This window comes from Phyllobates terribilis, unplaced genomic scaffold (genome assembly GCF_046119375.1).
Source record: "Phyllobates terribilis strain yellow unplaced genomic scaffold, ASM4611937v1 Scaffold_14__1_contigs__length_39327217, whole genome shotgun sequence".
In the NCBI taxonomy this organism is placed as follows: Eukaryota; Metazoa; Chordata; class Amphibia; order Anura; family Dendrobatidae; genus Phyllobates; species Phyllobates terribilis.
Window position 1 is genome coordinate 21,767,956 of NW_027362774.1, and position 144,179 is coordinate 21,912,134.

Sequence of the window (144,179 nt, forward strand, 5' to 3'; positions counted from 1 at the left end):
TGTCTGCAACCCATGTACCTGGTGCCACCGGTGCACAGTAGTATCTGCAGCCGTCAGCAGCTCGGGAAGCACGTGTAGGGATCCGGAGAGCCACATGTGGCCCCTGAGCCACCGGTTAGGGAACACCACTTATTACGTGTCCACGTCCCGGAGGCTGGTGTCTTCTTAGCATCTCTGCTGCTCCGATCCACATACAAGGCACTTTGCGATAAATGTAACGACTTTTCCACTGTGAAGAAGTCCACCGTACGTTTGTAACATTGTGTCCGTCATTACATAGACTCCATTGTGTGCGTTCCGGTCCCCCTGTATATGTCCGGACAGCCGTCATTCATTCATGCCATGATGCCTCTGATTTAATTTCGGACTTTAGTCTTAAAGGAGTTGTCCACTGCTTTGACCTATCAATGGCCTCCGTGTCTGCCATACATCTCAGCCTATAAGATCCCACCGCAGGTGAGGACTAATAGGCTAGCTGTCAGTCACATGCTGACATGTTAGCTAATGCACTGTACTACATCAGTAGTGCAGTGTATAGTCAATGTGAGCAAAGGACTGAGGGTTCAAGTCCCCTTGTACAACTAGTAAATTTTGCAAAAAAAAAAAGTAACAATTTAAAAAATTCCAGTTTTAATATCAGAATGGTGGCAGTCTGACACCCGACAACCCAACCAATCAGCTGTTATCAGCCCCAGAAGCGGCCTGGTATAACAGTGAACAGTCACCATGTAGTGGCCGTTTTCGAGTACTGCAGCTGAAACATCCCGCAGCCTGAAGTTGAATGTGACTGAGCTACAGTACCAGACAAGCTCATCATATAATGGCACTGTTGTTGGGAAAATAATTTTTTAAAGGCATAGTTTATCAGAAAATTACCAATTATTTAAATCAGATTTTTATGTTAAATGTATTTTTTTTTATAAATGTTTTATAATGGTTTTTTTTTGTTTTTTTTTTTTACAATTTACAATCACGACATCTATTAAATAAAAATAGAAACCCTGCAATGTTCAGCTTCATTACTGGACCTTATACTAGACTCACACTTTCTGTCCTTTACAGAAAATTGTTAGCAGTCTCATTATTATCACAGACAGAGTTACAGTGAAATGTAACCTCTCTATACACAGTATATAACACAGGATCCACCATTCACAATAGGTGATGTCACAGCTCACCTAATCCTCATGTACAATGACTGATAACACCTCTGTATACAGTAGATAACACAGAATCCCTCATTCACAACAGGGGATGTCACAGCTCACCTCCTCTTCCTCCTGTACAATGACTGATAACACCTCTATATACAGTAGATAACACAGGATCCACCATTCACAATAGGTGATGTCACAGCTCACCACCTCCTCCTCCTGTACAATGACTGAAAACACCTCTATATAAAGCAGATAACACCGGATCCACCATTCACAATAGGTGATGTCACAGCTCACCTCCTCCTCCTGTACAGTGACTGATAACACCTCTATATACAGTAGATAACACCGGATCCACCATTCACAATAGGTGATGTCACAGCTCACCTCCTCCTCCTGTACAGTGACTGATAACACCTCTATATACAGTAGATAACACCGGATCCACCATTCACAATAGGTGATGTCACAGCTCAACTCCTCCTGTACAGTGACTGATAACACCTCTATATACAGTAGATAACACAGGATCCACCATTCACAATAGGTGATGTCACAGCTCACCTCCTCCCTCTGTACAATGACTGATAACACCTCTAAATAAAGCAGATAACACCGGATCCACCATTCACAATAGGTGATGTCACAGCTCACCTCCTCCCTCTGTACAATGACTGATAACACCTCTATATAAAGCAGATAACACCGGATCCACCATTCACAATAGGTGATGTCACAGCTCACCTCCTCCCTCTGTACAATGACTGATAACACCTCTATATAAAGCAGATAACACCGGATCCACCATTCACAATAGGTGATGTCACAGCTCACCTCCTCCTCCTGTACAGTGACTGATAACACCTCTATATACAGTAGATAACACCGGATCCACCATTCACAATAGGTGATGTCACAGCTCACCTCCTCCCCCTCCTGTATAATGACTGAAAACACCTCTATATAAAGCAGATAACACCGGATCCACCATTCACAATAGGTGATGTCACAGCTCACCTCCTCCTCCTGTACAGTGACTGATAACACCTCTATATACAGTAGATAACACCGGATCCACCATTCACAATAGGTGATGTCACAGCTCACCTCCTCCTCCTGTACAGTGACTGATAACACCTCTATATAAAGCAGATAACACCGGATCCACCATTCACAATAGGTGATGTCACAGCTCACCTCCTCCTGTACAGTGACTGATAACACCTCTATATACAGTAGATAACACAGGATCTCTCATTCACAACAGGGGATGTCACAGCTCACCTCCTCCTCCTGTACAATGACTGATAACACCTCTGTATACAGTAGATAACACAGAATCCCTCATTCACAACAGGGGATGTCACAGCTCACCTCCTCCTCCTCCTGTACAATGACTGATAACACCTCTATATACAGTAGATAACACAGGATCCACCATTCACAATAGGTGATGTCACAGCTCACCTCCTCCTCCTGTACAATGACTGATAACACCTCTGTATACAGTAGATAACACAGAATCCCTCATTCACAACAGGGGATGTCACAGCTCACCTCCTATTAGTCTTTTGCTAATAATGTACATGTATCCAACCGGCACAAGAAATAGGAGTCTTATATAGGGCCTAGTGGCCAGTGTGAAAATTGTAAAATTTAATGATACGGGGGAAAAAAACGACATTATCCATTTTTTTTAATATAGTAACATAAAATCCTGATTTAAACAATAGGACACTTTTTGGATGATTCATTCTCTTAATCTCAGAAATGACAAATAATGTCCAAATGTCTGCATGCCATTAATTATCAGACGTGCACAGAGTATTTTTTTTTCTTTTAAAAAGCCAATCAATTTGTAAATGAGAGATTCTGAGCATCTTGCTAAACCGGGGAGCCATCTGTCAAAGCAAGAATCTAGATATGACAACACATGGAACATTAATTTGATCATTAAAACAATAAAAAAGCACACATTTGGTGCATTCACAGTATAATTTCTAAATTATCCCAGATTTTTCCAAAAACAGCGCCACACCTGTCTGCAGGTTATGTGTGGTATTGTAGCTCAGCCCCATTCATTTTAATAAAGCTGAGCTGCAATACCAGACACTACCATGCACAGAAGCTTTCAAAAACTAAGAGTTTTTCAAATGGAAACTCCTTTTTTGGGGGAGTTTTTGGAGTAAACTTTTATTTCCTGAAGCGGTTTTTGAGAACTTTGAATAAGTTTTGAAAAACTTTTTTGTTCCTGAAGCTTTTGTCTTTTGATTGGACAGTGCCTAATTTGGAGATTTTTCCTTCAAGATCCGCTTCAAAGAAGTGCCCTGCACTTTTCTTTTCCACCTGTCGTTTTTCAAAACTTCTTCAGGAAAAAAAGCTTTTAAAAAAAAAAGTGGATTTCCAATAAAAATAAATGAATGATTTTTTTTTATTTTTTTTTTTGGTGGAGGATTTTGCAGAGGATTGGTCTCAGAAAACCCCTAAAAAAAACCTCCACGTGAGCATAGGCTAGTTCATTATCACACCCTCAGGGTATGTTCACATTGTATTTTTGCTGAGTTTTTTTTTAGCAGAAACTCACAAGTTTTTTTTTTTTTTGAACAATTTTGGAGAGTTTCCGCTCCAAAAATTCAGCATGCTCAGACCTAAGTGTGACAACTGCATAGAAATACATGCTGCCACGCTCAGGTCGGGAGAGTTGACGGCCTCTCCGAGCATTGCGTTGCAATCCTCGTCCAAAGTCCCCGTCTGACTTTTCCCTTAGGGTGCATTGACATTGAATTTTTATCAGGAGTTTTTGGTGCGGATACTCTCAAAGGGTGTGCTTTTTGAAGCAGAAACAACAAGAAGTTGAAAAACCCTGAGTTCCGATTGGAGATTTTCTACTCTGAAAACTCAGTGTGAACACACTCCAACTCGTCAAGCAAAAACTCATGTTTTTTTAAATTCTCATAGTTTTTAGCAAGTTTCTGCTACAAAAACTCTGCCAAAAAAATGAGCTTTTTCTTGGTGACTTTTTCGGTGTCTTCTTGCTGTCAGTTTTCTTTTTCTTTTTTTTTTAACATTATGTATACAATAGTGAGCAGCTTCAAAGCGATATGCACAGCAAGTCTTTTTGACATTGCAGTGCATATATTCATTCTTTTGATTGTTTCTCTTGTGCTTTTTCAGGGGTATTCCTGAGTTGACCCTCCTGAAAAAGACAAGACTGAATCAGGTGGTTTTTGGCAACACCTTATATTTTTTGCTCATTTTCTAAACTTCGGATCTCATACAAAAAAACAACAAAAAAACATTTCTCTTGCATTTAATTTTTTTTGTTTAATGTATGACTTGCCAAATCTGATCGTCATGACTATTTACTTGTGATGGAAGTGATGTGTTTCTATGACCATGTAAACCGATTTTAAGAAAATTAAAATATTTTGTCCTACCTCATACTTTCTCAATGATTCTGACTCTTAAGCATCTGTAATCAGTGGGCAGAGATTCGAAACCAAAAATGCCCAAAATCTCTATAAAAATTCAAAGTATTCACAGTGATTCAACAGTTATGAGATATAAGGCTTTGTGTACACTGAAATTTTTTTAAAGCATTCAAAAACTGGGGCATTTTTGGCTGGGGTTTTGGTTTCTTCAGGCAGTTTTGAAGAATTTTAGAAGAATATTGTTCTTAAAAGCGTTTTGATAGGACAGTATCTGGTTTGGAACTTTCCTATTTTTTGGCAGACCCGCTCCAAAAACCCCAGAAAAACTCTGTGTGTAGGCAGAATCTTAGGGTATGTTCACACTACATCTTTTTGGGGTGTTTGTTGAGTAGTTCCGCTTCTAAAAATGCAGTAAAAAGCACTCTCAAAACGCTCAACAGAATTTTCATATTCATTTCTATGGAAAAATTACTATGCAATAAATGATAAAAATGACGATAAAAATGGCACTCAAAAAAAAAAAAATGAAAAAACGCGAGTAACCTAATTTAGCTAAAATCTGCATAAAAAAACTCACCGAATACTCATGGTGGGAACGTAGCCTTAGATAAGGTACAACCCAGTTTAGAAATGACCTAGTGATGATTAACTGATCATCAAAGGTCCAGAAGCAAAAGTCCCTGCAATCAGCAGCTACAGCTCCTCCGCAGGAGAATAAAGGTATTACATGGTACCCAAGTAAATAAATAAGTGAGTGCACCAGAATGGAATTTTGATCTTTGTCATGGCTGTCTACCCTTTATGATGTCCATTTGCCCTTCTAACCCCATTTAGCTTTATTTAAACGAGTCTGGGCACACAATATGATTCTTCATGGTGCATTTTTAAGGTGCATTGGGTGGTGCCCGTTGTACAAGTGCATGGCACCCCAACACATGACTCAAATATTCATCTACTTTTACAAACCTTGGAGTCCTATGAAATACAAAGGTGCACACGGTACACCGCAGGTGGTTGAAAATTATGCTTTAATTGAGGAAATAAAAGTTCAATTTATACAAGATGGAAGGCCGAAAAAAAAGTCCTCACAATTAGAATATACAGTGGCTCATTTGACCAGAGGAGAACAGCGCCGTTTGAGGGAAGAGGCGTATCTTGTGTTCTTTACCGCGGCTGAGAAGAGGTTAATTAACATAATATATCAAAAACGCATCTGGTTCCTCGCATTAGCCGGCAAGTCAAAGCCGTAAGTCTCTGCGATGTTGGGTTTCCAGGGATGACTCGCCCTTCCTGACGCCTTCCATTCCGTATTTCTCTATATTGCTAGATTTTCAAGTACATTTTCTCCACATATTTGCTTGTAAACAAAGATGCAGGGAAGCTTGGACTTGGGGGGGAAAAAAGCTCATTGCATTTTGAGGGACTTTTCGTTGTCGGTCACCAGGGCGTCGTTGCAGTGGACCAGGTCCTCTTCTGGAAGGTCTGGTTGAGGGTAGACAACGTAGCAAACTTTCTGTCCGCAGTATGTCATCTTTTCTGAAAGGAAATTGCAAAAGTTGGGTTATCGTGGAGCAAAAACGTGAAGGACACATTATGGTGTGAATGTGGTGGATCTGCACATCTACAGAGAAATGAATCCTTACTTTCTGAGGGGTCTCGAACTGGTCAAGTCAACACAGGAAACAATTCTAGAGGTGAACTATAAATATACCCCATAACTAGTAATCCCTCTCATCCTGCTCATACCGCAACAAACCCTTTATCAAGTACAGACCCTAGTGATTGTTCCCAACCTATTTTCACCCAACACCCCTTTGGTTCGTATTCAAAGGAAGCCTTGCTTTGGTTCCACAATCCATGAAGAATGGGTCCAAGCTGCTTTGGGTCCATGGCCATTTTTCCACTAATAATCCTTAAAATACATTTTTAATTATTGGGGTCAGACTGATGGGACCCTCACTAATCATAAGACGGAAGGTCTACGTCTCAGAAGCTAGAGCTGTGTGAAGACCATTAAAGAGTTCAGGCCTTGGTGTTATTGTGGCGCCCAGCTGCGCTTGGTACCACAGATCCTGGAAGGGTGCATTAACGGATTCCTCTATAAGAGGCCCCCACAGCATACACACACCTCCACCTTCCACCTCAGACCACCAGAGGGAGCCCGTTAGGGATATAAATAGGGAAGGTGGAGCTAGGCAGTCTAGTCTGGAGTCGACAGAGTCAAGCCTGTTGAGAGAGTTCCTGCAGCAGTTAAGCCTGAGAGAGGTCAGCCGGCAGTGGAGCCCAGTCCAGACTCAGTTGTAGCTCAGCATAGTGAGCTTAAGGTGTGCCGACGCCATAAGAGCGGTGAAGCGCGGCAAACTGCCGCTAGTGTGTATAGCCTAGTGAGGGCCCCGAGTAGGCCGAAGGCTAGAGGAGTGAGTAGCATTGGGGGCAGAGGAGCTTAACCAGCTCACCCCAGAAAACATATACCGGACACCGGGTCCGCGTCTACAAGGTCGTATACCCCCCTTTAGAGACAACCGGAGACCCCTGGAAGACTTCAGGTCCCAGGATCACCTAAGAGCTGATACGTAACAGAGCCAGGAGTCACAGAGGCCGCGCAAGCTGGGAGCGCGTACTCCAAGAGAAGGCCCTACCACCAAGTCAGCCGGTGCAGGACAGAAACCAAGTTAGGCCTAGCTTCAGGCAGGTCAGAAACTTACTACACAAAGGCAAGAAACGGGAGGCCCTATACCCGCTCACTGGGGAGGATCCTGAAATGCACCCTTCACCCTACGGTGCTCCGGAGTGTGCCTGAACTTCCATCAGTAAAAGGTACTGAAGTGACTATCGTCTCTGTCCCTGTTCTTGCTCCGACCCGGCTCAGTCATATCTATTCTGCATCCTTACATCCCCGCTGCCCTGAGGCCTAGCTCCACCTGTGGGGAGCTATACCACGCAAGCTGCCCTAACACCGGCCTCAGAGGGCTGCCGCAGCGCTGGTGATTCTCACCAGACATCACAGGTGGAGTCACGAACTTATATCTATAATTATCCACCCTTTTAAAAGAGGCCCAGAGTACGGGCCCGGGAGCCGACTACCGCAACATCCCCTGAAACTATCAACGAGGCCCGGGCGCCGAGTCCTCCCCATCCCCTGGGCTCTACATCTCTCTTTCCTGGCGTCACGAACAGGATTCCGTGCCCGCTCTAACGACGGAGTGTTATGCCCGTTGCCACCGGGTACTGTGCACCTTTAATCAAAAACTGTGTATTTGACTGTGGTGAAGATTGCCGCCATTGTTAGGCTGCCGAGCAGGAAGAAGGGCGTAACCGCGAGAAACTGAGGGGCGTACCTGCAAAAGCGTGCGAAGCCCTGGACACGCCCCACGCCTCGACGTCAAACCAGGAAGCGCCAGGTCCTGGAAGGAGCGTCGCCGAACGCTCTGATGTAGGACGCAAGCGACGCAAGGTCCTGAAGAAGACCGTCACCTGCGGAGCTGAGGCCTACCGGAAGCAAAGAAAAGAAGGTAGGCCACAGTTCGCTAGAGGGGCGCCAGAATGTCCGAGGGACAGCACGACGCCGGAATACCGGTTAACGGCCCTGATGTTCAACCCGCGCCCGATGCCGAGCAGGCCGCGCTACCACCTGCGCCTGTAACCCCTGTCATACCCATGGCCCTACCGTATATCCCTGGAGCGAAGTGGCTCCCCCAGTACAGCGGCAAACCAGATACCCTGTCTGGATTTAAGCGGAAAATATGTGGTATTCTGGACATGTACTCTATGACAGGCAAGCAAAGAGTCGCTGTTGTATTAGGACAATTGACTGGTGCTGCTAAACGAGAAGTAGAAAACTGGTCAGACCAGGAGTCAGTGTCCACGAATCAGATCTTTAAAAAGTTACAGACTGTCTTTGAAAATCGTAGTGAGACAGACCTCTGGATGAGGTTCTACAACTGCTCTCAGCAACCGGAGGACAGTGTTCGGGACTATGCCTGGCGTCTACAAGGGGCCCTGCGGGCTCTGAAACAGGTAAGTCCAACCAGTATCAATGATGAAAATAAGATGCTGAAAGAACAGTTTATCCGGGGACTGAGGTCCCAAGAGGAGAGCAGGACTGTGCGTTAGTGGTCCCTGGATCATCCAGATGCCACCTTTGACACCCTTAAGGACATGGCTATAAAAGGACTGCAGCCCCTGGAAACAACTGCCATCCAATGTTACCAGGGTGGGGCCACCCCAGTGCCTGCAGCATCCACCTTTTCCCTGGTGGCTGCTGAAGCCAAGGTGCAAGCAACGTCCCCTAGTGAGCTGGACAGCCTGCGCTCTGAAGTGCGTCAGCTGAGCAAAACACTGACCACTGTGCTGAGTGCCCTGCAGCTGCGGACGGAGCCCGAGGAGGAAAGAAGGATCCTGCTAGCCGACAGCCCTGAGGATGTCCCCTGGATGAGCAGGAGGAAGAGGACAACGCCACCCCCTGGGAGGATCAGCGACCAACGCCGTCCACCGAGGGACCCTTTCTGCCACCGCTGCCACAAGTCCGGCCATACCATCCAGAGCTTTCCTTTAAACGAGAAAACCCTGGGTCCGAGGGCCGACACCCAGGAGTAAATTCCCCAGGCCCTTCAGACTGGTACAACAGGTTCGTGGGAGGAAGACCTTTCCTGTCCATTGTGCTGGACGGCATCGCGACACCCGCTCTGCTGGACACAGGATCTCAGGTAACCATTATGCCTGATGTCCTCTACAGAAGATTCTGGTCCATGGATGATCTGCGCCCACCAGCTCCAAATCTTTCCCTTTATGCCTCAAAAGGCCTCCCCCTTAACCTAATCGGGGTTAAGGATGTGGCAGTGAAGGTGGGGATAGTGGAACTGAAGGACCAGGGACTAATTGTAGTAGAGACTAATCCTGATGATACCAATTTGTATATGGTACTTGGCACTAATATTGTTGGTAACTGTTTGGGAGAGGTTGTGTTCTTGCTCCAGCAGATAGCCGACACTGCCAGACCAGGGCAGAGGAGGGCGCTGCAGAAGGAGATCCGAGCCCTGATGTACCAGCAGCAAGTAAGGTTAACAGGTGGTGAGATTGGTAATGTGTGGGTAACAGACCCCATACCCATTGTGATTCCCCCAATGAGTGAAATGCTTATCTGGTGTTGAGCAGCAATAGGTCTTAAAGGACAGAGCTACCAGGCGGTAGTAGAACCCCTTAGCTCCGAACACAGACCTACACTCTTAACTGCCAGAGGGGTAGTGGATGTACGCAATGGGAGGGTGTCGGTCCGTCTTCTCAACATTGGGGAAGATGAGGTCAGATTACCACGCTACGCCACTGTTGCCAAATTACATGCTGTAAATAACAACTCCATTCACACGGCGGAGTCCTTAACCTCACCAGACGAAGTGGAGGATAATGATCCTGCAACTCAGGTGGAGGATTTGTGTCAACAGCTCCATGTTGGGACAGACACCACCCCTGCCCATCAGAAACAGGGTGTACACCGGGTGGTCTAGGAATACGCGCAGGTGTTCAGTAAGCACCCACTTGACTTTGGGAGGATTAAGGGGGTTCAACACCATATCCCCACAGGTGACCATCCACCCATCAAAGAACGTTAGAGGCCTATACCACCAGCACACTACCAGAAGGCGAAGGAGATGTTGCACAACATGAAGAAGGCAGGGGTAGTGAGGGATAGTTGTAGTCCCTGGGCAGCTCCCCTAGTGCTAGTCAGGAAAAAGGATGGAAGCATGAGAATGTGTGTAGACTACAGACAAGTAAATCGCATTACACATAAAGATGCATATCCTTTGCCACGTATTGAGGAATCCCTGGCTGCCTTAAAGTCTGCAAATTACTTTTCCACCCTTGACTTCACTAGTGGGTACTGGCAAGTAGCTGTGGCTGAGGAGGATCGGGAGAAGACGGCCTTCACCACCCCGATGGGACTCTGCGAGTTCAACAGTATGCCATTTGGACTCTGCAATGCCCCCGGAACGTTCCAGAGATTGATGGAGTGCTGCCTGGGACACTGCAACTTCGAGACTGTGTTATTATACCTGGACAACGTGATAGTGTACTCCAGAACGTATGAGGACCACTTGAAGCACCTGGCAGAGGTATTTGAGTCACTGTCCCGGTACGGGATGAAGCTGAAGCCCTCAAAGTGCCACCTGCTCAAGAGGAAGGTACAGCACCTGGGGCACATTGTCAGTCCGGAAGAGGTAGCACCAGACCTGGAGAAGGTCACTGCCATCCAGAAGTGGCCGGAGCCGAAGAACCTCAAGGAGGTGCGTCAGTTTCTGGGACTAATAGGATACTGCCGGAGGTTTGTAAAAGATTACACCAAGAAGGCTGCACCTCTGCAAGACCTCCTGGTAGGACAGTCCCCCAAAGGCAGAAATCCCCCGTTCCACTGGGGTAAGGAGCAAGCAGAGTAATTTCAGGAGATGAAGGAGATCCTGACAGGCGATGAGATCCTAGCCTACCCTGACTACAGCCAACCGTTCCTGCTGTATACCGATGCCAGCAATGAAGGGCTGGGAGCTGTCCTAAGTCAGAAGCAGAATGGCCAAGAGAAAGTGATCGCATACGCAAGCAGGAAGCTCCGCCCAACCGAGAGGAACCCAGAGAACTATAGCAGCTTTAAGTTAGAGTTCCTGGCCTTGGTCTGGGCCATCACTGAAAGGTTCAAGCACTATCTAGCCGCAAGTAAGTTCACTGCCTTCACTGATAACAACCCCTTGACTCATCTTGAAACAGCCAAGTTAGGAGCCCTGGAACAACGATGGATGGCTCGGCTGTCAAACTACCAATTCACAATTAAATACCGGGCGGGCCGCAAGAACGCCAACGCCGATGCCCTGTCCAGGATGCCTCACCAGTCAGACACAGAAGAAGAAGTGGATGACCTGGAGGAGATTGAGCTACCTGCCTTTCACCGGAATGGGATGATCCACGAGCAATGAGCCTCCAGGTAGCAGCGTGGGAAGACGTTGAACCCATTGCCTCACCACAGCTGGAAAGAGACCCAGGACAGTGACCCGGTTGTCAGCCGTATTAAGGAGCTGATAACCCAAGAAGGTTCCTCCCTGGAGAAGGAAGCGTCTCTGCAAGCAAAGCAGCTGTGGAATGAGAGAAGCCGGCTGTTTATCTACCGTGAGAAGCTGTGCCGGAGGTACGTCAATCCAAGAACCCATGAGATGGTATGGCAGATAGTGGTCCCCAAGACAGACATCCAAATGGTGTTGGAGGCCTACCACGATCAGGCAGGGCACTTTGGCTGGAAGAAGCCAGAGACCCTGATGAAGTGTCGATTCTACTGGGTAGGAATGCGCAGCTCCATTGAGCGGTGGTGCCGAAACTGTGGACCCTGTAGAAAAGACTACAGCAGCCAGAAGGCACCCCTGCAACCCATCAAGACGACTCGACCCCTGGAGATCGTAGCCCTGGACCATGTCAAGCTGTCACCCAGCAGGTCAGGGTACTCCAATGCCCTGACCATGGTGGATCACTACTCCAGGTTCCTGGTGGTCGCCCCCGTCAAAGACCTGACGGCAGAGACGACAGCAAAAACGTTTCAGGCGTGTTTCTGCAAACCCCACGGATACGCTGAGCAGGTGCTGACGGACCAAGTTGTTCAAAGAGTTCTGCCATTTGTATGGGTGTAAGAAGATAAGAACTACACTGTACCACCCACAAACCAACGGTCTCTGTGAAAAGATGAATAACATCATCATCGACCTGCTGAAGACCATACCACTTGAGAGAAATCAGTGGCCAGACCTACTACCTGACCTAGTAGATCTGTACAATCACATACCAGTAAGTTCCACCAACTGCACTACAGCATATCTCATACTGGCAAGACCAGGAAAGCTGCCCATGGACCTGGAGCTTGGTGTTGTAGAACCAGAAGCGGATGTGACCACTGAGGACTGGGACACGACCAGACAGGACCAGTACAGAAGAGTACAGGCCTGTGTCGAAGACAGTCTCACTCGGGTGAGAGACAAGCAGGAGGCCCACTACAACAAAACGGCGCCCGCAGAACCCTTCACACCAGGAGAAGTAGTATTAAAAAGGAAGAGAAGAAACCACAAACTCGATGACCAGTGGGAGAGAGAACCCAACACTGTGTTGAACTCAAGATTTGATAATAAGAAAACCTGCATAATTAGTAGAGACGGAGGAAGAACGACTGCAACAGTATCCAGGGACCATCTGAAGTTGTGTTCAGAACTGCTGAAGTCCCAAGAAGAAGTGCCTCTCACCGTACCGGAGGAGCCTAAAGAAGCAGTAATCCATACTGACTTTGGAGATTTCCCGGCAGATTGGCCTCAACTAGGAGGAGCAGTAATCATCCCTGTAATCACCTTCTACCCACAGCAAGAAGAACCTGTAAGAGCTGCAGAAGAGCCTGCTCAAGAAGAGTCCCCGGAAGAAGGATCCCCGGCTGGAGCAGAGCAAGAAGGCCCAGCTAATGGTATACTTGCCAGTCCTGTAGAGAGGTCAATACAGTCCTGTAGCCCCTCCACACCTAGCACTGATAGAATGGGAAGTAGTGCAAGTACTAGTGCCTCACGTATTCCAGTACCACGCAGGTCCATACGTAGTACTAAAGGTCAGATCCCTGTCAAATACACTGAGTAAAATAGCTAAACTTCTGACAAGTGTAGATAGTTGCCCCTGGGGTATGGTATAGTATTGTATTATATTGAATTATATTGTGTATTTTTATGAATATGTATTAACTTGTGTTTTGCCTACTAATGGACAATTTAAGTGATATGGACACTTCCCTTGTTACATACAGAACTTTGTGGCTGAGGACTATGTGCAGCCCAAAAACTATTTCTTGTAAATATTTGCACTCCCTGGAGTGCCCCTTTAGGTGACCTCGGAAGTAAAACCTGTCTGGAGTGGCTCTACCAGAGGTCCAACTCAGGATCTCCATGCCCTGCAGCCACCCCAGGGCCTACGTTGAGGGTTTGGGACAGGTCCCTCAAGCCACCAAGTACTCTGCCCTGTGAGATGGACATCCTTTCGGGGAACCTCACCAAAAGAGACTCAAATTCTGAGGTTGCCTATGGTGTTCATGTATATATCTGTTACTTATTAATGTTATATGCAACGTTTAAGAATGTGCCTCCCATAAAGGGAAGATTGTTATTGCAATTGTTGTTTTAAAATGTACTTCAGCCCGGGAGTGCTGAGCTTTGCTAGGGGGGAATGTGGCGCCCAGCTGCGCTTGGTGCCACAGATCCTGGAAGGGTGCATTAACGGATTCCTCTACAAGAGGCCCCCACAGCATATACACACCTCCACCTTCCACCTCAGACCACCAGAGGGAGCCCGTTAGGGATATAAATAGGGAAGGTGGAGCTAGGCAGTCTAGTCTGGAGTCGACAGAGAGTCAAGCGTGTTGAGAGAGTTCCAGCAGTAGTTAAGCCTGAGAGAGGTCAGCCTGCAGTGGAGCCCAGTCCAGACTCAGTTTTAGCTCAGCATAGTGAGCTTAAGGTGTGCCGACGCCATAAGAGGGGGGAAGCGCAGCAAGCTGCCGCTAGTGTGTATAGCCTAGTGAGGGCCCCGAGTAGGCCGAAGGCTAGAGGAGTGAGCAGCATTGGGGGCAGAGGAGCTTAACCAGCTCACCCCAGAAAACATATACCGGACACCGGGTCCGCGTCTACAAGGTCGTATACCCCCCTGTAGAGACAACCGGAGACCCCTGGAAGACTTCAGGTCCCAGGATCACCTAAGAGCTGATACGTAACAGAGCCAGGAGTCACAGAGGCCCCACAAGCTGGGAGCGCGTACTCCAAGAGAAGGCCCTACCACCAAGTCAGCCGGTGCAGGACAGAAACCAAGTTAGGCCTAGCTTCAGGCAGGTCAGAAACTTACTACACAAAGGCAAGAAACGGGAGGCCCTATACCCGCTCACTGGGGAGGATCCTGAAATGCACCCTTCACCCTACAGTGCTCCGGAGTGTGCCTGAACTTCCATCAGTAAAAGGTACTGAAGTGACTATCGTCTCTGTCCCTGTTCTTGCTCTGACCCGGCTGGGTCATATCTGTCCTGCATCCTTACATCCCCGCTGCCCTGAGGCCTAGCTCCACCTGTGGGGAGCTATACCACGCAAGCTGCCCTAACACCGGCCTCAGAGGGCTGCCGCAGTGCTGGTGGTTCTCACCAGACACCACAGGATGCCAAGCAATGGCGGCTCTCGAGTCTTTCCCCTGTTCGTGATGCCAGGAAAGAGCCCAGGGGATGGGGAGGACTCGGCGCCCGGGCCTCGTTGATAGTTTCAGGGGATGTCGCGGTAGTCGGCTCCCGGGCCCGTACTCTGGGCCTCTCTTTTAAAAGGGTGGATAATTATAGATATAAGTTTGTGACGCCACCTGTGGTGTCTGGTGGCCGGTGTTAGGGCAGCTCCCTATTAGTGTTGAGCCACCCCCGTAGTGTTCGAGTTCGGCTCGGTTCGTCGAACACCCATGTGTTCGCCGAACTGTTCGTCGAACTGTTCGTCGAACACCTTCGAACACCGTTAAAACCAATGGCAGGCAAACAAAAACACATAGAAACACATAGAAAACACCTTCAAAGGTGTCCAAAAGCTGACAAACTGCTCAAAAGACACAAATAACACATGGAAAAGTGACAAGTACATATAGTCATGCGAAAATAAAAGAGGTGGAGGAGTAAAAGGAGGGGGAGACACAGATATAGGCATGTCATGCCCTTCTAAAATCCAAAAAGTGAGAAGCCGACACGTTCAGTCCGCTCCTGCCCGTGCCACCTCCGTGTCGCCGGGTTTGTGCCAGAGCCGCGGTGAACCCTGACGGCCAGCCCCCCTCTCCCAATACTGGTGCCTGTCCGCTGGTGGGTCGAGCGAGCCCCCGTGTGGTGGAGGCAGCTCTAAGCTTTTTAACCACTTCGCGCCAGAGCCTGTTTTTGCCTTCGTGACCGGGCCAATTTTTTCAATTCTGACCACTGCCAGTTTATGAAGTAATTACCCTGGAACGCTTCAACGTATTCCCCTGATTCTGAGACTGTTTTTTCGTGACATATTGTACTTCATGATAGTGGTAAAATTTCTTCGATATCACTTGCGTTTATTTGTGAAAAAATCGGAAATTTGGCGAAAATTTAGAAAATTTTGCAATTTTCAAACTTTGAATTTTCATGCCCTTAAATCAGAGAGATATGTCACACAAAATAGTTAATAAATAACATTTCCCACATGTCTACTTTACATCAGCACAATTTTGGAACCCAAATTTTTTTTGTTAGGGAGCTATAAGGGTTAAAAGTTGACCAGCGATTTCTCATTTTTCCAACAAAATTTACAAAAACATTTTTTTAGGGACCACATCATATTTGAAGTCACTTTGAGGGGTCTTTATGACAGAAAATACCCAAAAGTGACACCATTCTAAAAACTGCACCCCTCAAGGTGCTCAAAACCACATTCAAGAACTTTATTAACCCTTCAGGTGCTTCACAGGAATTTTTGGAATGTGGAAGAAAAAAATTAACATTTAACTTTTTTCACAAAAATGTTACTTTAGACCCAATTTTTTTATTTTCACAGGGGTAACATGAAAAAATGGACCCCAAATTTTTTTGTGCAATTTCTCTTGAGCGTGCTGATACCCCATATGTGAGGGAAAACCACTGTTTGGGCGCACGGCAGGGTTCGGAAGGGAAGGAGCGCCATTAGACTTTTTGAATGTAAAATTTGTCTGAATAATTAGCGGACGCCATGTTGCGTTTGGAGAGCTCCTGATGTGCCTTAACAGTGGCAACCCCCCACAAGTGACACCATTTTGGAAACTAGACCCCTTAGGGAACTTATCTAGATGTGTGGTGAGCACCTTGAACCCCAAGGTGCTTCACAGAAGTTTATAATATTGAGCTGAAAAAATAAAATTTTCACATTTTTCCCACAAAACCGTTTTTCATCCCTTAATTTTGTATTATCATAAGGGTAATAGGATAAATTGCACCATGAAATTTGTTATGCAATTTCTCCTGAACACGCTGATACCCCATATGTGGAGGCAAATTACTGTTTGGGCACATGGCAGGGTTTGAAAGGGAAGGAGCGCCATTTGACTTTTTGAATGTAAAATTTGTTTGAATAATTAGCGGACGCCATGTCACATTTGGGGAGCCCCTAATGTGCCTAAACAGTGGAAACCCCCCACAAGTGTCACCATTTTGGAAACTAGACCCCTTAGGGAACTTATCTAGATGTGTGGTGAGCACCTTGCACCCCCAGCTGCTTCACAGAAGTTTATAATATTGAGCCGTAAAAATAAAATTTTCACATTTTTCCCTCAAAAAATGTTTTTCATTCCCTAATTTTGTATTATCATAAGGGTAACAGGATAAATTGCACCATGAAATTTGTTGTGCAATTTCTCCTGAACACGCCGATACGCCATATGTGGAGGCAAATTACTGTTTGGGCACATGGCAGGGTTTGAAAGGGAAGGAGCGCCATTTGACTTTTTGAATGTAAAATTTGTTTGAATAATTAGCGGACGCCATGTCACATTTGGGGAGCCCCTAATGTGCCTAAACAGTGGAAACCCCCCACAAGTGCCACCATTTTGGAAACTATACCCCTTAGGGAACTTATCTAGATGTGTGGTGAGCACCTTGCACCCCCAGCTGCTTCACAGAAGTTTATAATATTGAGCCGTAAAAATAAAATTTTCACATTTTTCCCATAAAAAATGTTTTTCATTCCCTAATTTTGCATTATCATAAGGGTAACAGGATAAATTGCACCATGAAATTTGTTGTACAATTTCTCCTGAGTACGCCGATACCCCATATGTGGGGGAAAACCACTGCTTTGGTGTACGGCAGGGTTCGGAAGAGAAAGAAGCGCTATGTTGGCTGGGATAGGCAGCAGACACCATGTCACATTTGAAGAGTCGCTGACATGCCAAAACAGCAGAAACCCCCACAAGTGACCCCATTTTGTAAACTACACCTCTCAAGGAATTCATCTAGGGAAGTAGTGAGCATTTTTTAATTTTTAAATTTATACCATTGGGCAGTGAAAAAAGCATAATTATATTTTTACCACAAAAAAATGTTTTACCCTCAGATTTTACATTTTCACACAGGGCAATGGGTAAAAATGGTGCCGAAATGTGTCACACAATTTCTTCTAAAAGTGTCAATACCCCATATGTGGCTGTATCGTACCACTTAGCCATACGGTGAGATTTGAGGGGGAAGGAGCGCTATTTGACAATTGGAGAACAAATTATTGTAGAATAGGCATTTGGATTTGGGAGCACAAAATTTTCTGAATTTCTTTTGGGGGGCAAGGACCATTTTGCTTTTCCAGAGCCTTTCTGCTACCAGTAACTTGGAAGTCCCTTATATTTTTAACAGATGATGGACCTGAGTGGGGACTAGCTTTTTTTGAGGACTGAGTTGAAGCTTTTATTGGGAACATTTTACGTAACATTTATCCGGCGCTCTAGGCTGAGCACTTACATCGGGGTTTCCATCTAATTTTCCAAGTGATGTAATTCAGATGAAACCCCTGCAGGATCCATTCACTGTAATGAGGCAGCAGAGTTACTCTGGACTCCGTCTGGCCTCTGTTTAGTGGTGTCCTTTTTTTCAGAAGTGCACAAAACTGTGGCCAACCGCACTTTTATGCACGCCTAAAACAAATGACACCGTGGGATCCCAGGCTAGACGGCATCCACAGTGGCCTATATCTGCCTCATTACAGGGAATCTTCCATCATGGGTTCTGGCTGAATCACGTATTTCAGAGATTTACACGGAAACTCTGGTGTAAGTGCTCAGCGCAGAGCACAGGATAAATGTGAGCAGAGCCTTACTGGGATCTTTGGGAGACATAATAAACAAATCAGTAGCAGGTGAATAATATTTGTTTTATTTATTTTTTATGCCGTTCCTAGTGTGATATAACTGATTAGATTACTTTATTCTTCGGGTCGGTGCGATTACAGAGATACCAGATTTATATCGGGTTTTTATGACTGACAGCTGTCACACACTAAAATACGCTTTTTTTGCAAAATCTAGTTTTTGCATCACCATATTTTGAGAGCTATAATTTTTCCATATTTCGGCCGATAGAGTCATGTGACGGCTTGTTTTTTGCGGGACGAGTTGAAATTTTTATTGGAACCATTTTTGGGCACATGACATTTTTTGATCGCCTTCTATTCCGTTTTTTGGGAGGTAAAGTTAACAAAAACAAACACTTCAGGAATTGTTTTTTGAGTTTTTTTTTATGCCGTTCTGCATGTGGTAAAAGTGATCAGGCAGCGTTATTCTTCGGGTCAGTACGTTTACAGCGATACTACACTTACTGTATTTTTTTTATGTTTTGGCGCTTTTACACAATAAAACAATTTTATAGAAAAAAAATATTTTTTTTGCATTGCTTTATTCTGAGCGCTATAACTTTTTTATTTTTTGGCTGATGGAGCTGTATGGCGGCTTTTTTTGCGGAACAAGATGACGTTTTCAGTGGTACCATTTTTATTTCTATTCTGCTTTTTGATCACATTTTTTTCCACTTTTTGTTTGGCGATATGATGAAAAAGCATATTTTTTTGATCCGTTTTTTATTTATTTTTATTACGGTGTGCACAGAAGGAGTTAATTAGTGTGACAGTTTTATAGCTCGGACGCGGCGATACCAAATATGTGTACTTTTTTTGGTTTTGTAATAATTTACGGATTTATTGGTTTAATATTTTATTTATTTATTTTTATTTATTTTTATTTATTTTGTGATTTTTTTTTTTAATAGTTTAAAAACTTTTTTTTTACTTTTTTTTACATTTTTACTTAGTCCCTGTATGGGACATTAATTTTTATTTTTCTGATCACTGATCTCATGTAATGTAATACACATATATTACATTATATGAGATCTTCACTGACTGTTTCAGTCAGAGTCTCCTGTCTGACTTCAGCTACATACAAGCTGAAGCCAGACAGGAAGGACACCATATATGGCAGAGCTGGAGGAGGTCATGTGACCTCCAGCTGCCATAGCAACCCCAGGTCCTCAAGCGAAACGGAGGTCTTCGGAGGTAAGTAAGACGACCCCCTCTCTTCCTGCTGTCTCCTATATGCCGCGATCACTATAGATCACAGCATATAGAAGACAGCAAAGGGTTAACATCACTGGGACCTGATCTAAGCTAACGCTCTGCACCGGAATCGCAGTGCTTGCAGGACCCTGGTGGTCCTGAGCACTGCGAGACCATCCACCGTTTTTAAACGTCGGCACTGCACAGAGCCCGGCAAGCGCCGATGTTTATCTACAGTGGGCGGTCGGGAACCGGTTAATTTAAATTGTCTCTCTAATTTGAATGAATACACTTTAAATCCATTTACAAGGATCTATTGGAGGGTAAGTCTCATGCCAGCAGCCGCGTAATTCCAGCTCCAGTAGCGTCCACTAAAGCTGCTGCAGTTAAAAAGCTTTTATAAGGATCGAGCTCGGCTGTCCACCGCAAGGCATCCTACTGCCAGTCCCAGCCCCTATGCCTTGGGGTGCCTCCTGATGCTCTTCACTGAGTATCCCGTGGTCCCGAAGCATTTCCTTTGAAAAAATTAAGTGTCCAAACTACAGGTGGTGTAGCTTGCTTAACAGCCGGGATAATCCGCTGACTAGCAGACACTGCTACTAGGCACAAAGTATTTCCTGGGCTAGATGCAGTTAAAAATTTGTAATTAGATACTCTCGTTGGATGCTGAGAAAGCATTCCATAGAGTCTCCTGGCACGCCATATATGATTCTCTTAAGAAGCTTGGGGTAGGGGTCTAGGGGACCCTTTTATAGCCAAAATCACGGCCCTGTATCACAATACGTCACCTAGGCTGAAGATAAATGGAACTGTAGCACCCTGAGGGCTCGGTTGCTACAGAGGTATTGCACCTCACCCAGAGGTGTGATATCTCACTCTCAGGTAAGGATGGAGTGTGGATCAGGACCCGACACCTGCATGCATTACACCACATTGCCGTGGGGCAGGGCGACCAATATGCCTCTGAGATGGGCACGACAGTCCCTGTCCCTGGCTGGAGTGGGGGGAGGGAACACTGAGGAAGGGGAACCCTGTAGTGCAGGAGCAGGGAGGAAGCAGTTCCTGGGTGCATTTAGAAGGGAGTATAAAAGGTGGGCACCATCTTAGTTCAGTGCAGAGAAGTCTGAGCAGAAGTGGCAGGGAGCAGGGGCTCTGCATGAGCTCTGCTCCGGAGGCGGGCCTAGTAACAGAGGCCCAGGCCTGGAAGAGGGAGAAGGAAGGAAGAGGAGCGGAGAAGGCTCCAGGAACGAGGAATGAAGGGATCCCAGGGGTGCGGACGGGCGAGTCGCCACCGCACGCCCGAATCCACCTGCGTGGAGGGGTCAGGCCAAAGGGGGAGACCGGTCCCCGAAACTAGTGGAGGCAGGAAACAACCCTCAGCTAGAAACCGGAGGCTGTGACATTTTATGTGGCGCAGCCCCTCGCTACACCCGCTAGGAAGGCACCACATAGGGTCAGGGAAACTGGCGCCAAGTTTACCAAGAGGAGGCCCGAGACAGCCGGACAGAAGGGTTGGTAAGAAAGGCCAGACAAAGGACACACAAAGGGGGTCCTGTGAAGCGCTCCAAAGTTATCTGGGAGTTGTCTGAGCCCCTCACCTGGTGAGCACAGTACGACGTGGGCAGCCGTTACCTGCAGACGTGGTCTGGATAATAAGAACTGTGAGTAAAGGCCCTGGACTGCATCACTGACTCCGTGTCGTTACTGCTGCTGCCCTGCACCATCACCCCCAACCTCCGCATACACTGCCCTGAGGCTATACTCCTCCCGTGGGGAGTTATGCTACGCTCTGCTGCACCCACAACACCAGCCTCAGCGGTCTGCCCTGCAGCGGCGGTTCACTCTGACCACAATCCACGGGTGGCGTAGTCGGACATTTAAACATCAAAACCACATAAATAGTTCCGCCACTGGTTTGACCACCCTGAGCCACGGAACCGGGTCGCCGCCACGAAGACTACAACCACCAGCATCCACCAAAAAGGGTCCGGCTCCGGGTGTCCCAAGGCCCAGGGGGTGCATCAGAACATTTTCATCACCTTTCACAATCACCAATGGGACAAGGCAGGGATGTCCTCTGTCCCCTCTCTTATACATCCTAGTGACGGAGCACCTGCTCTCATCAATTCGCCATAACCCCAATATTAGGTGGATTGAGGTGGGAGGCACCGAGTACAAGTGCTCTCTATTTGCTGATGATGTCCTAGTATATATCACTCAATCACATATATCCATCCGTGCTGTTATGGCTGAAATAGATCACTTTGTTACATGGTCAAATTTTAAAATCAATGCAGCGAAGTCTGAGGCCCTCGATGTCTCCCTCCCCAAATCCATATAGGATTCCATCCAGTCCAACTTTCCCTTTGCCTGGCCCTCACAGGGTATCAAATATTTAGGAACTCCTATTCATAGAGACCTCTCCCATCTATGTTATCTTAATTTTGGGCCCTTTATTGAACAACTCCATACAGACCACGGTTGGCAAGTTAAAACTGTAAGATTCACTACGTGAACCACTGGTGTTTTGTGGAAAAGCACATGTACACTGTGTTCCAAATTATTATGCAAAAAGTGTTTAGGAGTGATAAGGGAAGAATTTGTTTGTTTGTCAGTTAAACTCATTGATGGTGATGTGTGTCAGGGCTCTTTATATCACTGTAAGCAATTGCAGACACCTGTGCTAATTAGTTTGGCAGGTGTGTCCAATGAAAGGCAAGACTACTTAAGAAGGCTGTCTCACATTATTAAGCAGCCTACATTTTCTGCCAAAATGGGAAAGAAAAAGGATGTGTCGGCTGCTGAGAAGCAACAAATTGTGGAGTGTTTAGGTCAAGGCATGACTACAATCAACATTGTGCGATGATCAGGATGAAGTGTCTTGGCAATCAAGAAGTATGTAGCTGATTCACAGTACACACGTGTGCGTGCTGATAAGGGCAAATTGAGGACTCTTTCCTACAGGCAATTACGTCAGGTTAAAAGAGCAGCGGCAAAAAAGCCTTGTCATAGCAGCAGACAAGTTTTTGAAGCTGCTGGTGCCTCCAACGTCCCCCGAACAACAAGATGTAGGGTCCTTCAGAGGTTTGCAGCTGTGCATATGACGCGCCCCTGGGCCTGTGTCGCGCTGCGTTGCGCACGCGGGAGCTTACCCGGAGCCGGATCTCTTGAGGGTTGTAGTCTCGTGGCGGTGATCCGGTCCGTGCCCAGGGAGTCAGACTAAGTGGCGCTGTATCAGCGGTAGATGATGGACGACTACGCCACCCGTTGAATGCAGCTATGGAGCTGCCGCTGCAGGGCAGACCGCTGAGGCCGGTGGAAGGATGGTGCAGCGTGGATGGTATAACCCCCAACGGGAGGGGTATGGCCTCAGGGCAGCCGACGTGGATGATGGGGGTAGCAGGAACCACTCAGAGACGATGCGGTGTAGTTCAGGGTCTTTACTGGTGACAAAGATAGACCCTCCCAGAGTACTGGCTAGCGGTTGGGGCCTGGTCAGTCCTTGAGCAGATGGGATCTCCCCTGGCCAGGCGGAGTTGTAGGCCTCCCAAACTAACGATACTCTTCTGGCTACCTTGCTAGAGGCGGGTATAAGTAGCCCACGTCCCTGAGTGTACCGTGTGGTGCTCACCCGTATGGCCGGTGACTCGGGGCCTTCTAGTAGCTTTCGCTCCACGACGGCGGTGCTGGTCCCACGCGTGTGACCGTGCCTTCGGGTTTCTGGGCCAGAGGACCTGCAATCCCCTGCCAGTCGGTTTCTGCTGCTGGGTAGGAGTTAGTCCCCACAGCCTCGGACTCCGGGTCCGGTGATAACTTCTCAGTCAGGGCGAGCTCTGCAGCTGCCAGCCCCTGACTCTTTGTAACACTGCTCCCACAGAGCTCCTGTTGTTTCTTCCTATGCTGCTTCTCTTCTCTACTTCTGGCATGGCCCAGGAGCTGGGCCCAGCCGGAGCCACAGCTCCCTGTCAGCCCTCCTGGCTCAACTCTCCCTCTGAACTCTCTAACCCTGCCTCAGCCCCAGGTTTATATAGGGGAAGTCCTTCCCCTCCCAGGACTGGGCAGGAGGTGTGGCATGCATAGGATTCCTGACCAAGAGACCTCCCACCTGCTCTCAGACATAACATTGCATTACTGTGGAAACCAGACCCCTGGGGTGCCACATTCCCCCCTAGTGAAATTTAGTACTCCGGGACTAAACATATTTTTAGAAAAACATAACAAGGTATAAACAATAATAATACAATAAGAAAAACACATAAAGATGGTTACGGCGTGTCCGCAACCGGGTGCAGTTTTTGAAGAAAACAAGGTGTCCATTTCACCAAAACAGGGAGACGTAACCAGGTAGGGGTCTGTCCTGCCCCGAGTCCTTAACAGTCTTTTAGTCCATCCTGGGTTACGCTCCACTAACTGTACAAAGGATTCCCGGTAAATCCACCAAGGACTCCTATAAATTACTAGAAACACATAATTATTTACAGGATATGGCCGCTCTCAGTCCTCGGCCAGTGGGGATAAGGATTGGCTGCTCACAGTCCTCAGCCTGGTAAGGGATAGGGGCACATGGGGAACAATTCACTAATCCCAACGGGGACCATATTTTAATTAGCAGCAGTCCTTGTACCCTTACGGGTAACTATTTACAGCTCTTTATTCACGCTACTTCCCTTCAGTAGCTATGTCCTCTTTGTGCTCCCTCCTGAGGGTAGTCCTCAGACCCGTCCGGGTCCTCTTGGCTTTCCTCGTATTGGTAGTACTGCAGCTCCTCCTCGGTTAGCTGGGTTAGTATCTCTGCGACAGTCCTCCTCCCAGGTGGCCAGGACTTTACCTCCCTTTGGGCTGCTCCGGTTAATTGGGCCACCAGGATGCTCACTTTTTGCTCCTCTGTGAGGGGGTACACCTGGAAGAGGCTATCCAGCTTTTCTCTAAAGTCATGCAGGGTATGTGACTCCCCTGAGTACTGGGGTAGCCAGGCTGCCCCCGGGATATAGGGCATGGTGAAAGGCATGACCGCAACAGCGGTGGCGCTGGCGGGGGTTGAAGCGGTGAAGCTCTCCTCCGTATCCGACATCCTTCTCCCCCCTAGTGGACCGTGGCCTACCTTGCGATGATCCTCTTCCGTAGGCCGCGGCTCCGCAGTGGATCGTCAGGGTTGAGGACCTTCCGTCGCGCTCCTGTGACGTCGGCGTCTGCTGGGCTCCTTCCAGGACCTTACGCAACGTCCGGACGTGAGGCGGGGCTTCAGTTCTCGCGCGCTTTCGGAGTCCACGCCCCTCTTCTTCCCGCGCGGCGTCCCCAAGATGGCGTCCAATGGCGGGAAAACTCCACGTATGGCGGGAAGAAGGCCGAAGATGGCGCCGGATGGCGGGAAAACTCCACCGATGGCGGGAAGGAAGCGGAAGATGGCGCCGGATGGCGGGAATCTTCACCACAGGTAAGTTTGAACAGTCTTTTTCAGGCACGCAGTACCCGGTGGTTGCGGGCACGAAATCCTGCCGACTACGCCAAAAGTTGACGCGCCCCTGGGCCTGTGTCGCGCTGCGTTGCGCACGCGGGAGCTTACCCGGAGCCGGATCTCTTGAGGGTTGTAGTCTCGTGGCGGTGATCCGGTCCGTGCCCAGGGAGTCAGACTAAGTGGCGCTGTATCAGCGGTAGATGATGGACGACTACGCCACCCGTTGAATGCAGCTATGGAGCTGCCGCTGCAGGGCAGACCGCTGAGGCCGGTGGAAGGATGGTGCAGCGTGGATGGTATAACCCCCAACGGGAGGGGTATGGCCTCAGGGAAGCCGACGTGGATGATGGGGGTATCAGGAACCACTCAGAGACGATGCGGTGTAGTTCAGGGTCTTTACTGGTGACAAAGATAGACCCTCCCGGAGTACTGGCTAGCGGTTGGGGCCTGGTCAGTCCTTGAGCAGATGGGATCTCCCCTGGCCAGGCGGAGTTGTAGGCCTCCCAAACTAACGATACTCTTCTGGCTACCTTGCTAGAGGCGGGTATAAGTAGCCCACGTCCCTGAGTGTACCGTGTGGTGCTCACCCGTATGGCCGGTGACTCGGGGCCTTCTAGTAGCTTTCGCTCCACGACGGCGGTGCTGGTCCCACACGTGTGACCGTGCCTTCGGGTTTCTGGGCCAGAGGACCTGCAATCCCCTGCCGGTCGGTTTCTGCTGCTGGGTAGGAGTTAGTCCCCACAGCCTCGGACACCGGGTCCGGTGATAACTTCTCAGTCAGGGCGAGCTCTGCAGCTGCCAGCCCCTGACTCTTTGTAACACTGCTCCCACAGAGCTCCTGTTGTTTCTTCCTATGCTGCTTCTCTTCTCTACTTCTGGCATGGCCCAGGAGCTGGGCCCAGCCGGAGCCACAGCTCCCTGTCAGCCCTCCTGGCTCAACTCTCCCTCTGAACTCTCTAACCCTGCCTCAGCCCCAGGTTTATATAGGGGAAGTCCTTCCCCTCCCAGGACTGGGCAGGAGGTGTGGCATGCATAGGATTCCTGACCAAGAGACCTCCCACCTGCTCTCAGACATAACATTGCATTACTGTGGAAACCAGACCCCTGGGGTGCCACACATACGCCATCCTGTCGACCGCCTCTATCCACTTCACACAAGCAGAAACGGCTCCAGTGGGCCAAACATTACATGAAGACTGATTTCAAAACTGTTTTGTTCACGGATGAGTGCCGTGCAGCGCTCGATGGTCCAGATGGATGGAGTGGAGGATGGCTGGTTGATGGACACCCCACGCAAACACGGCTACAGCGCCAACAAGGAGGAGGTGGAGTAATGTTTTGGGTTGGAATCATGGGGAGAGAGATTGTCGGCCCCTTTAGGATCCCTGAAGGCGCTAAAGATGAACTCCATAATGTATGTGGATTTTCTCAAACAGCACTTCCTGCCATGGTTCAAGAAGAAGAACCGTGTATTTCACAGCAAGATCATTTTTTTGCATGATAATGCACCATCTCATGCTGCACATAAAACATGTGCATCTCTGGCTGATATGGGCATAAAAGGGGACAAACTTATGGTGTGACCCCCATGCTCCCCTGACCTCTACCCCATTCAGAACCTCTGGAGCATCATCAAAAGGAGTGTCTATGATGGCGGGAGGCAGTTCACATCTAAGCAACAGCTCTGGGAGGGTATTCTGTCCTCATGCAAAACAATTGAAGCAGAAACCATCCAAAACCTGACAAATTCAATGGACGAGAGAGTTCAGAAGCTCCTTTCGAACAAGGGGTCCTATGTGAAAATGTAACATCACCTAGAATAAAGTTTTGAGTTGAAAACTGTTTGATTTCAGTTTCTAATAACCTGCTAATGCTTATAATTTCAAAAATGACAATTTTTTTGGTCTTTATTAAAATGAAAAGGTTGATCGAAAAGTTTGGGGGATCTAAGAGTGTGGCAACCCAGTAGTCATGATTACTTCGAATTCTGACAATATGAGGGTCATGTTGCAGGTAGTGCAGCAAGAAGGCACTTATGTGTCTTGCGCATCTCGGAGCCCCAAAATTATTTTCCGGGCTAGATGCAGCTAAAAATTATTATTAATTTTAAATCTGGTGGAGCTTAGTATAGATGGCCTAATAGGATCAGTGCTGCACACTGCTACAAAGCCCAAATTATTTTCCAGCCAAGATACAGATAAACATGATTAGTAATTTTAAATCTGGTGGAGCTTATTATAGATGGCCTAATAGAATCAGTGCTGCACACTGCTACAAAGCCCAAATTATTTTCCAGCCAAGATACAGATAAACATGATTAGTAATTTGAAAGCTTAAAACGGTTGGTAGGGTGATTTTAACCAATCATCAAGCTTTTACTCTCCCCAGGATGACACAGGGGTAGAAAAGTCGTTTCGGATCCATGATTTGTTCATCTTTATGAACGTGAGTCTGTCTACATTATCAGTGGAGAGCCGCGTGCGCTTATCTGTCAGCACACCACCAGCAGCGCTGAACACACGTTCAGACAGAATGCTGGCTGCGGGGCATGACAAGATCTTCAAGGCGTAAGTGGCTAGCTTCGGCCATTTATCCAGATTGGAAGCCCAAAAAGAGCAAGGGTCCAGTGACACAGTCATGGCTTCAATGTTTACTTGGAGATACTCCTGTACCATCGTCTCTAGGCGTTGACTATGTGTCAGACTTCTTGTCTCCTGTGGCCTTGCAAAGGATGGGCTAAAAAAGTGGTGAAATGATTCCGCAAAATTGATGTTACCAGCAGATACTGTGGTTCTGTTACGGTTTGAGTGCTGAACACTTGACGGTCCCACGGTTGGCAAGTTGGAACTGTGAGATTCACTACGTGCACCACTGGTGTTTTGTGGAAAAGCACATGTAAGATTCTGCAACAGTCTCTGCTGATACTCCTGCATGCGTGCATCCCTTTCTATGGCAGGAATAATTTCGGCAAATTTACTTTTGTACCGGGGATCTAACAGTGTGGCAACCCAGTAGTCAGGATTATTTCTAATTCTCACAATTCGAGGGTCATGTTGCAGGTAGTGCAGCAAGAAGGCACTCATGTGTGTTGCGCATCCAGGAGCACCAAGTCCCTGTTGTGTTGGTGGCGAGGTAACAATCATGCTTCCTTCCTCTGTCCTCTCCCCCCAACCTCGCACAACAGAAATGTGATCAAGGTCTCCCTCATCTGATGAGTCTTCCATCAGTTCGTCCTCCACTTCTTCCTGGGCTCCTGCACCTTCCTCACTAGATTGGCTGCTACCATGCACCCTGGTAAAACCATCTCCCCCACCCTCACATGCCTGCCGCCTTGGTGCTGCCGACTGTCTGGACCTTGCAGATGTTAGCCCTTCCGCATACAACTCCTCCTCCTCTACTTCCTCCACCTCCTCTTGTGCCACCACCTGACTCCGAATTCTGTTTAACATGTGCTCCAGTATGTAAATCACCGGAATAGTCATGCTGATAATGGCATCGTCAGCACTAAACATCTTCGTCGCCATTTCAAAACTGTGCAGAAGGGTGCATAGGTCCCTGATCTGAGACCACTCCTCCAGCGTGATTTGCCCCACCTCTGGATCTCGTTGGCCCAGGCTATACGTCAGAACGTATTGCACCAGGGCTTGTCGGTGCTGCCACAGTCGCTGCAACATGTGCAGAGTTGAATTCCACCGGGTAGGCACATCGCATTTTAGCCGGTGAAGTGGCAGGCCCAACGACTTCTGTAGAGATGTAAGTCGCTGAGCTGCGGGATGCGAACGGCGGAAGTGAGCACACAGCGACCATGCCCTCTGCAGAAGGCCATCTAGTCTGGGATAGTGGGCTAAAAATTGCTGGACAACCAGGTTCAACACGTGAGCCATACAAGGCACGTGTGTGACATTGCCCCGGCGAAGGGCCGCACCCAGGTTTGCAGCATTGTCGCACACGGCCTTCCCTGGTTTCAGGTCCAGTGGAGACAACCATTCATGAAATTGGTTCTCCAGAGCTGACCACAACTCCTCAGCTGTGTGACTCACATTTCCCAGACATTTCAAAGTAAAAACCGCCTGATGACGTTGAGCCCTACTGCCAGCATAGTAAGGAGGTGTGCAGGATCCCTTCTGCGCAGTTAGAAAGCTTGTGGCATGACCAGACAGGCTTTGGGTGCAGGTGGAAGACCGAGAGGAGGTTGAGGAGGCAGAAGCAGTGGAGGAACTTTGACATAAAGAGGATTGACGCACAACTCGTGGGGACGGCAAGACTTGGACAGCAGCCCCTTGTCCTGCTGTCACCATAGTTACCCAGTGCCCAGTCAGCGACATGTAACGCCCCTGTCCATGCCTACTCGTCCAAGTGTCTGTGGTGAAATGCACCCTGTCACACACAGAGTTTCTCAAAGAAGCGGTGATGTTGTGTGCGACATGCTGGTGGAGCGCAGGCACACCTTTCTTTGAGAAGTAGTGCCGACTGGGCATCTGGTACTGGGGCACTGCGACGGACATAAGGTCTCGAAAATCCTCTGTGTCCACCAGGCGGAAAGGCAGCATTTCTGTAGCCAAGAGCTTGCAGATGGTGAAATTCAACCTCTTAGCTTTCTCATGGCTAGGAGGAAATGGTCTTTTACTTGTCCACATCTGAGGGACTGAGGGCTGGCTATTGTGCTTAGACGGGGTTGATAAGGGTGTCCCCGGCAAACTGCCGGTCTGTGAGGAAGATGCAGGCGGACATGTTAGGTTGCCTTCATCCAAAGGTGGTGCTATCGATGTCGGACAGCGCTCAACACCAGCTGGTGTTACCACCTCCAAAGAAAATGATGACCTGCCAATCACGCTGGCTGTTGCGGGTAAAGAGGTGGCAGGTCTGCGCCCCAAAACAGGTGTGACTGCTGTCCCCCCAGTCACAGAGGATGAAGAGGCCGCGGATGCACAAGATATGGCAGACGGTGGTTGGCCCGGCCGGCTAGGCCGCATTGTAGCACACTGAGCTTCCCACTGCAACTTATGCTTCATGTCCATGTGCCGGTTCATGCATGAAGTACTCAAACTATGTATTTTTTGGCCTCTACTTAGCTTTTGCTGACAAATGTTACAGATAACACGAGTTGGGTCATCTTTATCGATCTGAAAAAATGCCCAGGCTATGCAAGGCTTAGCACCCATGCGACCTGAAGAGCCACCACGACTTGTGGTGAGAGGCAGAGTTGTGTTTGAGGATGCAGTTGTTGACGTGCTTCCAGTACTACGTCTCTGTCCAGGAAGGCGCAACCTGACCTCGTCGTCACTAGCATCTTCCTCCACCTCCTCTGCTGACCTCATCTCTTGGCTGACTGTGGGTTGACAGTAAGTGGGATCTCCAACCTCATCATCATCACACTGTGCGTTATCACACCCGTCGTCCTCAGAGCCAACCTGTTCCTGCCCTGACAAAAAACTAAAGTTGTCGCTCCAATCAGGTATTTGAGTCTCATCATCGTCTTCCTCATTGTCTCCACCAACAGGAGTTACAGTTTGGGAATGAGGGTCTACATTATGGTCAGAACCTTCTGCGTCTGGTCCTGGATCCGACTCATAAAGATTCTGGGCATCAGTGCAGATCATTTCCTCGTCTGGATTCACAGAAGCGCTGGAGTCGACCTCTGATTCCCAGGCTATAGTATGAGTAAACAGCTCTGCAGACTCAACCATCTGTTCTACCTCATACTCAGATGGGCAGCTGGAGATTTGGGAGCTGTGAGGAAGCAAGTGCGATTGGGGTGACGCCTTTGAGGACTGGAGTATTTGTGATGTTGAAGTTGATGTGGAGGAGAGCCCACTTAAAGGAGCACTTGATATCCGTTGAAGCACCTGCTGTTTTTGTGCCTCATCTGGAATTTGTAGCGATTAGCGTGGCCGTAAGAAAGGGATCTTATCACATTGTCCGCTAAAAGAAGTAGACATTTTAGTTTGGCTGGAAGATGGTCTTTCTTCTGCAGATGTTACTGTTGCTTTAACACCTACCCCACGGACACAACCTTTTTTCCCCTTCCCAACACGCCTATTCCCCTTTCCACCAGCAGCAGGCCTTTTTCCACTCATTTTGGTGGTTAACTAATTCACAACTCTGGAGTTGTTTGCACAAAAAAACAATGGATGGGAACCAAGCAGAGCTGAGTGGCCAAACTGTGGTATTAGGCCAAAACTATTGGCTGGGTTAGATGCAGAAAAAAATTATATTCGATTTGCAACCTGATGGAGGTCAGTATAGATGGACTAATAGAACAAGTCCCACGCACAGCTAGAAGCCCAAATATTTTTTCAGAGGTAGATGCAGAAAAAAAAAATATTCAGTTTGCAACCTGATGGAGGTCAGTATAGATGGACTAATAGAGAAAGTCCCACACACTGCTAGAAGGCCAAATATTTTTTCAGAGCTAGATGCACACAAAAAATTATTTTGAATTTGCAACCTGATGGAGGTCAGTATAGATGGACTAATAGAACAAGTCCCACACACTGCTAGAAGGCCAAATATTTTTTCAGAGCTAGATGCAGAAAAAAATTATATTCAGTTTGCAACCTGATGGAGGTCAGTATAGAAGGACTAATAGAACAAGTCCCACACACAGCTAGAAGCCCAAATATTTTTTCAGAGGTAGATGCAGAAAAAAATTATATTCAGTTTGCAACCTGATGGAGGTCTGTATAGATGGATTAATAGAACAAGTCCCACACACAGCTAGAAGCCCAATATTTTTTCAGAGGTAGATGCAGAAAAAAAATTATTTTTAATTTGCAACCTGATGGAGGTCAGTATAGATGGACTAATAGAACAAGTCCCACACACTGCTAGAAGGCCAAATATTTTTTCAGAGCTAGATGCAGAAAAAAATTATATTCAGTTTGCAACCTGATGGAGGTCAGTATAGATGGACTAATAGAACAAGTCCCACACACAGCTAGAAGCCCAAATATTTTTTCAGAGGTAGATGCAGATAAAAATTATTTTTAATTTGCAACCTGATGGAGGTCAGTATAGATGGATTAATAGAGAAAGTCCCACACACTGCTAGAAGGCCAAATATTTTTTCAGAGCTAGATGCAGATAAAAATTATTTTTAATTTGCAACCTGATGGAGGTCAGTATAGATGGACTAATAGAGAAAGTCCCACACACTGCTAGAAGGCCAAATATTTTTTCAGAGCTAGATGCAGAAAAAAATTATATTCAGTTTGCAACCTGATGGAGGTCTGTATAGATGGATTAATAGAACAAGTCCCACACACAGCTAGAAGCCCAATATTTTTTCAGAGGTAGATGCAGAAAAAAAATATATTCAGTTTGCAACCTGATGGAGGTCTGTATAGATGGATTAATAGAACAAGTCCCACACACAGCTAGAAGCCCAATATTTTTTCAGAGGTAGATGCAGAAAAAAAATATATTCAGTTTGCAACCTGATGGAGGTCTGTATAGATGGATTAATAGAACAAGTCCCACACACAGCTAGAAGCCCAAATATTTTTTCAGAGCTAGATGCAGAAAAAAATTATATTCAGTTTGCAACCTGTTGGAGGTCAGTATAGATGGACTAATGGAAGAAGTCCCACACATAGCTAGAAGCCCAAATATTTTTTCAGAGGTAGATGCAGATAAAAATTATTTTTAATTTGCAACCTGATGGAGGTCAGTATAGATGGACTAATAGAGAAAGTCCCACACACTGCTAGAAGGCCAAATATTTTTTCAGAGCGAGATGCAGATAAAAATTATTTTTAATTTGCAACCTGATGGACGTCAGTATAGATGGACTAGTAGAGAAAGTCCCACACACTGCTAGAAGGCCAAATATTTTTTCAGAGCTAGATGCAGATAAAAATTATTTTTAATTTGCAACCTGATGGAGGTCAGTATAGATGGACTAATAGAGAAAGTCCCACACACTGCTAGAAGGCCAAATATTTTTTTTAGAGCTAGATGCAGAAAAAAATTATATTCAGTTTGCAACCTGATGGAGGTCAGTATAGATGGACTAATAGAACAAGTCCCACACACAGCTAGAAGCCCAAATATTTTTTCAGAGGTAGATGCAGATAAAAATTATTTTTAATTTGCAACCTGATGGAGGTCAGTATAGATGGACTAATAGAGAAAGTCCCACACACTGCTAGAAGGCCAAATATTTTTTCAGAGCTAGATGCAGATAAAAATTATTTTTAATTTGCAACCTGATGGAGGTCAGTATAGATGGACCAATAGAGAAAGTCCCACACACTGCTAGAAGGCCAAATATTTTTTCAGAGCTAGATGCAGAAAAAAATTATATTCAGTTTGCAACCTGATGGAGGTCTGTATAGATGGATTAATAGAACAAGTCCCACACACAGCTAGAAGCCCAATATTTTTTCAGAGCTAGATGCAGAAAAAAAATATATTCAGTTTGCAACCTGATGGAGGTCTGTATAGATGGACTAATAGAGAAAGTCCCACACACTGCTAGAAGGCCAAATATTTTTTCAGAGCTAGATGCAGAAAAAAATTATATTCAGTTTGCAACCTGATGGAGGTCAATATAGATGGACTAATAGAACAAGTCCCACACACAGCTAGAAGCCCAAATATTTTTTCAGAGGTAGATGCAGATAAAAATTATTTTTAATTTGCAACCTGATGGAGGTCAGTATAGATGGACTAATAGAGAAAGTCCCACACACTGCTAGAAGGCCAAATATTTTTTCAGAGCTAGATGCAGATAAAAAATATTTTTAATTTGCAACCTGATGGAGGTCAGTATAGATGGACTAATAGAGAAAGTCCCACACACTACTAGAAGGCCAAATATTTTTTCAGAGCTAGATGCAGAAAAAAATTATATTCAGTTTGCAACCTGATGGAGGTCAGTATAGATGGACTAATAGAACAAGTCCCACACACTGCTAGAAGCCCAAATATTTTTTCAGAGGTAGATGCAGATAAAAATTATTTTTAATTTGCAACCTGATGGAGGTCAGTATAGATGGACTAATAGAGAAAGTCCCACACACTGCTAGAAGGCCAAATATTTTTTCAGAGCTAGATGCAGATAAAAATTATTTTTAATTTTCAACCTGATGGAGGTCAGTATAGATGGATTAATAGAACAAGTCCCACACACAGCTAGAAGCCCAATATTTTTTCAGAGGTAGATACAGAAAAAAAATATATTCAGTTTGCAACCTGATGGAGGTCAGTATAGATGGACTAATAGAGAAAGTCCCACACACTGCTAGAAGGCCAAATATTTTTTCAGAGCTAGATGCAGAAAAAAATTATATTCAGTTTGCAACCTGATGGAGGTCAGTATAGATGGACTAATAGAGCAAGTCCCACACACAGCTAGAAGCCCAAATATTTTTTCAGAGGTAGATGCAGATAAAAATTATTTTTAATTTTCAACCTGATGGAGGTCAGTATAGATGGATTAATAGAGAAAGTCCCACACACTGCTAGAAGGCCAAATATTTTTTCAGAGCTAGATGCAGAAAAAAATTATATTCAGTTTGCAACCTGATGGAGGTCTGTATAGATGGATTAATAGAACAAGTCCCACACACAGCTAGAAGCCCAATATTTTTTCAGAGGTAGATACAGAAAAAAAATATATTCAGTTTGCAACCTGATGGAGGTCAGTATAGATGGACTAATAGAGAAAGTCCCACACACTGCTAGAAGGCCAAATATTTTTTCAGAGCTAGATGCAGAAAAAAATTATATTCAGTTTGCAACCTGATGGAGGTCAGTATAGATGGACTAATAGAACAAGTCCCACACACAGCTAGAAGCCCAAATATTTTTTCAGAGGTAGATGCAGATAAAAATTATTTTTAATTTGCAACCTGATGGAGGTCAGTATAGATGGACTAATAGAGAAAGTCCCACACACTGCTAGAAGGCCAAATATTTTTTCAGAGCTAGATGCAGATAAAAATTAATTTTAATTTGCAACCTGATGGAGGTCAGTATAGATGGACTAATAGAGAAAGTCCCACACACTGCTAGAAGCCCAAATATTTTTTCAGAGCTAGATGCAGAAAAAAATTATATTCAATTTGCAACCTGATGGAGGTCAGTATAGATGGACTAATAGAATGATGCTATGCCCAAAAGATTTTACTTCACTAGGTGCAGTAAAAAAATTGGTATTCTATACACAGGTGGTATATCTTGCAACACAGATAGGCTACTCCACTGACTAACACACTCTGCAATAGGCCAAAAAGGATTAGCTTTGCTAGATTCAGCCAAATGCTGTGAAAAAAACTTGCACAGCACTGGCACAGACCTGCCTGGCAAAAACTGATAGGAACTGATGTAACCTAGTCCTGAAAAGGACTGCAATTACAATTAGTCTTTACTCCCACAATCTATCTATTTAAGAGCACAGACCTGCCTGATAAAAGTCGTAGGAAATGCTGTAACCTAGTCCTTAAAAGGACTGCAATCACAACTATTCCCTACTCCCAAGCTATCTGTATATTTGTGCGAAAATTGGCTTGAAATTAACAAGGTATAGCGCACACAGCAACAGCGGTGCCGTCTAACACGCAGCTGCAGCAGTGAGAAAATGGTGGCGACGGGGAAAATGGCTTGGTCTTATAGGGCAAGGACATGTGACATACACTGCCAATGACACATGCCCTTGCTTGTGTGAAAAACAGCAGTTCGCTCCGTGTGTGCGCTGCTGATAGGCTGACAGACTGCACCTCCCCACTGTAAATGCGGGAAAGAGAAAAAAAAATGGAGATCTTCATTATTCCTGCAGAGATCCATCCCCTGCCCCTCCCCCCACCCCGCTGTACACTCAAACTGCGTATTAACATTAATTTTCATCATTACTGAGAAAAAATCCAGTCATGATTTTGGTGCACGAACAGTTATCGAACATAACCTCGAACAGCCGAATTTTTCTCAAATCGTTCGTGTTCGCCGAACGGCTCGAACACCGCCCAAAACAGCTCGAATTTGAGATTGGCGAACAGTTCGAGTAGAACAACGCTCATCTCTACTCCCTATTTATATCCCTAACGGGCTCCCTCTGGTGGTCTGAGGTGGAAGGTGGAGGTGTGTGTATGCTGTGGGGGCCTCTTGTGGAGGAATCCGTTCATGCACCCTTCCAGGATCTGTGGTACCAAGCGCAGCTGGGCGCCACATTATAGTCTAGGAATGTTACCTTTTTCTTATTTATCACCGGGGCTACGGGGTAATTAAAGGGAATCTGTCAATCACCTCCCAAACTATATAATATATATATATATATATATATATATATACTGTATATATATATATATGTATATATATATGTATATATAATGTGCATGTAGCTTTTTCAAAGACAAATACAGCAATATTTTTACATGGCCAGTCCGTTCCTCAGTTGCTGAAAAATTAGTGTTTGAATTAAGGAGCAAATGAGCTGAAGAGCTACTGTAGATCTGAAGTCTCTGTCACTCCAGCTCTACTCCCCGCCCAGTGCCACCTCTTCCTGATTAACTGACGGCTCCTTTGTCTGAAGTCACACAGCATAGAGTCAAGGTGCAGGAGGCATTGGTGGGCGGGAAATAGAGCTGGAGTGACAAAGGCTTCAGATCTACCATAGCTCTTCAGCCTCATTTGCATATCAATACAAATGCTGATTTCTCAGTAACGGAGGAACAGACTGAATGGACTGACCATTTTTTTTGGGGGGTGGGCAAGACCCACTTCTCAACCCCAGTGAGTGTACAGGGCTTCCATTAAGTGCACAATGACTTACCAATAAATCTATCTACGCACTTTGGTTTATTCTTCCAGTAAACTGCCAGGAAGAAGACTGGCACACCCGTTAAAATAATGATGAGTCCGACGCCACACACTACTGGTTCTGAATAAAAGCTGAATATCAGTAGGAACGCCCAGAAACATAGATAAGTGATGGGAATCAGCAGATTCACCTGAAATAAAACAGAAAATGATAAAATAATGATATATTTTTTTAATTCTGTGAATATTTTTGCTAAAATTCCCCTTTTAAAAAAACCCCCTGCAAAATCAATGCGATCCCAGTGTCATACTGACTGTGCTGCAAAATCTGCCAGAGATAGAAATAAGTCTATTACTTAATAATGCATACTGCCATCTGCCAGTCCTGACCGGGTCAGCATCACTACCAGCGCCAGTAGCATAATGTGCATATTAGGAGGATATGGATTAAAAAAATGCAAATTTATGATTATGATGTATACACCCATATTACTGTATAGGATTCCTTCATGATTACATTTAATATGTAGGTGCATGCAACAAAATAACTCTGCATATTTTTGGCGTGATTTTCCAAAAACTGCAGTAAAAACATTTTTTCCCCCCACAATTTCCAAAATTAAATCGCAGCAAAAAATGCAGCACGGTGGCATGAGAACGTACCATTATTATTAGATTTACAGTTACTCTGTTTTAGGCCAATACACGCAATATCTGATCACTTCAAACAGCAGAATTATAACGGCCCATATTAAATATGTGCAATATTAATCTAAGAGTACGTTCACATGGAAACTTTTAATGAGGTTTTTGGCACCAATTCCACACCATAATCCACGTTAAAAAAAAACCTACTTGAAATCTGCTTACTAGGGTATTTTCACAAGGAAATTTTTGGGACGAGGATATTGAAGATCCACTTTGAAATCCACATCAATGAGTATTTAAAAAGGTGTGGATTTCGAAGCTGATTTTCTTCAATATCCACAACCTGAAAAAATCAGCGTAAACATACCCCAATGAGCATGTTTTATCTCTGTGAGTTTTTTCCACTCGTAAATCTTTTTGTTGCTTTTCTTTGTAGTTTTTGATGCTTTTTCTGGAAGGAGATTTTTGCTGCTCCAAAAAACATACCCTACTGCTATACCTCGTATTATAATTAAAAATGTACTGAAAACCATACATAAAAAAGCGTTGAAAAATGAATCAAAATGACGTCAGATACAGCGTGTTTGTACAAAACAGTGCCAAAATCCATGTGTTTTTTAATGTGATTTTAGTTATGGATTTTTCAGCCACAAAAATCGACATCAAGAAACTCCATGTTCCCCTGCACACTCGGTGGTACAGTTACTAAGGAGGAATCTTCCCGATGCCAAGCAATGGCGGCTCTCGAGTATCAATGGAGTCTATCCAAGAGAGTACGCCCGCATGACCACTTCAAATAATAGGTACAATGCCGAAAGACACTCATGGGCATCAGTTGTGTCCATAGGGTACTATGGATACAATTGGCACATGTGCAGGAAGCTTTTATGGTGTAAAAATACGCTAAAGCCCCGTTTTTTTTCATACAAGAAAAAAATGGACCGTATTTGGTCCGTGTCTTCGTTATTACTATCAGCATGGTATCAGTTTTATTCACAGACCCATTGATTAGCTGGATCCTCAATACGGATACAAATTCGACACATCTCCAACTCGACATGTGAACAGCTCCATAGACTATAATGGGTATGTGTTCTTCCCATGAACATGTACATGAAAAACAGACATCTGATTTAAGACAGTGTGAACAAAGCCATAGCTAGATGATAAAATCATATCTTGTAGATTGGAGCAAAATCATTTGCGCTGCCCTGGTATGGTGTCCAGTTTGATTCTCCATGGCAGCCGGATCAGGGAAGTCTTCACTTCTGCGTCCGGCATACTGGGTGCCTATGACATGATGTCATGGGAGGCCTCATGTGATGTCATGACGTGTGTTGAGACGTGACATCATGAAGTTCGGGGGCCTAATAACGAGGCCTCATGTGATGTCATGATGTGCGTTGTGATGTGACATCATGATGTAGGGGGTCTAGTAACGAGGCTTCATGTGATGTCATGACGTGCGTTGAGACATGACATCATGATGTTGGGGGGCCTAGTAACGAGGCCTCACATGATGTGCATTGAGACGTGACATCATGATGTCGGGGGTCCTAGTTATGAGGCCTCATGTGATGTCATGACGTGCGTTGAGACGTGACATCATGATATCGGGGGGCCTAGTAACAAGGACTCATGTGATGTTATGACGTGCGTTGAGACGTGACATCATGATATCGGGGGGCCTAGTAACGAGGCCTCATGTGATGTCATGACGTGCATTGAGACGTGACATCATGATGTCGGAGGGCCTAGTAACGAGGCCTCATGTGATGTCATGTTGAGACTTGATATAATGATGTCGGGGGGCCTAGTAACGAGGCCTCATGTGATGTCATGTTGAAACGTGATATAATGATGTCGGGGGGCCTAGTAACGAGGCCTCACATGATGTGCGATGAGATGTGACATCATGATGTAAGGGGGTCTAGTAACGAGGCTTCATGTGATGTCATGACGTGCATTGAGACATGACATCATGATGTTGGAGGGCCTAGTAACGAGGCCTCACATGACGTGCGTTGAGAGGTGACATCATGATGTTGGGGGGCCTAGTAACGAGGCCTCATGTCATGTAATGACGTGTGTTGAGACGTGACATCATGATGTCAGGGGGCCTTTTACCGATGCCTCATGTGATGTCATGACATGCGTTGAGACGTGACATCATGATGTCATGGGAGGCCTAGTAATGAGGCCTTGTGTGATGGAATGACGTGCGTTGAGATGTGACATCAAGATGTTGAGGGGCCCAGTAACGAGGACTCATGTGATGTCATTACGTGCATTGAGATGTGACATCATGATGTCGGGGGGGGGGGGGGCCTAGTAACGAGGCCTCATGTGATGTCATGTTGAGACGTGATATAATGATGTCGGGGGGGCACTGTAATCGCCAGAGATGCTCAGGATAGAGAACTGCAGAAGTGAAGACGGCCCTGCTCTGGCTGCCATGGAGGACCGTATTGGACGCTGCACCCAACATTTTATCTAATATCTTTTCTTTCAAGGAGATGCAATAATGATAGACGAGCGGAGAACGACATGTCGTATTTCGCTCTTACCTTTATCGGTCGGAACATTTTGGGTTTCTTGAAACGAAGAACAATTAACCCCATAATTGTTACTCCGTAGCAGAGGTAGTTAATAAAAGACACGTAGTTTATCAGGGTGTACGTATCACCAACCAGCATGATGATAATTGTCGCTCCGCACTAAGAAAACAAAACATGGGGTCATCAGTAATGTCCCAACGGGAAAAACTCCCAAAAAAAAATGGTGGATGCAATTTTTTCCCCCACAGGAACAGTTTCCACATTTGGCGAGATTTGTGCCAAATTTATTATAAGGTGCCGCCTCGTAATAAACTCACCACATTTGGAATTTATTAAAGACTTTACTTGTTTTTAGATATTCATAAAAGCCAAAAATTCTGGAAAGTGGCGCATCGTGAGGGTGGGGCGTCAGAGAGATAAAAAAAATGACTACAAGTTAGATGAAAAGTTGGTGTAAATTATTGGGGGCAAATTTGACAATGTGTTCTGTCCATGTAAAAAAACACAAACAGAACATGTACGTGAAACATGGAGGTAATTTGCGAAATTTTAATAAAAGGAGCAATATTTGCAATGAATGTGGTGTATTTTGAACTAACAAGGGGGAAATGAAATCTCTGGATTTGTGATAAAATTTGCACAATTATTTCATTTATAGCATAAACTTGCTCCATAGCAACCAGAAGTAGGGTCAGTGGCCCATAGCAACCAATCAGAGTTAATTTTACATTTCCAAATCTGCAGTGGGAGAACGAAACCAGTGGTCTGATTGGTTGCTATGGGCTCAGTGTACAGGATGGACGCTGTGACTGGGGCAGACATGACAGGTGAGCAGCACAGGTGGAGAGCTACTCTCATTAGCACAGTCCTGTCAGAAGCTGCAGTCACAGCAAAAGCAGCAAATGTACCAGACTGAAACCCCGACGTGAGGGGCGCCATTAAGATAATAGCCGTTTATAATCGACGTGAGGTTGTGGTAAATGGCTGCGGGAAAAGCTTCTGTCTGCAGGTAATGTGCAATGTTTTGCGTCATGCATGAAATGATCTCGATGGTCCAGATGGATGGAGTGGAGGATGGCTGGTTGATGGATACCCCATGCAAACACGGCTACAGCGCCAACAAGGAGGAGGTGGAGTAATGTTTTGGGCTGGAATCATGGGGAGAGAGATTGTCGGCCCTTTTAGGATCCCTGAAGGGGTAAACATGAACTCCATAATGTATGTTGAGTTTCTCAAACAGCACTTCCTGCCATGGTTCAAGAAGAAGAGCCGTGCATTCCGCAGCAAGATCATTTTCATGCATGATAATGCCCCGTCTCATGCTGCACATAACACATCTGCATCTCTGGCTGCTATGGGCATAAAAGGGGACAGACGTATGGTGTGACCCCCATGCTCCCCTGACCTCAACCCCATTGAGAACCTCTGGAGCATCATCAAAAGGAGTGTCTATGATGGCGGGAGGCAGTTCACATCTAAGCAACAGCTCTGGGAGGGTATTCTGTCCTCATGCAAAACAATTAAAGCAGAAACCATCCAAAACCTGACAAATTCAATGGACGAGAGAGTTCAGAAGCTCCTTTCGAACAAGGGGTCCTATGTGCAAATGTAACATCACCTAGAATAAAGTTGTGAGTTGAAAACTGTTTGATTTCAGTGTGTAATAACCTGCTAATGCTTATAATTTCAAAAATGACCATTTTTTTGTTCTTTATTAAAATTAAAAGGTTGAAAACTCTGCTGTGCATAATAATTTGGAACATGCATTTTGAGTGCAGTTTGAGTGTTTTATTTTTTTAAAAATATCCTGTTATCATAGGCAGTTTGTACAAAAACCTTTCAATTGTACTCTAATAGTTATTTGACTGGAAAATTACAATGACTGCAATTCATATAGGTAATTTGGTAAAATCTGAGAAAATATTATTTGCATAATAATTTGGAACACATGTATATGGGGGACGCTGCGGCTGTAGTTATATATATATGGTGGGACGCTGCGGCCGTAGTTATATATATATGGGGGGACGCTGCGGCCGTAGTTATATATATATGGGGGGATGCTGCGGCCAAAGTTATATATATATGGGGGGACGCTGCGACCGTAGCCATGTATAGGGGGGGACGCTGCGGCCGTAGCCATGTATAGGGGGGGATGCTGCGGCCGTAGCCATGTATAGGGGGGGATGCTGCGGCCGTAGCCATGTATAGGGGGGGATGCTGCGGCCGTAGCCATGTATAGGGGGGGATGCTGCGGCCGTAGCCATGTATAGGGGGGGATGCTGCGGCCGTAGCCATGTATAGGGGGGGACGCTGCGGCCGTACCGATGTATATGGGGGGACGCTGCGGCCGTAGCCATGTATATGGGGAGACGCTGCGGCCGTAGCCATGTATATGGGGGGACGCTGCGGCCGTAGCCATGTATAGGGGGGGGACGCTGCGGCCGTAGTCATATATACAGTACAGACCAAAAGTTTGGACACACCTTCTCATTTAAAGATTTTTTTGTATTTTCATGACTATGAAAATTGTACATTCACACTAAAGGCATCAAAACTATGAATTAACACATGTGGAATTATATACTTAACAAAAAAGTGTGAAACAACTGAAAATATGTCTTATATTCTAGGTTCTTCAAAGTAGCCACCTTTTGCTTTGATGACTGCTTTGCACACTCTTGGCATTCTCTTGATGAGCTTCAAGAGGTAGTCACCGGAAATGGTCTTCCAACAATCTTGAAGGAGTTCCCAGAGATGCTTAGCACTTGTTGGCCCTTTTTCCTTCACTCTGCGGTCCAGCTCACCCCAAACTATCTCGATTGGGTTCAGGTCTGGTGACTGTGGAGGCCAGGTCATCTGGCGTAGCACCCCATCACTCTCCTTCTTGGTCAAATAGCCCTTACACAGCCTGGAGGTGTGTTTGGGGTCATTGTCCTGTTGAAAAATAAATGATGGTCCAACTGAACGCAAACCGGATGGAATAGCATGCCGCTGCAAGATGCTGTGGTAGCCATGCTGGTTCAGTATGCCTTCAATTTTGAATAAATACCCAACAGTGTCACCAGCAAAGCACCCCCACACCATCACACCTCCTCCTCCATGCTTCATGGTGGGAACCAGGCATGTAGAGTCCATCCGTTCACCTTTTCTGCGTCGCACAACGACACGGTGGTTGGAACCAAAGATCTCAAATTTGGACTCATCAGACCAAAGCACAGATTTCCACTGGTCTAATGTCCATTCCTTGCGTTTTTCAGCCCAAACAAATCTCTTCTGCTTGTTGCCTGTCCTTAGCAGTGTTTTCCTAGCAGCTATTTTACCATGAAGGCCTGCTGCACAAAGTCTCCTCTTAACAGTTGTTGGAGAGATGTGTCTGCTGCTAGAACTCTGTGTGGCATTGACCTGGTCTCTAATCTGAGCTGTTGTTAACTAGTGTTGAGCCACCCCCGTAGTGTTCGGGTTCGGTTCGGTTCGTCGAACACCGGGATGTTCGAGGAACTGTTCGTCGAACTGTTCGTCGAACACCTTAGAACACCGTCGAACACCGTTAAAACCAATGGCAGGCAAACAAAAACACATAGAAACACATAGAAAACACCTTCAAAGGTGTCTAAAAGCTGACAAACTGCTCAGAAGACGCTTTCTTTAAAAAAGCCGGCCGGCAATTCAGCAGCGGCATACACCGGTACCCGACAATTTAGACAAGAAGGAATAGAGCATCACACATAGATTAGATAGATAGAAACATGTCAGTCACATATATATGAAGTACAGTGACAGTGTTGCTTACTGTACTTGTCATTTAGTGTAAAGGATTTATTAAAAAATATAATAGTGTTTTCATGCACTGTCTCTTTAAAAAAGCCGGCCGGCAATTCAGCATCTGTACCCGACAATTTATAACAGACAGAATAGAGCTTCACACATAGATTAGATAGATAGAAACATGTCAGTCACATATATATGAAGTACAGTGACAGTGTTGGTTACTGTACTTGTCATTTAGTATTAAAATAAAGGATTTATTATTAAAAAAAATTGGCGTGGGGTTCCCCTTAATTTTAGTCTCTAGCGGATGTTAAGCAGACGGCTGGGGCAGATGTTTGAAGCCTGGGAAGGGGGTAATACCCACGGAGCTTCCCAGGCTACTAATATGAGCCCCCAGCTGAATACATAGCCTTTACTAGCTATTAAAATGGGGGACCCCCCCAAAAAAATGACGTGGGGTCCCCCCTAATTTAATAGCTAGCAAAGGCTAGGCAGACAGCTGGGGGCTGATATTAATAGCCCAGGAAGGGAGCCATGAATATTGGCCCCCTCCCAGGCTAGAAACACCAGCTGTCAGCCGCCCCAGAAATGGCGCATTCATAGGATGCGCCAATTCTGGCACTTAGCCTCGCTCTTCCACGCTGCCCTGTAGCGGTGGCAGTGGGGTAATAGGGCTGGGGTTGATGTCAGCTTATAATGCCAGCTGACATCAAGCCCAGGTTAGTAATGGAGAGGCGTCTATAAGACACCCCCATTACTAACCCCATAGTCAAAGTTAAAAGAAAACACAAACACCCAGAATAAAGTCCTTTAATTGAAATAAAGACACAATCCTTTATTGTTCTAAATTAAACCATACTTACCATCACGCCCATTCCAGCTGAAGCCAACGATCTCCTGCAATAAAAGAAAAATAATAAAGCAACATCATCCTTACCTTTCCATGGTTCCCACGACAGCTTCAGCTCTGCTACATCGAGATGACAGGCTGGACCGCAGCAGAACGCCGCCATCCAGCCTGTCATCCCGCAGACACTGAGAAGCGCAGGCATGCTTGCGCTCCTCAGTGTCTCACTGTGACGGCATAAAGATGAGCCGAGGTCATGTCCAATGAACTCGGCGCACCTCATGCACGTCACTGACAGCGTGGGAAAATTCTCATGCTGAAGCGCTGAGTGCAGGAGAATTCTCCCACGCTGTCAGTGACGTGCATAAGGTGAGCTCATGTCCAATGAACTCAGCTCACCTCCTGCACGTCACTGACAGCGTGGGAAAATTCTCACGCTGAAGCGCTGAGTGCAGGAGAATTTTCCCACGCTGTCAGTGACGTGCATAAGGTGAGCTCATGTCCAATGAACTCAGCTCACCTCCTGCACGTCACTGACAGCGTGGGAGAATTCTCCTGCACTCAGCGCTTCAGTGTGAGAATTCTCCCACGCTGAAGCGCTGAGTGCAGGAGAATTTTCCCACGCTGTCAGTGACGTGCATGAGGTGAGCCGAGTTCATTGGACATTAACTCAGCTCATCTGGATGCCCTCACAGAGAGACACTGTGGAGCGCAAGCATGCCTGCGCTTCTCAGTGTCTGCGGGATGACAGGCTGGATGGCAGCGTTCTGCTGCGGTCCAGCCTGTCATCTCGATGTAGCAGAGCTGAAGCTGTCATGGGAACCATGGAAAGGTAAGGATGAGGTTGCTTTATTATTTTTCTTTTATTTCAGGAGATCGTTGGCTTCAGCTGGAATGGGCGTGACGGTAAGTATGGTTTAATTTAGAACAATAAAGAATTGTGTGTTTATTTCAATTAAAGGACTTTTTTCTGGGTGTTGTGTTTTTTTTAAATACTTTACTAGAAATTCATGGTGGTCATGTCTAATATTGGCGTGACCCCATGAATTTTGGGCTTAGGGCCAGCTGATAATGCCAAGCTGGCCCTAACCCCTTTATTACCCAGTGAGCCACCGCACCAGGGCCCTGGATGAGTTGGGTACAGCGCCAGAAGATGGCGCTTCTATGAACGCGCCATTTTCCAGGGTGGCTGCGGACTGCAATTTGCAGCGGGGGTGGCCCAGAAAGCTTGGGCCTCCCTGCGCTGCGGATTCCAGCCCCCAGCTGCATAGTTGTACCTGGCTGGACACAAAAACAGGGCATTAGACATGACCGCCATGAATTTCTAGTAAAGTATTTAAAAAAAACACAACACCCAGAATAAAGTCCTTTAATTGAAATAAACACACAATTCTTTATTGTTCTAAATTAAACTATACTTACCATCACGCCCATTCCAGCTGAAGCCAACGATCTCCTGCAATAAAAGAAAAATAATAAACCAACCTCATCCTTACCTTTCCATGGTTCCCACGACAGCTTCAGCTCTGCTACATCGAGATGACAGGCTGGACCGCAGCAGAACGCTGCCATCCAGCCTGTCATGCCGCAGACACTGAGAAGAGCAGGCATGCTTGCGCTCCTCAGTGTCTCTCTGTGACGGCATCCAGATGAGCCGAGGTCATGTCCAATGAACTCGGCTCACCTCATGCACGTCACTGACAGCGTGGGAAAATTCTCACGCTGAAGTGCTGAGTGCAGGAGAATTCTCCCACGCTGTCAGTGACGTGCATGAGGTGAGCTCATGTCCAATGAACTCAGCTCAGCTCATGCACCTCACTGACAGCGTGGGAAAATTCTCCTGCACTCAGCGCTTCAGCGTGAGAATTCTCCCACGCTGTAAGTGACGTGCATGAGGTGAGCCGAGTTCATTGGACATGACCTCGGCTCATCTTTATGCCGTCACAGAGAGACAATGTGGAGCGCAAGCATGCCTGCGCTTTTCAGTGTCTGCGGGATGACAGGCTGGATGGCAGCGTTCTGCTGTGGTCCAGCCTGTCATCTCGATGTAGCAGAGCTGAAGCTGTCGTGGGAACCATGGAAAGGTAAGGATGAGGTTGCTTTATTATTTTATTTTTATTACAGGAGATCGTTGGCTTCAGCTGGAATGGGCGTGACGGTAAGTATGGTTTAATTTAGAACAATAAAGAATTGTGTCTTTATTTCAATTAAAGGACTTTATTCTGGGTGTTTGTGTTTTTTTTAACTTTCACTATGGGGTTAGTAATGGGGGTGTCTTATAGACGCCTCTCCATTACTAACCTGGGCTTGATGTCAGCTGGCATTATAAGCTGACATCAACCCCAGCCCTATTACCCCCTGCCACCGCACCAGGGCAGTGTGGAAGAGCGAGGCTAAGTGCCAGAATTGGCGCATCCTATGAATGCGCCATTTCTGGGGCGGCTGACGGCTGGTGTTTCTAGCCTGGGAGGGGGCCAATATTCATGGCTCCCTTCCTGGGCTATTAATATCAGCCCCCAGCTGTCTGCCTAGCCTTTGCTAGCTATTAAATTAGGGGGGACCCCACGTCATTTTTTTTGGGGGGTCCCCCATTTTAATAGCTAGTAAAGGCTATGTATTCAGCTGGGGGCTGATATTAGTAGCCTGGGAAGCTCCGTGGGTATTACCCCCTTCCCAGGCTTCAAACATCTGCCCCAGCTGTCTGCTTAACCTCCGCTAGAGCCTAAAATTAAGGGGAACCCCACGCCAATTTTTTTAATAATAAATCCTTTATTTTAATACTAAATGACAAGTACAGTAACCAACACTATCACTGTACTTCATATATATGTGACTGACATGTTTCTATCTATCTAATCTATGTGTGAAGCTCTATTCTGTCTGTTATAAATTGTCGGGTACAGATGCTGAATTGCCGGCCGGCTTTCTTAAAGAGACGGTGCATGAAAACACTATTATTTTTTTTAATAAATCCTTTACACTAAATGACAAGTACAGTAAGCAACACTGTCACTGTACTTCATATATATGTGACTGACATGTTTCTATCTATCTAATCTATGTGTGATTCTCTATTCCTTCTATTCTAAATTGTTGGGCACAGATGCTGAATTGCCGGCCGGCTTTTTTAAAGAGACGGTGCATGAAAACACTATTATTTTTTTTGATAAATCCTTTACGCTAAATGACAAGTACAGTAAGCAGCACTTTCACTGTACTTCGTATATATGTGGCTGACATGTTTATATCTATCTAATCTATGTGTGAAGCTCTATTCTTTCGGTTCTAAATTGTCGGGTACCGGTGTATGCCGCTGTTGAATTGCCGGCTTTTCGTGTTTCACTGTGAGCACAGTTCCCATCGATTTGGGCAATCACTGTAATGCCACAACCACCATGGCTGTGGCATTACAGTGAGTGGCAGACAATCCCTGCATGATTGGTGCTCTAAATAGCACCAGACATGCAGGACACGCTTTTGGTGCACGAACAGTTATCGAACATAACCTCGAACAGCCGAATTTTTTGCAAATCGTTCGGGTTCGTCGAACAACTCGAACACCGCCCAAAACAGCTCGAATTTGAGATTGGCGAACAGTTCTAGTCGAACACCGCTCATCTCTATTGTTAACCTGTGATTTCTGAGGCTGGTGACTCGGATAAACTTATCCTCAGAAGCAGAGGTGACTCTTGGTCTTCCTTTCCTGGGGCGGTCCTCATGTGAGCCAGTTTCTTTGTAGCGCTTGATGGTTTTTGCAACTGCACTTGGGGACACCTTCAAAGTTTGCCCAATTTTTCAGACTGACTGACCTTCATTTCTTAAAGTAATGAGGGCCACTCGTTTTTCTTTACTTATCTCCTTTTTTCTTGCCGTAATACAAATTCTAACAGTCTATTCAGTAGGACTATCAGCTGTGTATCCACCGGACTTCTGCACAACACAACTGATGGTCCCAACCCCATTTATAAGGCAAGAAATCCCACTTATTAAACCTGACAGGGCACACCTGTGAAGTGAAGACCATTTCCGGTGACTACCTCTTGAAGCCCATCAAGAGAATGCCAAGAGTGTGCAAAGCAGTCATCAAAGCAAAAGGTGGCTACTTTGAAGAACCTAGAATATAAGACATATTTTCAGGTGTTTCACACTTTTTTGTTAAGTATATAATTCCACATGTGTTAATTCATAGTTTTGATGCCTTCAGTGTGAATGTACAATTTTCATAGTCATGAAAATACAGAAAAATCTTTAAATGAGAAGGTGTGTCCAAACTTTTGGTCTGTACTGTATATATAGGGGGGGACGCTGCGGTCGTGGTCATATATATATATAGGGGGGGACGCTGCGGTCGTAGTCATATATATATGAGGGGAGCGAGCAAATGAGTATACAGATATTACAGCAGGGGGATCACAGCTGACTCTTTTTGTGAGGTAAAACATTTCCCTGCCTGTTTTTAAACAATGTTTTTCTTAAAATAAAGAATCAGCTGTGACCCTGTGCTGTAATGTCTGTATACTCTTTCTTCCTCCCCTGCCCAGGAGATGTGGTATGATCAGATCATGTTCCTGTACGGTCAGACACAGCCATTACACAGTACACAGCAGGGGCGCATTTATAAGATTATCTCAGCACAGGAACATTCTATTACACTTTCTGTCCACCTACTTTTGGCCTACCATGTATATATATATATATATATATATATATATATATATATATAGGGGGGACACTGCGGTCATAGTCATATATATGGGGGGGACGCTGCGGTCGTAGATAGATATATATATATATATATATATAGGGGGACGCTGCGGTCGTAGTCATATATATATATAGGGGGGACGCTGCGGTTGTAGTCATATATATATATAGGGGGGGGGATGCTGTGGTCGTAGTCATATATATATATATATATATATATATATATATAGGGGGGGACGCTGCGGTCGTAGTCATATATATATATATATATATATATATATATATATACAGTACAGACCAAAAGTTTGGGCACACCTTCTCATTTAAATATTTTTCTGTATTTTCATGACTTTTAAAATTGTACATTCACACTGAAGGCATCAAAACTATGAATTAACACATGTGGAATTATATACTTAACAAAAAAGTGTGAAACAACTGAAAATATGTCTTATATTCTAGGTTCTTCAAAGTAGCCACCTTTTGCTTTGATGACTGCTTTGCACACTCTTGGCATTCTCTTGATGAGCTTCAAGAGGTACTCACCGGAAATGGTCTTCACTTCACAGGTGTGCCCTGTCAGGTTTAATAAGTGGGATTTCTTGCCTTATAAATGGGGTTGGACCATCAGTTGTGTTGTGCAGAAGTCTGGTGGATACACAGCTGATAGTCCTACTGAATAGACTGTTAGCTGCTTTTTTCTTGCCATAATACAAATTCTAAGTAAAGAAAAACGAGTGGCCATCATTACTTTAAGAAATTAAGGTCAGTCAGTCCGAAAAATTGGGCAAACTTTGAAAGTGTCCCCAAGTGCAGTTACAAAAACCATCAAGCGCTACAAAGAAATTGGCTCATATGAGGACCACCCTAGAAAAGGAAGACCAAGAGTCACCTCTGCTTCTGAGGATGCCTCAGAAATCGCAGGTTAACTGCAGCTCAGATTAGAGACCAGGTCAATGCCACACAGAGTTCTAGCAGCAGACACATCTCTACAACAACTGTTAAGAGGAGACTTTGTGCAGCAGGCCTTCATGGTAAAATAGCTGCTAGGAAACCACTGCTAAGGACTGGCAACAAGCAGAAGAGACTTGTTTGGGCTAAAGAACACAAGGAATGGACATTAGACCAGTGGAAATCTGTGCTTTGGTCTGATGAGTCCAAATTTGAGATCTTTGGTTCCAACCACCGTGTCTTTGTGCGATGCAGAAAAGGTGAACGGATGGACTCTACATGCCTGGTTCCCACCGTGAAGCATGGAGGAGGAGGTGTGATGGTGTGGGGGAGCTTTGCTGGTGATACTGTGGCGCCCCTGAGGGTTCGACCGCCACAGGGATGCTGCACTTCTTTAATGGAGTGTAGTGTTTCTCCTCTGAGGTAAGAACAGTGCGATGGTCAAGACCCTTCCTTCACATCCAACACCACACTTCTCCCACCAGAGGGGGCTAGAATGCACTAGGTGCTGCCCTCCTGGTTGCAGGGAGACTGGGGAACCAAAAGATAGGGGGAACCATTTGGTGGGTGAGGGTGTAGGACTCACATTTTAGTGATACTTCAAATTTCATATTTAATACACAGCCATCTTGGCTCATGGTCTTTGGCTCTTAGTTCTTTGATGTGATACCTCACGCTGAATGTGGATCCTGTGTGGACCTGCAGCGGAGGGAGACACGGCCCTCGTACCTTAGCCTTGGGGTCGAGGGGCAGGTTGCAGATAATGAAGGTCTCAGCCCGGTCAAGGACCATGATCAAGAAGGCCCGGAGCTTAAGAGTGTAGCTCCATAGCAAATGGATCCCGGGAGGATGCAGACGGAGCGGTATACGCCACCTGTCCTCGCTGTTCTGATCTATTCAGAGGGATTCCGGCTGCAAAAAGGGACACCGGCCCCCGACACCTGATCTTGCTACTCCACGTCCAGGTCAGGAAAGCCTGGTAGGCCCTGAGGATCCCATCGGGTATCGGAAGGAATGGCGCTGCCACCCATGCCCTTTTTCTGAGAGGAGTTCAGAGGGAGACCCGGCCTATCTACACACACACAGACAGGAAAGGACTCGGTCTGTAGTTTAGGAACACTCTGGTGCGGGGTCTTGATTTAACACTGGACTTCCTCGGAGGTTGTCGTACCCCCGTTCCTGGTGACCGCAGAACTCCGCGAGGAGCAGGGAGTCGCCTCCCTACTGCCATCTCTACCGTGAGTAAAGTCTTGGAAGTTCACCCCTATGGCCTCCGGACTCTTTATTCTGCATTACACCACACTTCGCAGCACCAGACCATCTGGACTACTACCCCCTCCATCCTGTCCCGCTGCCCTGAGGCTCTGCTCCGCCTGTGGGGAGTAGCACCATCCGAAGCTGCCACTACATCCCGCCTCAGAGGACTGCTGCAGCGCTAGTGGCCATCACCAGGTACCACAGGTGGCGTAGTCGAATCAGTCACTCAACCTGGATAAGCCCGTACCATCCTTTTTAATGTGACGGCCCTGGGCACGGAGCGGGTCCGGGCCACGGCTGCATCCCATCTCTACATCACAGGACCCGGCTCCGAGTCCCCCATCTCCCAGGGTAAACAAGGGCTTACAGGAGGCTTTGAGGCGTCACAATACTGTTGGGGATTTATTCAAAATTGAAGGCATACTGAACCAGCATGGCTACCACAGCATCTTGCAGCGCATGCTATTCCATCCGGTTTGCGTTTAGTTGGACCATCATTTATTTTTCAACAGGACAATGACCCCAAACACCTCCAGGCTGTGTAAGGGCTATTTGACCAAGAAGGAGAGTGATGGGGTGCTACGCCAGATGACCTGGCCTCCACAGTCACCAGACCTGAACCCAATCGAGATGGTTTGGGGTGAGCTGGACCGCAGAGTGAAGGCAAAAGGGCCAACAAGTGCTAAGCATCTCTGGGAACTCCTTCAAGACTGTTGGAAGACCATTTCCGGTGACTACCTCTTGAAGCTCATCAAGAGAATGCCAAGAGTGTGCAAAGCAGTCATCAAAGCAAAAGGTGGCTACTTTGAAGAACCTAGAATATAAGACATATTTTCAGTTGTTTCACACTTTTTTGTTAAGTATATAATTCCACATGTGGTAATTCATAGTTTTGATGCCTTCAGTGTGAATGTACAATTTTCATAGTCATGAAAATACAGAAAAATCTTTAAATGAGAAGGTGTGTCCAAACTTTTGGTCTGTACTGTATATGGGGGGACGCTGCGGTCGTAGTCATATATATATATATATATATATATATATATATATATATTAGGGGGGGACCCTGCAGTCATAGTCATATATATATATATGGGGGGACGCTGCGGTCATAGTCATATACTGTATATATATGGGGGGACGCTGCGGTCGTAGTCATATATATATATATATAGGGGGGGATGCTGCGGTTGTAGATATATTAGTTGCACATATGGGGGGACGTAGTTATATATATGTGGGGGCGCTGTGGCCGTAGTTTTATTTATATATATGTATATGGGGGAGTCGCTGTTGTCATAGTTACATATATGAAGGGGGGGAGTTGTGGCCGTAATTCCATATATGGTGGGACGCTGCAGCCATAGTTCCATGTATGGGGGGGATGCTGCAGCCTTGTTTGCATGTATGGGGGTAACAACGCTGCAGCCTTAATTGCATATATGGGGGGTGGGCGCTGCGGGTGTAATTGCATATATGGGGGGTACACTGCAGGCGTAATTGCATGTATGGGGGGGGGACGCTGCGGGCTTAATTGCATATATGGAGGGGATGCCGCGTGAGTAATTGCATATATGGGGGGGGCGCCGAGGGCGTATTTGCATATATGGGGAGGACGCTGCTGGCGTAATTGCATATATGGGGGGGGACGCTGTGGCTTAATTGCATATATGGGGGGGGACGCTGTGGGCTTAATTGCATATATGGGGGGGATGCCGTGTGAGTAATTGCATATATGGGGGGGACGCTGCGGGCGTAATTGCATATATGGGGGGGACGCTGCGGGCGTAATTGCATATATGGGGGGGGGCGCTGCGGCCGTAATTGCATATATGGGGGGGACGCTGCGACCGTAGTTGCATATGTGGGTGAGAGGACGCTGGTGGCCATAGTTGCACGTATAGGGGGGGGAAGCTGCATACCTGGATATTCAGATTGCAAAAAATTGATTGAAGACTTAAGCCCTAAATTGACATTCTGCGGATTTAGGGCGTGTGCACACAGAGTATTTTTTAAACGCTCCTATGTGGTGTTTTCTAGGCGTATTTTTTTTTCTCCTGATGTGTTTTGGGTTGGCCTTCTGTTAACCTTTCCTGATTTCTTTTGTTAATGGTTTTTAACCGTTTTGGTTTTTTTTTTAGTGATTTTCTCATGTGTTTTGAAATCCATAAAGCAATGAATAAAATGCCTCAAAAAATGCCTACTAAAAGCTCAAGGAGGTTTGAGATGCTTTACAGCAGAATACCCCTGAAGAATGGTCAGGTCACTCCTTTTAAACGCTTGGCTTTTTAAAAAAAACAAACCCAGAATCGAATAAAAAATGATCAAAAGACTGAACATAAGAACAGCAAGTCTTCTTACAATAGCGATACAATAGAGTCTCTCTAACGTTTTTTTTTTCAGCAAATTTTTTTTTTCCAGGCGTGTTTTGGAGTGAACCCGTTTAAAAAACCCGTGTGCACATAATAGTATTCATCTACAGACCCTAACTACCTGTGCAGATTTCGTTATGGAATTAATGCAGATTTAGTTACATCCAAAGCATAGGTTGATGTGTTGCGGATTTCTTTATTTCCAGTAGTGGTCTAGTTACACAATAGATTTTTCCTGCAGCATGGATATAAGGGTATATTCACATACATGTGAGCGGGGTTGTTTCTCCAACGGGTTCATATATTTTATTAAACAACAGAAATCACTAGGTCACTATACAGTTGTATATTATGAATGGTGTACTTACACAAACCAGCAGAGCAGGTACTGGGGTGCAATATTTAAAATGGATCATGGCTAGTAAGCTGGGCAAGTGGCCTTCTCGGGCTCCAGAGAAGCATAGCCTATGGAAAGAGCAAGGGCAAATTTTTTTTTTTTTTTTTGCAACCATGAAGTGTTTATCTTAAAGTGAATATCCACCTTTTATTGCCATGTCATTCTATGGTCCAAAATTATAAGCTGATTAATTTCTTAATCTATTTTGTAATGATTGGAGCTTTGTTTTTCCGATTTCCATATCACTTGTATAGCCGTAACGTTAAATTATACAATTGCTGTTGCCTGCAGCCACCACTAGAGGGAGCTTGCTGCATACTGTGTATACATGGAGCACAATATTACAACAGTCTACAGTCAGCTCCTCCTAGTGACAGCTACAGGCAGCCAGAAGCTCCTACCCCGATAATTATCTATTAAATGCTTCTGGCTGGAACACCCCTTTATCACCTATCAACTAAATACTGAGAGACTGATGGGAGTCTAACAGCTAAAGCCAGATTTTCAGCACAGAGGACCGTTTCCCATGACTTTCCTCACCAATACCCCCCCCCCCACAAAAAAATTTCTGTCTGGAAGCATTTAGCACATCATTTTGGACCCATTTGGGATAAAAAAGAAGCTTAATGGCGGACATTAACTTTAAGCCCAATATCATTTTAGAAAATCGGATGTGATTGCCTTGTGTTAACACTGAAGTGTAAAGGACACTGTAATATAATTTAGCCGTGAAAAGATGTTAATCTGTGTTCTTCAGGATCAGGTTAGAGCGCTATATTAAAATAGGAAAATTAGTGGCTATATTGTACAGGAATCATGGCGCCGATCACCGATAACACAACAACTTTGCACTGATATCATTCTAGATATGCTCCCTGTAAGTTGCACGGTACTTAATCTACTTATGTGCAGTGAACAATTTTATTTTTCTATGCCATGACCTTCGCTTTGTTGCATTCTCTGGCATGCAAACATTGCACTATGATGTAACCGTCCACAGTTTCTTCATCATGGATCCGCTTAGTAACAGTCTTTAGAGACTTGCTATGGGAAATCGCATGATGAGTTATCATGCTTCATCCTGATGTGATGGGGATCAGGAGCTGCATTCCCAAATCAGCTTTCAGACATTACGCTGCGCTCTTAGGGCTCATGCAGACACCCTTGCAAATCGGTCCGAGCACAGACTGCAATGCACAGACTGCCCACGGCTCTCCTCACCTGAGCGTAACAGTTTCATACATGTCTATGAGGCTGTGACACTCGGGTCAGGAGAGCCGTGGCGAGTCCATGCATTGCAGTCTGCGCGCGGACCGATTTGCACTGACGTCTGCATGAGCCCGTAGGTCGTGTTCCCACATATTGTTAACGTTTTGTTTTTTGGTGCAGAATATCTGCTGTGTTTAGTAGTTCAAGCAAAGTGGATGTCATTCATGAAAACTCATGGTCCCTGTGCATTTTTTGTTGCATTTTTTTACAAGCTTCTATGGAGTGGCTGAACAAAATACATGCTAAAAAAAAAAGTGCAGAATCCCAGCATTTCTGCACTAAAAAAAATCTGCACCAAAAAGGCCTTATGGCTTGGGTCACACGACTGTTTTTATCTCGTCCAACAAAATCGGACTGATTATGCTAATCACACTCTGATCGCAATGGGATCCAATTTTCTCGGATGTGGAGAATTTAAAAAAAACAACAAAAAAAAACACCTCTCCACGTTCTCTATTCAGTCAGCCTAGGAAATTCAGACCACACTAATATGTCATCCAAATGTGGTCCGACTTCTTTCCACGGACCCATAAACATGAATGGTCGAGTGCGATCCGATAATTGGATGCAACTCGAGCATGCTGCAATTTTTTCGCTCAGACTGCTTGGCTGAAGGAAAAAAAAAATTGGACTTTGTATGATGGATGATGGCCCCTAGAATAACATGCGGTCGAGTGCTATCCGTCGAAACGATGATTAGCACTCGCATGCTTTTCATGGACAAAAAAACGTAGTGTTCTAGAGTACTAGCAAAGTGAATGAGATTCCAGAAATCTCATGCATATGCTGATTTTTCCTTGCGAATTTGAACACTCAAAGTGTTTTCTCAAGTCTGCAGTGTGTGAACACACAACTAATAAGCCCGACCTGGTAAAATCAGAAAAAACATTAGTTAGGTTTATCGGAGATTGACTACTGATTGTAGAAGATGTTAGACGCTAACTCTACAGTGGTCAACCACACAGCATCCAACCTTGATGAGGTAAAGAGGTATCCATTAATCCCTCCGAATGTGGACAGCGCTACTGACACTGGCATGATCCAGGAAAAATATCCCAGTAACTTTTCACCAAAAGTCTAAAGCAACAGAAGGGAGGGAGGAAAAGGCTGAAAATATATGCAGAGGAACAAGACTTACAAAATGTGGTTGATCGAGGGGCTACTTACAACTGCCACCGCATTGGACGACATCAGTTCTTCAGGAGTCATAGCCGTAAAATAAGCTATGTTAGTGAAAGTGTAGACAAATGTCACTAGCGGGATAGAGATGAATATGGCACGAGGTAGATTCCTAGGGGATAAAACAACATTATAGGGATTTTATTTCTCATTTACATTGAGTTTGTTGTTAACATGTTCTTTTTTTTTTTTTTTTTGCGTTACGACATCTTGCAGTCCTATGTAAAAAGATCTTGTGGCTTATTCACATAGGTTCTGGCCTCATCTGCCTTTCGTCTACAGTTTATAAGGTAATATGAAGAATATTGGAGATATAATTCCATGTCAATCATTGTAACCTATTTGGCAGGGGATTATAAACCCTCCTTTAGTGTGCAGTTGTAAGGGAACACCTGGAGGCAGCAGCAGGGTGGGTCAAGAGACTGTGAGTGACAAATATCACACCTCTAGTCAGCTCAACTCGGAACAAAGGACTTGCTTGCCATGTGGTCCCAACCCATTTGGTTTTCCGTTGTTTAGACACATTGGAATTTCATATTGAGTATATGAATTTATATATTGAATAGATTTCCGAGATCCCCCAGGCCATGGTGCATGTCCGCCTGGTTCTCGACCCAGTCTGGCAAATAGGGATAGGGAGATGCATACAAGGGCTATTCGGAAACCAAAAATACGGCTGTGTTTTAGTCTACACGCATAGCAGAGGTCCAGCTGGATCCGATGGCACCAGAACTGCCATTAAGGAGTTATAAACTGTAACATACCTGGCGGCGTCCTTGCATAGTGGTCCATCTCCCACTGTGCAAGAGCGCGCACTTGATCTCCTGTCCAGAATGTCTCTCTGGCTTCCCTCCATGCTGTCTGTTTGTGTCTGTTTCTGCTGCTTAAGGGCGGCGCCCGATCACTTCCTGCTTTTTGTACCTGCTGTGGGTCACACCTCTTGTGCGTCCTCAGTCTATTGCTGTCTGTCACCTGGTATATAGCTCAGCTGCTTCCATCTATCCCTGCCTGAGCATAGTGTTTCTTTCAGTGTGTGCTTGCACTCTGAAGGTGCCAGGTCCCGTTCTGTGTTCTCTTGTCTGCCTATCCTGGAGGCTGTATTTCCAGGCCTGTCTGAACACGCTCCTAGCCTGTTCCTCCTGCCTTCTAGGGGCCGATTACCTAGACCCGTTCCTGTATCTTGTCTGACCTGTCTGAACACGCTCCTAGCCTGTTCCTCCTGCCTTCTAGGGGCCGATTACCTAGACCTGCTCCTGTATCTTGTCTGTCCTGTCTGAACACGCACCTTGCCTGTTCGTCCTGCCTCTCTGGGGGCCGTATTCCCAGACCCGCTCCTGTATTCCGCTGCAGTGTCGGTCTCCTCCGTACACTCAGTTCCAGTCTGAACTCTCTCCTATCCTTTACCTGTTTTGCCTCTATGTCCGTTCCCTTCCTTTTTCTGCAGAGTCTGAACTCGTACCTAACTCCTGCTTGTTGTCTCTGTACTCCCGTTTGTGAGTTTGTGGTCCACTCGCTACTTCTCTGCTAGTACCCTGTGGGTGTCTGGCTCTGCCTTTCCCTTCCTGTCTGTTCCGTGTGAACAGAGCCCTGTCCCCCCTACTCAGCCTAGCCTGCTCTGACTCCTTTGCTCACCGCTCCGGCGGTTCTAGTCTGCTCTTACTCCTTTGCTTACCGCTCCGGCGGTTCTAGCCTGCCCTGCTTCTGCCCGCTGCTCCGGCAGTCCTGTCCTGCCCTGCTTCTGCCCGCTGCTCCGGCAGTCCTGTCCTGCCCTGCTTCTGCCCGCTGCTCCGGCAGTCCTGTCCTGCCCTGCTTCTGCCCGCTGCTCCGGCAGTCCTGTCCTGCCCTGCTTCTGCCCGCTGCTCCGGCAGTCCTGTCCTGCCCTGCTTCTGCCCGCTGCTCCGGCAGTCCTGTCCTGCCCTGCTTCTGCCCGCTGCTCCGGCAGTCCTGTCCTGCCCTGCTTCTGCCCGCTGCTCCGGCAGTCCTGTCCTGCCCTGCTTCTGCCCGCTGCTCCGGCAGTCCTGTCCTGCCCTGCTTCTGCCCGCTGCTCCGGCAGTCCTGTCCTGCCCTGCTTGTGCTCGCTGCTCCTGCAGCTCCGTCCTGCTCTGTTCTTGCCCACCGCTTCGGGCGTTCCCTCTCTGCTGTGGTTGTCTACCGCATCTGCGGTTCTGTGACCCAGTCTGTACTGGGTCTTAACCTTTCTGTGCTCCAGCCCGTCCTTTCGGCCAGTACCTCCCTGCCTGCATACTCGCCTGTATCCACCCATCTGCATACCTGCCGTGTTTGCTTATATCCACCAGTCTGTGCCAGCCTAACCTGCCTGTTCCTGAGTCCCAGTGTGTACTGGGTCCTATCCCGCCTGTGTTCCTACCTGCTAGTGCCTCCCTGTCTGCACTCTAGCTGTGCTTGCCTGTACCCCTCTACCTGTATTGTTCCTGAGTCCCAGTGTGTACTGGGTCCTATCCCGCCTGTGTTCCTACCTGCTAGTGCCTCCCTGTCTGCACTCTAGCTGCGCTTGCCTTTACCCGCCTGCCTGCATACCAGTCGTGCCTGCCTATACCCTCCAGTCTGTGCGCCAGCCTAACCAGCCTGATCCAGTAATCCCAGTGTGGGTCAACCCCCGTGTCCGGAGTTTGACCTGGAGTAGCACCTGGTCCCTCTGCCCGGTTTCTCCCTGGTGCACTGGCGTCGTATGCCGTCGTGCCATCTTGGTCGGATTGGCCAGATACTTAGTCACGCCCCTCCAGGCACTCTCCGGTTCATGGTCCAGTGGAATCACTACAATCACACGCACACGCCGCTCAGCCCGGGCGTGTGCATAACAGCATGCTCAGGCCATGGTTCCCGTTGAGCCCCACGGCCTTCGCTCTCTGAGAAGTTTTCCAGCGAATACATGCATTAAAATAAATAAATAAATATTTTTTTTTTCCCTTTAGCTGAGTTCCAGGCGAATTACTCACCCGTCCAGATGGATCTATCTGCTCTCGTTCCCGCGGATCCGCTACGTTATTATGGGGATCCTAGACAAAGTCGTGCATTTGTGGAGCAATGCATGCTACACTTCAAGTTCTACCCTCTATGTTTTCCCACCGATCGGGTTAAGGTGGCATTCATTATGTCTTACCTGGCGGGTGATGCCTTGGAATGGATCAACCCCCTATATGAAACACAGGATCCGATCCTCCTGGACCTAATGGCCTTCCTGGTGGCCTTTCTAATGGTCTTCGATGATCCTAACCCGGAGGCTCCTGCTGAAGCTTCACTTCCCAATATCCCGGAGCAGCCCCAATGGGTAATGTGTGTGGGTAGCGCAATAGTCCTCCAGCCCAATGAGACTACTGCCCACCCAGAATCCTCACAGGGTGACTACGCTTTCCGGAATACTTCTCCCAACCTCAAGAGGCAGTCCAGACGTGCTAGACGTAGAGGCAAGCCGTCACGCCAGGGTCTGTCCTCCCTGAGACCTCCTGACCCCAACCTTGAAGTCCCTACTGAAGCTTCATCTCCCTGTATCCCGGAGAAGCCCCAACGGGTAATCTGCGTGGGTAGTGCACCAGTTCTCCTGCCCGAAGAGACTTCTGCCCATCCAGACTCCACACAGGAGAACTTCCTGCACCCGGCATCAGATGCTTCACCCACTTTAACCGGTGTGCATGTCCAAGGATGCTCCAAAGCTGTGGTTACCTCAGAGTCTGTGCACCTCTACTACCTGGCGGAGGACCCCCTGTTGCCTCCTGAATCCTCCGGGATACCACTCGATGACAAATGGAGAGAGAATTCTCTACACCCGGTACTCGATACTTTGTCCGCTTCGTCCTGTGAGCCTGACAATGGGTACCCCAAAGTGGTAGTTACCCCCGAGTCTCTACACTCCTCCGACCAGGCGGAGGACCTCCAGTTGTCTCCTGAACCCTTCGGGGTGCTACCTGGTAGCGAAAGGATAGAGACTCTCCTATACTCTGTACCTGATACCTCGCTCGCTTCGTCCAGTGAGTCCAACCTAGTGTACTCTGAAGCAGTGGTTACTCCCGAGTCTCTACACTCCTCTGACCAGGCGGAGGACCTCCAGTTGTCTCCAGAACCCTTCGGGGTGCCACCTGGTGGTAAATGGACAGAGACTTTCCTATATCCTGGATCTGATACCTCGCTTGCTTCGTCCAGTGAGTCCGACCTAGTGTACTCTGAAGCAGAGGTTACCCGTGAGTCTCTACACCCCTCTGACCAGGCGGAGGACCGCCAGTTGTCTCCAGAACCCTTCGGGGTGCCACCTGGTGGAGAATGGACAGAGACTTTCCTATACTCGGTACCCGATACCTCGCCTGCTTCGTCCAGTGAGTCCGACCTAGTGTACTCTGAAGCAGATGTTTTCTCTGAGCCTCTGCACTCTTCTGACCCGGCGGAGGACCTCCAGTTGTTTCCTGAATCCTCCGGGGTACCACCAGAAAACAAAGAGACAGTGACTTTTCCTCATTATGTACCTGATAACCCGTCTATTTCTTCCTGTGAGCTTGACAAGATGTACCTCGAAGCAGAGATTACCCCCAAGTCTCTGTCCCCCTCCAACCCGGTGGAGGACTTCCAGTTGTCTCCTGTACCCTCTGGGGTGCCACCTGAAAATATGTGGAGAGAGACTTCCTTGTGTGCTGTTCCTGGTACTCCACCCGTTTCGTCTGTTGCTAAGGGTGGCTGGATGGGAGGTAGCATCCTAGCTACCCAGAGGAGACCAGTTTTTCCGGTGGACAGGGGAAGTGATCTCTTCGAAGTGAAGAATTGGCCCTCGAATTCCCTGCGGAAGATTCTGGCAGGCCTGAAGAAGAGGGGGCGTAAGGGGGGGGGTACTGTAACATACCTGGCGGCGTCCTTGCATAGTGGTCCATCTCCCACTGTGCAAGAGCGCGCACTTGATCTCCTGTCCAGAATGTCTCTCTGGCTTCCCTCCATGCTGTCTGTTTGTGTCTGTTTCTGCTGCTTAAGGGCGGCGCCCGATCACTTCCTGCTTTTTGTACCTGCTGTGGGTCACACCTCTTGTGCGTCCTCAGCCTATTGCTGTCTGTCACCTGGTATATAGCTCAGCTGCTTCCATCTATCCCTGCCTGAGCATAGTGTTTCTTTCAGTGTGTGCTTGCACTCTGAAGGTGCCAGGTCCCGTTCTGTGTTCTCTTGTCTGCCTATCCTGGAGGCTGTATTTCCAGGCCTGTCTGAACATGCTCCTAGCCTGTTCCTCCTGCCTTCTAGGGGCCGATTACCTAGACCCGTTCCTGTATCTTGTCTGACCTGTCTGAACACGCTCCTAGCCTGTTCCTCCTGCCTTCTAGGGGCCGATTACCTAGACCTGCTCCTGTATCTTGTCTGTCCTGTCTGAACACGCACCTTGCCTGTTCGTCCTGCCTCTCTGGGGGCCGTATTCCCAGACCCGCTCCTGTATTCCGCTGCAGTGTCGGTCTCCTCCGTACACTCAGTTCCAGTCTGAACTCTCTCCTATCCTTTACCTGTTTTGCCTCTATGTCCGTTCCCTTCCTTTTTCTGCAGAGTCTGAACTCGTACCTAACTCCTGCTTGTTGTCTCTGTACTCCCGTTTGTGAGTTTGTGGTCCACTCGCTACTTCTCTGCTAGTACCCTGTGGGTGTCTGGCTCTGCCTTTCCCTTCCTGTCTGTTCCGTGTGAACAGAGCCCTGTCCCCCCTACTCAGCCTAGCCTGCTCTGACTCCTTTGCTCACCGCTCCGGCGGTTCTAGTCTGCTCTTACTCCTTTGCTTACCGCTCCGGCGGTTCTAGCCTGCCCTGCTTCTGCCCGCTGCTCCGGCAGTCCTGTCCTGCCCTGCTTCTGCCCGCTGCTCCGGCAGTCCTGTCCTGCCCTGCTTCTGCCCGCTGCTCCGGCAGTCCTGTCCTGCCCTGCTTCTGCCCGCTGCTCCGGCAGTCCTGTCCTGCCCTGCTTCTGCCTGCTGCTCCGGGAGTCCTGTCCTGCCCTGCTTCTGCCCGCTGCTCCGGCAGTCCTGTCCTGCCCTGCTTCTGCCCGCTGCTCCGGCAGTCCTGTCCTGCCCTGCTTCTGCCTGCTGCTCCGGCAGTCCTGTCCTGCCCTGCTTCTGCCCGCTGCTCCGGCAGTCCTGTCCTGCCCTGCTTCTGCCCGCTGCTCCGGCAGTCCTGTCCTGCCCTGCTTCTGCCCGCTGCTCCGGCAGTCCTGTCCTGCCCTGCTTGTGCTCGCTGCTCCTGCAGCCCCGTCCTGCTCTGTTCTTGCCCACCGCTTCGGGCGTTCCCTCTCTGCTGTGGTTGTCTACCGCATCTGCGGTTCTGTGACCCAGTCTGTACTGGGTCTTAACCTTTCTGTGCTCCAGCCCGTCCTTTCGGCCAGTACCTCCCTGCCTGCATACTCGCCTGTATCCACCCATCTGCATACCTGCCGTGTTTGCTTATATCCACCAGTCTGTGCCAGCCTAACCTGCCTGTTCCTGAGTCCCAGTGTGTACTGGGTCCTATCCCGCCTGTGTTCCTACCTGCTAGTGCCTCCCTGTCTGCACTCTAGCTGTGCTTGCCTGTACCCCTCTACCTGTATTGTTCCTGAGTCCCAGTGTGTACTGGGTCCTATCCCGCCTGTGTTCCTACCTGCTAGTGCCTCCCTGTCTGCACTCTAGCTGCGCTTGCCTTTACCCGCCTGCCTGCATACCAGTCGTGCCTGCCTATACCCTCCAGTCTGTGCGCCAGCCTAACCAGCCTGATCCAGTAATCCCAGTGTGGGTCAACCCCCGTGTCCGGAGTTTGACCTGGAGTAGCACCTGGTCCCTCTGCCCGGTTTCTCCCTGGTGCACTGGCGTCGTATGCCGTCGTGCCATCTTGGTCGGATCGGCCAGATACTTAGTCACGCCCCTCCAGGCACTCTCCGGTTCATGGTCCAGTGGAATCACTACAATCACACGCACACGCCGCTCAGCCCGGGCGTGTGCATAACATAAACCATCTTAGGTTCTGGAGTTTCTAGCTGCTAGAGACAAGGGGTGGGGACTTAGGGCCAGCCCAGGGGGCAGGATGGGACTGACCCCAAGAGTTTAAATCCTCATGTGCAGCAGGGCTTATTGCTTCTTCTCTGGGAGGTCATGATGACACATCATGTGGGACAAGCCACGTAACAGAAGGGACCACAAGCCTCCCACGTGGCAGCCCCTCCCGCAAGCCAGGCCTTTCATCTGACTGGGAACTGTCTCTTAATATCCGCATAATTTTGTACCACTACTACTGTGTTTTCATCTCTGACCATTACATATGTATAACCTTTGTGTATTGTCTAGTGTGTCCCTAAGACGATGAAATATATAATTTAACCTTGAGCTGCTATTTTATCTCAATCCACAAATCCACACGTCCGTTGTTCGGTTAAGGCTATGGCCTCACTATCAGTATTTGGTCAGTATTCAGTCAGTATTTTTTCTCAGGAGTGGGAGCCAAAACCAGGTGAGGAACAATCAGAGAAAAAATATAATAGAAAGAAATGCACCAATCCTGCATTTATCACCCACTACTGGTTTTGTCTCCCAATCCTGAGAAAAAATGCTGACCAAATACTGATAGTGGGGCTGTGGCCTTACTCACATGCTACTGGGGCTGGATTCTGGCCCGATATAATTCCCGTGAACGGACCGGGGCTTATATCGAATAGGAACTTTTGGCGACTCTACCGGGCTGATAAGGTTCTGTTTTCACTGGGGCTAGTGGAAGGGGCCGCTCAGCCTGTCAGGGGTGTGAGCGAGTGTGGTGCCAAGTCAGTGACTGAGTGGGCCACCTATTCTCACTCTCAGTACCTTCCTGAACCTGTGTAAAACTGTACCAATCTGACCTTATGTGTCCCCGAGGGGGTTCGGAACGTTACGTTGGTACAAAGTGCGGATACGTATAATGTGATCCATCTGATGTAATAGCGAAGTCAGGCATATGGCGAGGTGCAGATCCTTCACATGTGCCCACCCCTGCCACCTCATGTGAAGGATCTCCACTTCGCCATTTGCTTGTCATCACTATTACGTCAGACGCATCATGTGATACGGATCCGCACTTTGCACCAACGTGACGTTCCGCACCTCCTTGGGGACACCTAAGGTCAGATTGGTACAGTTTTACATAGACACCCCCTGTCCACACGGGTTCAGGGAGGTACCGAGAGTGAGAAGAGGTGGCCCACTCAGTCACTGATGTGGCACCACACTCGCTCACACTCCTGACAGGCTGAGAGGCTCCTTCCACTAGCCCCAGTGAAAACACAACCTTATCAGCAGGTTAGAGCCGCCACCAGTTTCTAATTGATATAAGCCCCGATCGTTTCACTGGAATTATATCTGGCCAGAAACCAGCCCCGGTAGCATGTGAATTGAACCGAACAACGGACTTGTGGATTCGTGGATCGAGATAAAAGAACAGCCCAAGGTTAAAATATATATTTCATCGTCTTAAGGGAATATTAGACAATACACTATATACACACGGGTTATACATATATAATGGTCAGAGATGCAAACACAATAGTAGTGGTACAAAAGTATGCAGATATTAAGAGACAGTTACCACTCAGATGGAAGGCCTGTCTTGCGGGGGAGGGGCTGCCACATGGGAGGCTTGTTGTCCCCTCTGTTGTGTGACTTCTCCCACACGACGTGTCATCGCGACATCCCAGAGTAAAACCACTAAGCCCTGCTGCACATGAGGATTTAACCTCTTGGTGTCACTCCCCTCCTGCCTCCTGGGCTGGCCCTAAGTTCCCACCGCTTGTTTCTAGCAGCTAGAAGCTCCAGATCCTAAGATGGGTCATAACTCCTTAATGTACGGTCCTAGGTTGGCAGTTCTGGTGCCAGAACTGCAGGGCCCCTGGTACGAGTGAAGACTAAACACAGCCATATTATCAGTTTCCGAATAGCTGTTGTATGTATCTCCCTATCCCTATGTGCTAGACTGGGTCGAGACCCAAGCAGACATTCACCATGTCCAGGGGATCTTAGAAATCTATTCAATGTATGGCTAGGATGTATAGTATTTCCATATCTCAATATGAAATTCCAATGTGTCTAAACAACGGAAAAGCACATGGGTTGGGACCACATTGGCAAGCAAGTCCTTTGTTCTGAGTTGAGCTGACTAGAGGTGTGATATTTGTCACTCAGTCTTTTGACCCACCCTGCTGCTGCTAGGTGTTCTGTTACAGCTGCACACTGAAGGAGGGTTTATAATCCCCTGCCAAATAGGTTACAATGATTGACATGGAATTATATCTCCAATATTATTCACAGGTAACAACGACCAGACCGACACTAATGGCATCCATTGCCTTTTAATGGGGTCTGCCAAGTTACCTTGTGATTTAATGGAGACTCCAACATCATGTGACCACACATGTAGCAGTAATCTTCAATAAAAGCTGCACCAGGAGCGGACATATCATTGGTGCAACATGTGCAGTCGCACAGGGGCCCAAGAGGTAAGGGGGTCCATTTCGACCTCCAAAGCAGGTGGAATTGTGCATTTTGATGACTTATTGGACTACAAAGGGCCCATATATTGATCTTGTACAGGGGCCCACTTTTGTCACAGGGGTCCTTTTTGCACAGGGGCCCAAGAGGTAAGGGGGTCCATTTTGACCTCCAAAGTAGGTGGAATTGTGCATTATGATGACTTATTGGACTACAAAGGGCCCATATATTGATCTTGTACAGGGGCCCACTTTTGTCACAGGGGTCCTTTTTGCACAGGGGCCCAAGAGGTAAGGGGGTCCATTTTGACCTCCAAAGCAGTTGGAATTGTGCATTATGATGACTTATTGGACTACAAAGGGCCCATATATTGATCTTGTACAGGGGCCCACTTTTGTCACAGGGGTCCTTTTTGCACAGGGGCCCAAGAGGTAAGGGGGTCCATTTTGACCTCCAAAGTAGGTGGAATTGTGCATTATGATGACTTATTGGACTACAAAGGGCCCATATATTGATCTTGTACAGGGGCCCACTTTTGTCACAGGGGTCCTTTTTGCACAGGGGCCCAAGAGGTAAGGGGGTCCATTTTGACCTCCAAAGCAGTTGGAATTGTGCATTATGATGACTTATTGGACTACAAAGGGCCCATATATTGATCTTGTACAGGGACCCTCTTTTCTCTGTGTCCACCAGTGAGCTGCACAATACTGATAAAACTACTGACCTTTTTTGTCTGTAACTTGGAGCGAATATCAACTAAAACAGTAATGACTACAGAATTGGCAGAAATGGTAAACTCGCCTTCTGGGATCAACCAGTTCTTCTGTGACATAATTCAGAAAGTTCCAGCCACTGAATGCAAAAGACCCCTGTAAGAACGCCAGTGCCAGCTGTCCAACCGTTGGGGTCATCCAAAAATTAAATGCATTACTAGGTTTAAGTTCATCGTAGTTTCCTGGAGATAACAGATATGAATTACGCTTATCCCTTCTTATAAGATTGTGCACTTTACTTCTAGACATGTTAAAGGGAAGTTATGCAAATTGCATTTTAAAAAAAAAAAACTTTGCTAATTTTTTTTTAAAGTCTTCCACATCATTATCTACAAGTATATTAGAAAAAAGCTGCAAAAATCATGTAATTTTCACACAGGTCACTAGACCCAATATTCGCTTTATGCTTCCTGTTCTTCTCAGAAGTGGCATGGATATAGTCAGCAATAGACTGACTGCCTCATTGACTTCTATAGGAAAGCTTCCTAGTACTGTAAATCCTACAAAAATGTATTCAAAATAAGGAGATATAACGCAAAAATCAATTACATGATAATGATTAAAAAAACATATATTGCACAACAGACAAGACAAAAGAATTACAGTAATAAATAAAAATAAAATAAAAAAATGAAATATATTTTTAATTATTTTATCTTGTCTGTTGTGCGATATATGTTTTTTTAATCATTATCATGTAATTGATTTTTCATTAATAAAGTTATATTATATTGCCTTGTTTTGAGTACATTTTTTGTAGGATTTACATTATTAATGGTATTCGTAGACTGTTACATAACATTTTACATTTTTTTTTATTTATTTCTTTTCTATATAGGTTCTCATTTTGCTTCCTAGCATTGCCCGGATTTGAGCAAAGGTGTGCCTTTCTGACCATCCTTTTAAGCCTCCCCTTCCGGGAACATACTGCCAGGTGACACTTATGGTAGGGGCGGACATGCACAGGGGCCCGAGAGGTCAGGGGACTCCCACCACCACCTCCAAAGCAGGTGGAATTGTGCATTAAGATGAGCAATTGGGACTGCAAAGGGCCCATATAGTGTTTTTGTACTAGGACCTGGATGTGGGTATCCAGAACTTGCTACCCCACTCTTGGTGCCCAAAGTTATGGAAAGGCAGTATGAACGTATATGAATGTGGTCATAAGAGGTCATCAATCAATATACGGCCAGCCGCTCTATGAATGACGGCAAAACAAAATGCTGTACCTTTAAATATCTGCATAAACCCAACGACTATAATAAGGCCCAATGCTAGAAGCTTCCCGGCAGTGAATATGTCCTGGATCCGCGTTGCCCACCGGACGCTTGTGCTGTTCACCCATGTGAGGAGCACTGCAAAGAAAGAAAGCTTAAACAGGCCAGAAACAACTGCAAAGTTGTAATCTATATCTCTGTATACTTTCATTCCTGACTTCAAGAACTTGTTCCTCATGGAATGCTGGGACTTGTTGTGCATCCTGATTTTTTTTTGATCTATGTAATGACTATTACAAACTTCATGCAGGAACGATTCAATATGATTCTGTAGCGAAAAACAGTTTTTTTTTTATGATTCTCTATCGAAAACTTTTCATAATAATCATGTCTTTTTTGATAGGATGCATTTTTTTTTTTTTAAACTTAAAAGTAATTACAATACTTTAAGGCAGTCATCTTGCCAGGAACCCCCTCTTTTAGGGCGGTTCTTTCACTTGAGACCCATTCGATGAGCTGCTCTTGGGGGACCTGATATGTTCTTGCATTAAAAGGATGGCCATTCGTGTGGCAAGTAAAAAGTAAGGCAAATGTGCGGCTTCCCCAAGTAAAATCAGCTGACGGCTAGAGGTAAAATAACAGATTAAATCTTAAAACATATATATGAACATAATATAGAAGTCTAATCAGGAACAAAAATGATTGGATATTTTCCGAGGAGTGCGAGTAATCTTTGCTTTAAATGAAAATTCTCTACGGCTGGATGATTTCTTAAATTGGGCTGCCATCTGGTGGTAGATATGTGCAGCACATGCTATGTTCCCACAATGAGTATTTGCTGAGTTTTTGATGTTGCAGATCTTCTGCATGCATTCATTAAAATAAGTTACTTGCATTTTTTAAAAAATAAGCAGCATAAAAAAAACTCATTATGGGAATGCAGCCTAAACACAGTAAATGCTTACAATACCAAACACAGCCTAGGGTTCATGCACAGCCATTATATGGCACCTATACAATAGAGATCACATAATACCCCGATTGCATACATTATTTTTTTTCTGTTGGACTTTTATGGCATCTGATTGAATCTTTTTTTTTTTTTTTTTTTAACAAAAAAGATGTTGAAAAAAATGTGTCTTCCTTATGTGAATTTTTTTTTTTTATAAACTACACCAGATTTTGCAGGAAAACAAACAACAAAAAAAAACAACACAAAAACATACCCTAACCAATGAGGATGCAGAATAAGGAGTCTGTCCTCTTAATAAACTAGTGACTGGGGTGAGGATTTGACAGAATCTGACGAGGCTTTATTGGCTGAGAATTGAATTAGCTAAACTAATAACTTGAACATAAGGTGTGTAGATCCTGGTTAAAGGTGGGCAAAGGGGGCAAGTGCAAGTGAGCTCCCAATATATTGGCACTCGATAGTCCACCAAACCACAAAAGAAGGCAGAAGTATAATAAATGATGGTAGAGGGCACAGATTGAGCACCATTACTGTTGGCATTGTAATATGGCATGGGGCGGTAGTCGTGGGTGAGGAACTCGTCTTCAGCGCCCAGGTACGTTACATGAAAGTGTAGGTCCTTGCTGGGTGTTTAGACTTCTGCTGTGAGGGTGTTGTGCATGTAGTCGGTGTTGTGGGTCTGCCAGGACCAGATGTTTCATAGTTCAATGAGGGAGACCACCATTCCAAAATAAACTCTTTAGTGAACGGTAACTTGGTAAGGGTTATATACAAGGGTTAGCGGATACAAAGTCTTAAGGACAATTCCTTTACATTATGAAGAATTTTTCACACAGTGTCCTTCCTCTGTAGTATACTCCATGGTTTTCAAGGCACACTGTGTCTCCCTATTTTGCCACAATCCAGCTTTAATGCTACAGTCTTGATCAACAAGTCTCCTTTACTTGCTCAGCGGTTCCACGTCCTATTTCTTCCACTACTGGCACCCTGGAACCCTTGCATTTGGGCCCCCACTAGTCCCATGTATTCAGTCCTGTTTAGGCCTGTTACCTTCTGTGTTACAAGCCCTAGGGTTTGTGACTCGGTGTCCTCTCCCCGGAAGGCCACTCTGTCTCTTCGGTCACTTTTCTTCAGGATCACACTATCCCTCGCCTTAGTCTCCTCTCATTATGGATCACCCTTTAGGCATCACTGCTCACTTTGCACTCCAAACTCAAACACCTCTAACTAACAGGAAGCAGTCACTACCCCTGCTATAGTCAGCTATCTACATCTCTGTACTACCTATCCTATACTCTGCACTATGCGTTACATTACAAAACACTATAATATCTTAATTATCACGTCCTACATTATATATTGCTAACATTATCTATAACACTATGCATAACCATATTACAATTCACACTACACAATATATATACAAAAGATGCAAGACATTATTCACACTACAATACAACACATAACGTAAGTGGTGTCTTCAGGGGTAGCAAAGCGATAGCACAGTCCACCACCCTTACAGTGTTGTCATACTCACACAAACAGACCAGAGAAAGCGTTCTCGTGGCATCATATGGCGGTATACAGTCTGGAAATACAGGCTGCAGGACATAGTTTGAGAACGTCAATGCAATGACGGCAAGGCTTGTAGGATACATAATGAGAACCGCACTCCATAGCAGCAGGAAACTGGAGGAACAGAGAAGAAAGGTCATTGGTCTCTTTATATAATGACATATATTAACGTGCCCCCTTAAACAACCCCTTATACAGTACAGACCAAAAGTTTGGACACACATTCTCATTTAAAGATTTTTCTGTATTTTCATGACTATGAAAATTGTACATTCACAGTGAAGGCATCAAAACTATGAATTAACACATGTGGAATTATATACTTAACAAAAAAGTGTGAAACAACTGAAAATATGTCTTATATTCTAGGTTCTTCACAGTAGCCACCTTTTGCTTTGATGACTGCTTTGCACTCTCTTGGCATTCTCTTGATGAGCTTCAAGAGGTAGTCACCGGAAATGGTCTTCCAACAATCTTGAAGGAGTTCCCAGAGATGCTTAGCACTTGTTGGCCCTTTTGCCTTCACTCTGCGGTCCAGCTCACCCCAAACCATCTCGATTGGGTTCAGGTCTGGTGACTGTGGAGGCCAGGTCATCTGGCGTAGCACCCCATCACTCTCCCTCTTGGTCAAATAGCCCTTACACAGCCTGGAGGTGTGTTTGGGGTCATAGTCCTGTTGAAAAATAAATGATGGTCCAACTAAACGCAAACCGGATGGAATAGCATGCCGCTGCAAGATGCTGTGGTAGCCATGCTGGTTCAGTATGCCTTCAATTTTGAATAAATCCCCAACAGTGTCACCAGCAAAGCCCCCCCACACCATCACACCTCCTCCTCCATGCTTCACGGTGGGAACCAGGCATGTAGAGTCTATCCGTTCACCTTTTCTGCGTCGCACAAAGACACGGTGGTTGGAACCAAAGATCTCAAATTTGGACTCATCAGACCAAAACACAGATCTCCACTGGTCTAATGTCCATTCCTTGTGCTCTTTAGCCCAAACAAGTCTCTTCTGCTTGTTGCCTGTCCTTAGCAGTGGTTTCCTAGCAGCTATTTTACCATGAAGGCCTGCTGCACAAAGTCTCCTCTTAACAGTTGTTGTAGAGATGTGTCTGCTGCTAGAACTCTGTGTGGCATTGACCTGGTCTCTAATCTGAGCTGCTGTTAACCTGCGATTTCTGAGGCTGGTGACTCGGATAAACTTATCCTCAGAAGCAGAGGTGACTCTTGGTCTTCCTTTCCTGGGGCGGTCCTCATGTGAGCCAGTTTCTCTGTAGCGCTTGATGGTTTTTGCAACTGCACTTGGGGACACTTTCAAAGTTTTCCCAATTTTTCGCACTGACTGACCTTCATTTCTTAAAGTAATGATGGCCACTCCTTTTTCTTTACTTAGCTGCTTTTTTTATTGCCATAATACAAATTCTAACAGTCTATTCAGTAGGACTATCAGCTGTGTATCCACCTGACTTCTGCACAACACAACAACTGATGGTCCCAACCCCATTTATAAGGCAAGAAATCCCACTTATTAACCCTGACAGGGCACACCTGTGAAGTGAAGACCATTTCCGGTGACTACCTCTTGAAGCTCATCAAGAGAATGCCAAGAGTGTGCAAAGCAGTCATCAAAGCAAAAGGTGGCTACTTTGAAGGACCTAGAATATAAGACATATTTTCAGTTGTTTCACACTTGTTTGTTAAGTATATAATTCCACATGTGGTAATTCATAGTTTTGATGCCTTCACTGTGAATGTACAATTTTCATAGTCATGAAAATACAGAAAAATCTTTAAATAAGAAAGTGTGTCCAAACTTTTGGTCTGTACTGTACATATATAAGTACATGCAATAGCCTAAGACCTCTGTCTACATTTACGCATTAGATTTGATATGTAACTAAATATAAATGCATTATTTTACCCGTGATCTCTTGAGAAGAGAACAAACAATATTTAGAAATGTCATTAGTTTTAATTTACATACAAATTATTAAATGTCAGGTCCATGAACAATCCCTAAGAGGAGAAGTTAGCACTGCAATGTCTTGAGGCGTTACGTGGAGTATAAACTGCTTCTCCAATACTTTGCAGACTGAGAGAATAAGAACAATTATAAGTGCATCAAAGTTTTTTTGGGGGAAAAAATTCCTATTACTTTTGCGTCCACAACATTAAGTAAGAAAGTTATATTCATTTTTGGTAACAGTTGTAAAAAGGACTTTCTTTGACTCTTTTAAAAATAGAAAAAGTCATAAATATTAAAGTGGTTGTCATAGTTGATTAATTGTCAATTAGTCAGGTTTCACTCTGTGTGTGATGGTCTTGATACAGGAGTGTTAAAAACCCCTAAACCTGTGTCCTTGGGGTCCGCAATGCCATTCTGTACAGTGAACAACCATATTTGGCAGCCCAAAATTTTGGACTCTATTTCATAGAGAAAGAGATCATAGTGAATGTGGCTTTCTGCATTGTAGTATATGAGGGATGTGAAATGCTTATGACTCTTAGAAATTAAATTACAGCGGACATAGTCATGCTTATACGTGGCCAACTCAACTCCTTTTCTCTGGAATTATAAAAAGGGGAGCAGTAAGACCCTCCTTATTCTCCAGAAACAATGGCATGTAAAGTTGAAGATGAAATGATTTCTAAAAGGCCTAAAGTTACAGATGACACATTTCCTTTGTATTTTAGCCCTAAAAAATATTTTCATCTTTTACATTTTAAAAATTACAAAAAGGAAAATGGGTTGATGCAAAAGCTTGGGCTCCCTGCGTGGTTAGTACCTAGTAGCGCCCCCTTGTGAAAGCATCATAGCTTGTAAACACTTTTTGTAGCCAGACAAGAGTCTTTCAATTCTTGTTTGAGGGATTTTCATCCATTCTTCCTTGGAGAATTCTTCCAGTTCTGTGAGATTCCTGGGGCGTCTTGCATGCACTGCTATTTTAAGGTCAGCTTTCTTACAGATGGTGTTGTTTTCATCAAAAATTTGTTGAAATTTCATTGCATCCATTCTTCCCTCTACCCATGAAATGTTCACCGTGCCATTGGCTGCAACACAACCCCAAAGCATGATTGATCCACCCTCGTGCTTAATGGTTGGCGTGATGTTCTTTTCCTGAAATTCTGTGCCCTTTTTTCTCCACACATACCTTTTGATCATTGTGGCTAAAGAGTTCTATTTTAACCTCATCGGTCCACAGGACTTGTTTTCAAAATGCATCAAGCTTGTTTAGATGTTATTTTGCTTACTTCTGATGCTGAATTTTATGGTGAGGACGCAGGAGAAATTTTCTTCTGATGACTTTTCCATGAAGGCCATACTTGTGCAGGTGTCTCTGAACAGTAGAGCAATGTACCACAACTGCGGAGTTTTCTAAATCTTTCTGAAGGTCTTTTGCAGTCAAGCTGGGGTTCTCATTTGCCTCTCTAGCAATCCTACAAGCAGCTCTCACTGAAATTTTGCTTGGTCTTCCAAACCTTATCTTGACCTCCACTGTTTCTGGTAACTGCCATTTCTTAATTACATTTCGAACTGAGGAAAGGCTAACTTGAAAATGCTTTGCTATCTTCTTATAGCCTTCTCCTGCTTTGTGGCCTCCGCCATTTTCAGAGTGCTAGGCTGCTGCTTAGAAGAACCCATGGCTGCTGTTTTTTGGCACAAGGTTAGAGGAGGTTTTTATAAAGCTGGGAAATTTGCATCACCGGCCTTTCATAAGGATGATAGTGAACAAGCCATAACCCTAACAGGCTAATTAAGGTCTGAAACCTTGGTCAAAATTATCTGAGCCCACAAATCTATAAGGGTGCCCAAACTTTTACATCAGCCTATTTTCCTTTTTGTAACTTTTAAAATGAAAAAAAAAAACATGACAATATACATTTTTTTGTCTAAAATACAAAGGAAATGTGTCATCTTTAACTTTAGGCCTTTTAGAGATCATTTCATCTTCAACTTGCCTAACTGTTCACAATAACAGTAATTTTGGGGTGTCCAAACTTTTACATGTCGCTGTAAATGGAAGTTCCAGAAATGCAATGAATAAGGGCTGTGTCTGAAACGTGTCTGCTTTATTTATTGATGTTGGATTTGGATTTCTTTTCCTATGTTAAATAAATTAATTATCTGTTAAGGATTCGACTTGCTGGAATTTACTTTTTTTTTGTCTGTATTCCAGAAATGGAACCCCTGTGGTTTTTTGTTGTTGTTTCTGTTATCCATTTGCAATCCAAACAAAAATAACTTTTACTCATAGATTTTCTTTTATTATGTTAAACATTTCTCCAGGGTCAAAAAACAACTTTTTTTTTTCCATCTTGAGCATTTTGCAACATCAAATAAAATAAGACATCAATGACAGGGAAGGAAAATTAGAATTGTGCTATGAAGGCCATGTGCATCTCATGAGCCGATGACAGCAGCTCTGTGACATATACGCCACATTACATTTCAGCACCAAGGCCAGGGGCGATGCAGGCTCTCCTCTAAGCACATCCAAAGATTAGCAGTTCCTCTCCCTGCTCCATCCACCGGACTGCCTCCAATTAACACAAAATCTCAGCCATGATACAAGCAGAACCATAACAGCAATAAGATTATAAATGTATCAGTGATACTGAGACCATGGAAAAAAAAGAGGGGATACATTTGGGGCCAGTCAAGTCTGCAATTTTTGGATGACCGGCCTCATAATTTGTAAAAATGCAATGTAGAAAATCATACAACATAAGTACTTACCCTGTTAACCCACCAAAAATCTCAGTGACATATGAATAATCACCTCCTGATTTAGGAATCGTGACTCCAAGCTCTGCATAACACATGGACCCGAGGGCGGACACGCCACCACCAAGAACCCAGACAATTAACGCCAAACCCACAGACCCGCTGTGTTCTAGGACCCCCTTTGGAGAAATGAAGATACCGGAGCCTATAATGTTACCTTGAACAGAAGGACAGAGATTAAGGTACGATAAACATCGGCGGCATAACAATAGTGTACTGTGCATATGAAATATACATGGAAGGATAACTTGCGTTATACCCTTTTAGCATCCCAAAATTAAAAAAGGCTGGAAGTAGAGGCATGGCTGTATTTTTTATTTTTCTTTTCCAACGACATGGATTTTTAAAGGATTGTCAAGGTTTGGCACGAAATTTTGCAGATTTTTGTGCCAAACCTGGATAACTCCTCTAAATTTTTGTCAAGTGTAGATGCTCTCCCTATCATGCAAATTTTCACATCGTGCACAGTGCGCACTGTCAGGATTCTCCAGTGCCAGCGACGAGACCGGGCAGTCATGTAATTGCAAATATGGAATATGTATACTCCCAGCCATTTTTCGACTAGACATGCGCACGTCTATTCGGAATGTAGACGGAAGTATGAATATCGCATATTTACGCTTATATGACTGCCTGGTCTCGCCACCGACACCAGAGAATCCTAACAGTGTGCGTTGTGCACAATGTGAGGATTCACATGAAAGGGAGCGCATCTACACTTCACTACAAATTTAGAAGGGTTGTCCAGGTGTAGCACAAAAATCTGCAAACTTTCATGCCAAACCTGGACAAATCCTTCACATTTTTGCAAAGTGTATATCCTTCCCCTCTCTGACAACCCATACTATAAGTATCTTTTTGGCATTCGTTTCAGATCAAGAATTTAGAATTTGCACAAAAGTCTTGTAATCCTGGTGTCTTATTCAGTTGTAATAACTAGCATGTAGAATATATGTAATTACAGTGGCTACATAAAGCATTCAGACCCCTTTAAATTTTTCACTCTTTGTTTCATTGCTGCCATTTGGTAAATTCTAAAAAGTTCATTTTTTTCTCATTAAAGTACACTCTGGACCCCATCTTGACTGAAAAAAAAACAGAAATGTCGAAATTTTTGCAAATTTATTAAAAAAGAAAAACTGAAATATCACATGGTCATAAGTATTCAGACCCTTTGCTCAGTATTGAGTAGAAGCCCCCTTTTGAGCTAGTACAGCCATGAGTCTTCTTGGGAATGATGCAACAAGTTTTTCACACCTGGATTTGGGGATCCTCTGCCATTCTTCCTTGCAGATCCTCTCCAGTTCCGTCAGGTTGGATGGTGAATGTTGGTGGACAGCCATTTTCAGGTCTCTCCAGAGATGCTCAATTGGGTTTAGGTCAGGGCTCTGGCTGGGCCAGTGAAGAATGGTCACAGAGTTGTTCTGAAGCCACTCCTTTGTTTTTTTAGCTGTGTGCTTAAGGTCATGGTCTTGTTGGAAGGCGAACCTTTGGCCAAGTCTGAGGTCCAGAGCACTCTGGAAGAGGTTTTCATCCAGGATATCTCTGTACTTGGCCATATTCATGTTTCCTTCAATTGCAACCAGTCATCCTGTCCCTGCAGCTGAAAAACACCCCCATAGCATGATGCTGCCACCACCATGTTTCACTGTTGGGATTGTAGTGGGCAGGTAATGAGCAGTGCATGGTTTTCTCCACACATACCGCTTAGAATTATCACCAAAAAGTTCTATCTTCGTCTCATCAGACCAGAGAATCTTATTTCTCATAGTCTGGGGGTCCTTCATGTGTTTTTGAGCAAACTCTATGCGGGCTTTCATATGTCTTGCACTGAGGAGAGGCTTCCGTCAGACCACTCTGCCATAAAGGCCTGACTGGTGGAGGGCTGCAGTGATAGTTGACTTTGTGTAACTTTCTCCCATCTCCCTACTGCATCTCTGGAGCTCAGCCACAGTGATCTTGGGGTTCTTCTTTACCTCTCTCACCAAGGCTCTTCTCCTACGATTGCTCAGTTTGGCTGGACGGCCAGGTCTAGGAAGACTTCTCGTGGTCCCAAACTTCTTCCATTTAAGGATTATGGAGGTCATTGTGCTCTTAGGAACCTTGAGTAATGCAGAAATTCTTTTGTAACCTTTGCCAGATCTGTGCCTTGCCACAATTATGTCTCTGAGCTCCTTGGGCAGTTCCTTTGAGCTCATGATTCTCATTTGGTCTGACATGCACTGTGAGCTTTGAGGTCTTATATAGACAGGTGTGCGCCTTTCCAAATCAAGTCCTATCAGTTTAATTAAACACAGCTGGACTCCAATGAAGGAGTAGAACCATCTCAAGGAGGATCACAAGGAAATGGACAGCATGTGACTTAAATATAAGTGTCTGAGCAAAGGGTCGGAATACTTATGACCATGTGATATTTCAGTTTTTCTTTTTTTAATAAATTGGCAAAAATTTCTACATTTCTGTTTTTCTTCAGTTAAGATGGGGTGCAGAGTATACTTTAATGAGAAAAAAAATGAACTTTTTAGAATTTACCAAATGGCTGCAATGAAACAGAGTGAAAAATATAAAGAGGTCTGAATACTTTCCATACCCAGTGTATAATAGAAGCTATGATACAATAGACTGTAGAAGAAGCATAATAGCTAAATGTTTTGCCATTGGATGTATATAACAGGAGGATTTCTTGACATACACCCCAACAGATGCCGTAGTATAGCCAACATCATACATCACCTTTTATAGGCTTTTTTTTTTTTAATGTGATACCGCTGCATGGAAAATCATACTGTGCTGTACTATTCCATACAACAGAAAACATGTATACCGATCTATACTGGCCTGATGGAGGCCAAAAGGAATCTCGTATTGAGTGATTGATGAGCCATTGATACTTTAGATAAATACCAGTGCATATTGCAAAATGCTGTGTGAAACCATTCTAACTGGTGATGCTGAAAGCCTCATTATCCTTTTTTGTGGCCAAATTTTGCATATATCAATTTATGTATGTATAGATTTTACAAAGAGGGAATTTGCACCTTGACTATCTCTCCTACGTTTCCCATACACACGTATGTTCATGTATTTTCAGTGGGGATAGGGGAGAACGCCTCTGGCAATACATTTCAAGCAAGGAGAACAAAAGGATCGGTGATCTAATTCAAGCTTCCCGATTCCTTTTCTACTCTGGTATCATCTGCCAGAAAAATTTCAGAGGCCCCCATACACATCAGATATTCGGATGGAGCTGTCAAATACATAGATTTATCTGACTGATCTAAAGTGGAAGGGAGCCTTCAGGCCAATAAAAAATAAGATTGGCGGTGCGATTGACCCATTGGTGGTGCCCAATGTCCACATGGTTCTGTTTTATTTGTGGAAAAAATAATGCTGCACGCTTTGCAATTTTTGCACTGCAGCAGATCTGAACACAGGTTTATATTTACTGTAAATTCTAGAAGAGGCTTTGATGTTGCAAAAATATTTAGCCACCATTGTATTGCATAAATACATCCTACAACTAAATATGTACAATTCCTTTTAAAATTAGTCTTAACAACAAGTTTCAATGTTTGAGGTGTAAAGAGTCTTCGTGCATCCTCCCCTTAGTTTTCTACGTACACATGACAGATATATTTCTTGTCCCTTTAAAAGCCTTTTGTGCCAGGATCAGAGAGGCCCCGTGCACACTTCTATTGTGACTGGCATTTTCCCGTGCGCTGGCTGCTTTGCATGCAGAGAGATCCCATTTTTAACTCCAAAGTTTTCTCTCATGATGTGTAAGCAATGTCGTCAACCCAGAGTAGATACACCGAAGACAAGGGGCCTACAAGCCCGGCCAGAGGGGGGACCCCCAGAACCGACACATTCCATTGCCGGAACATTAGCCATGCAAATGACTTACACGGAAAGGCCAGTCTCAAAGAACAAAGCCGGGCTATCTCCCACCGCAAGGCGACTGTATAATCTGCTCTAATGTTCCTTTCGGATAGGAGATCTCATTCGTAATTTGCAGGACCTCTTTATTACCCTGCAAAAGTCTTTTTGCTCTGTGGCACAGGGTCAAGCTAACACCCCTGCCACGTTCAGTCCCTTCTCTTCTCCCCCACAGCAACCACCTTGAGAAGTTATGTCCCTTTTCTCCAGAGGGCTCCCTGCTTGGCATGCAGAATTACAGCCAGACATTCACGCTTGTGCCAGTGAAAAGTCAGCCAGAAGCAGGAAGGACATCACTGGGCGCTTAACCCCCTGAAAGCAGCTCCGAAACTGGCAGGTGCTCTACAAAAAACCTGATATATATATATATATATATATACATATATATATATATATATATATATATATATATATTACTGTGTAATAGGAGCCACCAGTGTAACAAGGAATGCCTGTGGTTTGGGCAGCATGAATCTGATGCCCACTTGCCTTTTTTAATAAAGGGCTGAAGTTCTGCACATGTTTAATCTCCATAGTATTTTCCAATGCCCCTCCTGAGAAGTGCATCAGCAGTTTTCTGGATATTAAATCAGTATTGGTGATATAATCTCAGTGTTGATTCCCTAAATGACCCAGTGCCTGCATTGCAGCGGCCGCTCTCCCAGACTCGGACTTGTGCATGTAACGACATGAACCATCATTGTGCGCAGTTAGTCTGACATTCCTCAAAGGCTTTTTTCCCTAAGGCTTAGGACCTCTAAGCGGATTATGCCATGTACAACTGTACAGGTTCCTAAATGAATCTGATAGTCACTCATTCTTCACGGCCGCATAGTAGACTCCACGATGCCATGAACCGCGCATGGGCGACGATTAGGAAACGTAAACCCGGTGTGTAGTAGGGGGATCGAATACAACACACATTTCTACTCTTTTCTTTATGTAGGTTTTGGTCTTTAGTCTAGCGTTTACAATGTACTAAGATGCACTTAAACGATTTATAAGCTGAAAAACAACATTTTTAGGGTACAGAAGGACATGAAAGAATGATAAAGTGCCCTAATGGGGATAAATGTGGCTGCTATGCCAATTGGTGCGGATAGTCATCACCTATCATCATTAGACAAACCCTTGAAGCTCTCCACAAACACTAGTTCAACTGAGTGCTATCCTTTAAAGTCCTTTATTTTTTGGCAAAAAATAATTTTTTACACTTTCATTAAAAAATGTACACCTTTTGGCTTTTTTCACACATTCGTTGCTATATGAATTGGCCAAGAATTTTGTCAATGAGCTTGTTTTTTGGCTGAGTTTGTAAGTCTTCTGTCTTTTTCTAAAATTCTGTCATGTGTCTTTATGACCACATCAAAGCTCTCCCTTGATGCGGTCTGTGATTTATAAATTAGCAGAGAGAAGTTCAGAAAAAGACAGAGTTAGAAACCCCCGAAAGTGTTTATTTTTATTAGTCGAGTAAGGGCTGTTTTGGTTCCACTTATCTCCAAGAAGTATTAGTATTGATTTAATTTGACCCGTCGGATCCAAGTTTCTCAACTCAATTTTTTAAAGGGGTTCTCTACTTTGGACTATCCCTACTTGGTAAAAGAGTCCCTTGACAATAGACTGATCACAAAGTCCCCCTCTTATGGGACCCCCAATGTTCAACAGTAAACTGGGGAAACCTGGGTGCTGTGCTCCCTTTGCGCAGTGCTGCCATTTACTTTGGCGTTTTCTCCCTCTCCCTCTCGGGGTAAAGCATGATGATGTAGCTTCATCCCTGGGCATAGATGGTTCCCCATTGTGATAGTCCTTAAAGGGGTTTTCTGGGCATCTTTTCCCAACCCATCAGATTCCGGTTAAAAAAATAAATGGAGCTGTTACTCACCCTCCCCAGATCCAGCGCCGAGTCTCTGCCCTGATCTTTTTGACAGGCTGCAGTGGTGACATTGAACCCTATAGTGCGCATGACCAATGCAGCCAATCGTTGGGCTCAGCGACTCTGCGATGTAGAAAGCTCAAGCCGCTAGGCCCAGTGATTGGCTGCAGTGGTTAGATGCAAAGTAGTCATAATGATAGCACTGCAGCCTGATAACAAACACCAGTGCAGCAGCAGAGACACAGCATTGGACCGGGGAAGGGTGAGTAATGGCTCAATTGACTACTTTAATCTAGCTGAAGCTGATGGGGAGGAAAAAGATATTCCTGGAGATTAAAAAGAAAACTAGGGTCAAGTTAGAATATCATAGATGTGTCATGGCTTTATTTGTGATCATTTCAGGGATCAGGAGAGAAAAAAAAATCATTCTCAAGTCAGATGTGGGTGTCCAGGATAGAATTTGATGGACCGGATATCTAAGGAATGGTCACCCCAATTGTTAGGTAATTTGGGTTAGGTTTATTTGAAATTAGGTTTTTATCCCTTTTAATTCCTGGCTGATTTCCCCTTATTGGCAGCGAGTATTAATAGACATAGTATAGTAAGACCTTTGGCCTAAATGAGATTAGAGCATGGCAGTGGATAATGTAAGGGGCATTGTTCTAGTCCAAGTTGTGACTATTTCACGCCAACATAATTAACATTCTTCCTGTAATAATTCAGGATCTACCAGATTCCTGTCCACAACTTTCTTCAATCCTTGGTTTCATTTACACATGATCTTCTGTAATCTGTCAATTTTCTATTTTTAAATGGTGAAAATGCAACATAAGCATGAATAAGGTTGGATAAGTTTACATAACTGGTAAGGAGAGCGCCAGTCCCCTGCTCCATCTCACATTCTGATTTTCACTGCATAATTATTACCAGACAGCATTCCCTGAAAGACTTCCCTCGCTGGCTCCATCTCTACAAGGAAAAAAACAGCATCTTCCAAGAAGACTGAAGACTTTCACCTGGGTTTAGTGTTGGTACTCACTGGGTCCGTTCAATCTCCGCTTTACCGAGGCTGTTACAAGTCCTGTTACTAGTAACTTCAAATCACTGCGCAGTGCCATGAAGCTGATAAAAAATATATACCATCATAAAAGATTATCGTAGGCACAGTTTACAGCATATGCCTACATATATAAAGAATCTACGTACAAATTCATTACTTGTTGGTTGTACGGTTACATCCTGTATTATACTCGAGAGCTGCACTCACTATTCTGCTGGTGCAGTCACTGTGTACATACATTACATTACTGATCCTGTACTGATCCTGAGTTACATCCTGTATTATACTCCAGAGCTGCACTCACTATTCTGCTGGTGCAGTCACTGTGTACATACATTACATTACTGATCCTGAGTTACCTCCTGTATTATACTCCAGAGCTGCACTCACTATTCTGCTGGTGCAGTCACTGTATACATACATTACATTACTGATCCTGAGTTACATTCTGTATTATACCCCAGAGCTGCACTCACTATTCTGCTGGTGCAGTCACTGTGTACATACATTACATTACTGATCCTGAGTTACATCCTGTATTATACTCCAGAGCTGCACTCACTATTCTGCTGGTGCAGTCACTGTGTACATACATTACATTACTTATCCTGAGTTACATCCTGTATTATACCCCAGAGCTGCACTCACTATTCTGCTGGTGCAGTCACTGTGTACATACATTACATTACTGATCCTGTACTGATCCTGAGTTACATCCTGTATTATACTCCAGAGCTGCACTCACTATTCTGCTGGTGCAGTCACTGTGTACATACATTACATTACTGATCCTGTACTGATCCTGAGTTACCTCCTGTATTATACTCCAGAGCTGCACTCACTATTCTGCTGGTGCAGTCACTGTGTACATACATTACATTACTGATCCAGAAGGGGGCTGGAGGCATGGGAACCTAGAAGGAAGCCCCACATGACCGGGGTGGGCCAGGAGGGTGCAATTTTTGAATCCCAATGATCGGGATTGGGTATAGGTTTGGAGGGGCGGGCATTTGGATGGGGGTGGGGTAGGGGGGGAGAGGTATAATAGGGAAAAGTGTGGGAAAACGGGCAGTCCGGAGAAGAAGTCATAGGGAAAAGTTCTGGAGCACTACACAAAAAAAAAAAAATTGACCTTACCTTTTTTCCAATTGTTTGGACACTTTTCTGGCCATTATGGAGTCCATGGAGTACCTTATCGCCAGGTTCAGGGAGACTGCCAGATCCAGGCGAGGAGGGTGGCTCGAGTCCCAGCTGTCCGGATTGCTGGGGAATGCCGGGGAAGAAGAAACCCCGTCGGGATCCGGAAGAATCGCCAGGAGAACGCGGCCCGCTGAGAGGCTTTCCCTGGAGATGGTCAGTATGGGCAGCAGGCGCAGGCTGCGGAGCCCCTGCGTCCGGTGATCATGCCGGCGGAATCCCCTGCCGGCGTGCCCGCCGCGGCAGGAATCCGCCCAGCCGGTCTGCGGGCTCCTCCAGCATTGGGTCGCGGTCGGCGACTGAAGTGCCCCGCTCCGTTGTGGTGCGGCCTGCTCCGGCGGCGCGCCGCAGTACCAGAGCCCAGGCCGCACCGGAAGCAAGGCCCGTGCTGCAGACGCGTCATCTGCAGCACGGGAGGAGGAAGAGAAGCGTAGGTGGAGGTTGATTCCACAGACGTTTGTCAATTGGCTACTAGCTTTTGCAATAATGGCTAGCGTTATTGGGGAAAAAGCTCCTGATAATTGCTCGATTTTGTTTTGCTACCTTGATGCTATTGGGGAGGCTCATAGGACTTACGGGGGTCAGACGTGGTTACGATATGACGAGCAATTTCGGCAGAGGAAGGCAGTCCGCCCGGAGATTAGATGGGATCAAAAGGACATTGGATTGTGGCTGAAGATTATGGCCCCAGTGAGGTATGGGCAGTCCTTTCACGGGAGCAGCAGTAGTGGTAACCAATCAGCAGGACACGGAGGAAGTAGCCAGGGGGCACAAAGCACTAAGAAGGAAGCGGGAACTTGCTGGCAATTTAACGATGGCCAATGCAAGTACGGGAGCTCCTGTAAATTCAAACATTTGTGCTCCCATTGTAGTGGAGGCTCACACGGAGCATCAAAATGCTTTAAGAAGGGTAAGGGAAAGCCGACAGTGGGTACCGGTCAAGGGGGTGACTCCGGTGAGGGTGCACGCGATGGCCCCCTTTCTAAGTAGGTATCCGGATCAGTTGAAGGCTAAGGTCATTTCGGATGGATTTTTGGAAGGTTTTAGAATCCCTCCTCCTGAGCACGAGGTCCCCTTTTCAGTAAAAAAATTTGACGTCGGCTTCCCTTCATCCGGATGTGGTTAGTGTAAAATTGGCTAAGGAGGTGGAATTGGGCAGGATGGCTGGACCGTTTCGGGAATTACCTAGCAGCAAGGTGATTATTTCGCCGTTGGGGGTTGTGCCCAAGAAAGAGCTGAATAAGTTTCGTTTGATTCAGCATTTGTCGTACCCGAAGGGGCTCTCGGTGAATGATGGCATTGCACAGGAATTGTGTTCAGTTGAATATACATCATTTGATGCGGCGGTGCAATGGGTACGGCGATATGGGTCAGTATCGTTGCTAGCTAAGACTGATATCGAGTCGGCTTTTCGGTTGCTGCCAGTTCACCCGGATAGCATCCCGTTGTTAGGTTGTTTTTGGAATGGGGCATATTACGTGGATAGGTGTTAGCCAATGGGTTGTGCAATTTCGTGTTCTTTGTTTGAAACGTTTAGTACCTTTTTGGAATGGGTGGTGAAGAACCTGGCATCAGTCAAGTCAGTCATTCATTATTTGGATGATTTTTTGTTTATAGGCCCTCTGCAATCGTTGTTGTGTAGGAATTTATTAGGTACTATGGTGTGGGTAGCAGAGCATTTTGGCGTACCATTGGCAGAAGAAAAGACGGAAGGCCCTTGCACAATCCTAAGTTTCTTGGGCATTGTAATTGATACAGAAAGGATGGAGTGTAGATTACCTGAAGATAAATTGAGTTTGCTCAAGCAGGAGGTCGATAGAGTCGTGAGGTTCCGCAAGGCGACCCTGAGGGAGCTACAATCGCTGTTAGGGCGCTTGAATTTTGCATGCAGGATTATGCCAATGGGCAGAATATTTTGTCAGGCACGACAGCAGGAGTGCGGGCGCCCCATCATTTCATTCGCTTAAATAAGGAACACAAGGAGGATCTGAAGGTTTGGAAGCTGTTTTTGGAAAGTTATAACGGCAGGTCGTTAATCCAGCAGGAGTTTTTAATCAGTTTTGATTGTGAGATATTTACGGATGCTGCAGGAAGTGCTGGTTATGGGGCCTACTGGAAAGGGCGGTGGAGTGTTGGAGCATGGCCGATTGGGTGGACGGAGAGGGGTCTTACGAGGAACCTGGCGTTTTTGGAATTGTTCCCTATTGTTGTTGCGGTTACTATTTGGGGTGAGTGTTTTGCCAACAGGAGAATTCGGTTTCATTGCGATAACATGGGAGTGGTGTCTGTCATCAACAGTTTGTATGCCTCGTCTCCGCCTGTGATTAGGCTGCTCAGGGAACTAGTTCTTTGTTGTCTTAATTTGAACGCTTGGATTACAGCGGTCCATGTTCCAGGTGTACAAAATTCCATATCAGATGCCTTGTCTCGTTTTCAGTGGGATCGTTTTCGGGCGCTAGCACCAGAAGCAGAGGACGTGGGACAGGAATGCTCTTCGCATTTGTGGCAACTGGTTATGGAGGAGCGGGACGGTTAATACGGGAGTCCATTACGAGGCAGACCTGGGCATCATACGAGGCATTGTGGCGAATATGGCAAAGTTGGATTCTGCAGTGGGGTGTGGTGGAGAGTGATGGAGATAGAGAGATGGCAGTGTTGTTTCTTGTGGGAAAGGCAGCGGAGATTGGATGGTCTGTTTCAAAAGTTAGTAAATTTGTCGCAGGATTGGCATTCGCTTTTAAATTGCAGGGGATAAAAGATGTTACAAAGTCCTTTTTAGTGAAGCAAGCACTTAGGGGCTTTAGGATAGGAGGTAAAGTGTTGGATAAACAAAGACCGGTGACTTTTAGTATTTTAGAGCGGTTGGGTTTTGTGTTGGATAAGATTTGTTGTTCAGTTTTTGAAGCCACACTGTTTAGGTTGGCTTTTTCATCGGCGTTTTTTGGCGCGCTAAGATTAGGTGAGTTGTTGGCACCAAGTAGGAATAAGGTTAGGGGTTTGTTTGCCGAGGACGTGAACGGTCGGGATAGGGGCATTGAATTTTGGATTAGGAGGGGGAAGACGGATCAATTGGGCAGAGGCAAGCGAGTGGTATTGGGTGAGGTTAATGGATCTTTTATTTGTCCTAGGAGATGTTTAATGGCGTATTGGCAGATTTGGTCGGGACGGGAGGGCCCATTATTGTGTCATGAAAATGGAGAGTTTTTGTCGCGTTTTCAATTCATTGCAGTGTTTAAGGAAGGGATCCTGGAGTTGGGCCTTAGTCCTGAGGTGTATGGGTCGCATTCTTTCAGAATCAGTGCGGCTTCAGAAGCGGATGGTTTGGGTTTAGGCAAGGACGTGATAAAACGCATCGGGAGGTGGAGTTCTGATCGTTATCTGTCCTTTGTACTGCATTAGGTGTGCGGGCTTAGGTGTTTTTTTATCTTGTCCAGAAGAGAATACCTTTTTGGTTGTCTTGTTGCAGGTGGCGTCCCTTTATTAGTCTGGATTCTTGGACACTCTTTCATTCATTGGGGGGCGCTGCGGGCAGATGTGAGGCCAAACGGTAGGCAATTGGGTTAGCAGAGAGCAAGTGGTGGTCCGGTGACTGGGTTTTCGAGGGATGGTATGAAGAAGGGTGCTGCCTGAATTCCATAAGGCGGCTCGTTTGGACCGGGCGCCGGATATTTTGGTGGTGCATATGGGGGGGAATGATTTAGGGGCTCGGCCGGTTAGGGAATTGATGAGGGATATTCGAATTGATCTTTTAAGGTTATGGACATCTTTTCCTGGGGTGTTGACAGTTTGGTCTGACATTGTGCCGAGAAAAAAATGGAGGGAGGCCAGATCAGTGAAGGGCATTAATAGGGCACGAGTAAAGTTGAATAGAGCCATAGCAGCTTTTGTTGGTAGGAATGGGGGAGTAAGTGTTCGGCATCTTGATCTTGAGGCAGGGGTTGGAGATTTTGGGCAAAGGATGGTGTGCATCTGAACGATATTGGAATTGACTTATGGGCATTGGCTATACAGGAGGGGATTGAGAGGGCTTTGGCAGTGTTGGGGCGCTCACGAGCCTGAGGTGGTCAGGGCTGTTCGTTTGTGGCGGGGGGTGGGGTTCTTGGAGTTGACACAGAAGTGTCGGTGGAAAGTTATTGGAAATTTACAGGCAGTGGCTTGATTAAGCGGGGTGATCTGGCATTTGGTTTTTGGGGCTCTGGATGGGGTTTTACCCTGGGAGCTTTTGGTGCCCTTGAGCTGGTGATGGACGGCTGAGGGTAACATGGTGGTTCGATTTCGGTTTAGTTATGCCAGATCTATTTTTAACTCCAAGAACCCTCCCTTCTTATTTATTTTATAATAATGTTTATGTGTTAATGTTGTTTGTTAATAAAATGGCCGCTGTGGACAAATTTATCCAAAGAAAATTACAGGTGCAGTGTTTTTATTTGTTACGGTACGTGAGGGCGGTAAGATGGGAGGTGGCATACAGAACGGTGGAACCCGGGTTTGCCGTACACGGTCATTACTGATCCTCTACTGATCCTGAGTTACATCCAGTATTAGACTCCAGAGCTGCACTCAATATTCTGCTGGTGCAGTCACTGTGTACATGCATTACATTACTGATCCTGAGTTACATCCTGTATTATACTCCAGAGCTGCACTCACTATTCTGCTGGTGCAGTCACTGTGTACATACATTACATTACTGATCCTGAGTTACGTCCTGTATTATACTCCTGAGCTGCGCTCACTATTCTGCTGGTGCAGTCACTGTGTACATACATTACATTACTGATCCTGTACTGATCCTGAGTTACATCCTGTATTATACTCCAGAGCTGCACTTACTATTCTGCTGGTGCAGTCACTGTGTACATACATTATATTACTATTCTGCTGGTGCAGTCACTGTGTACATACATTATATTACTGATCGTGAGTTACATCCTGTATTATACTCCAGAGCTGCACTCACTATTCTGCTGGTGCAGTCACTGTGTACATACATTACATTACTGATCCTGTACTGATCCTGAGTTACATCCTGTATTATACTCCAGAGCTGCACCCACTATTCTGCTGGTGCAGTCACTGTGTACATACATTACATTACTGATCCTGAGTTACATCCTGTATTATACTCCAGAGCTGCACTCACTATTCTGCTGGTGCAGTCACTGTGTACATACATTATATTACTGATCCTGAGTTACATCCTGTATTATACCCCAGAGCTGCACTCACTATTCTGCTGGTGCAGTCACTGTGTACATACATTACTGATCCTGAGTTACATCCTGTATTATACTCCAGAGCTGCACTCACTATTCTGCTGGCGCAGTCACTGTGTACATACATTACATTACTTATCCTGTACTGATCCTGAGTTACATCCTGTATTATACTCCAGAGCTGCACTCACTATTCTGCTGGTGCAGTCACTGTGTACATACATTATATTACTGATCCTGAGTTACATCCTGTATTATACCCCAGAGCTGCACTCACTATTCTGCTGGTGCAGTCACTGTGTACATACATTACTGATCCTGAGTTACATCCTGTATTATACTCCAGAGCTGCACTCACTATTCTGCTGGTGCAGTCACTGTGTACATACATTACATTACTGATCCTGAGTTACATCCCGTATTATACTCCAGAGCTGCACTCACTATTATGCTGGTGCAGTCACTGTGTACATACATTACTGATCCTGAGTTACATCCTGTATTATACTCCAGAGCTGTACTCACTATTCTGCTGGTGCAGTCACTGTGTACATACATTACATTACTGATCCTGTACTGATCCTGAGTTACAGTGGTGGCCAAAAGTATTGGCACCCCTGCAATTCTGTCAGATAATACTCAGTTTCTTCCTGAAAATGATTGCAATCACAAATTCTTTGGTCTTATTATCTTCATTTAATTTGCTTGCAAGGAAAAAACACAAAAGAGAATGAAGCAAAAATCAAATCATTGATCATTTCACACAAAACTCCAAAAATGGGCCAGACAAAAGTATTGGCACCCTCAGCCTAATACTTGGTTGCACAACCTTTAGCCAAAATAACTGCGAACAACCGCTTCCGGTAACCATCAATGAGTTTCTTACAATGCTCTGCTGGACTTCTAGACCATTCTTCTTTGGTAAACTGCTCCAGGTCCCTGATATTTGAAGGGTGCCTTCTCCAAACTGCCATTTTGAGATCTCTCCACAGGTGTTCTCTGGGATTCAGGTCTGGACTCATTGCTGGCCACCTTAGAAGTCTCCAGTGCTTTCTCTCAAACCATTTTATAGTGCTTTTGGAAGTGTGTTTTGGGTCATTGTCCTGCTGGAAGACCTATGACCTCTTAGGGAGACCCAGCTTTCTCACACTGGGCCCTACATTATGCTGCAAAATTTGTTGGTAGTCTTCAGACTTCATAATGCCATGCACACGGTCAAGCAGTCCAGTGCCAGAGGCAGCAAAGCAACCCCAAAACATCAGGGAACCTCCGCCATGTTTGACTGTAGGGACCGTGTTCTTTTCTTTGAGTGCCTCTTTTTTTTTTCCTGTACACTCTATGTTGATGCTTTTTCCCAAAAAGCTCTACCTTTGTCTCATCTGACCAGAGAACATTCTTCCAAAACGTTTTAGGCTTTCTCAGGTAAGTTTTGGCAAACTCCAGCCTGGCTTTTTTATGTCTCGGGGTAAGAAGTGGGGTCTTCCTGGGTATCCTACCATACAGTCCCTTTTCATTCAGAAGCCGACGGATAGTACGGGTTGACACTGTTGTACCCTCGGACTGCAGGGCAGCTTGAACTTGTTTGGATGTTAGTCGAGGATCTTTATCCACCATCCGCACAATCTTGCGTTGAAATCTCTCGTCAATTTTTCTTTTCCGTCCACATCTAGGGAGGTTAGCCACAGTGCCATGGGCTTTACACTTCTTGATGACACTGCGCACGGAAGACACAGGAACATTCAGGTCTTTGGAGATGGACTTGTAGCCTTGAGATTGCTCATGCTTCCTCACAATTTGGTTTCTCAAGTCCTCAGACAGTTCTTTGGTCTTGTTTCATTTCTCCATGCTCAATGTGGTACAACAAGGACACAGGACAGAGGTTGAGACAACTTTAATCCATGTTAACTGGCTGCAAGTGTGATTTAGTTATTGCCAACACCTGTTAGGTGCCACAGGTAAGTTACACGAATTAGAGAAGCACCACATGATTTTTCAAACAGTGCCAATACTTTTGTCCACCCCCTTTTTAGGTTTGGTGTGGAATTATATCCAATTTGGCTTTAGGACAATTCTTTTTGTGTTTTTTCATTGAAGACAAATTAAATGAAGATAATAATACCAAAGAATTTGTGATTGCAATCATTTTCAGGAAGAAACTGAGTATTATCTGACAGAATTGCAGGGGTGCCAATACTTTTGGCCACCACTGTACATCCTGTATTATACTCCAGAGCTGCACTCACTATTCTGCTGGTGCAGTCACTGTGTACATACATTACATTACTGATCCTGTATTGATCCTGAGTCACATCCTGTATTATACTTCAGAGCTGCACTCACTATTCTGCTGGTGAGTATTATTATATCAACGCTGGATGGCTACAATGACATGAAACGACATAATAGGTTTGGTAATTGTTCTACTTGGTGCCACAATGCACATTACGAAACTCAGCATACCTATACCTTCTTACGCAAAACCTGTAGAAAATAATTTCTTGCTGCCTTCACCCCCACATCACGTTAGAGGGGTTGTCCTGGACCTTTATATTGATGACCTGTCAATAGAGTATGTCATCAGTATCAGATTGGTGGCACCCCTATAATCAGCTGCAGCTCTTACTCTGGTCACATGTATAAATAGTACAGAGCCGGAGCAGCACAGCTTCGGTGTGTTGGGCATTTTTGGGTGCTACAGTTCAGGTAGCACTGAAATGCTATGAATTTAAGTACTGGTAGCCCCTTTAAAGCTTTTTGTGCACATTCTAGTCTAATATGTCCAGAAACTGTTCTGATTTTCACAGTCCGGCCATTCCCTTTTTTCAGTGGAAGGTTTTATAAGCATTTTGAGAGCACTTTAGGTGCAGGAACATCCTTTCTCCTCATTTCCCAACTTGCATTATGCCTGCCACGTCTAGTGACCCGTGTTTTTTCGAGGGTAAGACAACATCATTTTTAAATAAAGTGATTTGCACATTGCCCATTAATCACATTATCTGTCCTTATTTTTATCCTAAGAATGGAAAGTTCTACTGTTACATCACACAGGTACATCTTCCATGCTGTTCTCACAGGTCAATGACTGGTTCGTCGGGCAACCCCAACATGCGCTTTTTTCTGCTTTTGATGCCAACTATTGCCCTTATATTGAGGTCTTGTGCCACAGTGCACACACTTATGTGTCAGCATTGGGCCCTTGTTGGCATCTCCTCTTACAAGACGGCAACTAGGAAACAATCATTCCATCTGCTCAGCTACTACCAGTAGTCCTTGAAACATGGACCACAAAGGGGCACAGTATAACACAATGTATAAATTACATACAAAGCACATATATAGAGTGGAAACATAACAACCTAAATAAACATGTTCCTAAAGTGGCGGAAAGGACCAGCGGGACAAGAGGCGTTGTTTGGTCACCTGTTACCTGAGGCTTCTGATTGACAGCGGCAATCAGGAACATTCTCAAAGGCACATCACAGGCCTCTGTGATTAGGTGACCAAAGAATGAGATGTCATCGCTCCCTGTCCCACCGGATCAGCCTACGCTGCAGCCACATGAGATACACCGGGTAAGTATACAGTCTACACTCCTCAATATTGAAATTGCAACACCAAGAAGGTAAAGTCATGGTGTTGTGGAAATCACAGGATCGATAGACATGGTAATGATATGCAAATGATGACAAAATGGAAACAACATTTTCAAAACATCTTAATTTATTCAATATTAAGTATGAAATCCTGGCACTTCCAGCCTTGCCTGCTACCAATGAGGTTATTAATGGTCATCTGATGAAGGCTCTGCTGCTGAATGTGTAGCACCCTGAGGGCTCGGTTGCTACAGGGGTATTGCACCTCAACCCAGAGGTGTGGTATTCCACTCCCGGGTAAGGATAGAGTGTGGGACTGAGCTCAGTAGGCTGCATGCACTACATTCACCCCATTTCCGGGGGACAGATCAATGGTACTCCCACTAGGTGAATGTGCAGGTACGACAGTGTCTGTCCCTGGCTGGAGTGGGGAGGGGGGTGGAACATCCCAGTAGTGTAGGGACAGATAGGGGAGGGCTTCTGGACATAGAGGTAGGAGCCCATTGGGTGCTAGGCACCTGGGCTCACACATAGAGGGAGTATATATGGTGGGCACCATCTTGAGACAGGGTCAGTCTGTCAGGAGAGTGAGTTCAGAGAGGAGCTCAGCCAAGAGGGCTGACAGGGAGCTGTGGCTCCGGCTGGGCCCAGCTCCAGAGCCAGGCTTCAGGAAGAAGGAGACAGAAGGGCCCAGAGGCACAAGAAGAGAGGGAGCCCTGAGAACCCATGAGTGACCAAAAAGGGTGAAGGGTTGGCACAGTGAGGTACCGGATCCCAAGCTGGCAGAGGCGAATAATCCTTAACCAGGAACCGGAGGTCGCGGCCAAGCTTTGGCATGACCCCCCACCACATCCTTCAGAAAGGCAGACCACGCATAGGGTCAGGGAAGCCGGGAAAGGTTTCACCATCAAGAGGCCCGAGGGAGCCGGACAAAGGTGGATCCCTGGTGGGGACGGCCTGTAGAAAGGCAGAGAGGGGAGCTCTGGACCACGCTCTAGAGATACCTGGGGGTTGGCCGAGTCCTTGACCTGGTGGATGCAGCACGGCTCGGGTGGTCACTGCTGGCCGAAGTGACCGGAACAACAAAAGTGAGTAAAGCTTGGAAACCGCACTTCACATCTCTGTGTTGATTACCGCACCGGCACCATCAGTCCTGGGACACCCACATCATCATTTCCCACAAACACTGCCCTGAGGCCATACCCCTCCCGTTGGGGGTTATACCAACAAAGCTGCACTGATATACCACCAGCCTCAGCGGACTGTTCTGCAGCGGCGGCTTCAGAGTCGCGATCAACGGGTGGCGTAGTCGATCAATTTAACATCTACAGCCATAGACTGCCACTTAGTTTGACACCCTGGGCACGGACCGGGTCACCGCCACAAGGACTACTACCCCTATCCAAATCCGGCTCCGGGTATCCCCTGAACATGGCCCAGGGGGCGCGTCAACTTTGGCGTAGTCGGCAGGATCTCGTGCCCGCAACTGCCGGGTACTGCGTGCCTGAGGAAAAGTTTAAATGTACCGTAAGGAGAAGTCTCCCGCCAGTTCCGGAGGGTCCCCGTCATCGGACGCCATTTCGGGTCGGTTCCCGCCGTTTGCCCGCCATCTGCAGCCTTTTCCCGCCATCCACGGAGTTTCCCGCCATCAGGAGACGATTCCCGCCATCTTGGGCGATTTCCCGCCCTGGCAGAGCGGACGCCATTATGGGCGTGCCAGAGGGTGGCAAGAGACCACCTCCCATCGTGGGCCTGGTCCCAGAAGAGCGCCAAAAGCGAGGACCGCCCCCACCAGCAGAGACTGCAATGGTAGAATTGTCCATCAGAGTGGGGGGGCTGCCCCTGGAACTGACAATCACCAAGGTGCCCCGGGACCACCCAAAAGGTGGGCGGATCAAGGATAAGAGAGAGAGGATGGGTGCGGCCTGGAGGAGTCTGGAGAGATCGCACCCGGAGATGGAGGGAGAGTCAGGCAGCACCGACCCTCTGGTCAGGAGCCTGTTGCAGGCCGCCACCCCAGAAGGCCTGGTGGAGATCCTGGCACAGCTTCCCAAAGATCGGGAGCATGCACAGACCGCGCTGGAGGGCTTGGCTCAGAAGATGGCCCGAGTGCAGCAAGAAGTGCTGGCCGAGTGGAGCAGAGAAATGGCCCTGCAGGCTGGAACCCGCCAGCAAAGAATGCCACCCGGGACGAGGAGCCTGTCTGCCTCTGAGGATGGTGCAGGAGGGACGAAGGCCGGAGACGACGCCGTGGAAGGAGCTGAAGAGACGGAAGCAGGTAAAGGGGACGTCACCACCCCAAGCCTAGTAGCCGTAAGCCTGCCCCAGCTCCCCGTCGCAGAGCCCGAAATCTCACCGACCGTGCCCGTTACTGCACCGCCACCGCTCCAAACTAGGCCTCAAGCGGCAGGAGCCGCGGCCACGCCCCCTGTGACGACATGCACCTCAACCCTGAGCGCGGCCAAGCAGGAAACGTCACCGGCCTGGTCGCAGGGCCGGGTACCCCCGGGCGCCGCAGTCTCCACAGCGCCCTTCATCTTCAGGGTGCCGCCGGCCTGGTCGCAAGGCCTGGTGAATCCGGGCGCCGCTGCCACCACCGCGCCCTCGACCTCCAAAGTGCTACCCTTGGGTGAAGACTTGTTCGCCCAGCATACTTGCCCGGATGGGCAGCCCTTTGTGTGGCCTCCGGAGTACACCACTCCCCGACTCCGGAAGGAATGGCCTCTGTGTGAGCCTCTGATTCCGGCTCCGGCGCCCGCCAAGATCACCCCACTCCCGTTGGAGGAGGCGCAGTTCGCATGGGACCCCACTGGAGAAAACCTCATCGGGTTCACCCAAGAGACCCGGGCGGCCGCAGCCCAGCGTGCGGAGTGCTGCCGGCAACAACTGGAGGTCTTCGACAGGGAACGGCGAGAGAGGCGGGTCCGCGAGGAGCGGCTGCAAGTCCAAAGTGCGGAGCAGAAACGCCGGACCCGGCGAAACCCCCGTGCAGCCCACGGTCCCCGCGCCATCGGGACCGTAATCAAGTTCCAACTGGAGCACGGTTGGGGCTTTATCAGGGATCACAGAACCCCCGGCGACGTCTTTGTCACCCGCAGAGATGTCGAGAGTCATCTGCCGGAGGGACACCGAGGACGTGACCTTTACCCGGGTGACGAGGTCACCTTCACCCGGCATCAGTGTGCTAAGGGACCATATGCTCTTCATGTGCACCGGTTGACTGAGAAAGAGTTACGGTATGAAGAGGAACAAGAGGACCCGGACGGGTCTGAAGACTACCCGCGAGAAGGAGCAGGAGGACGCCGTTACTGAAGTACGGTAAAGTGGAACTGTAAATAGTTACCCGTTAGGGTACAAGGGCTGCTGCTAATTAAAATATGGTCCCCGTTGGGACTAGTGAATTGTTACCCGTGTGTCCCCATCCCTAACCAGGCTGAGGACTGTGAGCAGCCATCCCTTGTCCCCACTGGCCGAGGACTGAGAGCTGCCATATTATGTAAATAGTTGCGCTTCCTAAGGCGCCCCCTACCGGTTTTATAAGGAACTGTTTTTTTTTTTTTTTTTCTATGAAAAAAAATTAATGACTGTTGCACTTTTACCTGGTCACAGGTTGCACAGTGGCCAGAGACCAAGGACGTGTGGTCAAGAATGTTTAATGATGTGAAACTGAAGTGTTAAATGTTTATAAACGAGTTCCGGTGGCATTAGCCAAATATTTAATGATGTTTATTGGAAAGTAGAGTACCTCCCATAAAGGGATGAGTTATAGTTATGTTTTATATGTAAGAGCATTTTAAAAATTTTGTATGTTTGTTTGTTTTGCTCTTTTACAGCCCGAGGACGTGCTGTGGTTTACCAGGGGGGAATGTAGCACCCTGAGGGCTCGGTTGCTACAGGGGTATTGCACCTCAACCCAGAGGTGTGGTATTCCACTCCCGGGTAAGGATAGAGTGTGGGACTGAGCTCAGTAGGCTGCATGCACTACATTCACCCCATTTCCGGGGGACAGATCAATGGTACTCCCACTAGGTGAATGTGCAGGTACGACAGTGTCTGTCCCTGGCTGGAGTGGGGAGGGGGGTGGAACATCCCAGTAGTGTAGGGACAGATAGGGGAGGGCTTCTGGACATAGAGGTAGGAGCCCATTGGGTGCTAGGCACCTGGGCTCACACATAGAGGGAGTATATATGGTGGGCACCATCTTGAGACAGGGTCAGTCTGTCAGGAGAGTGAGTTCAGAGAGGAGCTCAGCCAAGAGGGCTGACAGGGAGCTGTGGCTCCGGCTGGGCCCAGCTCCAGAGCCAGGCTTCAGGAAGAAGGAGACAGAAGGGCCCAGAGGCACAAGAAGAGAGGGAGCCCTGAGAACCCATGAGTGACCAAAAAGGGTGAAGGGTTGGCACAGTGAGGTACCGGATCCCAAGCTGGCAGAGGCGAATAATCCTTAACCAGGAACCGGAGGTCGCGGCCAAGCTTTGGCACAACCCCCCACCACATCCTTCAGAAAGGCAGACCACGCATAGGGTCAGGGAAGCCGGGAAAGGTTTCACCATCAAGAGGCCCGAGGGAGCCGGACAAAGGTGGATCCCTGGTGGGGACGGCCTGTAGAAAGGCAGAGAGGGGAGCTCTGGACCACGCTCTAGAGATACCTGGGGGTTGGCCGAGTCCTTGACCTGGTGGATGCAGCACGGCTCGGGTGGTCACTGCTGGCCGAAGTGACTGGAACAACAAAAGTGAGTAAAGCTTGGAAACCGCACTTCACGTCTCTGTGTTGATTACCGCACCGGCACCATCAGTCCTGGGACACCCACATCATCATTTCCCACAAACACTGCCCTGAGGCCATACCCCTCCCGTTAGGGGTTATACCAACAAAGCAGCACTGATATACCACCAGCCTCAGCGGACTGTTCTGCAGCGGCGGCTTCAGAGTCGCGATCAACGGGTGGCGTAGTCGATCAATTTAACATCTACTGCCATAGACTGCCACTTAGTTTGACACCCTGGGCACGGACCGGGTCACCGCCACAAGGACTACTACCCCTATCCAGATCCGGCTCCGGGTATCCCCTGAACATGGCCCAGGGGGCGCGTCAAATGCACTTGGGCAAATCATCAAGATCCGCTGCTGGCAGCTCCTGTGTAATCACCGACAAATGACGTCCCAGATGTTGTCGATGGGAGACAAGTCTGGAGACACTGCAGGCCATGGTAGCACATTTAGGCCACACAGGCTGCTCACAGTAGCACGGGCAACATGCAAGCTTGTCGTTAAAGACAATTTGGAGAAATGGCCGCACCACTGGTTCCACCACCCAATTAATGTAATGCAGATTTTATAGTGTAGGTGGTATAAAGACCAGATTAGTCCAGCTCCTTTATGCCACCTAACATAATACAAGCGGCGTGACTTTTCCTCATGAAGGCCTCTTGATGGTATTGACCATGTGGTCTTCAAACAAGAAAAAAGCGGTATTCATCACTGAAGAGCTTCTATTTCCGTCTTGCTGTGCACCATGATGGCCTTTTGAGGATATTGGTGTGAGATCAATGAAGCACCTGTAGCTGGACGTCTTGCTTGTAGCCCCATGTCATGCAACCACTTTCTGATGGTTTGTGTTTGATGCTTTAGACTTGGGCCAAGGATGTAAGTGCATGTGATTCTATGAAAGGGGCTCATACTCATTATTGAATAAATTGGGATGTTTTGAATACTTTGTTTCCATTAGTATACCATTTGCAGATCAGTGACACCATCTTGTGATTTCCATCGCTCTGCGGCTTTTCCTTCTTGGTGTTGCAATTTCAATGTTCAGGAGCGTATATACAGTGGAGAAAATAAGTATTTGATACACTGACGATTTTGCAAGTTTTCCCACCTACAAAGAATGGAAAGGTCTGTAATCTTTATCGTAGGTACACTTCACCTGTGAGAAACAGAATCTTAAAAAAAAAAATCCAGAAAATCACATTGTATGATTTTTAAATAATTCATTTGTATTTTATTGCATGAAATAAGTATTTAATACAATAGAAAAACAGAACTTAATATTTGGTATAGAAACCTTTGTTTGCAATTACATAGGTCAGACGTTTCTTGTAGTTCTTGACCAGGTTTGCACACACTGCAGCAGGGATTTTGGCCCCCTCCTCCATACAGATCTTCTCCAGATCTTCCAGGTTTCGGGGCTGTCGCTGGACAACATTGAGTTTCAGCTCCCTCCGAAGATTTTCTATTGGGTTCAGGTCTACAGACTGGCTAGGCCACTCCAGGACCTTGAAATGCTTCTTACAGAGCCACTCCTTAGTTGCCCTGGCTGTGTGTTTTGGGTCAATGTCATGCTGGAAGATCCAGACATGACCCATCTTCAATGCTCTTACTAAGGGAAGGAGGTTGTTGGCCAAAATCTTGCGATACATGACCCCATCCATCCTCTATTCAATATGGTGTAGTCGTCCTGTCCCTTTTGCAGAAAAGCACCCCAAAAGTATGATATTTCTCCCACCATGTTTCACGGTTGGGCCATGTTCTTGAGGTTGTACTCATCCTTCCTCTTCCTCCAAACACAGTGAGTGGAGTTTCTACCAAAAAGTTCTATTTTGGTGTTATCTGACCACATGACCTTCTCCCATGCCTCCCCTGGAAAATACAGATGGTCATTGGCGAACTTCAAACGGGCCTGGATATGTGCTAGCGTGAGTGGGGGAACCTTGCGTGCCCTGCAGGATTTTAATCCATGATGGCGTAATGTGTTACTAATGGTAATGTGTAAGACTGTGGTCCCAGCTCTCTTCAGGTCATTGACCAGGTCCTCCTGCGTAGTTCTAGGCTGATTCCTGACCTTTCTCAGAATCATCCTTACCCCACGAGGCGAGATCCTTGGTCTGGGGCTCCATGCAAGAAGACTGACAGTCATCTTGTGTTTCTTCCATTTTCTTATAACTGTGCCAACAGTTGTTGCCTTCTCACCAAGCTGCTTGCCTATTGTCCTGTTGCCCAGTCTAGCTTGTGCAGGTCTACAATTTTGTCCCTGGTGTCATTAGACAGCTCTTTGGTCTTGGCCATGGTGGAGAGGTTGGAGTGTGATTGACTATGTGGACAGGTGTCTTTTATACAGGTAACGAGTTCAAACAGGTGCAATAAATACAGGTAATGAGTGCAGAGTAGGAGGGCTTCTTAAAGAAAAACTAACAGGTCTGTGAGAGACAGAATTCTTGCTGGTTGGTAGGTGATCAAATACTTTAATTCAATTTGCATTTTGTTGCATGAAATATGTAAAAATCCTACAATGTGATTTTCTGCATATTATTTTTAGATTCTGTCTCTCACAGGTGAAGTGTACCTACGATAAAAATGACAGACCTCTCCATTCTTTGTAGGTGGGAAAACTTGCAAAATCGGCATTGTATCAAATACTTATTATCCCCACTGTACCATATACATTTACTATGTTTTTCCATTCTTCTTTAAAATTCCACTGATGTCCCTATTAAGGTGGGAGCAATATTTCTCGTGGCATATCGCCTTCTTAACCCAAGAGCGCATAAAGCTCTATGTAGAAAACAAATCAGATATAATCACACTTCTCATCAGTCCCCTTTTAAAGTTCTGCTTTTTTTTTTTAACTCTTTTATCATGATCCTAGTATCTGCTTACGGTTATTAAATTGGGCAGGTTTAAAGCGTCCCCGCTGGATCCAGTAATTGGATGTTATCCTTTCGCTCAAGTGAAAGTTGATCTGTAGCAATGCTAAAAGACTGCCGAGCGCATCCAATTACCGCTCTGAGCCCTGCTAGGGACGATGCACTCGCTTTATGGAGGGTATTAAATATGTGATTTAAATAAATAGCATTGTGCTCTGCTCCATAACACACTGCCGCACTCCTTGCCCTGCCAATTATGAATTACTCAGCTGTACAATGTAGTACGACCAACAATGGCTATTTATTATGGTCATTAATATTGCTACAATTATTCTATCTGTTTAGTATAAAAAAGGATTACTAAAGGCTGTAACTAGGATGAAATTTACATATATATTTTTTTTTAACGACAAGGTTTTTATTGAGTTTTCCATATAATACATAGAAAAAAAATATAATTTGTATGGGTAGTGTTAGAAAACCTTGTAATACAAAAAAAAAATAATTCATAGATAAAAGTTGGAGTATATGCATACAGCTTTCTGTTTCTCACCCCTTCCAACGAAAAAGCTGCAGGGAAATGTAAGCAGCAAATTCAATTCTAGAAATGGTGCTGGTTTGGCGCACATTTCGCTCTTTGCATTTCTCTTTAGCACCGGCCAATTTGCACTGTGGATATTCACTGCAGAATGTGTAGGACTTTTTTTTTTCATGCATAACGCTTCTACAATGGATATAGGTATGCAGTGGTGTGAAAAAGTGTTTGCCCCCTTCCTGATTTCTTATTCTTTTGCATGTTTGTCACACTTAAATGTTTCAGATCATAAAAAAAAATGTAAATATTAGACAAAGATAACACTAGAAAACACAAAATACAGTTTTTAAATTAAGGTCTTTATTATTGGGAAAGAGAAATCCAAACCTACAGGGCCCTGTGTGAAAAAGTGATTGCCGGCTAAACCTAATAACTGGTTGGGCCGCGCTTAGCAGCAACAACTGCAATCAAGCGTTTGTGATAACTGGCAATGAGTCTTCTACAACGCTCTGGAGGAATTTTGGCCATCTTTGCAAAATTGTTGTAATTCAGCCACATTGGAGGGTTTCCAAGCATGAACCGCCTTTTTAAGGTCATGCCGCAGCATCTCAATCGAATTAAGGTCAGGACTCTGACTAAGCCACTCCAAAGTTTTAATTTTGTTTTTCTTAAGCCATTCAGAGGTGGACTTGCTGGTGTGTTTTGGATAATTGTCCTGCTGCATAACCCAAGTGCGCTTCAGTTTGAGGTCATGAACAGATGGTCGGATATTCTCCTTCAGGATTTTTTGGTAGACAGCAGAATTCATGGTTCCATTTACCACAGCAAGTCTTACATGTCCTGAAGCAGTAAAACAGCCTCAGACCATCACACTACCACCACCATATTTTACTGTTGGTATGATGTTCCTTTTCTGAAATGCTGTGTTACTTCTACGCCAGATATAATGGGACATACACCTTTCAAAAAGTTCAACTTTTTTCTTGTCAGTCCACTGAGTATTCTCCCAAAAGTCTTGGCGATCAAGATGTTTTCTGGCAAAACTGAGATGAGCCTTTATATTCTTTTTGCTCAGCAGTGGTTTTCATCTTGGAACTCTGCCATGCTGCCATTTTTGCCCAGTCTCTTTCTTATGTTGGAGTCATGAACACTGACCTTAACTGAAGTAGATGAGGCCTGCAGTTGTTGGATGTTGTTGTGGGGTCTTTTATGACCTCTTGGATGAGTCATTGCTGTGCTCTTAGCGTAATTTTGCTTGGCCGGCCACTCCTGGGAAGGTTCACCTCTGTTCCATGTTTTCGCTCTTTGTTAATAATGGCTCTCACTGTGGTTCGCTGGAGTCTCAAAGCTTTATAAATGGCTTTATAACCTTTTCCAGACTGATAGATCTCAATTACTTTGTTTCTCATTTGTTCCTGAATTTCTTTGGATCGCAGCATGATGTCTAGCTTTTGAGGAACTCTTGGTCTACTTCACTTTGTCAGGCAAGTCCTATTTAAGTGATTTCTTGATTGAGAACAGGTATGGCAGTAATCAGGCCTGTGTGTGGCTAGGGAAATTGAACTCCACTTTCCAAAGATGTGATAAACCACATTTAATTTATGTTTTAAGGGGAAGGGGGGACAATCACTTTTTCACACAGGGCCCTGTAGGTTTGGATTTCTTTTTCCCTTAATAATAATGACCTTCATTTAAAAACTGCATTTTGTGTTTACTTGTTTTATCTTTGTCTAATATTTAAATTTTAGTTTGTGATCTGAAACATTCAAGTGTGACAAACATGCAAAAGAATAAGAAGTCAGGAAGGGGGCAAACACTTTTTCACACCACTGTATACCCAGCTTGCACATACAGATCTGCTTCTTTACAGACAAACCCTTACCACAGTGACCATGAGCTCAGTGACAACTTCCACATGTCCAGTCCCCCGGAAGATTCAGTAATACATTGTGACGTTTTCAATTAAATGGCAGGTTTTCTAATATATGGATTTTTCAAGACTGCGAGAGCCACGATTTCTGATCTGGCTTGAAGACTGGTGGGGGAGGGGGAGGCTACATTGATATGGATGATTTGTCAGCAGGATTCCCCCCACCACCCAAACTATTTATTTGGCTCATTAAAAGACAAATCCAACAAGACTTTTACATGGTCAGTCCGTTACTGAGAATTGATAAACAAATGGCTGTGGTAGATCTGAAGTCTCTGTCTCTCCAGCTTTATTCCCCACCCAGCGCCTCCTCTTCCTGCTTGAATAACAACCTCTATGCTGTCTGACTTCAGGCATGGTGCCATCAGTCAATCAGGAGGAGGGGAATAGAGCTGGAGTGACCGAGGCTTCAGATCTACCATAGCTCTTCAGACTTATTTGCATATCAATTCAAAAGCTGGTTTCTCAGTAACGGAGGAACAGACCGACCATGTAACGGTAATGCTGGACTTGTCTTTAAATGGTCTGGAATGTGGCTGATCGACTCCCTCTAATGGAACATCCATATGGTCCCAGTATATGGAACATCCATATGGTCCCAGTATATGTATATTAATTTATGTCTGGCATAATCAGAAAAAAATTATTTTAAAATGTGCAGATAAATGAAGGAATTGGAAAACTAAGTATTTATGATTGAGGTGTGGCGCCCCTGAGGGATCAGTCGCCACAGAGGTACTGCACCTCACTCAGAGGTGTGGTGCCTCCCTTCACCCAAACACCTGCATCCAACACTACACTGCTCCAGGCCGGCTGGAGGGGCAACATGCAGAGCGCAGCTGCTGAGCCCTGTCCCTGGCTGGAGTGGGGGGAACCAAAGGTAGGGGGAACTACTAGTGAGTGTGGGTGAAGGAAGTATTTAGAGGAAGCACCATCATAGTAGATATATAAAGGGAAGCCATCTTAGGGTGGCAGATCAGACAGAAGGGACTGTTCAGAGGAACAGTCTGGGAGCAGAGTCTCTCTAGGAGCTCTGCTCCTCAGGTTAGGGCCTAGTGACAGAGGCCCCGGAGGGGAGCAGCGAGTAGGCTCCGTTCTAGTAAGAAGGGATCCTAAGGGGTACGGCGCGTGCAGGACGGCACCCGTACGCCCTGAATCTGCCAGGTGTCAGAGGGATCGTGTGCCGCATTCTAATCCCCAGGAGGGTCAAGTAGGTCCCGGATCCGACGTACAGGAAGGACTCCAGAGCACCCGAGTGGGATTGAGAGTGGGCAGCGCAGAGCAGGAGGGAGAAGGACCAAAGACGGTCAAAATAGGAACACGAGAAAGTGGGGTTCTGCCGGGCATTCCCAGGCTGCCTGAGGAAGGATTGAACCCCTGCCCGGTGAACGCAGTGCGACGCGGGAGGCTTGCACCTGTACAGTGCACCTGTGGACTGTCTAAGAACTGTGAGTAAAATCTTGGCTGACTGCACTGAGCTGCCTCCGCTCCTTTCCTTCGCCGGTGCCATTTCCCTCCCTGCACTACAACGCCCAGCGCACCTCCATTCATCTTACACGCTGCCCTGAGGCCCGCTCCACCTGTGGGGAGCCATTCCATCACAAGCTGCCATACGATCTGCCTCAGAGGACTGTTGCAGCGCTGGTGATCCTCACCAGACACCACAGGTGGCGTCACGAAAAATACGAAAAATCCCCATATAAAAGTATTCCCCCATTTAACTGACCGCCCTGGGTCACGGACCGGGCCAGCCACCGTGATATCCCCCGGCAACCAGAGGCCCGGCTGCCGAGTACCCCACGGCCCTGGGGGCGCGTCAGAGGTATACAGTACAGACCAAAAGTTTGGACACACCTTCTCATTTAAAGATTTTTCTGTATTTTCTTGACCATGAAAATTGTACATTCACACTGAAGTCATCAAAACTATGAATTAACACATGTGGAATTATATACTTAACAAAAAAGTGTGAAACAACTGAAAATATGTGTTACATTCTAGGTTCTTCAAAGTAGCCACCTTTTGCTTTGATGACTGCTTTGCACTCTCTTGGCATTCTCTTGATGAGCTTCAAGAGGTAGTCACCGGAAATGGTCTTCCAACAATCTTGAAGGAGTTCCCAGAGATGCTTAGCACTTGTTGGCCCTTTTGCCTTCACTCTGCGGTCCAGCTCACCCCAAACCATCTCGATTGGGTTCAGGTCTGGTGACTGTGGAGGCCAGGTCATCTGGCGTAGCACCCCATCACTCTCCGTATTGGTCAAATAGCCCTTACACAGCCTGGAGTTGTGTTTGGGGTCATTGTCCTGTTGAAAAATAAATGATGGTCCAACTAAACGCAAATCGGATGGAATAGCATGCCGCTGCAAGATGCTGTGGTAGCCATGCTGGTTCAGTATGCCTTCAATTTTGAATAAATCCCCAACAGTGTCACCAGCAAAGCACCCCCACACCATCACACCTCCTCCTCCATGCTTCACGGTGGGAACCAGGCATGTAGAGTCCATCCGTTCACCTTTTCTGCGTCACACAAAAACACGGTGGTTGGAACCAAAGATCTCAAATTTGGACTCATCAGACCAAAGCACACATTTCCACTGGTCTAATGTCCATTCCTTGTGTTCTTTAGCCCAAACAAGTCTCTTCTGCTTGTTGCCTGTCCTTAGCAGTGGTTTCCTAGCAGCTATTTTACCATGAAGGCCTGCTGCACAAAGTCTCCTCTTAACAGTTGTTGAAGAGATGTGTCTGCTGCTAGAACTCTGTGTGGCATTGACCTGGTCTCTAATCTGAGCTGCTGTTAACCTGCGATTTCTGAGGCTGGTGACTCGGATAAACTTATCCTCAGAAGCAGAGGTGACTCTTGGTCTTCCTTTCCTGAGGCGGTCCTCATGTAAGCCAGTTTCTTTGTAGCGCTTGATGGTTTTTGAAACTGCACTTGGGGACACCTTCAAAGTTTGCCCAATTTTTCGGACTGACTGACCTTCATTTCTTAAAGTAATGATGGCCACTCGTTTTTCTTTACTTAACTGCTTTTTTCTTGCCATAATACAAATTCTAATAGTCTATTCACTAGGACTATCAGCTGTGTATCCACCAGACTCCTGCACAACGCAACTGATGGTCCCAACCCCATTTATAAGGCAAGAAATCCCACTTATTAAACCTGACAGGGCACACCTGTGAAGTGAAGACCATTTCCGGTGACTACCTCTTGAAGCTCATCAAGAGAATGCCAAGAGTGTGCAAAGCAGTCATCAAAGCAAAAGGTGGCTACTTTGAAGAACCTAGAATATAAGACATATTTTCAGTTGTTTCACACTTTTTTGTTAAGTATATAATTCCACATGTGCTAATTCATAGTTTTGATGCCTTCAGTGTGAATGTACAATTTTCATAGTCGTGAAAATACAGAAAAATCTTTAAATGAGAAGGTGTGTCCAAACTTTTGGTCTGTACTGTATGTAAAGTCTAACTTCAGCCCAATATAATGACTAGAAATAAAGAAGCCATTGTCCCAATATTAATATTCTACCCGAGCAGGGTTTCCCATCCAGGGTTGGTCCATGCGCTGTATATATTGCATTTTAGTTTCTGCTGTTTCCTCTAGTGCTGAGGGTTTTAGCTGCCGTACCCATGGTGGTCAGATATTAGAGGATGATGTTATATCCTCTGACAAGCAATCATGACACTACAGCCCGCTAATGGACCAGCCAACAGGTCACACCATAGAGATATTCCAGTAATGCCATATTAATCGCAACCTAGAAGGTCTCTGCTGCTTCTGCTGATGGCACCAGCTGCATTTATACACATGGAGCAAATCCAACATTACTGTAGACTGTCGGGGCATGCTGGTAGTTGTAGTTTTGCAACTGCTAGAAAGCCACAAGCTGGAGATCAAAGCCCTAAAATATTTAAAGTCTAGCCTGCCATTTTTGCACTTTTTTTGTCTGGTGTAATTGAAGAGCCTGTGATAATCAGAGGGACACAGTTTCTATCAGATTCAGTCTGGAAGTATTTGCTCCCCATCCACCAACACACTACATTAGATTAATAACAATGTCACAGCCACCGAGCTCGAAACAAGCAGCCGCACAGCAACCCAAAGAACTTGGGGCCTTGCCAGGCCAGACTAAAACTGCAGATTTATGTGATACTGGAGGAAGAATACCTCTCAGAATGCGATGTCCGAGTTCACATCCGCTGATTATTCCCCGGAGATCTGTATTCTGGTGTGGACACAGGGGGCAGGTACCTGGTCCCCACCAGCAAAAGGACCAATGACTTATTAATGAGCCGCACACCAAGAAGCCTTTCTGCATTCATTGTTGCCCATTCATCCACATGCAATTAAACCTCAACCCTGTCGAAGTGTAGCAAACTTCCTATCTTTTTACCTCCATTGCTACAAGACATACAAGTAGCATTGTGAGATTGTGATACAATGTATGTAAAGGAGAAAATCATTCCCAGGTTTATGTTACAGGATGGAAATATTTTCCATGTGCCTAAAAGCTTAATTTATATACCCTGATAATGTGGACACCAGCGAATCCACCTCTGTATAAACTAGTCTGTAATACTCACACACACTATATTAGGTAATGGGTTGGCCAATGATATATAAATGAATAGCATTCACTAAATAATTTTGACATTTTCTGATTTACTCCAATTAGCCATGAGTCCCCTCTCCAAAATTTGGAGTCCCCTCTCCAAAATTTGGCGTCCCCTCTCCAAAATTTGGAGTCCCCTCTCCAAAATTTGGCGTCCCCTCTCCAAAATTTGGAGTCCCCTCTCCAAAATTTGGCGTCCCCTCTCCAAAATTTGGCGTCCCCTCTCCAAAATTTGGCGTCCCCTCTCCAAAATTGACCACCTTTTTTGTGTGCATGCATACATCCGCAGTACACTGGCCATGTGAAATTACCATCAAGACCGCCTCCAGAAGCACAACATGAAGCTCCTGTGTGTATTTAATTTTTTATTGACCCACTTTCTCCAGCTATCATTAACTTTGGCAGTAGTGTCAAAAATATCCCTTTTTAAAGGGCTCGTGCAGACGACCGTATTTTCGGTCCAAGTGCAATCGGACAAAACATGGGATCGTGCTCAGACTATTACTCTATGGGGCTGTACACATCTCCGCTTTTTCTTTCCTTGGACAGAGTCTGTAAATCACAGCATGCACGATTTGCATCCAAAAATCAGATCGCACTCTGATCAGAGTGTGATTGGCATAATCGGACCGATTTTCTTGGATGAGAGAAAATACATGTCACCCTGGCCAAAGGGGAATTAATCTGGTTATAAAGAGTAGTCATTTATTGTCACACGCTTGCTACTTATAGAATGGCGGGGGGTCCAACTAGGTAGGCTCGACCACAGCTCCATTCACAGAGGAGACACGACCCCCCATTCTGGTGATTGCTGGGGTTTCTAGTGGTCACCCACTCACCAGTTTTCTGGTCATCACTCGGACCATTTAAATAAACACTCTGGAGTGTCCCTTAAAGTGGCAGAGAGGCCATTATTTCAGTAGTAAAGTGTAAGTGACTCTAGTATTCTTCGCCTTAGTGGTTAGGGCTATACAGCAACTTTAGTCATACAGAAAAGGCTTGTGTGACTTGTCTCTGACCAGCAGATGAAATTTAACTGTAAAAAAAAAAGTCAAATAGCAGATCAGTCACATGTAAGTTACATTGGAGCATATTGGGGCAGAGTCACGTGGTCGGTGGCCAAGAATACGGTTGGATTTTTTTTTGCGATGATTGCATGGAAATCACAGGTCACATGACTCTACTGAAGATCATCAGTAGCGGCACCCAAATGCGACCCTGCAATCTTGACGTTGTGCAACTATGTAGCCCTAGTTTTGCCATCCTGATAGGTCACTAGCGCCCATGCTAATACTGTGAAAGGAGCATCAGTCATTGACCTAGAGCACGTATATGACCACTTCTTCTCCATTGGTGTTCTGTACAGGACTTGTGGATATCCCAAAGATCTGATTGGCGGGGACCAAACCTGAATAGGAAGGCTTGATAATACCCATTCATCTGGTGTATGTCCTGACATGACCAATGACACCACTCAGAGAACATGAAAATGCAAAATTAAAAAAAATCATAAAAATTAAGATTTTATTGAATCTTGTGACAGCGTGGCCATATATTCATCTGTCCTGCAGGTAAAGCAATGGATAGTGAGACCACCATCCTTTATTTTCCTCAAGTGCATGGCGAATTAAGCAGAAATCTTCCAACATATTGGAAATCTCCTCGTCAGATGTTAAACAATTCTGACTCTGAAATGCCCAACTCTTGACCCAAAAAGTCATAACATTGACCACATGCGGAGAACATCACCGGTTGATGATGTGTAGTCTAAATATAAATTAACATTTGCATTTTTGAATGTTTATTCTACCAATTCCCAGCAGTATATTCAGTAATCACTTTTATACTGGTCTGAAACAATCGTACAACTTGTTGTATTGGACCAAATATTTCACCTCCCAGCGTGGGCTACCTGTAGTAAAAGTACAAAGGACCATGGCTTGACAAAGGACCACGCAAGTCTGAAACATGTCGCCTGTGAGCGCAGTGGAAATTTCTTTTCGGCCTTTTTAATTTTTGCGTTCAACCATTTTCTGTGGATCAATGAAGCAATTATTTTAAGAAGATGTGTGTGCCGGCCATCGTTTGGACTTACTGGAGTATTTTGCCGTGCACCCCAACAGGTGAGCTGATTTGGAATTTGCTCTTTTTTTCACATTAAAATTACAAAGTCTGCCCATTTCGCCCCAACATAATAAGCTTTTAACAGTCTCCAGAAATGGTTAATATATGATCTGCTGCATTAACAGCAAGGTGGTTCTTACCTATAATGATGGCACAAGCGCTTACAAGGCCTATCTCTTTTTTAAGGGTGACTTTTTCTGTGGTGGGGTCCGGGCTTGGCGTGGCATTAGGAAGGTGCGGTGTGGGCTCTGGTGGCCCATGCCCTGGACTAGGGCTGCTGCAGTTGGAGTTTTTGATCTCATTCTCCCCTGCCATGTCTCCCGTGTGTCCTGAATTCCTTCAGCCCAGCTCAGCTGCCAGCCAAGACCCTTGTGCAGTTCAGGGTGAACGTCCCGGTCTGTTCTTGCAGGGGACCTTGCGTCTACCAGGTACCCTCTCTCTGCTGCACCTGCAGAGCTTACAGTGACACCACAGAGACTTGCACACACAGAGTACACTTTACATGCTGCTTTCCACAATCAGGTCCAAGAGGAGGGGGCATTCTTTCTCCGCTCTTAAAGACACAGAGCTTTCATCCAATGCCCACCCCCACCTCCTTCTTTTTTTTTTTTTTTCTTCTCCAGCGAAGAAAAAAAATTCATTATCATCTTTCAACTGTTAATGCAAATAGTTTCAGCACTTAGGTATTTAACCACACCGCAGGGTTCCTCCTGAAAATCCCTGTTAATCTCCATTATATTGGTCAGATCCATTTTTTTCCAGCATCACGTGAATATAGTTTTCTTGTTCGGGGTAGTAAAGAGGAATGCAGGCAATGAGTACTTGGCTGATTTATGACTTTCAACATTTGCAAACTCTTATGAAATGAACAATTTTTGAAAAATTTTCCATATGTTTTCAGTAGTTTTCTGCAGTACTTTTTTTTTTAGGTCGCATTCTCCAGAAATGTGTCTTTATTTTAATCCATAGTTAAAACTATATGTGAGACGTTGCTTCAATGCTCTGGTGCAAGTTTCTAACTTGATGGTCAATTACTTTACATGCCGATGAAGCACATATATGGCATCTATGGGCGTTATGACGTGCCCCCTGGGCCGTGGGGTACTCGGCAGCCGGGCCTCTGGTTGCCGGGGGATATCACAGTAGCTGGCCCGGTCCGTGACCCAGGCGGTCAGTAAAAGGGGGGATATTTATAAGGGATTTAAAGTGTTCGTGACGCCACCTGTGGAATGCGGCTAAGGGGTGCCACCGCTGCGGAGCAGTCCTCTGGAGCTGGTGTTACGGCAGCAGGGATGGTGTGGCTCTCCACAGGTAGAGCTAGCTCCAGGGCAGCGTGGGGTGTAATGGATGGTGGTGCAGGGGTGAGACGGCAGGATGGTCCCGGAGGAAAGACGGACACTCACACGGGGGTAAGCTTCAGTACCTTTACTGGTGATGGTGCAGGCACGGTCCAGGGTACTCCGGACGAAGGGCGCATTTTTGGACTCTCCCCAGTGAGCGGGTATAGGGCCTCCTGATCCGTGGCTTTACTCGCTAAGCTTCTGGCCTGCCTGGAGCTAGGCCTAGCTTGGTTACTGTCTCTCTTTGCACCTGCTGACCTGGTGGTAGGGCCTTCTCTTGGAGATCACTCTCCCTGGATGCTGGGGCCTCCGTGACTCCTAGCCCTGGTACTGTAATCAGTGTTTGGTGAACCTGGGACCTGTAGTCCTCCAGGGGTTCCGGTGATTCCCACTGGGTGTAAAGGGTCCCTGTAGGCGCAGACCCGGTGTCCGGTATATATATCGGGGTGAGCCTGGTATGCTCCTCTTCCCCCTTGCTACTTCTTCCTTCTCCTCTCGCCTTCGGCCACTCAGGGCTCTCACTAAGCCTTTACACGTGCTGTAGGCCTCGGCTCGCCTAAGCACAGCAGCCAGCTTGCTGCCTCTTTGCTGCTCTCTGAGCGTCAGCACGCTCTCAGACCCTCTCTGTCTGACTGAACACTAACTGAGCTGCCTGGCTCCACCCTCCCTAAATATATCCCTATCAGGGCTCCCTCTGCTGGTCTGGGGTGGTAGGGTGGAGGTGTGTGAATGTGTGAGGGCCTCTTGTGGAGAAGTCCATCCATGCACCCTTCTGGGTTCTGTGGCACCAATGTGCAGCAGGGCGCCACAGTTATATATTCCTTTCTATAGGGGATACCTTTTCTTGAGGTTACTGTAAAGGCATTACATATTGTACGCAGATTCTATTTAATGCATATTTTCTTTTATTCCTGCGTTTTTTTGGTTGCAAAAAATGCAATAAGGCATCAGTTTCAATTAGGTTCCTTATTCAAGTGAATGGGTAAAATCCATATAAAAAAAGGTGCATTTCTGCAGCACAAATGACATACTGTGGATTTATAAAAACAAAAGCCAGTTACTGATCTGATTTTGTACTCCCCCCCAAAAAAATGCAGCAAGTGGTTGGGATTAGGTTAAATGTCATTCACGGTGACAGTTCTGTAAAATGCTGCGGCTTTTACACATGGAAAATTCACACCAAATATGCAACGTGAGGACCTAGCTTTAAGGGCTCATGCAGACGAGAATATAAATTGGATGTGTGCTATCCAATTTTTATACTAACAGAAGAATGCCGTGCACCATTCTGTTGTCCTTGCACACTTGGTGCAACCCTCCTCAAGGTTGTAGAAATACAGAGAAATCCAGGATCCAGGGCACCAGACTGCCTCCTTTTGGTATCCTTATTAGTGCAGAAAAATCACAACGTTTCGGCTGCACAGGGCCTTTATCAAGCCATAGAAAAAGAGCAAAATCCAGAAACTAGGGCACCAGACGACATCCTTTTGGGAGCTTAATTAGTGCAGAAAAATTACTATATTTCTGCAGCACAGGGCTTTTATCAAACCTTATAAAAAAAAAGAGAGAAATCCATAAACCAGGGCACCAGACGTCTTTCTTTTGATATCTTTATTATTGCAGAAAAATCACAACGTTTTGGCCAAACAGGGCCTTTATCAAGTCATAGAGAAAGAGAGTAATCCAAGAACCATATGCATATCTCTTTTTCTATGGCTTGATGAAGGCCCTACACGGCCGAAATGTTATGATTTTTCTTCACTAATAAATTTACCAAAAGGAGAACGTCTGGTGCCCTGGTTCCTGAATTTATCGGTATTGCTATCCAATTTTTAATCGGACAGCATACTGGCCCATGTTATATAATAGTGCTGTTCAGATGAATGATTTTTTTTCTCGGTCCGACTGTCCGTGAGTAATAAAATCACAGCAGGTGCTACATTCATCCGAGTCTTGGATGAGACTCACACATTCAAGTCTATGGGTGTGTGGAAAAAATCGGATCCCACACGAACCATCAGAGAGGCATCCAATTTTTACAGATACATTTCTATTATAAACCTAGGAAGCTGTAGGTGATCATGTATATGTTTTAACGTAGTTGTATGAAAACGGATCACATTACGTGGATACACGGATGAAAATTAGAAGAAAATCATTATTCTGGATTAAACTTGAACGATTTTTGATACGCTCTTCTGCTTCCACCCTAAGGGTCAACCTATCTTGTAGTTGTCTCACCTGTGCACAGGTGATTCATGTGTGATAGTTGAGGGTTTGTCGGCTGGGAATCCCCCCCCACTAAGCTTTAGAATAGAGTCGTTGTGCTCCTAAAGGATCAGAACTCACTTTTATGGGATTAATAGGACAAGTTGTCAATCGCTCCTACAGGCGTGAATATAGAGGTCACTCTTGCACACGACCACTCCGGTCACAGAGATTATTCGGGTTCATGTTGTTGGCATTGATAAGGTCCCAAATGCAATTAAACAATTATTGCCGTCCTGTACATCATGGTCTGTAGGTCTGGAAAGTCGCTACGAGTGTAACCCCGTAATGGCAGCAGATCTATAGTGATTGAACGTGCCGATTGTATGTGCTACCTCTATAGCTGCATCACTACAGTGGTTTGTGAAAGCAGACACCTCTGCGATCCTGGCTCTCCATGGATACATGTTTAATAAAGTAAGCTTTTCCTAAGTAAATCCCTCTTAATATACTTAAATACTACATATTAATCCCATGTGGAAAACTGTACTAGGCTCCACAATCTGCAACAAATGGAGCAATCCTTAGACTCGTTGGGTAAATGTTGTAACATTTCATCATATACTTATTGTGCAGATATGTAATATTTGATAATATACAAAGGTATATAACTTATTCTGATGGTAGAAGAAGGGTTAACAATTTCCGCTGGTTCATAAATGGCACAAATGTTGGCACCCCCACCAAACAAAAAGCCAGAATGAATGGCCACTATTCTCCCTTCACATCTCTCCTCCCCGATTTGTGAAGACGTTTTGACTCTCTTGGATCCGATACAATTATTCTTTTGTTTTCGGGGCGGTGTGTTTGCAATGACTAAAAAAAATAAAAAATAACTTTCATCAGAGCGTACCTTGATAAGACAGAACAGGGAGTGAAGGTTCCTTACATCAGCAGGGAAGCCAGAGAATTTGCAAGGAGATTGCCAGCTTCCAGGGACGGCCAGGGTAACTGGAAGTCTCCGAGCTCCACTGCAATATCTGAAAGTTTCCCCCACAAGACAATCTGCTGCCAAAAACAATCATTTTTAAGCAAGTGATACATCTTTTCGCCCAATGCTTGTTCGTCGGGTGATTGGCAGCCTGTATAGACCGGCTGATAATCAAGAAATGTTCGTTCCTAAGAACGCTTGTTCCTGATTATCGGCCAGTGTGAATGCACCCTTACTGTCCACTTTCGACAGAACTCTCTGCTCAGCAAAGCCTAGCATGCATGTGTTTGGGGGAGTCAGGAGAAATGAATATCAGCTGAATGAGTGCTTGGTCGACAACTATCTCATGTCCTTCATAAAAAGTTAATCCTGGGCTGGTCACTTCCACACCAGGAGGTGAGGAGCGCTGGTGACATCACATCTACAAATACGTTCCTGCAGGTCTTGTACAGCAATTTTTATTTGTAGTGTAATAAAAATCTAGGTCCTATCTCATATATTTACGGCGTATTGACATGATATGTTATAAGATGTTAACCCCACCAATGGGACCTGTACCTCTATTTAGAACGAGGCCCAATTGCGTGGTGCTGTCAGATCTTCTAATCTATGGGAATTCCAACCACAGCGATGAGTCAGGTCCTCCGTTCTCAAGATACCTGCAGGTCCCATTTTGTACCATCTTGACCACCCTACTCTATGTACCTAGGAGCTCCTTTTGCTTTGTCTCTGTCAGTGGTTTTCTCCTTACATTCACCCATGAAAACCAGACAGCTCTACATTTCCCATCACAAGATAATATGTAATGTTTGATAAATAGGAATAATAAATTAGTTTGTTAATGTAGAAGATCGGAGTTTGCATTCACCACTTTGTTATATCATACTATTATCTGTGGGTTTTCTATACATTGTGTTTTCCTGCTGACCCCTTTCCCTGGCTGGAGTGGGGGAACCAAAGGTAGGGGGAACCAGTAGTGGGTGTGAGTGGAGGAAGTAGAGTAGGGGAGCACCATCATAGGAGGTATATAAAGGGAAGCCATCTTAGGGTGGCAGGACAGAAGGAGGTTGGAGAGTGAGGACAGTCAGTCAGGGAGCAGAGTCTCGTCAGTAGCTCTGCTCCACAAGTGGGGCCTAGTGATAGAGGCCCAGGAGGGGAGCAGAGGAGGAAGGCTCCGTTCTATAGAAGGGATCCCAGGGAGTACGGCGAGTGCAGGACGGCACTTGTACGCCTCGAATCTGCCAGGTGTCAGAGGGATCAGGCCGCAAGAAGGGGACCGGCCCCTGGACCAGCCGTGTTACTCCAGGTCTCGACTGGAAAAACCGGAGGCTTCTGACTTTTATAGTGCAGTTGCCACAGCCTCATCCTAGTCACCGTGAGGGTCAAGCAGGACCGGGAACTCCAGGTTGCCCAGAGGGACTTCAGAGCGCCCGAGCGGGACTGTGAGTGGGGAAGGGCAGGAGGGAGAAGACCCAGCATGAAGTCGGTCAAGGAAAGGAATATAAGAAAGCGGGGTTCCATCAAGTACTCCTGACACATCTGAGGAAGAGCTGAACCCCCGGTCTGGTGAACGCAGTGCGACGTGGGAGGCTGGCACCCGCACAGTGTATCAGTGGAATGTACATGAGAACTGTGAGTAAAGACTCGGATGACTGCACCGCACTGCCTCTGTCCATTATTTCAGCTGTGCCATCTTTCCCCCTGCACTACAACGCCCAGCACAGCCAACAATATCTACACTGCCCTGGAGCTAGCTCTTCCTGTGGAGAGCCACACCATCCCTGCTGCAGTAACATCAGATTCAGAGGACTGCTCCGCAGCGGCGACTCCCTTTGGTCACATTCCACAGGTGGCGTCACGAACTTTATAAATCCACTATAAATAGAAAACCTCCCTTTTTATTGACCGCCTTGGGTCATGGACCGGGCCAGCACACCGTGATATCCCCCACCAGCATCCATAGGCCCGGCTGCCGAGTACCCCCCCCACGGCCCAGGGGGCACGTCAATTACACCTCATAAACTGTTTATAACATAGTCCATCTCAATGGCTCGCAGGAATGTTACACATGTATATCCTCGAGCCTTTTCAGTAGCAGCTATGCCCGCTTGGCTACAGATACAGACTTCAGCAAGATACAGCAACAATATTCATTTAAAGCACCGGTTTACCTTTGCCAGGTCTCAGCTGCTTCTATCAGCTCTGTTCTGCCACAGCTGTGGCTTTAAGGCTCCCCAGACGTAGTCTCCAGGCCACGTGCCTTCCAAGGCTACTGGTATCTCAGACACAGGGATCCAGCCTCTTGTCTTCCAGGCTAGTGGAGTCCCAGACACAGGGACCAGGCCTCTTGCCTTCCAAGGCTACTGGTATCCCAGACAGAGGGATCTAGCCTCTTGCCTTCCAGGCTAATGGAGTCTCTCTCCCTGTTTCAAAACCACCAGGATTTATATATCCTTCTGTGCATACAGGACCTGTGATGATGTCACAGTCATGTGATCAGTCACCTGAGGGGGACGTAAATGGTCAGCCAGAACACTCCCCCTGGACATTTTAGCAATGCAGCAAGCCGCTGCATTACAATTGCAATATCTTATCTATATTCTCTATAAGTATAGCCCTCCCATACACATCAAACGAATGGCGACTGAATGCTTCGATAATGACAGGTTGTGGGGGAGATGAGGATCTGGCATGTCCGATTCTGGACTGCCAATCCTTCTGATCTCCTAAGATTAGCTGCCGCCAGAGATTTCTGGCAGCGGTTCTCTGCAGAGCGAGCACTCCTGTGTGCTGGAGAGATGGCCAAGATAGCTGCCGGCTGAACGATTGGCCAAACCATCATTTGGTTGAAAGCCATCTAATGTGTATGGGGGGCTTAAGTTTAAAGCTCTAATCATCCTCAAATAAATCATGTCTTTTCTCTATAATGGCGTCATCTTACAGATATTGTCACGGATGTGACAGACAGTTGCCCTGCAGTTGGTTGCAGAAGATCTCTTCGTTTGGCATTATAGACACCTTCTTAGCTGTTTCACTCTAGGACCCAGTGGCTGCCTCCCTTTTGCTCTAATTGATATCCTTGTCTGGGTGTTTAAATAATTTCACTTTGCTGCAGAGCGGTGCAGGTGATATTCACATGTTTCCTTGTGAAAGCTTGGACTGAGAGCTGTCTGTTTACTTCCTCTCTGGTGCTAATAGTACGTGTGTGTTATCTCTCTGAAGTCAGCTCAAGCTAAGTTATTTTTCCCCCCGTGTCTGTCTACCTTGTTGTCTTTAGTTGTTAGTGGGGATTGACTAGTGCTCATCCCCCCTTCCCTATCCAAATACAGGGGTAGGTTCCTGTTCCTGTGCGGCGATTGGTGAAGAACCAATATAGGGACGGTAGGGGAGCCAGGGTGATATCAGATCATCCTAGGATGTCTCCATTTCCCCTTTCCCTAGAGTCTTGGCTCCCTTTCCGTCTTCCCTTTGTGTTGCACTTAGTCTTTTCCACACCTTGCGTGACAGATATCTACACCCTACAATCATTGTGATTGGAAAACACATTTTTTAAGCACAAATCAATTTTTTAGCAGATGCAACAGATATCATTTAATTGATCGGTTAGGCTATGTGCCCACGATGCAGAAATGTTCCAGATTTTTTCCTGAGCGTTTCTGCATCTCCCTGGCAGAAAAAACGCATGCGGATTGTACATGCGAATTGTACATGCGGATTGTACATGCGTTTTTCCTGCCAAGGACAAGCGGAAGTGAAGCATTCTTCACATGTGGGTTTAGCATCACTTGGAAAGTGCTTGACAACTTGGTCACACTATATAAATCCCTGCAACTGGCATGGATTTATATAGTGTGACCGAAAGAATGGTAAAAAATAAAAAATAAATCTATACTTACCTTCTGATGGCCCCCGGTGTCTTTATGCGATGCGTCCTGGCTTGCCGGCAGCTCATGGTACACTGAAGGACCTGCCGATGTCAGCGGTCGCGTGACCCGTCACATGACTAAATGACGTCAGGGCAGGTCCTTTTCAGACCATCGCGAGCTGCCGGCAAGCCAGGACGCATCGGATAAAGACACCGGGGGCAATCAGAAGGTAAGTATAATGTATATTTTTTATTTTATTCTTTATTTAACAGGTACTATGGTATCCGGGTCCAGAGGAGAGTCTCCTCTTCTCCAAACCCGGGTACCATCCGCACATTGAAACGCATGGAATGTGCATCTGCAGATACAGTGATGCGGAATCCATGCGGTCCAATGCAAGTCAATGGCAGCGAAAACGCAGCGCTTTCGCAAAATAATTGGTAGTGCTGCGGATTTTTCCGCAATGATAATCCACAGCGTAAATTTCCGCAGCATGTGCACAGCACATGCAGATTATCATTATTGGGGAACATTGCAGGCCTACTACCAAGCGTTTTTTAAGCGTTTCTGCAGCGGAATTGCCGCTGCGGAAACGCTTAAAAAACGCATAGTGGGCACACAGCCTCATACGAACTAATTTGAGCAGCATTTACACATGCATTTCTAATCCATCAGATCAATCTCGCAGATTCAAAAATTGGTTGAAGATTAGCACCTCTGTACACAATAGTTGGCTTTCCAATGTTCAGGCAATCATACCACCCATCGCTATCTTTCCTGACTCCCCCATACACAGCCGAGCACTCCTATGTTCTCCATGAGAGAGCAGATTCCCGGCTCCTCACCCCGCAGCTTATCTTTCCGAGAACAAAGCGAGTCAGAAATTGTACATGTCCGATCCTTCTGTCTCTCTGTCGGGGATAGTTGGGAGACCCCTATACTCATTAGACTTTTGGTTATCCCACTGAGATCAGCAGATTTGGTTTAAATTACTCTAATTTGTGTGACCTTTAGCCATTTGCACCAACAGATATTCTTATCTCCACCATCTGTTATGATCATCGTAAAATAAAACCTTATTCCTTATAATGGAAATATCGTTGCAGATATCTACAAGCAACAATTGTTTGGCAGACACCAATTTTGGTCTGATTGAATAGTAATTGTTCAGACATCTGTACGTGTAAATGTACTCTTAAGGCCCCCATACACATTAGACCAAAGTTGTACTAATTAGACGATTTTGACCAAATTGATCGTTCGTTGTATGGTTTTTAGGTGGCAAGCGATCGTAGTTGTCTGAAAGATCGATCTGGCATGTCTGAGATATTTGTATGACTTCTGTGCCTGGCATAATATACTTATGTTTATTGTTGGGAAAACGTTATTTCATTAGCTCCACCCCACAGATCAAACTTTTTTTGATCTAAAAGATATTTGTACGATGGAGTTGGACCTGTATATGATGCTGTCGTGCAAACGAAGATTCGTACGAACTGCGAATGATCTTTTCATCGTCCGATTGTCACCTCATCTGTATGGCCGACTTTAAAACCCCTTTCACATTAGATGGCGTTCGTCCGACCGCCAACTCTCCCATACACAGGAAAGCTCGTTTGGCTAAACGCTCGTGTTCTCCTGGTAGTTTGGGATCCGACATGTCCAATCGGCATCTCCCTTGACCATAAGTTTGCCTGCACCCCCATGCACAAGACCGTTCTAAAATAAAACCTACTCCATTATCTCTATATCTGTCAGATGGATTGGCGGAGAGACTTTTAAACCCAACAGATCAGGTTTCTGGCATATATCCTATTTAGATCAATTGGCGATTTACACACACCAATATGGATTGAAATGCATATGAGTGTCCGATATAAAAATGGTATAAAATATGCAATAGATGTAACCTGTCCCCTCCACAAAAGAAATGCCGCTATCTACTGCAAAATCAGGTTTGCAAACACTACTAATTGTGATTGTGTGCGTGTAACGATCAGAGCCGGTCCCTCTAGAGGTCCGAGCATTGCCGGGGAAGGTTGAATGAATGTATTAGCCGGCAGGAAAGCTAGCGTTCTTTGCAACTGAATGGTGGCTGCATAGCAACTAGACAGAGGATGCAATGAAGCTTGTACCGTTTAACTTCTCAGGTCTGCTCTGCCCAGATTTTCTCAATGAGTTCAAACATACCACCATAATTGCATATTTTCAAACCGGCTATTGCTTTAATGAAAGTGCCAACACAGGACCCCCACGTGTCAGGTGCGTCGCTTTAACAAGAGGCACAGGTCGTATTAATAAAGAGGTGATTTTGCTGTAATGTAGACCAGGGTTTCTGGAGTCAGATGATTCCCCGGGGCTTTTATGTCTCTGTTTTCAGGACGGAAGTCAACGACCCTGCCCATTGACACAGAAAGTCACTTGCCATGTTCCTGCATGCATAATTGAAAAAGTGGTGCCCCCCTCGTCTATTGATCAGCCTTTATCATGGCGATTATAAAGCCTTTTGATTTTAGATGATTCCATCAAGACGTGTTTTGTATGCAGACAGTTATCTTCCAGCGGTTCTTACTACAAACTGTTTTGCTACTTTTGACTTGAGATGCTTTTTGGCAAGATGGGCATAGCTCGGAGCAGGCAGGTCAAGTGCACTGGGTGCCAGGTCAGGTGCCAGCAGATGGCCGTACTATTTAGATGCAAAACTAGGGCAGAAAACCCTTTTCCAAAAACGGTAGCAGATTTACAAACCTGCACTCCAGTCATAAAGTTATGGCATATTCTACTGAGATTTTTTTATTCTCTCTTTAATAGCGTACCTGTCGTTACAAATGATTTTTCAGAGAAAGCAAAGTATGTATTACACAAGGAGTAACATTATTTCTGGCCTTTATATGACTTGTATCCTGTATTTTTCACCAGTTTTCTCCTCTACAGATTCTAGCTCTAATTGTTGTCTCTGAGCTGGTGGGTAGAGAATAGCTACTATGATATCTCCAGTACACAGCACACGAAGGGCATTAAGGATCCCTGTTCACCTGTCTTTATATATAAGCATATATTCAGAAGATGCAGCAACAGGAGGACATTATACAGCAATACTGAGCAGTGTAGCTGTGAATCCAGCACTACGGTGAGATCAAATACTTACCAGCAACCCCGTCTGTGTATGTCCCTCTGTTTCCCTGCTTCTCCCCTTCAATAGGCAGCTGTGACCCGATTCCTCCGTGAGCTGACAATCTGTCTTATTTTGAGAATTTAAGAGTGAATGATGAGTTCAAGAGGCAGGGAGAGAAGTGGCTCATAAGTGAAGAAAGGAGCAGATTTCTTTGATATGTTACAAAGTCTCTTATATTTGCTTGTACTATTGATTTATACAAAGTTTTTAAGCAACTGTATAGCCAAAACATGGTATGGATAAAGCCATTTTTTTCTGCTTGTATAATTTGCTAAATTTTTCCATTTCCAATTTTAAATAAAAATAGAGAGATCTCAAGTCCATTATTCTGATAAAGGATGAGAGTAATGATCAAAATATTAAATGACAAAAAAAAACATTTACTTTTACCACGTCTTCAGCTTGTAATTCTGCAATATTTACTGCAGTCGTGATGGGAAGACTTGTGGTAAGAGCAGCTCTCTGTTCTATTTCCAAGAGTTTTGGCATTTAGAAGAACTATCGTTCCACATGACAGCACTTGCCACATCGTATCGTGCATCATATCTGCTGATTTATCTGTCCAGAGAAACTCTGCAATTTTCCTTCTACCGGACACATCAGTTTCAATCTGAACTATACAGTATGTAGAGGTGATGTCATCCCAAGTCACAAACCACCCCATCAGTGGTAATGCTTAGGACAGGATCACTGTGCCGTCTTTGGACTAGATAAGGGGACAAAATTTTATAAATCAAGACATTGAGCTCTGCTAAACACAGCCTGCAGAATATTTTGCAAAAATGATCATAAAGTGGCTAACACCTTGAAGAAATGTATGTAATGCATTAATTAAAAAAATATGTATTAAAAAAAAAGGAAGAGTATCTGATCTTGACATTACGATATTGCAGAACGATCTGGATAAGACGAATGAATGGGCAAACACTTGGCAGAGGAGGTTTAATGTAGATAAATGTAGAGTAATGCACCTAGGACAGAGTAATCCTATTGCTGCATATACATTAATGGGAGCATACTCGGGACTACAGAACAGTAGAAGGACTTGGGTATTCTGGTTACAAGTAAGCTGAGCAGCTGTACTCAATGTCAAGCAGCAGCTGCAAAAGCAAACAAGATGTTAGGGTGTATAAAAAGAGAAATAAAATCCTGCGATCCCAATGTACTGTTACCCCTTTATAAATCACTGGTGAGGCCACATCTGGAATATGGGATCCAGTTTTGGGCTTCACATTTTAAAAAGGATATTCAGAAGTTAGAGTCAGTTCAAAGGCGGAAACTAGATTATTACAAGGGATGGAAGGCCTCTCCTATATTACATGGGGTGGGGGCCTCTCCCATGATGAGAGGTTGAAAAAGTTGAGCTTGTTTAGCTTAGAAAAACGACGCCTCAGAGGGGATCTCATTTACATGTATAAATACAGGTGCATCTCACTAAATTAGAATATCATCAAAAAGTTAATTTATTTCATTTCTTCAATACAAAAAGTGAAACTCATATTATATAGAGTCATTACACAGAGGGATCTATTTCAAGTGTTTATTTCTGTTAATGTTGATGATTATGGCTTACAGCCAATGAAAACACAAAAGACATTATCTCTGCAAGTTAAAATAATTAACAAAAAACACCTGCAAAGGCTTCCTACGCTTTTAAAAAGGTCCCTTAGTTTTGTTTTAGTAGGCTCCACAATCATGGGGAAGTCTGCTGACTTGACAGATGTCCAGAAGGCAGTCATTGACACTCTCCACAAGGTCCCAGAGTCTGGAGGAAGAGTGGAGAGGCCACAATCCAAGCTGCTGGAGGTCTAGTGTGAAGTCTCCACAATCAATGATGGTTTGGGGAGCCATGTCATCTGCTGGTGGAGGTCCACTGTGTTTTATCAAGATCAAAGTCAGCGCAGCCGTCTACCAGGACATTTTACAGCACTTCATGCTTTCCTCTGCCGACAAGCTTTTTGGAGATGGAAATGTCATTCTCCAGCAGGACTTGGCCCCTGTCCACACGGCCAAAAGTACCAATACCTGGTTTACACACAACAGTATCACTGTGCTTGATTGGCAGCAAACTCGCCTGACCTTAACCCCATAGAGAATCTATTATAGAGAATCTATGGGGTATTGTCAAGAGGAAGATGAGAGACCCCAGACCCAACAATGCCGACGAGCTGAAGGCGGCTATCAAAGCCACCGGGGCTTCCATAACCCCTCAGCAGGGCCACAGGCTGATCGCCTCCATGCCACATTGCCGCATTGATGCAGTAATTGATGCACAAGGAGCCCGACCAAGTATTGAGGGCATTTACTGAACAGACATTTCATTAGGACATTTCGGATTTTAAAATCATTTTTCAAGCTGTTGTTATAAAGTATTCTAATTTACTGAGATAATGACTTTTGTGTTGTCATTGGCTGTAAGCCATAATCATCAACATTAACAGAAATAAACACTTGAAATAGATCGCTCTGTGTGTAATGACTCTATATAATATAGGAGTTTCACTTTTTGTATTGAAGAAATGAAATAAATTAACTTTTTGATGATATTCTAATTTAATGAGATGCACCAGTATATGTGTGGTCAGTACAAAGGACTAGCCCATGACTTATTCCTTCCAAACACCACACTAAGGACCAGGGGGCAGTCATTACGGGTGGAAGAAAGGCAACTCCGGCAGCTAAACAGGAAAGGGTTCTTTACAGTCAGAGCAGTCGGACTGTGGAATACCAACCACAAGAGGTAGTGATGGCCGACACTATAACAGCTTTCAAAAAAGGGCTGGACGATTCCACGATACACATAACATTGTGGGTTACAGTTAAATTAGACAAAATATTACACCTATAGTAGTACATTTAGTACGGTAATAGTAATTACATAACTAGCATGATAATTAAGTTTGATCCAGGGTTCTAGGATTATCGCCTTTTCTTGGGGTCAAGAAGGAATTTTTCTCCGTGATGCAAATTGGCTGAAGGTGTTCTGGGGTTTTTGCCTTCTTCTGGATCAACAGATTTAGGCATAAGGATTTAGTAATACCATTATTAGAATCACAAGAGTAATACAAAATATTAAATGAATTAAAAAAATTTAATTATAAGCAGGTACCTTTTTAAGTGTAGTAGTGCAGCAATAATAAAAATGCTAATAATAATAATAATAATACATTTGTGAGGCCTAGTCCCAGTAAGTTAGTGTAGTGTTAGTGTAGGGAGTACAATTGGGGGAGGAAGGTTGAACTTTATGGACCTAGGTCTTTTTTCAACCTATGTTACTATGTAATATTTTCGAGAGCTCTGCTTGCTATCAGTGAATGGGTGCATTCATTGTTCACATCCACTAGTTGAACACCAGAAGAGACCTGATATTTTTCAAAGCTGAAGGATTGTATCAAGTCCAACCATTTCTCTATTAACTAAATATATCCACTGTCCAAACCTTTCAGATAAAATGTATCAGTCCAGGCTGCTTAGCTCATTAGTTTGGACAATGAGAAGTATTAAAGGGAAACTGTCAGGCGATTCATGCTGCACAAACTGCAGGCAACATGAATCGCAGCCTGGCTGCATGACTGCAGTCAGGAAGACTAAAGCTCTGTATCGTTTCCGAAAAATGTACTCTTGAAGATCCAGCCAGCGACCAGAGCCGGACACCAGACTAGTCCAGCTCCGACCCCAGCCAACTCTTAGCAACACTATCAAAGGTGATTGGCAGGTCCCTCCCTATGTGCCGGTGAGGGAAAGACCTCTCAATCACCTGCAGCAGTGCCTGCAAGAGCCGGATTTACAAAGAATATTTTCTCTGAAACTCCAGAGCGCTTCAGAGATTAATATGCCTGGCTGGGATTCATGCTGCCCGCAGTTTAGGAAGCATATTGCCTGACAGGTTCACTGTATGGGATTTCAGCATTTGTATGTTAATAACAAATGGATTCATTGACAGCAAGCGGAGATCTTGGAAATGATTGGGAATTGAAACTGAAAGTTTATTGGAAAGTTAATCTTTATTTGATATGGGCCAGCCAAGCGCTATGGTCAGCTTTTTCCGGCAGTCTCATAGAGAGTGAATGGAGCTGCGATTGTGCATGCACACTATTGCTCCATTCCAATGAGGATAATTGTGCACTGTTCTGCTGGAACCTCACTGACTTATGTTAGCACATATGTAGTAGATAGGTGATAACTTATCTTCACTGAACAAACTCTTAAAATCAATAGCACAATAAAATGTTAGCATATCTTTATTAGAAAAATATGCTTCTTTTCCACCTATGAGCCATGGAGGTATCTGCTGCTTTCTAGTATGTGTTTATCTCATACCATTGCTGGATTCACAGCTACAATGCTCAGCATTGCGGTATAATGTCCTCCATGCTGCTTCTGCCTCTGAACATGAACTACAGGAGAGCAGGAATCCCTCATGTCTGTGTGTGCTGTGTATGGGAGACACCATAGCAGCTCGTCTACACCCAGTATGTTACCCTGGACCTGTGCCTTGCTTCCCTCAGCCAAGTCAGGTAGATTCTGTTGTGCTCCACATTGGGCTTTGCATATGGCCTGGCCTGATCAATGTGAGCATCCGCTCTGGCCTATATAAGAGTCACTAAGACACACACCTGTGTCTGGGTAATAAGACTTCAGTGTTGCTAGACTCTGAGTTTCTCTGTACACCTCAACCTGCTCAGCTGCTGTCTGCAGTCTCCTAGACGTCTCCCACCTGCCTGCAGTTTGCATTTTCCAGCATCCCTCCTGCCTGCTTTCTCCGGGACATCTCCACCCTTCCTGCGATTTCCAGTATTCCACCTGCCCGCCTGCGGTCTCCTGGACGTCTCCTGCCATCTTGCAGTTTTCAGCATCCTGCCTGCCTGCAGTCTCCTGGACGTTTTCCACCTCCCTGCAGTTTCCAGCATCCCACCTGCCTGGGGTCTCCTGGATGTCCCCCACCTGCCTGCAGTTTCCAGCATCCCACCTGCCTGCCTGTGGTCTCTTGAACATCTCCTGCCTGCGGTTTCCAGCATTCTGGCTTCCTCTCAGCCGTTCTTTGGACATCTCCTGTCTACCTACGGTTTCCAGTCTCTAAGCTGTCCTTGCCCCGCGTGCATCACCTATCTGCTGCACCGACGCCTGTGTGCCCACCTGGACCTTGGGCTTGGTGGATCTATCTCACCTGGTGAGTCTAACGCATTAGCTCAAAGACCACTGTAAATTAGAGAGAAAGACAACAGAGGGGAAAACTGGTAAAAATGCTACAAGTAATTTAAGAGACAGAAATAGTGTTTATTTATCATGTTCACACAAGTCGTCTTATTTTAAGAAGTCATCCGAAATTACAGCTACACTTGAAGGATGACTGCCAATAAGGTGGAGACCTGGGGTGGCATTTCTGGGCATCCCCATCATACAAAGCTACTAGTTTAATATAAGGTACACTGAGGCACAGAGCAGTTTTTTTTATTGTTTTGTCACATTAGTTATCAATTCTGGGAAAAATAAGTTAAGAATTTTAAATGTAGCTTTTTATTTGTATCCATTTTATATGTTATCAGTCAGTTTATAGAGTTACGGTTTGCCTGCAAATACTCACTTTGGTTCCGATACGGCTTCATAGATGTTTTTCTTTTTTTCCTGCGATGCTTTGTTAGCATTCATATAGCAGAGCCGCTTTTTCATTGAGCAAAATGGACATGACATGTAAATTTGTAGAAAATAGATGAAATCCTGAGTTATTACAGAGGAGCCGAAGAAGACGTGCGCATTCAGATTAAGAGAACAGGTAATAAGGAATCACTGTAAAGTCTCAGGGGAATTTATAATCCTTGCAAGAGAAGAAAAGCAACAAGATTATAAAACGATAAAACTTTCTGCAGAGCCGAAACAGGTTCTCAAATCTATCAGGAACAAAAAAAGATGAAAAGAAAGGACACGGCGACTTCAGGAGATAAAATCTGATTATATAGGATGTGAAATCTGATTTCTTTCTTTTTATGAACTATCTAGCGGGGAGGAACTGGCGTTTCAGCAGTAAATTAAAATAAGCGACTTCTTTTCAGGAACGCACGCAGTATTCTCTCTAGAGGAAGGGAAAAGACAGGCAGGTGAAAGTACAAAGTGCTACATTTTCACAGACCCTGAACTGATTTATTTTGCAAACCTCAGAATTCTCCAAGGGGAAGACAATGCGGGAAGATTATAAATAAAAAAATATAAGTTTAACACTGTGCGTAAGCAAAAATGGCACAATTTGTGGAAAAGGTGCAATGTAGCACGGACATACAGGTATGTCACGTGGGTGAAAGTAGCCCCCTTTAGCTGACACAGTGCAGTAATGTAAGTGTGAAGGTAACAAGCGATCACCCAAACATTTGCAACACATAAATGTTTGTAAAGAAGAGCCAATAAACGTTCTATTTTTCTTTCTATACATGTGCAGCCATTTTATCTTTCTGTGTAAAAGGGCTATCGTTTCATAAATCTTTTAATATATCATAGTGACATGCCAAAAGTTTTGATTTGTGGAGATCTAAAAGCTGAGACCCCCTTCTCCATTCACAAAGCTTTTGACCCCACCCAGAAGATAAGCCATCACTTTAGGATTTTTTAGGTAAAAATAGCGCTCGTTTGACCCAAAAGCGTTTTTTGAGTCACTCTTTGTGACTGCAGACTTGTGAATACTCTAAGCGTGCATGGCACACAATGTCAGGATTCTATGGTGCTGGTGGCGACACTGATATGCATACTTCCGCCATATTCCGACTAGTCGCGTGCGGCCTTAAATTCCTTGTGAGGCTGCACACGTCTGGTCGAAATGTGGCTAGGAGTATGTATATTCGCCCAATGTCGCTGTCGGCACCATAGAATCCTGACAGAGTGTGCCATGCACACTTAGAGGATTCACAAGTGTAGAAGAGACCTGGGACATGTTTAAATCTGATTGAGAGCATGTCCAGAAGGATTCAGGCAGTGTTGAAAGCCAAAGGTGGATTTACAAAATACTGACAAAATAATAAGATATAAAATTTAGAGTTTTAGGAGCAAAACAGTAACAATGCAGTGACATGACAAGAATCTTCATAACTAATCATATGCTAAACAGTTGCAAGTCAAATTTATGTATGAGATGGCCAAGATGATTGTTTATAAAATGATGGTAGTCTCACATTCGATGCAGTAGTGGATGGTGTGATATGGAGCCTGAAAATCAAAAATTCAAAATATTGTTACCCTTTAGCTCACCAGTCTATGTTCCCCATCTTGGGCCCAACCTGGTATATATGTCCCTTATCCTGAGACCCATCTTAGTATATATGTACCCTCCTGGTATATGTCCCCCATTCTGCTGCTGTTTTTTAATGCATAGAAAAAAAAAAAAAAGATTATACTCCTTCCCTCCGCTGTATCGCCATGTGGCGTCTTCTTCTGAAGATGGCAGCTGACTTCAGCATGTAAGTGATTGGAGCGCATTACATCACTGCCATGACCCCCCCCCCCCAGTCACATTGTCATGCAAAGTGTAGGAAAGACTAAGTGCAACATGAAGGGATGAGGGGAAGGGAGCCCAGACACTAAGGAAAGGGGGAATGGAGACCCCTAGGCTGATCTACTATCACCCTGTCTCCCCTACCATCCCTATATTGGTTCCACACCAATCGCCAAACAAGAAACCTAAGCCCCGTAAATCCCTAGAGCTAGACCCTGGATAGGGAGGGGAGGGTGAGCACTGGTTAGTCCCCACTATAAACTAAAGACAACAAGGAGACAAACACAGGGGGGAGAAACTTAGCTTGAGCAGACTTCAGAGAGATTACACCAAACATCTTCTGAAGCACCAGAGAGGAAGTAAGCCAACTGCAATAGCTTCAAGCCTTCACAAGGGAACATGTGAAAATCACCGGCCCGGCCCCTCCCTGCAGCAAACTGAAAGTATTTATACAGCCAGGCCAGGGTGTCAATCAGAGCAGGAGGGAGGTAGCTGCTAGGTCCTAAAGTAAGACAGATTTAAGGAGACGTCTGTAATGCCAAATGAAGTGATCTTCTGCAGCCAGCTGCACAGGTGCTAGCCTTTGATTGTCCGGCATCATATATTTCAGTGCACAAACCTGGCGGGTCTCTGCGCCGCAATACACTTCAGCAGAATGTGCGTCCTAGGATGCACATCCAGTTGAAGTTTATGCTGGAGTTGGCGGGCTTCCCACCAGCATGGGCCCGGTCGCGCCGCTGGCTCTATGGGCTATTGCCCATTAATTCATCATCAGTTTAGCAATTAAAAGGTCTGAAGCTGATTCCAGGTGTGGCTTTTGCATTTGGAAGCTGTTGCTGTGGACCCAAAACATGCAGTTAAAGGAGCTCTCAATGGAAGAGAAACAGACCATCGTTAGGCTGCCAAAAAAAGATGAAATCCATCAGAGAGATAGCAGAAATGTTAGGAGTGGTGAAATCAACAGTTTGGTACATTCTGCAAAAACAAGAGCTTGGGAACTGAAAAAGGCCTGGACGTCCACAGAAGTCAACAGTGGTGGATGATCACAAAATCCTTTCCATGGTGAAGAAAAACCCCTTCACAACATCCACACAAGTGATGAACACTCTCCAGGAAACCGGTATTTCGTTATCTATGTCTACCATAAAAAGAAGACTTCATGGGCGCAAATACAGAGGGGTCACCACAAGGTGCAATCATAAAACCACAAAGTGCACATGCAAAGGAAAAGGCCAAAGAGCAAAGGTGCATGCGAACTGCAGTACTTTACTCTGCCCTCAACAGGACAGAGAGAAGTATGCCTCCTCAGGAGCACAATGCTGGACTCTGTGTGAATGACAGAACGCGTCATCCACACGAAGCAGGGAATGAGGAAGGCAATCATAAGAAAAGAGGAGGCACCGGATCAAGAACAGCGACACCAATTGGTCCGGAGCGGCCCGTAGGGGAGTATAATAAAAGGTCTTTTTCTTGTCTTGCAGGTCGAATTGGGGACATATATACAGCATATTAGAATTAGTGTTGAGCCACCCACGTAGTGTTCGAGTTCGGTTCGGTTCGTCGAACACCCGTGTGTTCGCCGAACTGTTCATCGAACTGTTCGTCGAACACCTTCGAACACCGTTAAAACCAATGGCAGGCAAACAAAAACACATAGAAACACATAGAAAACACCTTCAAAGGTGTCCAAAAGCTGACAAACTGCTCAGAAGACACAACTAACACATGGAAAAGTGACAAGTACATATAGTCATGCGAAAAGAAAAGAGGTGGAGGAGTAAAAGGAGGGGAGACACAGATATAGGCATGTCATGCCCTTCTAAAATCCAAAAAGTGAGAAGCCGACACGTTCAGTCCGTTCCTGCCCGTGCCACCTCCGTGTCGCCGGGTTTGTGCCAGAGCCGCGGTGAACCCTGACGGCCAGCCCCCCTCTCCCAATACTGGTGCCTGTCCGCTGGTGGGTCGAGCGAGCCCCCCTGTGGTAGAGGCAGCTCTAAGTTTTTTTATTTAAATTGTCTCTCTAATTTGAATAAATACACTTTAAATCCATTTACAAGGATCTATTGGAGGGCAAGTCTCATGCCAGCAGCCGCGTAATTCCAGCTCCAGTAGCGTCCACTAAAGCTGCTGCAGTTAAAAAGCTTTTATAAGGATCGAGCTCGGCTGTCCACCGCAAGGCATCCTACTGCCAGTCCGAGCCCCTATGCCTTGGGGTGCCTCCTGATGCTCTTCACTGAGTATCCCGTGGTCCCGAAGCATTTCCTTTGAAAAAATGAAGTGTCCAAACTACAGGTGGTGTAGCTTGCTTAACAGCCAGGATAATCCGCTGACTAGCAGACCCTGCTACTAGGCACAAAGTATTTCCTGGGCTAGATGCAGTTAAAAATTTGTAATTAGATACTCTCGTTGGATGCTGAGAAAGCATTCCATAGAGTCTCCTGGCACGCCATATATGATTCTCTTAAAAAGCTTGGGGTAGGGGTCTAGGGGACCCTTTTATAGCCAAAATCACGGCCCTGTATCGCAATACGTCACCTAGGCTGAAGATAAATGGAACTGTAGCACCCTGAGGGCTCGGTTGCTACAGAGGTATTGCACCTCACCCAGAGGTGTGATATCTCACTCTCAGGTAAGGATGTAGTGTGGATCAGGACCCGACACCTGCATGCATTACACCACATTGCCGTGGGGCAGGGCGACCAATATGCCCCTGAGATGGGTACGACAGTCCCTGTCCCTGGCTGGAGTGGGGGGAGGGAACACTGAGGAAGGGGAACCCTGTAGTGCAGGAGCAGGGAGGAAGCAGTTCCTGGGTGCATTGAGAAGGGAGTATAAAAGGTGGGCACCATCTTAGTTCAGTGCAGAGAAGTCTGAGCAGAAGTGGCAGGGAGCAGGGGCTCTGCATGAGCTCTGCTCCGGAGGCGGGCTTAGTAACAGAGGCCCAGGCCTGGAAGAGGGAGAAGGAAGGAAGAGGAGCGGAGAAGGCTCCAGGAACGAGGAACGAAGGGATCTCAGGGGTGCGGACGGGCGAGTCGCCACCGCACGCCCGAATCCACCTGCGTGGAGGGGTCAGGCCAAAGGGGGAGACCGGTCCCTGAAACTAGTGGAGGCAGGAAACGACCCTCAGCTAGAAACAGGAGGCTGTGACATTTTATGTGGCGCAGCCCCTCGCTACACCCGCTAGGAAGGCACCACATAGGGTCAGGGAAACTGGCGCCAAGTTTACCAAGAGGAGGCCCGAGGCAGCCGGACAGAAGGGTTGGTAAGAAAGGCCAGACAAAGGACACACAAAGGGGGTCCTGTGAAGCACTCCAAAGTTATCTGGGAGTTGTCTGAGCCCCTCACCTGGTGAGCACAGTACGACGTGGGCAGCCATTACCTGCAGACGTGGTCTGGATAATAAGAACTGTGAGTAAAGGCCCTGGACTGCATCACTGACTCCGTGTCATTACTGCTGCTGCCCTGCACCATCACCCCCATCCTCCGCATACACTGCCCTGAGGCTATAGTCCTCCCGTGGGGAGTTATGCTACGCTCTGCTGCACCCACAACACCAGCCTCAGCGGTCTGCCCTGGAGCGGCGGTTCACTCTGACCGCAATCTACGGGTGGCGTAGTCGGACATTTAAACATCAAAACCACATAAATAGTTCCGCCACTGGTTTGACCGCCCTGAGCCACGGAACCGGGTTGCCGCCACGGAGACTACAACCACCAGCATCCACCAAAAAGGGTCCGGCTCCGGGTGTCCCAAGGCCCAGGGGGCGCGTCAGAACATTTTCATCACCTTTCACAATCACCAATGGGACAAGGCAGGGATGTTCTCTGTCCCCTCTCTTATACATCCTAGTGACGGAGCACCTGCTCTCATCAATTCGCCATAACCCCAATATTAGGTGGATTGAGGTGGGAGGCACCGAGTACAAGTGCTCTCTATTTGCTGATGATGTCCTAGTATATATCATTCAATCACATATATCCATCCATGCTGTTATGGCTGAAATAGATCACTTTGTTACATGGTCAAATTTTAAAATCAATGCAGCGAAGTCTGAGGCCCTCGATGTCTCCCTCCCCAAATCCATATAGGATTCCATCCAGTCCAACTTTCCCTTTGCCTGGCCCTCACAGGGTATCAAATACTTAGGAATTCCTATTCATAGAGACCTCTCCCATCTATGTTATCTTAATTTTGGGCCCTTTATTGAACAACTCCATACAGACCACGGTTGGCAAGTTAGAACTGTAAGATTCACTACGTGAACCACTGGTGTTTTGTGGAAAAGCACATGTACACTGTGTTCCAAATTATTATGCAAAAAGTGTTTAGGAGTGATAAGGGAAGAATTTGTTTGTTTGTCAGTTAAACTCATTGATGGTGATGTGTGTCAGGGCTCTTTATATCACTGTAAGCAATTGCAGACACCTGTGCTAATTAGTTTGGCAGGTGTGTCCAATGAAAGGCAAGACTACTTAAGAAGGCTGTCTCACATTATTAAGCAGCCTACATTTTCTGCCAAAATGGGAAAGAAAAAGGATGTGTCGGCTGCTGAGAAGCAACAAATTGTGGAGTGTTTAGGTCAAGGCATGACTACAATCAACATTGTGCGATGATCAGGATGAAGTGTCTTGGCAATCAAGAAGTATGTAGCTGATTCACAGTACACACGTGTGCGTGCTGATAAGGGCAAATTGAGGACTCTTTCCTACAGGCAATTACGTCAGGTTGAAAGAGCAGCGGCAAAAAAGCCTTGTCATAGCAGCAGACAAGTTTTTGAAGCTGCTTGTGCCTCCAACGTCCCCCGAACAACAAGATGCAGGGTCCTTCAGAGGTTTGCAGCTATGCATACGCCATCCTGTCGACCTCCTCTATCCACTTCACACAAGCAGAAACGGCTCCAGTGGGCCAAACATTACATGAAGACTGATTTCAAAACTGTTTTGTTCACGGATGAGTGCCGTGCAGCGCTCGATGGTCCAGATGGATGGAGTGGAGGATGGCTGGTTGATGGACACCCCACGCAAACACGGCTACAGCGCCAACAAGGAGGAGGTGGAGTAATTTTTGGGCTGGAATCATGGGGAGAGAGATTGTCGGCCCCTTTAGGATCCCTGAAGGCGCTAAAGATGAACTCCATAATGTATGTGGATTTTCTCAAACAGCACTTCCTGCCATGGTTCAAGAAGAAGAACCGTGTATTTCACAGCAAGATCATTTTTCTGCATGATAATGCACCATCTCATGCTGCACATAAAACATCTGCATCTCTGGCTGATATGGGCATAAAAGGGGACAAACTTATGGTGTGACCCCCATGCTCCCCTGACCTCTACCCCATTCAGAACCTTTGGAGCATCATTAAAAGGAGTGTCTATGATGGCGGGAGGCAGTTCACATCTAAGCAACAGCTCTGGGAGGGTATTCTGTCCTCATGCAAAACAATTGAAGCAGAAACCATCCAAAACCTGACAAATTCAATGGACGAGAGAGTTCAGAAGCTCCTTTCGAACAAGGGGTCCTATGTGAAAATGTAACATCACCTAGAATAAAGTTTTGAGTTGAAAACTGTTTGATTTCAGTTTCTAACAACCTGCTAATGCTTATAATTTCAAAAATGACCATTTTTTTGGTCTTTATTAAAATGAAAAGGTTGATCGAAAAGTTTGGGGGATCTAAGAGTGTGGCAACCCAGTAGTCATGATTACTTCGAATTCTGACAATATGAGGGTCATGCTGCAGGTAGTGCAGCAAGAAGACACTTATGTGTCTTGCGCATCTCGGAGCCCCAAAATTATTTTCCGGGCTAGATGCAGCTAAAAATTATTATTAATTTTAAATCTGGTGAAGCTTTAGTATAGATGGCCTAATAGGATCAGTGCTGCACACTGCTACAAAGCCCAAATTATTTTCCAGTCAAGATACAGATAAACATGATTAGTAATTTTAAATCTGGTGGAGCTTATTATAGATGGCCTAATAGAATCAGTGCTGCACACTGCTACAAAGCCCAAATTATTTTCCAGCCAAGATACAGATAAACATGATTAGTAATTTGAAAGCTTAAAACGGTTGGTAGGGTGATTTTAACCAATCATCAAGCTTTTACTCTCCCCAGGATGACACAGGGGTAGAAAAGTCGTTTCGGATCCATGATTTGTTCATCTTTATGAACGTGAGTCTGTCTACATTATCAGTGGAGAGCCGCGTGCGCTTATCTGTCAGCACACCACCAGCAGCGCTGAACACACGTTCAGACAGAACGCTGGCTGCGGGGCATGACAAGATCTCCAAGGCGTAAGTGGCTAGCTCCGGCCATTTATCCAGATTGGAAGCCCAAAAAGAGCAAGGGTCCAGTGACACAGTCGTGGCTTCAATGTTTACTTGGAGATACTCCTGTACCATCGTCTCTAGGCGTTGACTATGTATCAGACTTCTTGTCTCCTGTGGCCTTGCAAAGGATGGGCTAAAAAAGTGGTGAAATGATTCCGCAAAATTGATGTTACCAGCAGATACTGTGGTTCTGTTACGGTTTGAGTGCTGAACACTTGACGGTCCCACGGTTGGCAAGTTGGAACTGTGAGATTCACTACGTGCACCACTGGTATTTTGTGGAAAAGCACATGTAAGATTCTGCAACAGTCTCTGCTGATACTCCTGCATGTGTACATCCCTTTCTATGGCAGGAATAATTTCTGCAAATTTACTTTTGTACCGGGGATCTAACAGTGTGGCAACCCAGTAGTCAGGATTATTTCTAATTCTCACAATTCGAGGGTCATGTTGCAGGTAGTGCAGCAAGAAGGCACTCATGTGTGTTGCGCATCCAGGAGCACCAAGTCCCTGTTGTGTTGGTGGCGAGGTAACAATCATGCTTCCTTCCTCTGTCCTCTCCCCCCAACCTCGCACAACAGAAATGTGATCAAGGTCTCCCTCATCTGATGAGTCTTCCATCAGTTCGTCCTCCACTTCTTCCTGGGCTCCTGCACCTTCCTCACTAGTTTGGCTGCTACCATGCGCCCTGGTAAAACCATCTCCCCCACCCTCACATGCCTGCCGCCTTGGTGCTGCCGACCGTCTGGACCTTGCAGATGTTAGCCCTTCCGTATACAACTCCTCCTCCTCTACTTCCTCCACCTCCTCTTGTGCCACCACCTGACTCCGAATTCTGTTTAACATGTGCTCCAGCATGTAAATCACCGGAATAGTCATGCTGATAATGGCATCGTCAGCACTAAACATCTTCGTCGCCATTTCAAAACTGTGCAGAAGGGTGCATAGGTCCCTGATCTGAGACCACTCCTCCAGCGTGATTTGCCCCACCTCTGGATCTCGTTGGCCCAGGCTATACGTCAGAACGTATTGCACCAGGGCTTGTCGGTGCTGCCACAGTCGCTGCAACATGTGCAGAGTTGAATTCCACCGGGTAGGCACATCGCATTTTAGCCGGTGAAGTGGCAGGCCCAACGACTTCTGTAGAGATGTAAGTCGCTGAGCTGCGGGATGCGAACGGCGAAAGTGAGCACACAGCGACCGTGCCCTCTGCAGAAGGCCATCTAGTCTGGGATAGTGGGCTAAAAATTGCTGGACAACCAGGTTCAACACGTGAGCCATACAAGGCACGTGTGTGACATTGCCCCGGCGAAGGGCCGCACCCAGGTTTGCAGCATTGTCGCACACGGCCTTCCCTGGTTTCAGGTCCAGTGGAGACAACCATTCATGAAATTCGTTCTCCAGAGCTGACCACAACTCCTCAGCTGTGTGACTCACATTTCCCAGACATTTCAATGTAAAAACTGCCTGATGACGTTGAGCCCTACTGCCAGCATAGTAAGGAGGTGTGCAGGATCCCTTCTGCGCAGTTAGAAAGCTTGTGGCATGACCAGACAGGCTTTGGGTGCAGGTGGAAGACCGAGAGGAGGTTGAGGAGGCAGAAGCAGTGGAGGAACTTTGACATAAAGAGGATTGACGCACAACTCGTGGGGACGGCAAGACTTGGACAGCAGCCCCTTGTCCTGCTGTCACCATAGTTACCCAGTGCCCAGTCGGCGACATGTAACGCTCCTGTCCATGCCTACTCGTCCAAGTGTCTGTGGTGAAATGCACCCTGTCACACACAGAGTTTCTCAAAGAAGCGGTGATGTTGTGTGCGACATGCTGGTGGAGCGCAGGCACACCTTTCTTTGAGAAGTAGTGCCGACTGGGCATCTGGTACTGGGGCACTGCGACGGACATAACGTCTCGAAAATCCTCTGTGTCCACCAGGCGGAAAGGCAGCATTTCTGTAGCCAAGAACTTGCAGATGGTGAAATTCAACCTCTTAGCTTTCTCATGGCTAGGAGGAAATGGTCTTTTACTTGTCCACATCTGAGGGACCGAGGGCTGGCTATTGTGCTTAGACGGGGTTGATAAGGGTGTCCCCGGCAAACTGCCGGTCTGTGAGGAAGATGCAGGCGGACATGTTAGGTTGCCTTGATCCAAAGGTGGTGCTATCGATGTCGGACAGCGCTCAACACCAGCTGGTGTTACCACCTCCAAAGAAAATGATGACCTGCCAATCACGCTGGCTGTTGCGGGTAAAGAGGTGGCAGGTCTGCGCCCCAAAACAGGTGTGACTGCTGTCCCCCCAGTCACAGAGGATGAAGAGGCCGCGGATGCACAAGATATGGCAGACGGTGGTTGGCCCGGCCGGCTAGGCCGCATTGTAGCACACTGAGCTTCCCACTGCAACTTATACTTCATGTCCATGTGCCGGTTCATGCATGAAGTACTCAAACTATGTATTTTTTGGCCTCTACTTAGCTTTTGCTGACAAATGTTACAGATAACACGAGTTGGGTCATCTTTATCGATCTGAAAAAATGCCCAGGCTATGCAAGGCTTAGCACCCATGCGACCTGAAGAGCCACCACGACTTGTGGTGAGAGGCAGCGTTGTGTTTGAGGATGCAGTTGTTGACGTGCTTCCAGTACTACGTCTCTGTCCAGGAAGGCGCAACCTGACCTCGTCGTCACTAGCATCTTCCTCCACCTCCTCTGCTGACCTCATCTCTTGGCTGACTGTGGGTTGACAGTAAGTGGGATCTCCAACCTCATCATCATCACCCTGTGCGTTATCACACCCGTCGTCCTCAGAGCCAACCTGTTCCTGCCCTGACAAAAAACTAAAGTTGTCGCTCCAATCAGGTATTTGAGTCTCATCATCGTCTTCCTCATTGTCTCCACCAACAGGAGTTACAGTTTGGGAATGAGGGTCTACATTATGGTCAGAACCTTCTGCGTCTGGTCCTGGATCCGACTCATAAAGATTCTGGGCATCAGTGCAGATCATTTCCTCGTCTGGATTCACAGAAGCGCTGGAGTTGACCTCTGATTCCCAGGCTATAGTATGAGTAAACAGCTCTGCAGACTCAACCATCTGTTCTACCTCATACTCAGACGGGCAGCTGGAGATTTGGGAGCTGTGAGAAAGCAAGTGCGATTGGGGTGACACCTTTGAGGACTGGAGTATTTGTGATGTTGAAGTTGATGTGGAGGAGAGCCCACTTAAAGGAGCACTTGATATCCGTTGAAGCACCTGCTGTTGTTGTGCCTCATCTGGAATTTGTAGCGATTGGCGTGGCCGTAAGAAAGGGATCTTATCACATTGTCCGCTAAAAGAAGTAGACATTTTAGTTTGGCTGGAAGATGGTCTTTCTTCTGCAGATGTTACTGTTGCTTTAACACCTACCCCACGGACACAACCTTTTTTCCCCTTCCCAACACGCCTATTCCCCTTTCCACCAGCAGCAGGCCTTTTTCCACTCATTTTGGTGGTTAACTAATTAACAACTCTGGAGTTGTTTGCACAAAAAAACAATGGATGGGAACCGAGCAGAGCTGAGTGGCCAAACTGTGGTATTAGGCCAAAACTATTGGCTGGGTTAGATGCAGAAAAAAATTATATTCAATTTGCAACCTGATGGAGGTCAGTATAGATGGACTAATAGAGAAAGTCCCACACACTGCTAGAAGGCCAAATATTTTTTCAGAGCTAGATGCAGAAAAAAATATATTCAGTTTGCAACCTGATGGAGGTCTGTATAGATGGATTAATAGAACAAGTCCCACACACAGCTAGAAGCCCAATATTTTTTCAGAGGTAGATGCAGAAAAAAATATATTCAGTTTGCAACCTGATGGAGGTCAGTATAGATGGACTAATACAACAAGTCCCACACACAGCTAGAAGCCCAATATTTTTTCAGAGGTAGATGCAGAAAAAAATATATTCAGTTTGCAACCTGATGGAGGTCTGTATAGATGGATTAATAGAACAAGTCCCACACACAGCTAGAAGCCCAATATTTTTTCAGAGGTAGATGCAGAAAAAAATATATTCAGTTTGCAACCTGATGGAGGTCAGTATAGATGGACTAATACAACAAGTCCCACACACAGCTAGAAGCCCAATATTTTTTTCAGAGGTAGATGCAGAAAAAAATATATTCAGTTTGCAACCTGATGGAGGTCTGTATAGATGGATTAATAGAACAAGTCCCACACACAGCTAGAAGCCCAATATTTTTTCAGAGGTATATGCAGAAAAAAATATATTCAGTTTGCAACCTGATGGAGGTCTGTATAGATGGATTAATAGAACAAGTCCCACACACAGCTAGAAGCCCAATATTTTTTCAGAGGTAGATGCAGAAAAAAATATATTCAGTTTGCAACCTGATGGAGGTCAGTATAGATGGACTAATACAACAAGTCCCACACATAGCTAGAAGCCCAATATTTTTTCAGAGGTAGATGCAGAAAAAAATATATTCAGTTTGCAACCTGATGGAGGTCTGTATAGATGGATTAATAGAACAAGTCCCACACACAGCTAGAAGCCCAATATTTTTTCAGAGGTAGATGCAGAAAAAAATATATTCAGTTTGCTACCTGATGGAGGTCAGTATAGATGGACTAATACAACAAGTCCCACACACAGCTAGAAGCCCAATATTTTTTCAGAGGTAGATGCAGAAAAAAATATATTCAGTTTGCAACCTGATGGAGGTCTGTATAGATGGATTAATAGAACAAGTCCCACACACAGCTAGAAGCCCAATATTTTTTCAGAGGTAGATGCAGAAAAAAATATATTCAGTTTGCAACCTGATGGAGGTCAGTATAGATGGACTAATACAACAAGTCCCACACACAGCTAGAAGCCCAATATTTTTTCAGAGGTAGATGCAGAAAAAAATATATTCAGTTTGCAACCTGATGGAGGTCTGTATAGATGGATTAATAGAACAAGTCCCACACACAGCTAGAAGCCCAATATTTTTTCAGAGGTAGATGCAGAAAAAAATATATTCAGTTTGCAACCTGATGGAGGTCAGTATAGATGGACTAATACAACAAGTCCCACACACAGCTAGAAGCCCAATATTTTTTCAGAGGTAGATGCAGAAAAAAATATATTCAGTTTGCAACCTGATGGAGGTCTGTATAGATGGATTAATAGAACAAGTCCCACACACAGCTAGAAGCCCAATATTTTTTCAGAGGTAGATGCAGAAAAAAATATATTCAGTTTGCAACCTGATGGAGGTCTGTATAGATGGATTAATAGAACAAGTCTCACACACAGCTAGAAGCCCAATATTTTTTCAGAGCTAGATGCAGAAAAAAATTATATTCAATTTGCAACCTGATGGAGGTCAGTATAGATGGACTAATAGAATGATGCTATGCCCAAAAGATTTTACTTCACTAGGTGCAGTAAAAAAATTGGTATTCTATACACAGGTGGTATATCTTGCAACACAGATAGGCTACTCCACTGACTAACACACTCTGCAATAGGCCAAAAAGGATTAGCTTTGCTAGATTCAGCCAAATGCTGTGAAAAAAACTTGCACAGCACTGGCACAGTCCTGCCTGGCAAAAACTGATAGGAACTGATGTAACCTAGTCCTGAAAAGGACTGCAATTACAATTTGTCTTTACTCCCACAATCTATCTATTTAAGAGCACAGACCTGCCTGATAAAAGTCGTAGGAAATGCTGTAACCTAGTCCTTAAAAGGACTGCAATCACAACTATTCCCTACTCCCAAGCTATCTGTAGATTTGTGCGAAAATTGGCTTGAAATTAACAAGGTATAGCGCACACAGCAACAGCGGTGCCGTCTAACACGCAGCTGCAGCAGTGAGAAAATGGTGGCGACGGGGAAAATGGCTTGGTCTTATAGGGCAAGGACATGTGACATACACTGCCAATGACACATGCCCTTGCTTGTGTGAAAAAAAGCACTTCGCTCCGTGTGTGCGCTGCTGATAGGCTGACAGATTGCACCTCCCCACTGTAAATGCGGGAAAGAGAAAAAAAAAATGGAGATCTTCATTGTTCCTGCAGAGATCCATCCCCTGCCCCTCCCCCCGCCCCGCTGTACACTCAAACTGAGTATTAACATTAATTTTCATCATTACTGAGAAAAAATCCAGTTATGATTTTGGTGCACGAACAGTTATCGAACATAACCTTGAACAGCCGAATTTTTCTCAAATTGTTCGTGTTCGCCGAACGGCTCGAACACCGCCCAAAACAGCTCGAATTTGAGATTGGCGAACAGTTCGAGTAGAACAACGCTCATCTCTAATTAGAATGCTGTATGTGAGGGCTTACAGGTACTGGCCTTGCCTCATATGGGAAACACCTGGTGACCGGTTCCCTTTAAAAAGTAAAAAGGACAGATTAGACTTTGCCAAAAAAAGATCTAAAGAAGCCACCCAGTTCTGGAAAAGCAAAACTTAAATCAACCTGTACCAGAATGATGGGAAGAAGAAAGTCTGGTGAAGGCTTGGAATGGCTCCTGATCCTTGGCACATCCACTGTAACACATGGTGGAGGCGGTGTGATGGTGCATGCATGCATGGTTGCCAATGGCACCAGGTCACTAGTGTTTATTGATGATGTGACTGAAGACAGAAGCAGCCAGGTGAATTCTGTGTTCAAGATGATACTTTTTGCTCAGATTCGATGACATACAGCAAGGTTGATTGGACATCGCTTCACAGGACAGATGGGCAATGACCCAAAATATACTGCAAAAGCAAAGAAGTGGAATGTACTGTAATGGCCGAGTCATCACCAGATCTCAGTCCATCGAGCAGCATTTTGTATGCTTAAGACAAAACTTAAAGGAAACCTGTTGTAGCATCGGCGTCTCTGCCCTCTGACAGGCAGAGACGCCGTCCCCCTTACCGCCGCGCTCCTGGCCCGGCGTCTTCCGGCTCTCCAGCTGCTGCTGCCGGCGCGCGCAGATTCCCGGAGGACTTCTCATATAAAAGGCACCTCCTCCAAAATGGAGGTGCCCGTGCAAGGTTGTAGCTCTGTGTACTAACTCTGCTTCAGCCCTCAGGTCCAGTCCGCCAGCCTGACTACCAGTCCAGTCTGCCAGCCTACCAGTCCAGTCCGCCAGCCTGACTACCAGTCCAGTCCGCCAGCCTGACTACCAGTCCGCCAGCCTGACTACCAGTCCAGTCCGCCAGCCTGACTACCAGTCCGCCAGCCTGACTACCAGTCCAGTCCGCCAGCCTGACTACCAGTCCAGTCCGCCTGCCTGACTACCAGTCCAGTCCACCAGCCTGACTACCAATCCGCCAGCCTGACTACCAGTCCAGCCCGACAGTCTGACTACCAGTCCAGTCCATCAGCCTGACTACCAATCCGCCAGCCTGACTACCAGTCCAGCCCGACAGTCTGCTTACGGTCCAAATCTGCCAGTCTGTCTATGGGCCAGGCTTGCCTGCCTACCCGGAAAACGTACCAGTTACCTGCCGTGCCTACCAGCCAGCCTACCTGGAGGCTCCTGCCAGGTGGCCCCCAGGCTCCTTCGCTGGCTGATCTGTACTAGGAGGTTTCTCGTCAGAGATCCCAACAGGAAACCATCCTGACCTACCTGCGGTCTGTCCTGTCAACTCTGACCTGGACACGCTGTCCGTCCCCCCTGTGTCCGCCTTGAGCCGAGCGGCACCCGCTCTGGCGACGCCTCTGCCTACCAGTGTCACGGCATCCAGCTCTGGACCCCGGCTCTCTGCGCCTCTTCGTTTTGGGGGTGACCCCGTCTTATGTCGGGGTTTTCTGAACCAGTGCACGCTGCACTTTGTACTACTAGCACATCAGTTTCCCTCCGACCGGCCGAGGTGGCGTTCATCATGTCCCACCTCACCGGGGAAGCATTGGCATGGCTAAACCCTCTATGGGAGAGAGGGGATCCCCTGGTGTCCGATCTTCCGGCTTTCCTCACTGCCTTCCGGAGGGTCTTCAATGAGCCCGGATGAAGGACTTCTACTGCCTCCTCATTGCTCCGTCTCCGCCAAGGGAGTCTCACCGTGGGCCAGTATGCCATACAGTTCCGAACCTTCGCATCTGAGCTTGCCTGGAACAATGAGGCCCTGGTGCCCACCTTCTGGGAGGATCTTTCCGGACGGATCAAGGACGAGCTAGCCGGCTGGGACATTCCTACCACCCTGGATAACCTGGTGTCACTAGCTACCCGGATTGACATCCGTTTCCTGGAACGAGCTAAGTAGACTACCCGGGAGAGAAGATTTCCTCATCTTGCTCCTGTTTTCCAGAAACCTGCCTCCCAACCCGCAACTCCCTGGGCACGCTCGCCCGAACCCATGCAGATGGACCACACCAAGATAGTCAAGTCTCGCCAATAAACACGCCGAGCCGAGGGGAGTTGTTTCTACTGTGGTAGTAAGGAGCATCTGATCCGTTCCTGTCCGGTGAAGCCAGGAAACTCCAGTGTCTAGGACCGCTCAGAGAGGTCGTCCTAGGCAAGAGTAAATCCTCTCTGTCCTTGACTCTATCCATTTCTATTTCCTGTGGAGAGACCCGCTTCTTTGAAACCGCCCACCTGGATTCCAGAGACGCTGGGAATCTCATTTCTCAGTCCCTTGTAGAGAAGTATCAGATTCCCACCAAACCTCTGGCTGAACCATTGGCCGTCGCTTCCGTGGATGGAAGACTCCTTCCGGTGACCATCTTGCTTGTCACAGAGCCTGTAACCATTCAGGTGGGGTTGCTGCACTCGGAGAGGATCTCCTTCCATGTGCTATCCGGACTCCTTCACTCCCTTTTGCTAGGTCTACCCTGGTTACAGAGACATGAACCCGTTCTGAATTGGCGATCCGGTGAGGTGCTCCGTTGGGGGCAGGATTGCCATGAGACCTGCCTGTTTCGGGTTCACCCGGCTCGACCTCCGGCTACTCCGGCTAATTTACCTGGTCTACCGGCACCTTACTGGTCCTATGCAGATGTCTTCGACAAGAAGGAAGCAGAGACACTGCAACCTCATAGGCCATATTATTGCCCTATCTAACTGGTACCCGGTGCCTCTCCACCCCGTGGGCGTATCTACCCCTTGTCGCTGGCCAAGACCCAGGCCATGTCTGAGTATATCGAAGAAAATCTGGCTAGGGGATTCATTCAGAAATCTACCTCCCTGGCTGGAGCAGGATTCTTCTTTGTAAAAAAGAAAGACGGTTCACTACGCCCCTGTATTGATTATAGGGGACTCAATCAGATTACTATCAAAAACAAATACCCCCTGCCGCTCATCTCAGAGCTGTTCGACTGCCTTAAGGGCGCGAAGATCTTCAGAAAGCTCGATCTTCATGGGGCGTATAACTTGGTCCGGATCCGCCAAGGAGACGAGTGGAAGACTGCATTCAATACCCGGGACGGCCACTATGAATACCGTGTGATGCCCTTCAGCCTCTGTAATGCTCCAGCCGTCTT

At 46.0% G+C, this 144,179-nt stretch overlaps 1 protein-coding gene across 1 annotated transcript; it reads right to left on the minus strand.

Moving 5' to 3' along the window:
- Positions 1 to 5,599: 5,599 nt before the first annotated feature.
- SLC7A10 (solute carrier family 7 member 10) lies at positions 5,600 to 109,856 on the minus strand. The gene is made up of 11 exons (XM_073659940.1): positions 109,475 to 109,856; positions 75,567 to 75,771; positions 70,791 to 70,942; positions 68,293 to 68,418; positions 67,092 to 67,245; positions 56,837 to 56,960; positions 56,643 to 56,746; positions 54,372 to 54,468; positions 40,111 to 40,260; positions 36,909 to 37,086; positions 5,600 to 6,124 (listed from the first exon to the last, which is right to left on the minus strand). The coding sequence occupies exons 1-11, from the start codon at positions 109,647 to 109,649 to the stop codon at positions 5,994 to 5,996; spliced, it is 1,596 nt and encodes a 531-aa protein (XP_073516041.1). The 5' UTR covers positions 109,650 to 109,856; the 3' UTR covers positions 5,600 to 5,993.
- Between the last annotated feature and the right edge of the window lie 34,323 nt (positions 109,857 to 144,179).

What these genes read in the sequence shown, in the direction of transcription:
- SLC7A10 (XM_073659940.1), bottom strand. Translation starts at nt 109,649, where the DNA reads ATGGCAGGGGAGAATGAGATCAAAAACTCCAACTGCAGCAGCCCTAGT. An exon ending in CGCTTGTGCCATCATTATAG is followed by an intron (nt 75,772 to 109,474) that starts GTAAGAACCACC and finishes CTTCTGTTCAAG; the next exon opens with GTAACATTATAGGCTCCGGT. An exon ending in GTTTATGCAGATATTTAAAG is followed by an intron (nt 67,246 to 68,292) that starts GTACAGCATTTT and finishes TGTTATCTCCAG; the next exon opens with GAAACTACGATGAACTTAAA.